The sequence below is a fragment of the Hyperolius riggenbachi genome, chromosome 2, assembly GCF_040937935.1.
Source record: "Hyperolius riggenbachi isolate aHypRig1 chromosome 2, aHypRig1.pri, whole genome shotgun sequence".
Taxonomy (NCBI): Eukaryota; Metazoa; Chordata; class Amphibia; order Anura; family Hyperoliidae; genus Hyperolius; species Hyperolius riggenbachi.
This window is the reverse complement of record NC_090647.1, coordinates 546,788,449-546,890,601: the sequence shown is the minus strand read 5'-3', so window position 1 is coordinate 546,890,601 and position 102,153 is coordinate 546,788,449. Positions and strand designations below refer to the sequence as shown.

The 102,153-nt window shown below is 46.5% G+C and overlaps 1 protein-coding gene and 2 non-coding genes across 4 annotated transcripts; 2 read left to right on the top strand and 1 right to left on the bottom strand.

Moving 5' to 3' along the window:
- Positions 1–6,550: 6,550 nt before the first annotated feature.
- TRNAP-AGG (transfer RNA proline (anticodon AGG)) lies at positions 6,551–6,622 on the bottom strand. Its single transcript has one exon. It is a non-coding gene; the product is annotated as a tRNA-Pro (tRNA).
- A 335-nt stretch (positions 6,623–6,957) lies between these two features.
- Positions 6,958–79,580, top strand: MPZL1 (myelin protein zero like 1). 2 transcript variants are annotated; one of them, XM_068270810.1, is made up of 5 exons: positions 6,958–7,110; positions 38,002–38,382; positions 41,340–41,475; positions 61,776–61,881; positions 79,110–79,580. In XM_068270810.1, the coding sequence occupies exons 1-5, from the start codon at positions 6,963–6,965 to the stop codon at positions 79,209–79,211; spliced, it is 873 nt and encodes a 290-aa protein (XP_068126911.1). In that variant the 5' UTR covers positions 6,958–6,962; the 3' UTR covers positions 79,212–79,580. The 2 variants fall into 2 exon arrangements, with proteins under 2 accessions (XP_068126911.1, XP_068126910.1); XM_068270809.1 differs by lacking the exon at positions 6,958–7,110 and adding an exon at positions 10,354–10,531.
- Positions 53,525–53,662, top strand: LOC137555022 (U4 spliceosomal RNA). The gene has a single exon (XR_011027730.1). It is a non-coding gene; the product is annotated as a U4 spliceosomal RNA (small nuclear RNA).
- Positions 79,581–102,153: the final 22,573 nt, after the last annotated feature.

The window sequence follows — 102,153 nt, the reverse complement described above, 5'->3', positions numbered from 1 at the left end:
AAACGCACTGTGGGCAAACATTTCACCAGGCAAGAAACGCACTGCGGGCAAACATTTCACCAGGCAAGAAACGCACTGCGGGCAAACATTTCACCAGGCAAGAAACGCACTGCGGGCAAACATTTCCCCAGACAAGAAACGCACTGCGGGCAAACATTTCACCAGGCAAGAAACGCAATGCGGGCAAACATTTCACCTGGAAAATAAAGCATTTACTCACCTGGCAGAAGTCTCCTCTGGCGCGCTGCTCCCGGGACCACCTTCCTCCTGCATATCTCCCGCGCTGACAGGACTACGGCAAGATGGCGCCCGAAGCCCTGTACTGAAGACACAAATAGTCGCCAGTACAGGGCTCCGGCAGCCATCTTGCCGTAGCCCTGCTCGCCTGCCGGTGTCGGAGCAGACACCGGAAGAGGAGGCTGGAGCGGGGCTGCGGGCAATGAACTGGCACGGCGTCTATAGACGCCGCTGCCAGTTCATGCGGAGAGAGTGGCCAGAGTCCCGAGGCCGGGACGTCCCGCTGCTGAAAGCGGGACGTTTCCCGGGACCTCATGCTGCCTGGGACAGCGGACCCCGAATCCGGGACGCATCCCGGGCAATCCGGGACGTCTGGTCACTCTAGTCTGATTACGCTGCCTGTGGATTTGTGCTGCCCCGCATGCGCAGTAGGAAACTGTGCGGCCACATTTCTATAGAATGATGCTGCTGGAGATAAAATACGAAATATCTCCGCTCCCACACCTCTTACACTCCCCAAATTTTTAGGGTAGGGAGGGGACCCCCCGAACGACCTCTATGCCAAATTGCAGCCCCCGAGACCCGCTGGTTCCCGAAATAGGTTTCTGTAATCTATCTCCTGAACCAGCGGGGCTCGTGGGCTGCAATTTGGCATAGAGGTCGTTCGGGGGGTCCCCTCCCTACCCTGAAAATTTGGGGAGTGTAAGAGGTGTGGGAGCGGAGATATTTCGTATCTTATCTCCAGCAGCTTCATTAACTTCACACTGATAATGCGTGCTACTCAGTGTGGAAGGGTGCTTCCGGGCAGCACAATCAGACATTACACCGGGATGGAGCCGGAACAGAGCGGTGCAGAGCGGAAAAGATGCCCGGGAGCCAGCATCAGGTAATTAATAGGGGGGGGGGGGGGGGGGGGGGGGGGCGGGACAGGCGGCAGGAGCAGGTCAGCAGGTGGTGAATCGGTTTCAGGCTGAGATCGATTCACAATCTGTTTGCAGTAAAGGCAGCCATACGATCCCTCTCTGATCAGATTCGATCAGATAGGGATCTGTCAGCTGGTCGATCTAATGGCACATCGACCAGTGTATGGCCACCTTAATATCGGACCTCAGCAGTGGAACACAGAGATATGCCTGTGTTCCTGCCGCTGCTGCTGCCACCTATTTAATGCTGGAGTGGGTGCGCTGAAGGGAGAGCCCGAGGTGAGGGGCCAATGCTCTCCCCTCATGCTGTGACCCCTCCTGCCCCCAAAACGGCCCTGAGCGGGGCCCGGGGGGTTATCCAAATTTTCGCAGGGGGCCCAGCGATTTCTAGTTACGCCCCTGAACCTTGTAGGGCATTTTTGGCAGTGTTTTGGGATCGCCAACAATTGTCCGCGATTCCCAAAAAACCTTTGCCAATGAAAGTGAATGGGGAGGAACCCATTAGTGTGATTGTGATTAGGGGAAATCCCAATTTAGGGGGAAGCTAATAAACTTATCTGTCTGTTTTTGGGATGTGGAAAGAAACCAGAGTGTCCGGAGGAAACCCACACAGACACAGGGAGAACACACAAACTCCGTGCAGATGTTGCCCTGGCTAGGATTCAAACCCGGGACCCAGGGCTGCAAGACAGCCAGAGCGCTAACCACTATGCCACCTTGCCTGTCCAAGCAGTGTAGGTCTAAATTTATTAGCTTCTGCTTTAAAGAAAACTTCCGTCTGCAGTACTTACCTTGGGAGGGGGAAGCCTCTGGACCCTAATGAGACTTTCCTCATCCTCCTAAGCCTCAGCGATCCGGTGCTGGTAGCCCCCGAACAGAATCTCACATCCTGCGCAGTAGAGCGGACCACCAGAGCCCATCGGAAAGCTGCTGCTGCGCCTGCGCAGATGGTAAACACTGCAGCCACCACTGCGCAGGTGCAAGCTTATTGGTGGATTTTTTTTGGGGGGGGGAGGGGGGCTGCCAGCACTGGATCCAGGAGGGTGAAGAGGATGGTGGAAGCCTCATTAGAATCCAGAGACTTCTCCCTCCCAAGGTAAGTACCCCAGGTGGCTGTTTTTTTTTCTTACAGATTCCCTTTAAAGTGAACCTTAAGTCTATTAAAAAAAAAAATGAGATTTACTCACCTGGGGCTTCACTCAGCTGGGAACATGAAGAATCACTCGCGTTCCCATGCCTGTCGGCCGGTGACGGCCAAACCGGAAGTGTTCGCCGGCGTGTCCTGGAGCATCGGAGCGGGGCTGCGAGGGCACTGATCAGCTGCAGGGGGCTGAGGGAAGCCCCAGGTGAGTAAATATCATTTTTTTTAATAGACTTAAGGAGCACTTTAAGATGGAAAAATAACATTTAAAAATGTATTGTAATTCTTAAATTGAAAATTGTATTGTGTGTAGCCATCTTAAAGAGAACGCGAGACAAATCTTGGGTTCAGAGTTACTCAGCTAAACAGAGGGAAGGCTCAGCAGGGCCGGTTCTAGACTGTTTGCTGCCTGAGGCAAACTTATGAGGATGCGCACCCCACGATTTGGAATGATCGCACAGCACCTTTGACAATTTATTCTGCTTCATTTAATGTTCTCACATGACATGATGCAGCTCAACACAATAGCACACTGGCTGGCTGTGAGTCTGTGACAAACAAACTGCTCAGCCACTTCATTCCTCCTCAGTCAGGACAGTGGTGCCACCTCCTCCCTTCTGCTGTGCAAGTCAAATGAAACACTGCTGCTCTCCTGCCTCCCCCCTCCTCACTCACTGTCAGACTCCTCACACAGCACAACAAGCTGCTTTTCCCCAATGCTGCTCTCCTGCCTCCCCCCCTCACTCACTGTCAGACTCCTCACACAGCATAACAAGCTGCTTTTCCCCAATGATGTTCTCCTGCCTCCTCCCTCCTCACTCACTGTCAGACTCCCCACACAGCACAACAAGCTGCTTTTCCCCAATGCTGACCTCTTCACCTCGCTCTCCTCTCGCTTCTCCTCCTACTCTAACTGCATGCTGTTAGTGTAAACACAAAGTACAAACATGCTGCCCCTGTAATATCTGCCACCTGATGCAAATGTTTCACCTTGCTTCATGCGAGAACTGGCCCTGAGCCTCAGGATTCTATGGAGGCTCCCCACTCTGTTGTCTGCTCTTCCACTTCCAAGCACGGACCTCCTCCACATCTGGGCTACGGTCCCCTTCTGTGACAAGTGCATGCACATGTAGCATGAAGCCGCTCATGCACAAGTGGCTCCAGCTTACTACGTATACGCAGCTACTGCACAGCTGCCACAAGAGGAGCGTGGCCCTGATAAGATTGGTGACTATCCGTTGTGGGGAGGCGCTCAGCAAGGAGGGACCACAGAGGGAAGTCTCAATAGGATCTTGAAGCTTCTCTCTCTTTTGCAGTATCTCTTTTCGTACCCGGGACACCGATGGATCTGTAACAAAAAAAAACCTGCCCGAGGGGTACTTACCTCGGAAGCCTCTGGATCCTAATCAGGCTTCCCCCGTCCTCTTAACCCTCTGGGATCCACCAATGGCAGCCCCTGAAAAATCAGCCGACTATTTACCTTATGTGCAGTAGCGGCTTTCCGATGGGCTCCAGCTGAAACAGCCGAGCCTGATCGGTTCCTCTTTAGAGCGGACCTGGTAAGGCTCAATTATTTTCGACGGAGCCCATCGGAAAGCTGCTACTGCGCAAGAGCCCGGAAGGTAAATATTTAGGGCTGGTTCACACGGGCGCTTTTTGTGGCGTTAAAACGCGGCGTTTCGGAGGCAGCGCTTTTTGGGATCTACCGCCATCCCATTCAAGTGAATGGGAGCGTTTAGGGCTGTCTTTTATGAAAGCCTGACGGTTGATCCCGGCATCACGTCTCAACATGTTGCTTTCAGAGGCGATAAATGCCGGAAAACCAGTGTAGGGACCTAAACCGCTAGCCTTGAAGGCTTCCCAAAAGCTAGCGTCTAAATCAGGGATAGGGAACCTATGGCTCGGGAGCCAGATGTGGCTCTTTTGATTGGTACATCTGGTTCACAGACAAATCAGTAGGGGTTGATTCACTAAGCTACACTGCTCAAGCAGCACAGCTTAGTGTGGCAGTGTAAGTAACATTTTCAAAGTAGGCACGCTACTGCTGTAGTATGCACTACTAACTTACTCACGCTATCCCAAAATTAACGTCCACTCCAATTGTCCCACCCTGGATCCTGTCAGGTCCATTGACTTTGTAGGATGAGATCCCCGCACTTTGATTTGCAAAATAGGCTGCCTGTCACTCGACAGGCATCCTATTGGGCCAATGTGAGGGGATCTCATCCTACAAAGTGAATCACCCCCCAAGTCAGCTAGCTAATTGCACAAGCTGTTAGTTGGTATTTCTCCTGCATGACTCTAGGGGAAATTGCTCATGTTGCTGAAACCCAAGAGAAGCTGAAGACATATCTGACACTTCCGCTGCACGGAGGATCAACTGTATATACATCACCATGGCAGCAGGGACGTGATCACTCTGCTGCGCATGCGTACTGTGCCATTTTGAAACATATTGTATGGCTCTCACAGAATTACATTTTAAAATATGGGGCGTTTATGGCTCTCTCAGCCAGACAGGTTCATGACCCCTGGACTACATGATAGCGTTTAAACGGTGGCGAACATGGATTTTGCAATTATAGCTGTGGCTTTATTAGCACCATAGTAGCAGAAAACACAACGTTTCGGCACAGCTATAATTGCAAAATCCAAATAGAGACCCAGCTATCCTTTCTTTGCACTTCAGGCGTCCGTTTGAACCAGCCCTTACATCACCGCGGCGTCCGTGTGAACCAGCCCTTACATCGCCGCTGATGGGGGGCTGCCAGCGCTGGATCCTGGAGAATGAAGAGGATATCACAGGCGTACATATGGTTGCGATGCCGGTGAGCTTGGCGCAGCGTGACCCAAATGACAGCTTTCCCTGCTGCTGCTAAAATCCCCGGAGGCGCTAAATACTATTCCCCCTCCGACTTGTAGCAACTTGGAGAGAGGTGTCATTTGGGGTCTGGCGCACTAGTAATGTGACGGCGCCCAGGCACTTAGCACCAGAATAACCTGCTTTGCGTTGTGCTCCCCCCTCGTGCTCCGGTCCCTGAGAGCATTCTGCGTCAGCACAGTAGTACTGCGCAAGCACAGAACACCCCCAGCCAAGGGAGTGAGACGGGGGACCGTGCATGCGCAATGAAGCACGACTCGGCCAGGCTTTCACGCTTAATTGCCGGGGGCCACAGAGGGACGAGAGGCCTTAAAGGATACCCGAAGTGGCATGTGACATGATGAAATAGACATGTGTATGTACAGTACCAAGCAAAAAAATAACTATGCTGTGTTCCTTTTATTCTTTCTCTGCCTGAAAGAAGTAAACATCAGGTATGTAAGTGGCTGACTCAGACAGGAAGTGACTACAGTTTTACAGTATGATCCTCACTGATAAGAAATTCCAACTATAAAACACTTTCCTAGCAGAAAATGGCTTCTCTGGGCAAGAAAAAGATAAAAAGGGGAATTTCTTATTGGTGAGGGTCACACTGTAGTCACTTCCTGTCTGAGTCAGCCACTTACATACCTGATATTTAACTCTTTCAGGCAGAGAAAGAAAAAAAGAAACAGCATAGTTATTTGTGTGCTAGGCGCTGTACATACACATCTATCTCATCATGTCGCATGCCACTTCAGGTATCCTTTAAGGAAGCCCCAAGTAAGTATGGAACCTGAGACGCTTCTCGTCTCAGGTTCCCTTTAAAGTGTACCTGAGTTGGGAGATTACCATTAAAATATACATAACTGGGGCTTCCTCCAGCCCGATTGTTCCCACGCGTCTTCTTCTCCGTCTCCCTGGCCCTGGAAAATCCTCCAGTCGGGCCAGTCAGCGCATGTGCAGTCTGGCCAGACGCACTCCTGAGCGTTCTGCGGCTGCGCAGTGCTACACATCAGGTGACATGAACGCGCCGGGATCGTTCTGGACTGGAGGACCTTCCGGGGCCGACTGCGGGCAAACGGGAGACGGAGAAGAGGACGCCTTGGAAGCAATCAGGCCGGAGGGAGCTGGAGGAAGCCCCATGTATATATATATTTTAATGGTAATCCCCATCTCAGGTTCCCTTTAAAACAATTACTACTCTTTTCATTTACTGTATTTCCTATCATGGAGTCACTTGCAGTCTCTGGCTGCCTGTATTGGAGGGAAATTCATTTGCAGTCAAGCCAGCTAGGCGACATATGAATCCCAATTCCTCAAACATCCACTATTCTCCGCAGACAAGGAATAATTCTGTGCTTGTTGTGACACACAATCTCAAAAATCGGGCTCGTCCGGGATTTGAACCCGGGACCTCTCGCACCCTAAGCGAGAATCATACCCCTAGACCAACGAGCCGCACACGCACTCAAAACTCGCACGTGATCAGTAGAACGCCGAGCGTACTAGAGTGGAACGCTCGCTGTGTCGCGAGGCGCGCTACGTTCTGAATGTATTCATTGCGCCACAGCAGCAGCCGGAGAAGACACCCTCACGCCTGTGTGCTGAGCAACCAGTCTCTGCTGAGAGCAGCTGTAATCACTGCACAGTGCACTGCACACCGAATCTGCACCGCAACTCCTCCCTCTCCTCTTACCCAATCGCAGACGGCTTTCTTCTGGAGCGATTGACGTCCCTGCCGTCCAATGGCGTGGCTGCATTTCCTTGTGACGCGCGTGGAGTGGCCCCGGCTGGGCCAATGGGGAGGCGGCTGGGGGAGAGCAGGGTATGGCTGTGGTGCTGGATGTGGAGAGGCCGTGCTGAGGTGGAGATGGCTGCGGTGCTGAGGGGCTCGGTGGCCGGGTGTGGGCGGAGGATTCTGGCGCTGGTGGCGGTGCTGTATGCGGGTGAGTGAGGGGGAGACCAGCGCTGCTGCTGCTGGGGGGAGGTGGGCGGCCGTCTGTGGAGAGAGATCCACGTCTGCTGTGTGCTGCCCCGGACCGGAGGAGCACCCAATCCACACATGCGGGGACTGAAGCCTTGTATCTCCATCAGGGGGCAATGTATGGTTATTGGGGTCATCTGTATAGAGGGGTCACTGTGTGGTCATTCAGAGGTTGCCCTGTATACAGGGGGCATTGTAGGGGCACCATAGGGCATTGTATGGTCATTAGGGAGCATTGTATGGTCATGTGGGGTATCTTGTGTAGTGGATGTAATTGTATGATTATTGTTGGCATCTTGTGTATGTGCTGTATTGTATGATCGTCAGAGGTTGTCCTGGGTACAGGTGGGCACTGTATGGCCATTGGGGGTGTCCTGGGTACAGGTGGGCACTGTATGGCCATTGGGGGTGTCCTGGGTACAGGTGGGCACTGTATGGCCATTGGGGGTGTCCTGGGTACAGGTGGGCACTGTATGGTCATCAGAGGGTTACCTGGGTACAGATGGGCACTGTATGGTCATCAGAGGGTGTCCTGGGTACAGATGGGCACTGTATGGTCATCAGAGGGTGTCCTGGGTACAGGTGGGCACTGTATGGCCATTGGGGGTGTCCTGGGTACAGCTGGGCACTGTATCGTCATCAGAGGGTTACCTGGGTACAGATGGGCACTGTATGGTCATCAGAGGGTGTCCTGTGTGGAGGAGATAATTGTATGGTCATCAGGCGGTGTCCTGTGTACAGGGGGCATTGTATGGTCATTGGGATTTACCTGTGTATAAGGGGACACTGTATGGTCATCAGGGGGTGGCCTGTGTACAGGGGGTGTCCAGTGTATAAGGAGGTTTTGTATGGTCATCAGGGGTATCCTGTGTATAAGGAGGTTTTGTATGGTCATCAGGGGTATCCTGTTTATAAGGAGGTTTTGTATGATCATCAGGGGTATCCTGTTTATTAGGGGGCATTGTATGGACATCAGGGGTATCCTGTTTATAAGGGGGCATTGTATGGTCATCAGGGGTATCCTGTTTATAAGGGGGTTCTGTATGGTCATCAGGGGGGTGTCATGTGTACAGGGGGCATTGTATGGTCATTGGGGGTGACCTGTTTATAGGGGGCACTGTATGGTTATCAGCGGTGCTCTGTGGGCGCTACTCGTCCTGTGTATGGTTAACAGGGAGTATTGTATCACCATCAGGGTGTATCCTGTTTACAGGGGACATTATGTGAAAGAAGGGGCACTATATGGTAATCAGGGGGTCTCCTGTGTATAATGGGCACTGTATGGTCGTCAGCGGTACCCTGTGGGTGCTAGTCATCCTGCGTATGGGTAACAGGGTATTGTATCACCATCATGGGGTATCTTGTGTACAGGGGGCATTATGCAAACATCAGGGGGTATCCTGTGTACAGGTAGGCATTCTATGGTCAACAAGGGGTGTCTTGCGTATGGGGGGGGGGGCATTATAGGTCATCAGGGGTATCCTGTGTACACGTGGCATTGTATGACTATCTGGGGGTAATTTGCATACAGTAGGCATTGTATAATCAGGGTGTATGGGTGGCCTTATGTGCCCATCAGGGGGTGCCATGTATACAAGTTCCCATCATATGGTCATCGTATCCCATGTATAGTGGGGTTGGGGGACTTCATATAATCTGATGTTTGTTGGAAATCTTGTACCCATGGGAGATATATTGTGGTCTGTAGCGCTGTGGGGAGATTGTATGAAGTTGGTAAAAGTTCTTGTAAGCAGTATATGTTTAATATGGTAACATTTTATAAAGAAATAATTTCACACTTTAAGGGACCCAGCCGGAGCAGTGCCAGATCTGTATTACCCATAGTTCCAGGGGTGCATTGTGACCCGTTGTACAATTTGGGACTCATGCGTGGTAACACAATCTGCTGTCTGGAAAAAATCGTTCCAGTTGGGATTGCCTGTTGCAGAGACACAGCGGATACATCTTTGCCACCTTCACCTGTCCATTTTGAATCGGCTGATCGGTCCATCATAGTGAAAAATGTCACTACAAGCAACAATAGGATTATACATTTTTTTTAAATACTGTGGCCACACACCATACAATTTTCAATTCAAGAATTACACTTAATTTTTCTGATTGGTAGCAACATTTGAATAATCTGACCAATGTGCCCCACACAATACTGTATTCTGTCCTGCGCTGCCTGGATCTTCTGCAATTGGCCCAGGAAAGTCCTCCGTTCTGTGGCTATCTTTGAGTGTGTGGCCGGACTGCACCTGCGCTGACTAGCCCCGACTGGAGAATTTTCCGGGGCCATTTGCGGAGGAGGTGGTGGGGGACGACAAGGGAGCGATAAGCCTGGAGAAAGACCCAGGTATGTATACATTTTTCCTTTTGCCCCATCTCAGGTGCACTTTAGGACCCTATGCACTGCTCGATTTCAGCCATCAATCGAATCGATACAGTCGATCAATTGGAAATCAATTCTATCAAATCAGCTGATCGATTTTGTGGCTGATTTTGATCCCTCTGACTGGATGGAAAATCTAGGGCGATCTGTTGCTGGCAGCAGATGGATGGCCCATGAGTTGCCTTGGATCTAAAGCCCAATCTACACGATACGATTCTTTATACGATTCGATTACGATTCTATTAACGATCTGATTAAATCCAACATGTCCGATCGGGATTCGATTCGATTCAATTCGATTTGCTATTGCAAAACAATGGCAAATCGAATTGAATCGAATCGAATCCCGATCGGACATGTCGGATTTAATCAGATCGTAAATAGAATCGTAATCGAATCGTATAAAGAATCGTATCGTGTAGATGGGGCTTAATGGTCCAATAATGCATTTAGATGGATTTCCAATAGATTTCATTCCAAATCTATTGTAAATCTGTTCCTAGTGTGTGGCACACATCAGATAGATTCCTGTGAGATTCTATTTGACGGGCATCTGAAAGAAATCTATTTGATGGTTGAATCTGCTGTAAATCTATAAGTGTATGGGCCCCCTTTTGGCTTTATACATAAAGGATAATAATAGTTGACGCTTTATGGGAACTCTGTGGATGTCAGATTGTACGGCGTAGTTTGAGACAGGAGGGTGTTCTGTGACCTTGTAGAAGGCATGCTGTGTATGAGGGGGTTGCTTTTGTATGTACAGGGGGCTGTCTGCCTTATCTCAGGTGGTGGTATGTGCACAGGTGGTGTTCCTGGGGCCTGCTAATGGCATTATTTGCTGATAAGAGGTGGGGGTTGTGTATTTACAGCAAGCTAGCAGTAGTTCCAGTAATTGTCAGTTATGAAGCCCTGCAGGAGTTCCAGGTGGTGTTGTGGGAGTTTAATGAATTTGTAGCTAAATACAATGGAGTCTGGAAATCATCCTCAGGTGAGCTAAATCTGATTACAACTGTCCAGTGCTTTATAGCCAAAGAATCCTTCCTGGTCAGTTACAGGATGTATACTTTTTCAACTTACGAGCTATTGGGCTCCTTCTGCACCTCCATAGCTGACTGGTCTGTTCATACAGATGATTGTTGAGCTGTGCAGTTCACCCGCTTACAACTGCGTTCGTGTTCACACCTAGAGCTTTACGAGGACCTGCCAACTTATTTTTCAACCCTTTAGCAGCCAAAGTGCTTCAGGGCAATTTATTTTATCACATTGTTTGTTACATTTCCTTGCTTCTAATTATTACTGCTGTAATGTGTATTTATAGCCATTTTTCACTAGGGAGCAGTGTGAGACAAAAACAGAGGACTTCTGTTTTCAGTTTCTATATTTACTGCTAGCAGAGAGCCGTCAAAGCATTTCAAGAGTTTACAGCACAACGAGTTCTGGCTGAGGTCAAATGCGGTGCACTTCTCTCAAACAAGATAATTATTTTCAAGCTGCAAATGTGTTAAATGCGTACATTATGGCTGTAAGTACACAGTAATCCGTCTCAGCTGCATTGATTCCGAATGGTTACATTGAATTCTGTTGAGAAGATTGGAAACCACCTATTGTTGAGTACACACCATGCGTTTTCCCGCTCGATCCGCGGGTCGATCGGGATCGATTCGATTATTTCCGACATGCTCGACTTGGGTTTCGATCGTTCCTGCCGTTGACTTTGCATACTTGACATGACACCTAATTTTCTTGGGTTCTCTGTTACTGTTAACCAGAAACGTTCATGGTCAATCGCTGAACAATATCTTGGGACAGTTCAGATGCTTTTAATTAATCAAGGCTGTGGAGTGGGTATAAAAATCAGGGCTGTGGAGTTCGGTACAATAATCTTCCGACTCCTCGGTTTATGAAACCACTGACTCAGACTCCAGGTACCCAAAATTGCTCCAACTCCCCGACTCCGGCTCCTAATACTTACCAGGGCTGTAGAGCTGGTACAAAAATCTTCGACTCCTCAGTTAATGACACCTCCCCCTCCAGGTATCCAAAATTGCTCTGACTCTTCGACTTCCTACTCCACAGCCCCAATTGCGAATAATTGTCTTTAGCAACGAAAATCGAGTGTCCATTGCAATAAAGCAGTTAGTTAAAGGGGCATTTTTTTCCAGAGTACTGACTTTTCTCCTATAATGCTATCACTTACAGTAGGCAGTAGAAATCTGACAGAAGTGACAGGCTTTGGACTAGTCCATCTCTTCATAGGGGATTCTCAGCGAGGCTTTTATTCTTTATAAAGATACTCCCTAAAAAGGATTTAAACAGTGATACTGGCCAGCTTCCCTGCTCCCTACACAGTTTTTTGGCAGTTGAACAGAGCATCTGCCATTCACCAAGTGCTTTTGAAAGTAAATACATCCCCTATAAAGAGATGGACTAGTCCAAAACCTGTCACTTATGTCAGATTTCTACTACCTACTGTAAGTGACAGCAACATAGGAGAAAAGTGTTTTATGGCTCCATTTTACTCTGGAAAAATGTACTTCTTATTTGTATATGTTTGCACATATTTTAAATTTTACAATTTTCTCGCTGTAGTGCCCCTTTAACCTTTAGCCCGTGACTAGGGATTGTCAATAAGATGCAAATAATTCTAAGTTGATGCAATTAAATGCAAATGATGTAGGCAGCTTGAAAATAAACTGGTTGAATCCTGTGAAGGTGGAATTGGGTCTGTTTTCCAGCTGCATAAATTTGCATGCAGTTTGCATAATGCTGAGCCAATTATTTGCATCACACTGACCATCCCTACTAGTGACCTTCCATCTTGTAAAGGAAGTTGTGGGCAGTGACTCACATTACCATGACCGGTTCCCTTTTTCTGTGTGTGTGCGACGCTTGAAGTCCTGGAAATGAGGGCGTCGCCCGGCTGTTTAATAATATGCTCGGTACATGAAAGGTGACTTCGCACGCGGGCAATTACTGTAACCATTACCTGTGATCGCGGACCTGAACTCAGAATGTCCTCTCTGCTCTAAAAGATACACAACAGCATAATAACCTTTAAACAAAAACATTTATTTGTTACAGCTGATACAAACCCTGCAATAAATCTGCAGTGTTTCTACTTCCTGCTTTCATGGAAGCAGACATATTGTTAACCTCCTGCGCTTTCAAATGAGCTTATCTGCCATCTCTGCCATAGGCAGTCATGTGACACAGGGGAGAGATCAAATTACAACTTGTGATTAGACACAGATGAGGGGAATAAGACAGGCTAAACTCTCTAAATCCATACAGGGTGCATTTCCATAGGTTTTCCATATGTTCAGGTCCACTTTAAGGCCTGGTTTCTATCCTGCAGCCAAGGGTGGTGTGTTGGTCAGGCTGGGAGAATCCTATTAGTCACAGATTTCCATTGATGATAGGTTGTGGCTCCGAGGATCCGCGCTGCGGAAGGTAATGGTGTGCTTTATAAATAAATTACATTAATAACAAGGATAAAAATGTCTCTGGCTCTTCACCACAATGCTAATGCACTCTGCTTGCTCTCTCCTCAATCAGCCTGCTCAGCACAGCGATACGAGTCGTTAGTGGAGTGGCTTCCCCTCATCCTGTACAGTTTCCTGCGGCTGTGGGATGCCTCGACTCTGCCAATCGTGTTTCCTCCTGAATCAGGGGAGCCCTTTGATGGACAGGATGTTTACCTCTGATAGAGCAGGGACTTGAGCCGTTGACGTTGTTCCTCCGACTGCCAGTCCACTTCCTCTGAGGAGATTTTGCATGTCTGCCTCACACTGGTTTGCTTTCCTGAGTTTTTCCTTGTTGGTGAAGGTGAATAGGGGGCCGTGCTATAGTCTTTATACTTGATGCAGCTGTTCCAGAAGAACTCCCTTTGGTAAGTCAGTCATGTGACCCAGAGACCTGTGCATGAAGGATAGAGGTGACGGCATGGGGGAGTTTCTTAATCGACACAGAGACCTTACCCGGTCTAGCCCACCTTCTCCCGCTGCTCCCTCCTGTGGGCGGGGTCAGCTCTTTGCTTGCAGGAAAAGAATGGCTGGTGTCCTCTCCCAGCTTCCCCCAACTACATTTTGTGGATGACAGTGAGATGGGGGAGAAGTTCGGACAATCCACGGACTGCTATTCACTCCAGCCAGTCAGTATCTGACATTCACACAGGAAGTCAGCATTCCAAACCTTACCTAAGGATTTAAAGGGACTGTATTAAAAAAAATATCCACTGGGGGGTATTTACCTCGGGAGGAGAAAGCCTCAGGGTCCCAATGAGGCTTTCCCCTCCACTGTAGCTGCAGGGAATCCAGCGGTGGCTCCCCTCAGGCCTCCCGCAATCCTCCCCCGACAAGCCTGGCAAGGCTTGATATATTTACCTTGCCGGGATCCAGCGCAGGCACACTAGCGGTTCTTAGTTCGGGCTAGGCGGAAATAGCTGTGTTGGATCGTATCCGCTCTAGTGCACAGGCGCAAAAGGACTCACTCCTACACAGTAGAGCGGATCGATCGGGTTCGGCCCACCTTGGCCAGCATGTCATGTGTACGTAGCTTTACAAGTGATATCTGGCTTGTAACTTGGGGGTTTCTTTGTAACTTGCTGTCAGGGCAGCTGGCTGTACAAATAATTCCTGCGGGTTCCTAAATTCCATATTCTATCCAGCCCTTCTGTTATGTTTTCCTTAGCCTCCTGCACAAAGTCTCTGGAAACCACTGTACAGGAAGCCTGTGCCATGTCCTCTGACCCTTACTGTTCCTGAACCAGCAAGTCATCAGAATCCATCACAGGCTCATCTTATCTGCCTGTGTGTGATGTCGCTGGCCATCTGCTGAATTTCCCACAGATACTGCACAGCAATGGTTCCTACTGACCTTTTCTTAAAGGGTCACTTAAAGGGGAACTGAAGTACGAGGTATACGGAGGCTGCCATATTTATTTCCTTTTAATCAATATTAGTTGCCTGTCAGCCCTGGTCTATTTCGCTGCAGTAGTATCTGAATAACACCAGAAACAAGCATGCGTTCCCGGCCACAATAGCGCCCTGTATGCTGCTATATGGTATATGATATATGCTATAGCAGCATACAGGGTGCTATTGTGGCCAGGAACGTAAAGAATCACTTGCGTTCCCAGCCTGTCGGCTCCTGTCGCCGGAAGTGGCTGCCGGCGGGGACAGGAGCATCGGAGGGAGACGACGTGGGCACCGGACAGCTGCAGGGGGCTATTGGAAGCCCCAGGTTTGGGGATGACTTAAGTGTCCCTTTAAAGGACAACTGTAACGAGAGAGATGGAGTCTGCCATATTTATTTTCTTTTAACCACTTGAGGACTGCAGTGTTAAACTCCCCTAGTGACCAGGACATGTTTTACTAAAATGGCCACTGCAGCTTTAAGGCCTAGCTGCAGGGCCGCACAACTCGGCACACAAATGATTCCCTCCCCCCTTTTCTCCCCACCAACAGAGCTCTCTGTTGGTGAGGTCTGATCGCTCCCCAGTTGTTTGTTTATTTTATTTTTTTTATAACTATTTATTGTATTTTTAAATTTTGCTTTTTTTTTTTTTTTCATTTTTTATCCCCCTCCCTCCCCCCACCAGCCAATCAGCGTGATCGGCTGTCATAGGCTTCAGCCTATGACAGCCGATCACTCCCCAGCCTATGGAGGGGACAGCCGTATCACACGGCTGTCCCCAGTACAGCTCTGCCTAAGATCGCAGCAATGTACGGGGATAACAGTCTACCATCGGCGATCATCGCTGGGAGACTGAAGGCGGAACTCCACGCGCCATAGCGCACATCTCCTGCTAGCTTCATAGAAGGCCGCCCACGCCAATCGCCATGAAGCAGTCCTGGGGCTGCCCCCGCGTTCACGCCATTCGACGTGGAACGGTCAGCAAGAAGTTAAGCAATACCAGTTGCCTGGCTGTCTTGCTGATCCTCTGCCTCTAACACTTTTAGCCATAGACCCTGAACCAGCATACAGCAGATCAGGTGGCAGAGGATCAGCAGGACTGCCAGACAACTGTTATTGCTTAACAGGAAGTAAATGTGGCAACCACCATATTCCTCTTGTTTCAAGTTCCCTTTAACCACTTAAGGACCAGGGGATATTGCAGTGATCGGTGCTGCGTGGGCTCTACAGCCCGCAGCACCGATCACGTATGTACCAGGGCGATCAGACTATTCCCCCCCCCCCCTTTTTTTTTCCCCACTAGGGGGATGTCCTGCTGGGGGGGTCTGATCGCCGCCGGCTACCTGCACTTTCCGAGGGGGGCTCTTCAAAGCCCCCCTCCGCAGCGCTTTCCGCCCTCCCCGGCTTTCCCTCCCTCTCCCTTACCCTGTGAGAGGCGCAGGACGGAGTTCCGTCCTGCGCCGGATAGGATAGGCTTCTGCCTATCAGATGCTGGCAATCCCCGGCCAATCAGAGGCCGGGGATCGCCGATCTACGTCACGGCGCTGCTGCGCAGCAGCGCCGTGTGATGTAAACAGCGGGGATTTCTTCCCCGGATGTTTACATTATGCGTGCGAGCCGCGATCGGCGGCTCGCACACTGTTCACGGAGGCAGTCTCCGTGAACTAGCATGGAAAGGCAGTTTCCATGCTATACCACTAACGACCCGCCGACGCCTATCGGCGTTAGGCGGTCGTTAAGTGGTTAAAGTGGACCTGAGCTCTTGCAATGGACAGAAGGAAAACAGAGAAATGTATCCTGTGTGTGTATTTAACCACTTCACCACTGAGGGGTTTTACCCCCTGAGCACCAGAGCAATTTTCACCTTTCAGCGCTCCTTCCATTCATTCGTCTATAACTTTATTATTACTTATCGCAATGAAATGAACTATATCTTGTTTTTTTCGCCACCAATTAGGCTTTCTTTAGGTGGGACATTATGCCAAGAATTATTTTTTTCTAAATGTGTTTTAATGGGAAAATAGGAAAAATGTGGGGAAAAAAATAATTATTTTTCAGTTTTCGGCCATTATAGTTTTTAAATAATGCATGCTACTGTAATTAAAACCCATGAAACGTATTTGCCCTTTTGTCCCGGTTATAAAACCATTTAAATTATGTCCCTATCACAATGTTTGGCGCCAATATTTTATTTGGAAATAAAGGTGCATTTTTTTCAGTTTTGCGTCCATCCCTAATTACAAGCCCATAGTTTATAAAGTAACAGTGTTATACCCTCTTGACATAAATATTTAAAAAGTTCAGTCCCTAAGGTAACTATTTATGTATTTTTTTTAATTGTAAATTTTTTAATTTTTTTTAATTACAAAAAAAAAAAAAAATGGGGAGTGTGGGAGGTAATGAGTTAATTTTATGTGTAAGTGTCATTTATTTGTATGTGAAAAATGTGTAGGGTGTAGTTTACTATTTGGCCACAAGATGGCCACAGTAACTTTTTGTTTTAATGCGACCTCCAAGCTTCCTTCCGGAAGCTTGGAGGAAGAATAAGGAGGCTGGACACGTGAGTTTTTTCTCACAATGATCACGCTGCCCATAGGAGAGCAGCTGATCATTGCGGGGCTTAGATCAACGAACGGGAATGGATTTTCCCGTTCATTGATCTCTGGGCGAGCGGGCGGCGGCGGTTTTACTAGTGGCGGGCGGCGTGTTTACGAGCGGGAGCGCGGGCAGCGTCGGGAACGCGGAAAGTACGTGTTTCTCCGTCCCTGGTTTTTAAAGGATGGAAAAAGGGGCGGAGAAATACGTACGCGCGGGGGTAAAGTGGTTAAAGAATTTAGCCCAATTCCCGCTCATCTGTGACTAATTACAACTGTAATTTGATCTCTTAGCGGTGTCGGCTGGCTGTCTTGGAAGAGCAGCTAATTTGTAAACGCAGGATATTAACCCTATGTCTGCTTGCATGAAAGCAGGTCGTAGACATAGCTGATACAAATCCTGCACTAAATTTGCAGTGTAACAAAGAAATGTTCTTCTGTAAAGGTTATTATTCTGTTGCTTTTCTCTTAGAGCAGATAGGAAGTTCTGAGTTTAGGTCTGCTTTTAACACTATGGGGGTTGGACAGGCCTGTGGTGGAGGAGCTGAAATCAGTCTGTGGTGTCTGGGCAGGCAAGTCGCAGAGGTCTCTGGGCCAGATTTATCAAGAGTGTCTGAGACAAAATATTGGTAGGTTTTTAGAAATCCATGCAGACGTGTCTCAGGCAGATTCATTAGTGCAGATTCCTTCTTAGGCCTCTTTTCCACGAACTGTTGAGCTGTGTGCTCAGCAAGCAGTTGCCAGGCAGCAGTGAGCAGTTACAAAGCAGCAGTGAGCAGTTACCAGGCAGCAGCAAGAAGTTGTGAGAGTTTGAGAGGCCTTTCACTGCCTGTAAACAGTTCGTGGAAAAGAGGCCTAAAACTGTTGTAACATAGGAGGAGCTTGGAAGATCTCTCATACAGTGCAGTGTGTGAGGGGAATTGCTGTTGCTGGGGTAACCAACACACCTGCTGTATTGATGGCAGTAGGCTCTGAAGAGGAATTCAGCAGGTGGGAGGGGCACATCACAAATCGTGTTTAGCCTGCAGTTCTACACCTGTAGAACGGCTATCAAGCACTTCTTAATCTGTGCCAGTTTAGGGATGGATTTGCACTCTTTTTAGCTGTAGTACAGCTCTAGAAATTCATGCTAACTGGCCACTATTACCTAGGATTTAAGAAGGTTCTTATCATGCAGAGCTGTTCTCACTGCTAGTTAGAATAGATTAAGAAGAAAAAACTGTCGGTAATGCGTTGATAAATCTCCCCCTCTGTCTCTTGGTCGACTGTATGGGCACCTTGATAGTACTATAAACCTTTTGCGGTATTCTTTTCTCTCTTTTTTTTTTTTTTTATCACTGCCTGTCCCTGTTGGAAATATTTTCCTTCACTTCCTGGCCCTTGGAAATTTCAGTGCATTCGTGCTTGTTTGACAGGGACAGCAACACAAATAAAATCTAGACCGTTACCAGTTCTCTCGCCAGTTCTTGCAGGAGTTCTTCTCTCCAGCGTGATCTTTCTGTGCCAGGAGTGGAGAGACTCAGCGGAATAGAATTCTCTGTGTGACATCATCACAGCCAGCGGTTTCCATGAGGTTTCGCAATACTGATAGTGTTACTTTGCACGCCTGGAATTGCAGAGCCTGCTGGAGCTGGCTGAGATCCATTACCTGACGGAAGTTACAGCTGCTTTTACACGCTGCACAGTTTTGCCGCCTTTAACTAGTTTCTGCAAAACACGGTTTAAAACGATTTTGCAGTGCAGCTGATCGGAGGGTATGGGAGTCGCACACGTGCGAATGCGCCCACTTTCTGCCACCATTGGGCAAAACATATTTAAAGAGAAACTTCAACCAAGAATTGAACTTCCTCCCAATCAGTAGCTGATGTGCCCTTTCCCACAAGAAATCTTTACTTTTTCTCAAGTAGCCCATTCTGCCTGGTGGGGCTGGTGCACACCAAGAGCGCTTCTGAGTGCTTTTAAAGAGCGCTTGGCTAATGTATTTGAATGGGATGGAGCACAATAGAGCGATATTTTTTTTTTCCCTAACGCAAACGCGGGTCCTGCAGCATTTCTGCTGATTTCTGAGGCGATTCAGCCTCAATGTTAAAGCGGACCCAAACCAAACATTTTTTTTTAATTACAAATATTTAGTTGCACCACTTTGACACATACAAAGATAAATGAACAATCCTTCAAGCCTATGAGCATTTCAGTGCATGCTTTTCACCCTTCTCTTTTCATACCTAGGGTTATACAGGTTTCAGCCATTCGCAATTCCTCCATTGCCAGACACCATCTACTCCAGCATTTTGCCGGATTCTGTCCGGGCAATTTGAAAGGAAGGGAAGGGGTTCCTCCAATAAATGTAAAATTTTATATTTGTCATGCAGCTGAAAAAAAGGCTGCTATTTATTATTATAATTTAGAAAATAGATTTTATTTCTGATATCTTGTATTTTTAATTTGGGTCCACTTTAAAGGAAACCAGAGCTGGTATAAAGGAAATGTTTTATACATACCTGGGGCTTCCTCCAACCCCATCCGCACGGATCGCTCCCTCACCACCATCCTCCGCTGCCCGCAGCTCCTATACCGGGTCCCAGTCACGGCCAGTCTGATGTAAGAAGTGCGCTGTTTGCGTATCTCTCCAGCAGCCGCTGGTGAGATGCGTAGAGGGCGCACCTCTCCTGCGTAGACTGGCTGAACTGACAGGACCCGGTATAGGAGCTGAACACAGCTGAGGACGGCGGCGTGGGAGCGATCCGTGCGGATGGAGCTGGAGGAAGCCCCAGGTATGTATAAGATGTTTCCTTTTATACCAGCTCTGGTACACTTTAAGTATAGGAAAAGTGGAAAATCGCTCTGAAAAGTGCTAGATCAGAGCAAATTCTGCAAGCGGTTTTTGTGTCAAAACCAGTACACTAGCAGCTGTACTGTAGCTTAAAAAAAAACAAACTAAAAAAAAAAACCGACACAATAACGCTCCAGAAATCGATAGGTATAGATAAAACATTGCTAGGCACATGCCTAGAATTGCCTTGAAAAAAATCACTTCAAAAAGCACTGAGCGTTCGCAATTACACTAGCGCTTTTAGGTGTGCACTGGCCCGTACACACAATGAGATTTTCTGCCAGATCGATTATTTCCAGCATGTCTGATCTGATTTCCGATCGATATTTTTTTTTTTTTTCCCCCATTTAGTTTTATGGACAATCGGTGGGAAATCAGATTGGACATGTTGGAAATAAATCTGCCAGAAAATCTTATTCCGTGTATCAAACATTAGGGAGATCTGTACGGCTGATATTGTGGTGGGAACCCCTCCCACAGTGTGATGTCATGACCATGGTCCTTACAGGTTTACTTTCTGTGAACCTCATTGCATTGTGGGAAATAGTGGCTGTTTCCAACTGCCAAGCAAGCAATATATCCCTCTGTGCATAGAACTCTCAGTAACAAACATTCCATACAGATCACCTGGCAGAACTAGAGTTGTCCCCACCTGTGATACATTTCAGAATGTAAATCAGGGAGAGGAAAGATTTTGCAATGGAGCAGACACTGACTACATAATCTGTAAATGAATATTGTAAAAAAATAAGCCATTTCATTCATTGTTGTGTTCATTACAGTTCCTCTTTAGAGGCAACCTGTAATGAGAGGGAAATGGAAGCTGCCATAGTCATTTCTATGCTGATCTCTTTGGCTGCAGTAGTGTCTGAATCGCACGCCTGAACTGAGCATTCAGCTGAAATCCAGTAGCTTGCTGTTATTATTAGTAGTAGTAGTTAAAATTTTGCCCTGAAATTTGGATCCATTACAGGGGCAGAACTACAAATCAGGCCCCCCCCCCCTTATAAACTTTTGGGCCCCCCAATGTTCTCATCCTTCCCTGGTGACCCTCATAGTCTGGGCCCCCATCTTACAAGGGTCATAAATCAAGTATGGCTATCAGGACTGTCACACCCATAACAAGTGTAGCCACAGAAACACCTGATCTGGAGTATCAGAGAAAGGGAAGGTTAGTAGTTGCCACCCACTCCCCTGGCCCCGCCCCTGCAGTTGCAGGTACTGCTCCCCCTCTAGTTATGCCCCTGATCCATTACATTCTTTTACAAGTGTGCTGCGTGACTCAGATTCCTTTTTGCCTAGCCTCTGAATGTATCAAGTGAGAGAAACGCCCCTCTAGTCCCACCTCTGAGGCAGTTCTGGTTAGTAGTTGGGCCCCTCCCACTCCCCTGCCCCACCCCTTCCTGCTGTCACAGATGCTGCTCCTTCTCTAGTTACGCCCCTGATCTATTACATTCCTTTACAAGTATACTGTGTGCCCCAGCTTCCTGCTTGCCTATCCTCTAAATGTATCAAGTGAGAGGAACGCCCCTCTAGCCCCACCTCTGAGTCAGTTATCTCCTCTGAATGTGTTTGCATAACTGTATTCTGAATATAGTTCAGTGGCAGAGGCAGAAACTAATGGAGAGCCCGGAGAGGACACTCCCCGGTAGAATTTTCACTGCAGTCATGTGACTGCAACTTTGGACTGTTGCCTAGCAACACGTCTGTACAGCATTGGGGACCCGACGCGTCACTTGCAAGTTTTTTTATCCTGGAGGGTGACGTGCATAAAGCACCTTTTTCTCATTAATAATTAATTTCCCCGAAACTACACTTACGTCAGCTTCCAGCACACCGTCTAGCTTTAAACATTTCTTGTCTTTTTTTTTTTAGTGTAAAGATTAGCTCAAAATCTGGGGACTGCACTATGAAATAACATTGTTCATTAATCTTGGTTGAGTATAGCGCCAAACTGCTTATTTCTAGAGCATACATTTCAAACTCCGGCCCACAAGCCAAATCTGGCACTCAGAGCCATTAAATTTGGCCCCTAAGTGGTTTCCCTACTTTGCATTATGTTTGGCCAACTTGAGACCACCAGAAAAGTTATACTGGGGTGAAGCCCTAGGACACCAGGAAAGTCCTATGGGGGAGTTGGGGGGGGGGGGGGGGAAGCACTAAACATTAGGAAACTGTATAGGGGAGGGTGGGGGCCATTAGACCCTGGGGAACTGTATAGAGTTGGAGGGGGACCATTAGACACCAGGGAACTTTATAATGGAGGGAGGTTGCCAGTAGACATTGAGGTTAGCTCGCGACTTGGTCCCTGTGTACAATTTCGTCCCACTTTGTATTTGAGTTTGACACCCGTGTTCTAGAGATAATAGCTTAAAGGGAAGGTTCAGGGTGGCTCTTAAAAAAATTAAAAATGCCCATCCACTTACCTGGGGCTTCCTCCAGCCGTGGACAGCCAGGACGTGCCCTCGGCGCCGCTCCGCAGGCTCCCGGTCCCCTCCGGTGGTCGACCCGACCTGGCCAGGCTGGCTGCCAGGTCGGGCTCTTCTGCGTTTCAAAATGCGCCTCACGGGGGCGCGCTGACGTCATCGGACGTCCTCCGGGCTGTACTGCGCAGGCGCAGTAGTTCTGCAGTACAGCCCGGAGGACGTCCGATGACGTCAGTGCGCCCCCCGTGAGGCGCATTTTCAAACGCAGAAGAGCCCGACCTGGCAGCCGGCCTGGCCAGGTCGGGTCGGCCACCGGAGGGGACCGGGAGCCTGCGGAGCGGCGCCGAGGGCAAGTCCTGGCTGCCCACGGCTGGAGGAAGCCCCAGGTAAGTGGATGGGCATTTTTATTTTTGGAGCCACCCTGAACCTTCCCTTTAAAGAAAACCTCTGAGTTTAAATGTATAAATAAAATCAGATACTTCGGGAGGGGGAAGCCTCTGGATGCTAATGAGGCTTCCCCCATCCTGCTGTGCCTTCTCATTCCAGCACTGGCAGCAGCAAAAAATTCAAAACAAGAACAGTAGTAGTGGCCTGCCTGCGTAGGAGCAGTAGCGGCTTTCCACTCGGGCTCCGGCGGAAATTGCAGAGTGTGATCAGGTCCGCTCTACTGAGCCAGTGGCTTGTGACTGCTCAGTAGAGCGTGCGCGATCGAGCTTGGCTGTTTCCGCCAGAGCTTGAGGGAAAGCCGCTAGTGCGCCTGCACTGGAGCACCAACTAGTGGACTTTCGGGGAGCCAGCACTGGATCCCCTCTTGTTGAGGAGGATGGGGGTAGCCTCTTTAGGATCCAGAGGCTTCACCCCCTGAGGTAAGTACCTCCTAGGTCAGCGCTGAGCAAACCGCAGGCCGGATCCTATGAAGCCAGCCCGGTCACAGGGGGCGGGATAACGCTCCTCTCCCCTCTTCCTCCTTACAAAAATATAGCGTAGTATGGACACAGAGGCGCCAAAAGGATAAAAGTATCTAAAAAGTTTAAAACATGAGGAGGCAGTGGTGGACTTACCTCCTCCAAGCAGATACAAAAATTGCCAATGTGTTTGTCAAATAGAACAAGTTTATTCACATACTCCGGGGGACATTGCAACGTGTTTCGCAGGTTTGATCCCGCTTCATCAGGCAATAACAGAGTAATAGCATATGTGGTCAGTAGAAGAGCCAGGCACCTCTGTGTTTCAAAAATATGTGCAGCACACATACAAGAGAAACAACTTGCCCTTATCGCACTCGGCAGCTCCAATCTCCATGGCAATGGCAGCGTCTGCACTGCTGTAGAGGGTGTTAAAGGGCACTAATGTAGTTTACTGCCAGCAGATCTTTTAGCGGTCACTGGTCTTGTCTGTGAATGGTGTCTCTCTGGGGCGGGGTACTCGGCTTACTTGGAAGCACAGCTGTTAGGGATTGGGAAGATGCTCAGTTTTCTGAAGGTGGCCATACACTGGTCGATTTGCCATCAGATCGACCAACAGATAGATCCCTCTCTGATCGAATCTGAACAGAGAGGGATCGTATGGCTGCCTTTACTGCAAACAGATTGTGATCGGTTTCATGCTGAAATCGATTTACAATCTGTGAAGCTGCCGCCCCCCCCCCCCCCTGCTTACATTACCTGATCCGGCCAGCGCGAGTCCCCAATCTCCTCTTCTCCATGCTTGGCTCCAGGGCTCCGGCTTCACTGAACTTCCTGTCCGGAGGAAGTTTAAACAGTAGAGGGCGCTCTACTGTTTAAACTTCCTGCCGGGACAGGAAGTTCAGTTAAGTCAGCCGGACTCGGAGCCCAGCGCGGAGAAGAGGAGAGCGGGGACTCGCGACGGCCGGATCAGTTAATGTATTGCCGCTGTATTGCGTTGGGCATTCGAACGCAGCTATCGACGCACTCCCGACCTGCCGGCGATCTAGCAAAATCTTCCGCAAGGACAGGAACACCGGGAATTGACGGGAACGATTGATTTTGGACGGAAATCGATCGTTCTGTCAGCGTTTGCGCAACGATTTCACAGCAGATTCGATCACAGTGATCGAATCTGCTGTATATCGGCGGGAAAATCGTTAGGTGTATGGGCCCCTTAATGTGCCATGTAATCTAGGCCTGAACGATTTTAGGAAAAGATTGAATTGCACGATTTCTGTCAGAAATTGAGATTTCGGTCTGATTCAAATCACGATTTCCTTCAAATCAAGCTTTAGTACTAATGACTGGCTGATTGGCTGAAGCTTGACTGACAGACCAGTGCAGAGTCTCAGAGAGCTTAAGGAAGAGCTCTAATCCTAGTGGCCCAGCTGATGAAAGTTTGGTGTAAGAACAGCTTGTGCTGCCCAGCCCCACCATTTTATTTTAATACGATGCATGTGTTTTTAATACTTTCAGGGTGATATAATTATTGCATGCACGGCCAGTGTAAGGGGGCGGGGTCGGGTTCTGTGATATTGCTGGCGGGGTCTGAGCACTATGGACTGTACTGTATGAGCGCGGAGCTATTGGTGGCAGGGCACAGAGCAGTGCAATAATACTTGTATGAAGGCGGCGGGGGCGGAGCCTTCTGTGATGTCAGCTGGGGCAGTGAACAGTGTGCGGTGGACTAGTGTGCGGGGGGGGGGGGTCCAAAGCAGCACCCAGCTTCACCAATGGTTGGGAGGATGTAGGCGGAGTGGTAGGTGGAGCTGTACTGTACAGAGCAGCTCAGCAGCCAGCGTCTCCCATTCATTGGATTTCTCTTGTATGATGGCGGAGGTGGTAGGCGGAGCCGTACGGACCAGCACAGCAGGCGACAGGAGCCGGGGAAAACTGCGGCTACTGACGATCACTAGATTGTCTTAAAGGCAGCCATACACTGGTCGATTGCCACCAGATCGACCAGCAGATAGACCCCTCTGTGATTGAATCTGATCAAAGAGGGATCTATTGGCTGCTACACTGCAAACAGATTTTGATTCGATTTCACTATGAAATCGATTCACACTCTGTGGAGCTGCCGCCGCCCCCTGCATACGTTATCTGATCCGGCCGCGAGTACCCCGGTCTCCGCTGTCTCTTCTCCGCTCTGGGCTTCAGCTTCACTTTACTTCCTGTCGGGGGAAGTTTAGACAGTAGAGGGCGCTCTACTGTTTAAACTTCCACTGACAGGAAGTATGTAAAGCCAGCCGGAACCCAGCGCGGAGAAGGGACCGCGGGGACACGCGCCGTCGGAACAAGTAATGTATTGCCGCTAGCGTTGGTCGTCGGACATTCGAACATCACTATCAACTCACTCCCAACCCGCCGGCAATCGAGCGAATATTTCCGCACGTATCGATTTCGGACGGAAATCGGTCAGCGTTTGCGCATCAATTTCACAGCAGATTCGATTACAGTGATCAAATCTGCTGTGTATTGACGGGAAATCGAGTAAGTGTATGGTCACCTTAACAGGAACTGCAGTCTCGATTTAAAACCACCAAACCGTTCAGCCCTTATGTAATCTGTTATCTACATTTATAATGGTGATACTTAGGAAGTGGATAAATGTGGCTGGTTGACTGTGGTGGAGGATACAGTGCAGCTCCTCCAGATGTTGTTGTATGCAGATGGACTGAATGCCCTGCACCAGGAAGACAACTATTCAGACTAGAGAGGAAGCGGCTGTTTCATCACAATTCTTCTTACAGCTTTGGGAATAAAGGTGCCAGTACACACACACACACACACACACACACATCGATTTTTCTTGTTTGATTTTGATTTAAAATCTTTGATTTTAGTGATTTTTCTACAGTAGAAAAAGAAAAGATCCTTCTTAGCTTTTCCCATTTTAAGTGTGGCTATTTTGAAGCCAATCCTGATGTAATTTCCTCCCTTACTCACCTCTGCCTAATCTGCCCGCCCTTCACTATAGAAAGTGCATTGTCTCAGCATGAGAAATATTGGCCAATCAGAGAGGAACAGAGGTGTGGGAGGGAAAGAGGCTTCAGCCAATCAGGCTGCATTAGTTAAGTCTGAGGGGAAGTAGAGAAGCAAAAAAGGACAACCCAGCATGCCCTGCAACTTCCTTTGTGTGTACCAAATAAGAGTCGGATAACGATCATTTATCAACAAGAAAAGTAATAGTGATTTTTAACTTTTGTATTGCCTGGTTAGCATCCTTTTTTACTTGTTTACCAGATAAAAATAATTGATTTTTGATTTTATGCCCGACATTTACGCTTTAACAGATCCAACAGTGGTTGGAAAATGTTTAATACTGCACACTGCAAATACGTTTTTTCGATTTTTCCCTGAATACATTCAACAGAAAAACAGATCAAAAAAGTTGATTAAAGATTAAGAATAGGATGTAAAAACCGATTAAAAAGCAGAATCGCATGTGCATGGAGCCTAGTAGTACCGGTAAGCAGATTTTCCCAGGCAGATCCCAGCTATTCCACTGTCTGTAGAGAGTTCTCTCCTGATGGGATGTTTACACCTTGAAAGCCTGGAAAGCATCTGTGTCCTCTGTGTTCAGAGTTGGAGGAAACTTTTGCATGGGGTTTGGCAGAGTTGCAGTGTGGCCTCCTGGCTGGGTCTTGCTGGGGCTCGCAGCAGTCACAAGGGAGGAGGGACCACATGAAAGGTGCAGCTGGACAATACCGCAGTTCACTGAATAGACTTGCTGACCTTTCCTCGGGCAGGACAGCGCTGCTGAATAGATACACGTTCTACTTTGCAGGGGAAGTTGTGGTCATGTGACCACTAGAAGACATCTGCTCCTAACTGTACAGTTGTGCAAAACTCATGTGTGTCACTGACGGTGCGTAATCAGCCCCAAGTCAGGAAACTGGAGTCAATTCTCAAGGCTGTCTGTCTGGAGGGTTGTGAAACCTGTCTGAGAGATCACTACATGCTGATGTCTGTCCTTCCTTCCCTACACACTGTCCTCTTGCAGCAGCTGGTGTATGTGAGCTGCTGTTCTTCAGGGTTCAGGTGCCAAATCTGCACCAGCCCCTAATTATCTGATGTCCGTAGCAGTGGAAGGCTCATAACCGTAACTCGCTAACTACAACCCAAGCTTTCTCCCCCCCCCCCTCCCCCCCCATCCATCTATCTATCCTTCCTGTATCCATTCTGCATTCTCTCTCTCTTAATCCTAGAAGTTCTCAAGGGTGCTGTCCACCCAATTATGTTTGCAGAATTTCCCTATGGACTTTTTCTGGGTCACTTTACACCATGCTCCTTTAAAGAGGAGCTGTTAGGTATAAGGTCTCAGAGAAAATAAACACATATATCAGTAGCTAAAGATTGGCTGTACTTACATTACATATGCATTTCACTGTCCACGTTTGGATTTCACAGAATTTGTATATAGTATATGCAGAGATAGATGCTCCTGACAGCTCATGGCAGGCTCCATGTTTTTCTGTCAAATGTGTCGTCATGTCCTGCCTGCTTCCTGATCACAGATAAGCTCCTACTTGAACAACACAGTGTGCAGTGAATATTAATGAGCCATGTGGCAAGGAACAATAGCTGACTCCTGCAGAGTACTCTGCCCCGAGATTTATCAGTGCTACACGCTGGACTGATTACAAGCTTCTGTAACGTCTCATTAGCAGCCGAGGGGAGGGCCCCAGAATGCTTTGCAGTTTAGTATGCGGCTTGCGTCCTTATGGCTCTGTAACAGACTTGCTGATAAGCACACATCAAAGGTAACTGAGATTTTTATCTTCACTAATGGCTTTTGGGCTTCCTTCTAAACTGTTTAACACAGGAGAATAGAGGTTTAAATTAGCTTCTGCAGCCTGACAGTTACTCTTTAAGAGAATCAGTCAGTGTCTTGTAGGGTAATGATCCGCACGTGAAGCTGCAATCCTCAAGCTTGTATAAATACTGCTCACACTTTCCATACACACATACATATAAACATCTCCCGAGTTTATCTGACACAGACATGCACATAATAAATGACATGCTATGGAGCTGGCATTTACCATGAACTGTACTAGTGGAACGCTAGTAAATCTTTACAGCAAAACGTTTTGTATATGCCAGTATTACCGTTAGTGTCCTGTATATAATGAGTTTCAAACCCTCCATTTGCATTTAAGTGTAACTGTCGGGCATAAAATAAAAAATCAATTCTTTATTTTTATCTGGTAAACCAGTAATAAGGATGCTAACCAGGCAATACAAACGTTACAATCACTATTACTTTTCTTGTTGATAAATGATCATTCCCTAGTTTACCTGATTCTTATTTGGTACACACAAAGGAAGTTGCAGGGCATGCTGGGTTGTCCTTTTTTGCTTCTTTACTTCCTCTCAGGAGGAAAAGAGGCTTCAGCCAATCAGGCTGTATTAGTTAAGTCTGTTTTTTCCTCCCACACCTATGTTTGTCTCTGATTGGCCAATATTTCTCATGCTGAGACAGTACACTTTCTATAGCGAAGGGTGGGAAAATCAGGCAGAGGGGAGTAAGGGAGGAAATTACATCAGAATTGGCTTCAAAATAGCCACAGTTAAAATGGGAAATGCTAAGGATTGTTTTTTTTTTTTTTTTACTGTAGAAAAATCACTAAAATCAAAACGTGGACAGTGCAATACATGTGTTATGTAAGTAGAGCAGGTATTTATCTACTTATGTGTTGTTTTTTTCTGAGATAGTATGGCTGACTGTTCCTCTTTAAAGTACAACTGCATTGACAGAAACATTGACCAATACAATTCAACAGCTGCTGCCTTTCATTAGTCAAAACAAGACAAATAACACTTAAAGAGAACCAGAGACGAAGCACCCCCATGTATTTTACCATATATACCAATGTGAACATGACAGTAAACACCTACCCTGCTCTCTGTTTCATTCTTCACTGCTCAGCCTGCTTGTTTTCAGTCCTGATAAAATCCCGACTGAGCATTCAGTCTGGCTTTGCTCAGGAATCATTATAGCTGAGCCTGTCTTCTCTGATGTCTTTTCAAGCCCAAGCCTGCCCCCTTGTTCCTCTGCTATAATTATTCCCTGCAAAGCCAGACTGAATGCTCAGTCGGGGATTTTATCAGGGCTGCTAACAAGCAGGCTGAGCAGTGAAGGATGAAACAGAAAGCAGGGTAGGTGTTTTCTCTAATGTTCCCACTGACCTATATGGTAAAATACATGAGGGTGCTTCATCTCTGGTTCCCTTTAAGCTGAATACTCTTTTCTCACGACCCAGGAACATGGATCTCAGTGACGTCCCACGACGACGAGCGCACCCCTCTCCTTCTTCTTGGCGGTGGGTATACGCGATGGGAGTGAACGACAGTTCAAGCGATCGCGGTACTTTTGTGCGGGAGTCATCGGGGATCTTAAAGATATTGCTGTGCATCGCTAAGCCTCGTTCGCATAATTGTGCTTGCTCCTGCACCCATATTGCGATATTGCACAAACAATCACTTGATGCTTCAAAAATTGCCGGAAAAATCGCATAGGGGGGTATGGCCCTTTATATCATGCTTTTCTACTAGCGGACTCAAAGCGTTTGAGCTACAGCCACTTGAGCGCACAAAGTAGGCAGTAGCAGTGTTAGAGAGTCTTGCCCAATGACTTCTTGCTAAGTGGGAGCTGGCTTACTGAACAGGAAGAGCCGAGATTCGAACCCAAGTAGAGCCCTGAAAGGATACCCGAGGTGAGATGTGACATGATGATAGACATGGGTATGTACAGCGCCTAGCACACAAATGACTATGCTGTGTTCCTTTTCTTCTTTCTCTGCCTGAAACAGTTAAATATCAGGTATGTAAGTGGCTGACTCAGTCCTGACTCAGACAGGAAGTGACCATAGTGTGACCCTCCCTGATAAGAAATTCCAACTATAAAACTTTCTTAGCAGAAAATGGCTTCTGAGAGAAGGAAAGAGATAAAAAGGGTCAATAGTTCATAGATTTTAAGCTCTGGCATACTTCAATGAGCAAAAACAATAAAGTTAAAACTTAAAAAGTAGATGTAAACATAAAATAAAACTGGCATATCTTAAGTCATTTTAGAAGGAAGATGGATACAATCGTTTATTTCAGTAGTTTATTTTCGCCTTGTGTCCTTTAACCATTAAACTATTCAGCCACCAATTTGGAAGCCTGGTGCATTTGTATAAAATTATCAGCGACCCAGAAGTATTCTAATTGACCCTTGTCAAAAAACCTTCCTCGTGTGTGTGTGTGTGTGTGTGTCCAGCTAGAGAAGCTCCCAGAATCGCCTCTCTAGCTACGCCTGAGATGTCACGTAAAAGTGTTTACGTCATTTCCTATGTGAAAAGTAGTGATGTCATTGGGATGCAGATGAGTCCCTAGCAAAGAGTTGCTTTTACCTTGCCTCAGCCACTTGGCCACGTGTGACTGAACCCAGCAGTTCTCAAGATTTGGTGGGCAGGTGATTTTTAAGCGGAGGGCATCAGTGCAGAGTAGGAGAAGATGAAAACTTGAGCAGTGTCTCCCTGTGCGGTGCTATACGGAGTGCTCACTGCAGAGCTTTATCATGAGCTTATGAGAGGCGAACATATGTTTGTTCTTGTTTGCATATGTATGTACCGCATATCCTCGCATATAAGCTGATCCGTGTATAAGCCAAAGTACCCACCTTTCCCTCAGAATACAGGAAATAGTGATTGACTTGTGTATAAGCCCCATCCACAATAGGCAGAGGTGCCCCCAGTACACCTCAGCCTCCATCCACATAGCCAGATGTGTCCCAAGGATGATACAGCTGTGTCTCAAGGCCCCACTAGATGGCGTCATAGATATGAGACACAGCGATGGCCACACAAGAAGAATCCCAGAGCATTGCACAGACAATGGTTGCTTGCTTGCTCTGCTCCACAAGCCAGGGGACACAGGTAGTCCTGAGCAGCACACTGCACACCATGTTGCAGGGGATGGGGGGGCACAGACACAACAGGGAGCCAGTAACAAAGCCTGCTCCACCATCTGTTCTGCTCCACTGACTCGCATGTAAGCTGAGGTGGTAACTTTTCAGCACTTTTTTTTTTTTTTGTGTTGAAAAATTAGGCTTATACAGTATGTATAGCACTATTAGGTGATTACCCCGATGAAGCCCCTGCCAGGGGTGAAACATGTAGAGAATGCTTCAAGTGTTTGTTTTGATTTAGTAAAAGTCATCCATTGACCCTGTAGGGATGGTGGTTATGGTCTGTCGCTACCTTGGACAGAACTGATGGCCATCACTTACACACAGGGACGTCCTGGACTTCTTTTGATTTGTCGGCAATTCATATAGCCCTCCACCACCACTCGTTCACAAGTTTGTAATGCATATTTTTTAAACTTTGTTTTAAAAATTATTTGTGCTTATTGGCTTTCCACAGAACCAGCATACACTTAGTTTGGAAAGCTGAGTACAAGCTGTTGCCACTATTTTGGGTAAACAAACATTTGGGCTGAATTCATTTTGGCACCTGGGCACTATTCAAAGTGGATCCGACAAATTATTACTCGTTGCATAATTGTGTTCCTTTCATATAGTTTATAGCAGGGGTCCCCAACCTTTTCCGGCCCGGGGACCACTTACTGACCAAATTTTTCTCCGAGGCCCGGGGGGGGGGGGGGGGTCGCGGCACGGGTAATTGCGCGCGCGACCTAGTGGACAGTGTCGTGCGCAGCAGGTTACGGGGGGGAGGGGCTGGGGTGCGGCAGCATAGCTAGCATAGTTGCCTCAGTATAGGGAGTTTAGTTGCCCCAGTATGGCTAGTATAGTTACCCCAGTGTAGCTAGTATAGTGCCCCAGTATAGCTAGTATTGTGACCAGTATAGCTAGTATAGTCCCAGTATGGGTCGGTACTGCCCCAGGATGGCTAGTATAGTGCCCAGCTATGGCTAGTATAGTGCCCAGCTATGGCTAGTATAGTGCCCAGCTATAGCTAGTATAGTGCCCAGCTATAGCTAGTATAGTGCCCAGCTATGGCTAGTATAGTGCCCCAGCATGGCTAGTATAGTGCCCCAGCATGGCTAGTATAGTGCCCCAGCATGGCTAGTATAGTGGCCCAGCATGGCTAGTATAGTGGCCCAGCTATGGCTAGTATAGTGCCCAGCATGGCTAGTATAGTGCCCAGCTATGGCTAGTATAGTGCCCAGCTATGGCTAGTATAGTGCCCAGCTATGGCTAGTATAGTGCCCAGCTATGGCTAGTATAGTGCCCAGCTATGGCTAGTATAGTGCCCAGCTATGGCTAGTATAGTGCCCAGCTATGGCTAGTATAGTGCCCAGCTATGGCTAGTATAGTGCCCAGCTATAGCTAGTATAGTGCCCAGCTATAGCTAGTATAGTGCCCAGCATGGCTAGTATAGTGCCCAGCATGGCTAGTATAGTGCCCAGCATGGCTAGTATAGTGCCCAGCATGGCTAGTATAGTGCCCAGCATGGCTAGTATAGTGCCCAGCTATAGCTAGTATAGTGCCCAGCTATAGCTAGTATAGTGCCCAGCTATGGCTAGTATAGTGCCCAGCTATGGCTAGTATAGTGCCCAGCTATGGCTAGTATAGTGCCCAGCTATGGCTAGTATAGTGCCCAGCTATGGCTAGTATAGTGCCCAGCTATGGCTAGTATAGTGCCCAGCATGGCTAGTATAGTGCCCAGCTATAGCTAGTATAGTGCCCAGCTATAGCTAGTATAGTGCCCAGCATGGCTAGTATAGTGCCCAGCTATGGCTAATATAGTGCCCAGCTATGGCTAGTATAGTGCCCAACTATGGCTAGTATAGTGCCCAGCATGGCTAGTATAGTGCCCAGCTATAGCTAGTATAGTGCCCAGCTATGGCTAGTATAGTGCCCAGCATGGCTAATATAGTGCCCAGCTATGGCTAGTATAGTGCCCAACTATGGCTAGTATAGTGCCCAGCATGGCTAGTATAGTGCCCAGCTATAGCTAGTATAGTGCCCAGCTATAGCTAGTATAGTGCCCAGCTATAACTAGTATAGTGCCCAGCACAGCATGGCTAGTATAGTGCCCAGCACAGCATGGCTAGTATAGTGCCCAGCTATGGCTAGTATAGTGCTAGTGCCCAGCATGGCTAGTATAGTGCCCAGCATGGCTAGTATAGTGCCCAGCTATAGCTAGTATAGTGCCCAGCATGGCTAGTATAGTGCCCAGCATGGCTAGTATAGTGCCCAGCTATAGCTAGTATAGTGCCCAGCTATAGCTAGTATAGTGCCCAGCATGGCTAGTATAGTGCCCCAACATGGCTAGTATAGTGCCCAGTATCTGTAGGTGATGCCGACGCTTCTGTTACCTTATGTGCGGGCGGCCGCTTCCGGATTCCCCCATGCGCCGCTCTCCTTCATGCATGATGAAGTACTATCTCCTCCTATAACAGCAGCGCGTCTTGCGTCTGCTGTAAGGAGCGAAGGAGGCGGGGCAGCGGCTTCCTGTAGCGGCGATATGCATCGCCGCTACCATGGGAACCGCTGCCCCGCCTCCTTCCCTCACAGCAGACGCAAGACGCGCTGCTGTTATAGGAGGAGATAGTACTGAATGAATGAATGAGAGCGGCGCCTGGGGGAATCCGGAAGCGGCCGCCCGCTCATAAAGTAACAGAAGCGGCGGCCGCGGGTGGGAGGGACAAGATGACAGACCCGCTGCGGCCCAGCTGGAAACTGCCAACGGACCGGTAGTGGGCCGCGGCCCGGTGGTTGGGGACCCCTGGTTTATAGGGTATTCCTCAAGCCAAATAGTTATTTTTTTGTTTTTATACTCTTAATTGCCTATAAACTAAACAAGCCTTGCCCACAGCTTCCCCGGAGCCTTGGCACTCTGAGTATGTAGCAAGGGCTTATGGGAGCTCAGTCTGGGCAGGAGGAGGTGTTACTAGCCAGAGATTTCAGAGGAGGAGAGGGGAATGAAGTTTTCACAGGCTGAGGGCTGGAGATGCAGAGCAGCTTGCCTGTGTGTAATCATTACAAACATAACATGGCTGCCCTCATTGTATCACAGGAATAAAATAATCATATACTGTTGAAGCGGTTTGCAGCTAGATTTGCTGTGTAAATGATCTATACTTTAGATAAGATATATACACAAGTTACTTATTATAGTTAGTTTTTCATCTCAGATCCGCTTTAACTTTTTGCAGAGGAGCCAGTGTGCTCATTACTTTGGAAACGCCAGTAACCTGGTAACTGACATGATCATTACCCTCTGGTTTACAATGATGTGTTGTACTTAGCCACAGTCCTCTTGCGCTTTCCATATCTTGTATAGGTGTGGTTTGACCTGACCTCAGCATGTTTTACTATCGATTTTGTTATTTATTATTATTACGCATTTACAAGGCACTGGCAGAGTCAGTGACGTTACAATCTCTTAAGCTACATGCATAACAGATTGCATGTAGCTTAAAACTAGTTTGAAACAAATGAACGACTGATGCAAGCATTTAAAGGATAACTGACCTGAGAGGGATATGGTGGCTGCCATATTTATTTCCTTTTAACCTGCCTGGCGTTCTATTAAGATCGCCAGGCAGGCTGCGGGAGGGTTTTTTTTTTAATAAAAAAAAACTATTTCATGCAGCCAACTGAAAGTTGGCTGCATGAAAGCCCACTAGAGGGCGCTCCGGAGGCGTTCTTCCGATCACCTCCGGCGCCCAGAATAAACAAGGAAGGCCGCAATGAGCAGCCTTCCTTGTTTTGCTTACATCGTCGCCATAGCGACGAGCGGAGTGACGTCAGCCGACGTCCTGACGTCAGCCGCCTCCGATCCAGCCCTTAGCGCTGGCCGGAACTTTTTGTTCCGGCTACGCTGGGCTCAGGCGGCTGGGAGGACCCTCTTTCGCCGCTGCTCGCGGCGGATCGCTGCAGAGCGGCGGCAATCAGGCAGCACACGCGGCTGGCAAAGTGCCGGCTGCGTGTGCTGCTTTTTATTTGAGCCAAATCGGCCCAGTAGGGCCTGAGCGGCAGGCTCCGGCGGTACTGGACGAGCTAAGCTCGTCCAGACCGCCCAGCAGGTTAAACAATGCACAATCCTGTTGATCCTCTGCCTGTGATTCTTATAGCCATAGACCCTGAACAAGCATGCAGCAGATCAGATGTCTGACTTAAAGGACAACTGAATCAAGAGGTATGTGGAGGCTGCCATATTTACAGTATTTCCTTTTAAGCAATACTAGTTTACTGGCAGTCATGCCTAATCCTTTTAACCATAGATCCTAAACAAGCATGCAGCAGATCAGGTGTTTCTGACATTCTGTTCAGATCTGACATGATTAGCTGCATGCTTTGTTTTATTCAGACAGTACTGCAGTTCAAACATCATAGATCACCAGGGTTGCTAGGCAACTGGTATTGTTTAAAAGGAAATACATATGGCAGCTTTCCAATTCTTCTGCCTTCAGTTGTCCTTTAAGTTTTGACTGGATTTGCTGCACACTTGTCTCAGGTGTGTGATTATGACATTACTGTAGCCAGAAGGATCAGCGGTCGGTACTGCCAGGCAACTGGTATTGTTTAAATTGAAAGAAATATGGAAACCTCCATATCTATTTCGCCTCGGATTTTTTATTCCTGGTACAAACCATGTAATTTCCCATCAGATCGATGGGCTGAATCGATCATTTCCAACAGGTCCGATATGATTTCAGTTTGTTTTTTAACCGATTTTGTACAGAAGTGAAGGGGAAAAAACTATCGAAAATCAGATCAAACCTGTCAATTTATCGATTTGACCTCGTTCGATATCGGACCAGTCCCAATCAGTAGCCGATACCCCCTTTCCCACGAAAAATATTTACCTTTTTTTTTTTTTTTTTTTTTAATGGATCATTGGGGCTCTGTTTGGCTGATATTGTGGTGAAACCCCTCCCACAGTGTGATGTCATGAACACGGTCTTGACAGTTTACTGTCTGTGAACTTTGTTGAATTGTGGGTAATAACGGCTTTTTCCAACTGTCAAGCAGTATCTTCCTCCGTGCATAGAACGCTCAGTAACAAATATGCCGTACAGATCACCTGGCAGAACTGAAGAATGTCACCATCTGTGATAAATGTCAGAATCTAAATCAGGGAGAGGAAAGATTTTACAATGGGAAAACACTGACTAAATATCTATAAATGAATATTGTAAAAAAAAAAATAAGCAATTCAATTCATTGTGTTATCTTCCCTGCAGATGCTCTTTAAGGTGCGTACACACCGGACCCTCCCGCTGGGTGGGCGTTCCAGCGACAGTAGTGCGTGTGTACAGTCTGTCAGGCAGACTGATCAGGCTTTTTCTGAAAGATCCGCTCAGCGTGCGTACACACGTGCTACTGTCGGCTGAAAGTTTGCCCAGCGGGAGGGTCCGGCGGACCCGTCGTGGCCGGCGGTAGTGTGTGTGTGTGTGTGTGTGTGTGTGTGTGTGTGTGTGTGTGTGTGTGTGTGTGTGTGTGTACGCACCTTCAGCCTCTACAACTACTGCTTCCTTCTGACCAGGTGATTCATTTTGCCATTATGTTCTGATCAGGAAGTGCAGAGTCACATTTTCCCTTTGTCATGCTTACTGAAACTCTCTCCCAAGTCACCAGGAAAGACATAAGAGTGACAGACTGCTCTAAATCAGCTGATAGTGACTTTACAATGAATAAGCTGTCTGAAGGGAGATGGGAGGAATGACAGAGTTATGTGGCAATAATTATAAGCTTTGCACCTCGGATAGTATTGCTTTACGCATGGCCAGATTGCAACCCGTTACAGCCTGTTATTACTAGACATTGTTTTCGCTCTGTCCTACCACATTCTTTCTCTGACCTCTTATTGAAGTAGTCAGAGGAGCACACACACCTCCGTTAGCACCCTCCTGTAAACTGTTATCTCTGCTCCTCATCACCTGAGACTGACAAGCCCCCAGTGTCTGTTTTCATATAATTTCGTTGGTGGGTGGAGCTTTGTTATGCACCAATCAGGAAATAGTCATTTTTATAAAGGTGGAGAGGAGTAGAATGAATGACTGAGAGACAGGAAATTCAGAGCGCATGCAAATATTTATGCTAATTAAATTCTACCGCTGCGTTATTTGGTTAGTTTTCAAGCTATGGAAATAAGTATAAACATTTTTCATCAAATCGATATCCTTTTGTATGTCTTCAAATGCACATATGGCCTGCGTTGCGCATGAACTTGGAGCCGCTCGTGCATGCCTTTTTCCTCCATGCACCAGCCGCTCTGTGCTGTCGTGCGGGTCACACCCCCGGCTGCTCAATGCAGGTTCACAGTATACGGACGGGGGTGCTACCGGGAAGTAGAAGAGTTTGTTTTGTGTGTTCCGCAATGAACAGAAACGTCTGGTCTCCTAAAGTGCTTTGAGGCAGAAGGCTGCATCAACAGCCTAGGCTAAATATCACTTGAGAATTAATGTAAAATTGGGTATTTTGAAAAATGTATTACATCCTTTTTATATGTTGTTGCAGTGCCGCTTATGCCTATTGACAGTTTTATACAATCTAACATTGTAGTAAAAGAGTACATTTTGTACAGGAGGAGAAGATTGTGGTTTTTTTTTTTTTTTTTACATTTATTTCTGATCCGGGAGTCAAACTCATCACCTCATGCTTCACAGGCAGAGGCAGTATCTCTGGACCCACTTAATTGTCTAGGATCAGTGTTTTATATGAGATGTTTGTAAGTAGGGGAGTATCTGTATTTAACGCAGTCTTGTCTCTCTTTGGACAGTGCACGGCTCCTTTGCTTTAGAGGTCTACGCCCCGGAAGAGATCACCGTAGAGAACGGCACCCAGGCTCTGCTCCCTTGTACCTTTAAGTCCTCGCAAGTGACCAGGAAGGAGACCTCCGTAATATGGCGGTATATAGAGGATGGAGGCTCTTCCAAGGGATCCACGGCTGTCTTAATGTTTGCCGGAGGGATACCGTACCCGGGGGAGGGTCGCTTCAAAGAACGTGTCACCTGGGCCGGGGACCTCAACAAGAAGGACGTCTCCATCAAGATAGACAAAATTAACTTCAAAGATAACGGCACCTACACGTGTGACGTCTTAAACCCGCCTGACGTCAATGACTCCCCCAAGGAGATAAAGCTTCGGGTGGTGGAGAAAGGTGAGTGGCACTTTCCAGCTTTGTTACCTATAGAAAGGACCAGCATGTGTTGAAGCAAACTTGTGAATCGAAGCTGTCAATCACCGCCACGTGGGCCGGAGCAGACTGCGCAGGCAGTGGGCCCGATCCACCCCTCAGCGCTGCTATAGCGTGCATAAATGGCTTAAAGAGAACCCGAAGTGGATCTTTGGGGGGGGGCAGATTGGACACAGAGGCATGTTGTCTGCCTCATAACATGTCTCTGTGTCCCACCACCACCGCTCTCTGAACCCACCGCCGTGCGATAGCCCCCTGGGTTTAGTGACAAAATTTTTTACGCTAACGCGGAGGTAAACTCAGGGGAGAGGAATTCCCTGTTTAAAACGCCCACCAGGGGCGATCCTACAGAGTTTCCTGTCCTGCCATTGGTCCGCTCCCCCCCCCCCCCCCCCCTGCACGGTCTCTCCATGTGCATCGTGTACTATAGGTCACGCAAGTGAAAGTGGGCAATTGTGGCGGCGGAGAGTGGCAGTTTTTGCGGCTACCTGGTCCGCTCAGCCCTGCAGCTCAGGTAGCCTACTTTTTTTTTTTTTCCTTCATTTTTTGAGCCCACCCCTCGTGCTCTTTTTAACATTGATAAGCCAATATTTTTGTCTGTGGAAGACTTTTCAGGTGGGACAGGCGAAACAAAAAGTGGGTCCCTTTTTTTTTTTTTATATCTAGTATGCCCTATTCGTAGATATTGAAACACATACTCGGGAAGGTTCCTGTTTCTCTCACGGTTTGATTTTTCCAGCGCAGCATCCCCCATTCAAATTCCGGCGGCTCCGTACTACACAAGTGCAGTACAGAGTTGCGCATCTTCGGGAGAACTCTGGCTCCCAAAGACTGCCTCCCACAGTGGCAGAGGGAGCAGTCTCCAACCCATCGGTTGGAGGGGGAGCCAGCAGTGGAATGCGGGGACTGTAGGATTAACAGGAATGTTCTATAGGTCCCAGAGCCTTCCCTCTCCTTTGGGGAGTATCTGTTTTTTTTTATTTATTTTTTTATATTTTTTTTTTTAATTACACTTACACTTTTTAAAGCATATCTAAGGTAACGTGACACTATGACATAAACTTCATGCAAATGAACTATTTTCCAACTCAGTCTGGCGTTGCGACGTCTCGGCATGCCTGTGCAGAAGCGTATTTTTACAATACGCTTCCGTGCACTTCTGCATACCTGAGGCAGGAAGTGACCGCAAGCCCATGTCACTTCCTGCTTGGTCGAATGCCAGGCGGAATACCGTGCACTAACGCAGGAGCTCAGTCTGGGCAGGAGGAGGGGGAGGTATTACTAGCCAGAGATTGCAGAGGCGGAGGGGAGAAGGAGGTGGGATTAGTTTTTTTTTTGCTCAAGATGCAGATAAGCCTGCCTCTGTGTAATGTTTACAAACATGGCTACTGTCGTATCACAAGACGAAATAATCATGTTGTATTAAAGCTGTTTGCAGCTAGATTTGCTGTGTAAACTATTTAAAAACTTTAGATAAGATATATAGACAAGTTACTTGTTATAGTTAGTTTTCGGATCCGCTTTAAGCTGTATTTATACTTATTTGGGGCTTCCTCCAGCCCCAGGAAGTGCGTGGGAGTCCCTGGCCATCCTTTCAATTAATATCTGGTCTCCTTTAGGCTGGTTACACACTAGAAACCAGCGTGAGCATTGCGGCGAGTCGCGTCCAACGCACCACTACAATACAGGCCCTCAGGGCACACCCTGCTATTAGGTGGTGTATCCTGTGTGGCCACCGCCCAAGTAGGAAGTGATGCGTTCTTGCCATCACTTCCTGCTTTGGGTATGCGGAGGTGTATTGTTTAAATACACTTCCGCGCATGTGACCCCCAACATCACGTCAGAAATGTTTTAACAATCCACGCGTCGCCATAAACTAACGTGACTTCCGGGCTGATGTAGATCGCCACAACTCGATGCGGAAGCCGCGCAGTAATGTAGTTCTTGACCTGCCGGGGATTTGGCAAAAAATCACTTCTGTCGCGTTGCGCCGTAATGTCAGAGTATGAAAGTCTCCATAGACTTCCATTGCACGGCGGTGGAGTGTGGTAAAAATATTGCACTGCCTGTGTGAAAGGACCCTCAAACTAATGCAATTTCACACAATTGAAAACCTTGTGCATGTTGCATATTTCATGCGTTTCCTGCTGCCCCAAAAAATCGCAGCGCAGTTGCTGAAAAATCACGGCGCAAAATTGCAATTGTATTCTGTTCGCGTTTTGCAGTGTAAAAAGAGCCCTCAAGTTATACCTTTAATGATCTATGCTCATTGTATGCTCTCCTCTTAAGCATGATTGTCTGCACACTTTTACTTTGTCTTTTGTAAAGTTCTGTTTGTCAGCTATAATTCCCGCTTCCTGCCTGTAGACGTTCTGCCAACCTACAAACAGGAAATAGAAACGTCTGAGGAATGGGACCTCGCAGAGACAAAGTAAAGGTGTATATACGTAGTTATTATTCACAGGACGACACACACATTCCTTTTATTTATACAACACAACCACTGTTCAGAACCAGCGTTAAAGTGAAATTCTATATTTGTTGTGAAATGAATGATCCTTTTTCAATCCAGGTTTATTTCTTGTTAGGATTAATGGATACATTTTTTTTTCAAACTGCTAACCCAGTTGTATGATTTGGAATGCTCAGCTGCTTCTTACTGATTGGAACAGACTGTTTCAAAGCTGGGAGGCTCAGAGCAACTGGCAGTGAAAACGTGCAGGTGTGGAGAAAAAGCAACATTTGCTCCTGCTTTGTGCAGATAGTTATTCTTGCAACCAGGGGTAAGCACCTGGGCTCTCTTTACTAGAAACTGCCGTAATACAAACTTCAGATTCCAGGACAGAAAAGTAATGCAACTTTGATTTAGTCAGTTTAGGAGATTGATTGTCTTTTATATTTTCCTTTCCCCCTATGTGCAGGAAATCTCCCCGTATCTAACGTTCCCTTCCTGGTCGGCATTATCTGCGCAGCTATTGGTGGACTTTTACTCATCGCCATCATTGTGTTTGCCGTCGTCGTCACCAGGAAGAAGAAGTCTCGTAAGGATTATGCTGGGTAAGAGGAGAGTTTGTAATTCCGTAGGAGGAGCCTGCGGGGGGTTTGCAGTGTACTGTGTGTATGAGCCTTTTACTTCTATTAGGGTGATGCCTTGCTGCATGAAACAAGGAGGCTCCGGTCCTTCTACAGGCCCAGCTATGTTCAGGCCTTTCTAATAGCATGACCTGTCACATCATCACAGCCTTACCTGCCAGGGATTGGATGTAGATTGGACATGCTGGAAAATATTGATTGAAATACTGGCTATCGTTTTCCGTGTGTGTGTCCTTTCCATTTATTCCATAAATGTGTACACTTGCTTTCGCCAATATCTGATTGCCAATCTGATCCCCTGTTCAATAAGGATCTGCAGTAAATAACGCTGTACCAGGATTATGGATGGTCAGTCTGCTTCCCTAGTAAAATGATTCAAATGAATTGGTTCAAAGATACGGATCTTTTCAATGATCCGATTCAAATCATCAGAATCCTTGAAAAGATCCGGACTTCCCATCACTATCCTGGAGCGGCTGTTCTATCCGTATAGATAGAAGGAAAACAGCTCACCAAGAGCCGCATAACGCGGGTCAATCCGATGTCCAACTTCAACACCACCATGCGTTACGTTAGGGGCACGTTATGCGATCTTAACGTCCCCTAAAACGCAACGGCTTGGTGTGAAAGAGGCCTTAAAGCTACTGAGACTGTGGTTATCAACCCATAATATTCAAATTGGACACAAAATACACTTATCCAACAAACTACTGGATAAACAAGCAGACATACTCCGTCACGTATTAAATAGTTACTTACTGACAATACAGTTACCGTATGTCATTGAACAGACTCTAATAAGTAATATACAGTGGAGGAAATAATTATTTGACCCCTCACTGATTTTGTAAGTTTGTCCAATGACAAAGAAATGAAAAGTCTCAGAACAGTATCATTTCAATGGTAGGTTTATTTTAACAGTGGCAGATAGCACATCAAAAGGAAAATCGAAAAAATAACCTTAAATAAAAGATAGCAACTGATTTGCATTTCATTGAGTGAAATAAGTTTTTGAACCCCTACCAACCATTAAGAGTTCTGGCTCCCACAGAGTGGTTAGACACTTCTACTCAATTAGTCACCCTCATTAAGGACACCTGTCTTAACTAGTCACCTGTATAAAAGACACCTGTCCACAGAATCAATCAATCAAGCAGACTCCAAACTCTCCAACATGGGAAAGACCAAAGAGCTGTCCAAGGATGTCAGAGACAAAATTGTAGACCTGCACAAGGCTGGAATGGGCTACAAAACCATTAGCAAGAAGCTGGGAGAGAAGGTGACAACTGTTGGTGCGATTGTTCGAAAATGGAAGGAGCACAAAATGACCATCAATCGACCTCGCTCTGGGGCTCCACGCAAGATCTCACCTTGTGGGGTGTCAATGGTTCTGAGAAAGGTGAAAAAGCATCCTAGAACTACACGGGAGGAGTTAGTGAATGACCTCAAATTAGCAGGGACCACACTCACCAAGAAAACCATTGGAAACACATTACACCGCAATGGATTAAAATCCTGCAGGGCTCACAAGGTCCCCCTGCTCAAGAAGGCACATGTGCAGGCCCGTCTGAAGTTTGCCAATGAACACCTGAATGATTCTGTGAGTGACTGGGAGAAGGTGCTGTGGTCTGATGAGACCAAAATAGAGCTCTTTGGCATTAACTCAACTCGCTGTGTTTGGAGGAAGAAAAATGCTGCCTATGACCCCCAAAACACCGTCCCCACCGTCAAGCATGGGGGTGGAAACATTTTGCTTTGGGGGTGTTTTTCTGCTAATGGCACAGGACAACTTAATCGCATTAACGGGAAAATGGACGGAGCCATGTATCGTGAAATCCTGAACGACAACCTCCTTCCCTCTGCCAGGAGACTGAAAATGGGTCGTGGTTGGGTGTTCCAGCACGACAATGACCCAAAACATACAGCAAAGGCAACAAAGGAGTGGCTCAAGAAGAAGCACATTAAGGTCATGGAGTGGCCTAGTCAGTCTCCGGACCTTAATCCAATAGAAAACCTATGGAGGGAGCTCAAGCTCAGAGTTGCGCAGAGACAGCCTCGAAACCTTAGGGATTTAGAGATGATCTGCAAAGAGGAGTGGACCAACATTCCTCCTAAAATGTGTGCAAACTTGGTCATCAATTACAAGAAACGTTTGACCTCTGTGCTTGCAAACAAGGGTTTTTCCACTAAGTATTAAGTCTTTTATTGTTAGAGGGTTCAAAAACTTATTTCACTCAATGAAATGCAAATCAGTTGCTATCTTTTATTTTAGGTTATTTTTTCCATTTTCCTTTTGATGTGCTATCTGCCACTGTTAAAATAAACCTACCATTGAAATGATACTGTTCTGAGACTTTTCATTTCTTTGTCATTGGACAAACTTACAAAATCAGTGAGGGGTCAAATAATTATTTCCTCCACTGTATAGCCACGTAGAATGACAAGCCAACCAACAGTATAATATAGAGTAAATGGCTCACTACCCCGGGGTCCAGAGGATGGTAATGGGTTGCTGCAATGTAGCCCGATGCCCACCATGCCTCACACGTATCGCAGATTTATCCTGCTTTGTCGGAGGTTTACTGGTGTGTCTCGTTCTCCCTCTCCATTCATAGTCCCTGGTCCTGTAAAGTTCTCTAGGGAAGCTTCCTGGTTTTTCTATTCAACTGGAGGATTCTGTTGAATATGAAGAGGGACCGGGAAGCCCAAAGTCAACGAGCAGCACCAGGACACTAAGTAAGAGGTAATCTCGCCCACCATAGGCTGCCATTAATTTTTATTGTCCCTGGGTCAGAGGTACTTGAAGCATATTCTGGACCCAGGAAAGGGTTGTTTTTTTTTTATACGTCCTCTAATCCGGCACAAAGTGTGCAAGACGTAGGGAAACATTTGTGCCTGGAGGGAGGATCTGACCTTAGCGTCACACAAAGCTTGGCATTCATGTTTATGGGGTCAACAAGGGGTCAGAATTATCCCTGCAGAACATACAATAGCTGTCGTTGTTTACAGGGGAAAATTGTTGTTTAAATTATGCAGAATTAGAATGACACCCATGTTTGCAGCGGTTGTCCCTGTGTGGGCCGGGAGACCCTCTGACCGGGGAAGATATAGGATACTGACAGCATTATTACACCGCCTCTGCTGCGGCAGCCTATAGGAATGCAAGTTACTCATAATGAGGCTTGCAATGTATTCTCCAGAGATCTTCAGAGTACATCCTAATCCTAAGTGAGTCAGAAAACCTGCACTCAAGTTTTAACGTGAACCCGAGTAAAAGGGATATGGAGGCTGCCATATTAATTTCTTTTTAAAGCGGATCCGAGATGAAAAACTAACTATAACAAGTAACTTGTCTATATATCTTATCTAAAGTTTAGATAGTTTACACAGCAAATCTAGCTACAAACAGCTTCAATAGTTTGATTATTTATGCCTGTGATACAATGAGGGCAGCCATGTTCTGTTTGTCACATTGTCACAGGCTGAGGGCTGGAGATGCTATCAGCTTGCCTGTGTGTAAATTCAGTCCCCTCTCCTCCTCCCCTCTGCCTCTGAAATCAATGGCTAGTAACCTCCTCCGCCTCCTGGCCAGACTGAGCTCCCATAAGCCCTTGCTACAGTGCCAAGGCACAAAAGGAGCTGTGGGCGAGGCTCGTTTAGTTTATAGGGAATTAGAGCATTAAAACAAAACAAAAGAATTTGGCTTGAGGAATGCCCTATAAAGTACAGTATATGAAAGGAACACAATTATGCAATGAGTAAAAGTTTATCTCAGATCCACTTGAAGCAATACTAGTTGCCTGGCTGTCCTGTTGATAATCAGCAGATCAGGTTTTTCTGACATTGTCAGAACTGACAGAATTAGCTGCATGCTTGTTTCTGGTGTTATTCAGACACTACTGCAGCCAAATAGACCAGAAGGGCTGCCAGGCAACTGGTATTGATTTAAAAGGAAATAATTATGGCAGCCTCCATATCACTTTAACCTCATGTTCACTTTAAAATAATCTGAAGGAGAGTTCTAAGAGATAGATCTGCACCAACAGAAACACAGTATACAAAAGGCCTTCTTAAAGGGATCCTGTGCTTGGAAATAGGGAGGCTGCCATAGTTATTTCTTTTTAAGCACTACCATTTGCCTGGCACGCTTTGGCTGCAGTAGTGTCTAAAACAAGCATGCAGCTAATCTTGTCAGATTTGTGTCAGAAACACCTGATAAGCATGCATGTTCAGGGTCTATGGCTACAAGTATTAGAGGCAGAGGATCAGCAGGACTACCAGGCAATCTGCATTGTTTAAAAGGAAATAAATATGGCAGCCTCCATATCCCTCTCACTTGTAGGTTCCCTTTTAATTAGCATGAGAGATGGGCTCCAAAAAGAAACACTTGCCAAGTTGATCTTTTATGAAGTAACACAATTAATTTACACATCATATAATAAAACACTGAGGGCTCATTTCCACCATAGCGAATTCGCATGCGTTGTCCGCATGCGGATTCACACAGCCAATACAAGTGGATGGGCCTGTTTCCACTTGTACGTTGTGCGGAGCGTTTTCGTGTGCGGGGAAAATCAGAATTCGCTCCCCGCACACCGCTAAGCGAATCGCATTCAATGTATCTAATAGGGAAATCGCATGCGATTTTGGCATGCGTTTTCCCCCGCGATTTCGCATGCGATTTCACATAGGAGGTAATGTTAATTTACACAGGCAGTGACTTGGTTAAAATCGCCCACCTACTACCCTATGCGAAATTGCGGGAAAAAAACGCATGCAAAATCGCACCCGCATGCGATTTCGTCTGCGGTGATTTCCCGGCGATTCCGCACCGCACAAGTGGAAATGCAGCCTCAAAGAAAATCAATAAAGAACCACCTGTCTGCATAATTTATAGTCTCAGTTGCAATAATTCATATATCTCCTAAAACGTCTCGAAGTAATTTGAGTTTGTTTATTAATTGTTTCAGCCAGTTTATGGGATATATGAATTATTGCAATTGATATATAAATTATGCAGACAGGTTATTCTTTGAGTCTCTTTTTAGTGTTTTTATCATTTTGTGTTGTAAATTAATTGCGTTACTTAATAAAAGATTGTTCAGCTTCAGAAGTGTAGCTGCCTGATTGGCCGGTCTCTTTTTGGAACCCCTTTTCTTAGGGTGCCCATATATTACTCAATAATGTGGGCCAATTGACCTTCCAGTTCCTTCTACCCTCCAATTCAGGTCGAGAGGATTGATCGTGTCATCCCTGCTCTGACTCACACTCCCTGCAGGGCGGCAGTATGTATGTAGTGTGCTGTGTAGTGCCTGCCCTGCCTCACACTCCCTGCAGGGCAGCAGTATGTATGAAGTGTGCCGTGTAGTGCCTGCCCTGTCTCACACTCCATGCAGGGCGGCAGTATGTGTGAAGTGTGCAGTGTAGTGCCTGCTCTGCCTCACACACCCTGCAGGGCGGCAGTATGTATGTAGTGTGCAGTGTAGTGCCTGCTCTGCCTCACACTCCCTGCAGGGCGGCAGTATGTATGTAGTGTGCAGTGTAGTGCCTGCTCTGCCTCACACTCCCTGCAGGGCGGCAGTATGTATGAAGTGTGCCGTGTAGTGCCTGCCCTGCCTCACACTCCCTGCAGGGCGGCAGTATGTATGTAGTGTGCAGTGTAGTGCCTGCTCTGCCTCACACCCCCTGCAGGGCAGCAGTATGTATGAAGTGTGCAGTGTAGTGCCTGCTCTGCCTCACACTCCCTGCATGTCGGCAGTATGTATGTAGTGTGCAGTGTAGTGCCTGCCCTGCCTTGCACGCCCTGCAGGGCAGCAGTATGTATGAAGGGTGCCGTGTAGTGCTTGCTCTGCCTCACACTCCCTGCATGTCGGCAGTATGTATGTAGTGTGCAGTGTAGTGCCTGCCCTGCCTCACACTCCCTGCAGGGCAGCAGTATGTATGAAGTGTGCCGTGTAGTGCCTGCCCTGTCTCACACTCCATGCAGGGCGGCAGTATGTGTGAAGTGTGCCGTGTAGTGCCTGCTCTGCCTCACACTCCCTGCAGGGCGGCAGTATGTATGTAGTGTGCCGTGTAGTGCCTGCTCTGCCTCACACTCCCTGCAGGGCGGCAGTATGTATGTAGTGTGCTGTGTAGTGCCTGCTCTGCCTCACACTCCCTGCAGGGCGGCAGTATGTATGAAGTGTGCAGTGTAGTGCCTGCTCTGCCTCACACACCCTGCAGGGCGGCAGTATGCATGAAGTATGCCATATAGTGCCTGCTCTGCCTCACACTCCCTGCAGGGCGGCAGTATGCATGAAGTGTGCAGTGTAGTGCCTGCTCTGCCTCACACACCCTGCAGGGCGGCAGTATGTATGTAGTGTGCAGTGTAGTGCCTGCTCTGCCTCACACTCCCTGCAGGGCGGCAGTATGTATGTAGTGTGCAGTGTAGTGCCTGCTCTGCCTCACACTCCCTGCAGGGCGGCAGTATGTATGAAGTGTGCCGTGTAGTGCCTGCCCTGCCTCACACTCCCTGCAGGGCGGCAGTATGTATGTAGTGTGCAGTGTAGTGCCTGCTCTGCCTCACACCCCCTGCAGGGCAGCAGTATGTATGAAGTGTGCAGTGTAGTGCCTGCTCTGCCTCACACTCCCTGCATGTCGGCAGTATGTATGTAGTGTGCAGTGTAGTGCCTGCCCTGCCTTGCACTCCCTGCAGGGCAGCAGTATGTATGAAGGGTGCCGTGTAGTGCTTGCTCTGCCTCACACTCCCTGCATGTCGGCAGTATGTATGTAGTGTGCAGTGTAGTGCCTGCCCTGCCTCGCACTCCCTGCAGGGCGGCAGTATGTATGTAGTGTGCCGTGTAGTGCCTGCTCTGCCTCACACTTCCTGCAGGGCGGTAGTATGTATGTAGTGTGCTGTGTAGTGCCTGCTCTGCCTCACACCCCCTGCAGGGCGGCAGTATGTATGAAGTGTGCCGTGTAGTGCCTGCTCTGCCTCACACCCCCTGCAGGGCGGCAGTATGTATGTAGTGTGCCGTGTAGTGCCTGCCCTGCCTCACACCCCCTGCAGGGCGGCAGTATATATAAAGTGTGCTGTGTAGTGCCTGCTCTGCCTCACACTCCCTGCAGGGTGGCAGTATTTATGAAGTGTACCGTGTAGTGCTTGCCCTGCCTCACACTCCCTGCAGGGCGGCAGTATGCATGAAGTATGCCATATAGTGTGTGCTTTGTAGTGCCTGCCCTGCCTCACACTCCCTGTGGGGCAACAGTATGTATGTAGTATGCAGTGTAGTGCCTGCTCTGCCTCACACTCCCTGCAGGGCGGCAGTATGTATGAAGTGTGCTGTGTAGTGCCTACCCTGCCTCACACTCCCTGCAGGGCGGCAGTATGTATGTAGTGTGCTGTGTAGTGCCTGCTCTGCCTCACACTCCCTGCATGTCGGCAGTATGTATGTAGTGTGCAGTGTAGTGCCTGCTCTGCCTCACACTCCCTGCAGGGCGGCAGTATATATGAAGTGTGCTGTGTAGTGCCTGCTCTGCCTCACACTCCCTGCGGGGCAACAGTATGTATGTAGTATGCAGTGTAGTGCCTGCTCTGCCTCACACCCCCTGCATGTCGGCAGTATGTATGTAGTGTGCTGTGTAGTGCCTACCCTGCCTCACACTCCCTGCAGGGCGGCAGTATATATGAAGTGTGCTGTGTAGTGCCTGCTCTGCCTCACACTCCCTGTGGGGCAACAGTATGTATGTAGTGTGGCGTATCACCTGCATTGTATTCATTGTGTATTTTTGATGATTTCTAGCCTGAGGAACCCCTGGTAGGACTTGAGGTCAGGGGACGGTAATGACGGTTGCTCCAGGTGTCTGATCAGTAGTGCCGTGCGGATCAGGGCGTGTTGTGAGTTGTTTGCATGCTGTTTTCTGCAGTTTGGAATTACGCCTGCTTTGGTTTGTGTGGTTTTTGTGTGATTTCCTCCTCCCCACCCCATCATGTGTGCAGAGAAAAGCAGAAGTTCTCCAGAACAAGGCCGTGGCCTCGTTTGATGGGACAGCTGTGACTTTTCTCTATCGATGATCTGCATGAATGCTCCTAACCGTAACATGTGGGACTTTGGCTGCACGGTGGCTTCCTTAAAGGGGAACTCCGTGAGGTGTCATCTGACACTGAATTAGGAGTAACATTTCCTTAGAAGCCAGCAGCTGCAGAAGTTCATAACTCTGTAGCTAGATGGCCGACTTGGCTATTTAAATATTGGTAAACAGATAATTTGCATGCATGGTGTAAAGTCCAGCTGTACACACTCACATTTCCTGCTGTGCTGTGTGTGGTCTGGTATTAGTCATGGAGAGAAGACATGGCAACAAAAGTTGTTTAGGTGATGCCTTTAATGACTAACTGTACACGATTTATCCGCATGCTTTCGAAACTTTAGGTTTCATGTAACATGGTGTCAGATTGCTGTATACCCCAGAAAATCCTATATAGGCTTGAGTATGCGACACTACTTTGTATGGTTCTGAACCAGCTCTGAAACATGTCTCAAACATAGAAACTTAAAGAGGAACTGAAGAGAGCTATATGGAGGCTGTCATGTTTATTTCCTTTTAATCAATACCAGTTGCCTGGCAGCCCTGCTGGTCTGTTTCTCTGCAGTAGTATCTGAATAACACCAGAAACAAGCATGCAGCTAGTCTTGTCAGATCTGACTTTAAAGTCCGAAACACCTGATCTGCTGCATGCTTCTTCAGGGGCTATGGCTAAGAATCAGCAGGGCTGCCAGGCAACTGGTATTGCTTAAAAGGAAATAAACATGGCAGCCTCCATATACTTCTCTCTTCAGTTCCCCTTTAAAGGGAACCTTAAAGCGGACCCAAACCAAACATTATTTTTTTAATAAAAATATTTAGTTGCACCACTCTGACACATACAAAGATAAATAAACACTCCTTCAAACCTATGAGCATTTCAGTGCATGCTTTTCACCCTTCTCTTTTCATAGCTAGGGTTATACTGGGGGTAGCCATTAGCAATTCCTCCATTGCCGGACACCAACTACTCCACCAGTTTGCCGGAAAAATCCCGACAATATGAAAGGAAGGGGAGGGGTTCCTCCAATAAATGTAAAATATTTTATATTTGTCATCATGCAGCTGAAAAAAGGCTGCCATTTATAATTATAATTTGGAAAATAGATTTTATTTCTGAAATCTTGTATTTTTAATTTGGGTCCACTTTAACTGAGAGGGATATGGATGTTTCCATTTAAAAAATATCAGTTGCCTGGTAGTCCTGCTGATCTCTTTGGCTGCAGTAGTGGCTGAATCACACACCTGAAACAAGCATGCAGCTAATCCAGTCTGACTTCAGTCAGAGCACCTGATCTGCATGCTTGTTCAGGGGCTGTGGCTAGAAGTATTAGATTCACATGATCAGCAGGACTGCCAGGCAACTGGTATTATTTTAAAAGGAAAAATCCACATCCTTCTCAGTTTAGGTTCACTTTAAAGTGTACCCATGCAGAAGCCTGGGCACAAAATCAGATACCTTAAGAGGGAATCCTCAGGATCCTTGTGGGGCTTCCTTCGCTACTCCGTTGTCCCCCGTTGGGGCCACGCAGCTCCTTTTCCTCCAGCGTTGCCGCGCAACAGCCGACCAAGACCACCCATGCATGCACAGTAAGCCGGAGCCGCAAGGTTCGTGATACTGCTCATGGGGGCTTGTGCAGCTACTGCGCAGCCCTGATAGAGTAAGAGGAGCTGCGTGGTCCCAATATGGAGGGGAACCATGCTCAGAAACGGGGGGGGGGGGGGGGGGGGCTTCTGACCACCGATGGAAGCCTCAATAGGGTCCTGAGGCTTTCCTCTCTCCAGGGTATCTGATTTTGGACCCAAGCTTTCGACTTGTGTTCAATTTAAAGTTTTGAAAACTTGCAGATAAATCTTGTACAGTTAGTCATTAAAGGTGTCACCTAAACAACTTTTGTTGTTGCCTACCGATGCTGCCCACAGGGATCTGGACTAAATCCCTCATGCGCCAGTTCGGGGCCCTATGATGTTCAGATGCAGCAAAATAGAAGAAGCGGAGGGATTGACACTAGACAGCTGAGGGGACAAGATGTGTGGCTGTGCATCTGGATATTGAGACTATTGATATTCCACCAGAATGAGACCAGAGAGATCTGGGCATTAGACCACTTACAAAAAAAAGTCACCTCTTTATTGCACCTTGAGCAGGACCAAGAAGACATTACAGGGCATATGGCCTGACAGCGGTTTTGCGTGCTGTACCCGCTTCGTCAGAGGACTCTGACAAAGCCGGTATATCATGCGAAACAGCTGTCAGGCCGTATGCACTTTGTCTTATCTGTCCTTTTGATGAAAGGTGATTTTGGCAAACCATAGTGGTCTGGTGCCCGAATCAAGTCTCATTTTGGTGGTATACAGATAAGGGAGGTGTAAAGTGGACTGAGGCGAGGTGATCAAGCAGTTTAGATCTCTCCCTGAAGCATACAGTGTGGTCAGGGGCTGCTGTATGCACGCAAGTTGTAGGAGATTAGGTGGAGGGAGGAGGCCAAAACAACTTCCCCATTCCTGGAGATGAGCATTGATGGAACTTTATCCGGAATTCCACTTTAACAGATGTGCCATTAGATCGACCAGCTGACAGATCCCTATCTGATCGAATCTGATCAGATAGGGATCGTATGGCTGCCTTTACTGCAAACAGATTGTGAATCGATTTCAGCCTGAAACCGATCACAATCTGTTCAGCTGCTCCTGCCGCCTGCCCCCCCCCCCCCCCCCCGTATACATTACCTGATGCTGGCTCCCTGGCATCTTCTCCGCAATAAGTAATAAAAAAAACTATACTGGGGAAAAGGCAGCTGTTTTCCTTCTTTACTGTAAATAAGCTGCTAAATATAGAAGGAACAGCTTAGCTGATAATGAGTGCTATTACATAAACAGGTTAAAGTCCAGCTCTCCCTGACACTTGTCACAGCTATCAGCTGCTCAGGGCTGGACCAGCTAAGGCAGAACTCCAGCAAGTCTTAAAGCACACAAGTGGGAGAGGCATGGAGGCTGCCATATTATTTCCTTTTAAACAATACCAGTTGCCTGGCAGTCTGGTTGGCTATTTGGCTGTATAAGGGCTGGTTCACACAGGCGTCTGCCCCGCGTTTACCACCGGGGTTCGGGACTTGGCGTTAAACGCTCCCATTCAAGTGAACGGGAGCATTTGTACCGGCCGTTTACGCGAACGCTGTTCAGATCCCGATTTTTCCCTGGCGTTCGAGGCAACCCTGGACGCTACATGTAGCGTACTGGGGCGGTTAACTATTGTACCCCTGTGGGGATGAAACCGCAGGCCGCAACAAAAGCGACGCCACTGAAAGCCAGGCAGATGCCTGTGTGAACCAGCTCTTAGTGTAGTAGTGTGTAATCCAGTCAGATTATGTCTATGCACTATTATGCAAGCAGGCTACTTGCATTACAGCTTCAAGGACAGTACTGTTATCTTTAAAAGACAACTGTAACAAGAGGGATATAGAGGCTGCCATTTTTATTTCCTTTGGAACAATACCAGTTGCCTGGCTGTTCTGCTGATCATCTGCCTCTAATACTTTTAGCCACAGACCCTGAACAAGCATGCAGCAGATCAGGTACTTCTGACGTTGTCAGATCTGACGAGATGCTGCGTGCTTGTTTTTGGTGTGATTCAGACACTACTGCAGCCATATAGATCAGCAGGGCTGCCAGGCAACTGGTATTGTTTAAAAGGAAATCAATATGGCAGCCTCCATACACGTCTCACTTCAGTTGTCCTTTAAAGTCAAAAAGAATGCCTGAGGGCAGCCTGAGTACTTTGTTGTTACCTCAGAGGGGAGTGTAAAAAAGTTTTTGAAAGTCTGTTTAAACTCGCTTCATGATATACAGTGTTTTTCAATGGCAGCAGTGCGTTTTCAGCAATATTTTAAAGCCTATTAAAAGCAAAGGAAAAACAGTATTGAAATATTAATTAAAATAACTGATAAATGGCTTTGCGCAGTGGCTGTATCGTAGCCAATGAGGTTTATCCGAGGCGCGATTATTGCTAAATGAAAAGCATAACTGATGAATGTTCTGCTTCGGGTAAAAAAGTTTTAAGCCTGATAAACACTTCCAATTTTGATTGGCCAATTTCACCACTTCCATGTAGTAAGCCCCATCTACACCATACAATTTTTTTGTTCGATTCATTGATTCTATTCAATCTGACATGTCCGATATTCGATTCACTTTGCCATTGTTTTACAATGGCAAATTGAATCGAACCTCGATCGGACATCTCTGATTGAATCGAATCAGAAAAAAAAATTGTATGGTGTAGATGGGGCTGTATGAGGGCCAGGAGATTTTGCATACTGAGAATAGGTTGTTTAGGTAAACCCTCACTACATGGAGGTGGTGAAATTAGCTAGTTATTGGCCAATCCAAATTGGCTGTGCGTAGGTACCCTTCGTTTTTCTCACCTCCTTGTCCCATGCTGAGAAAGTTCAGGCAGGCCTGTCTTGTGAATGTGGTGATTGGTATTTATTTGCCTTTGAAATCCAGTTTTCATTTCACATGTGGCTTGCAGTTTGTATATTTATAGCACTGTCATGCTTCTGCTGTGTGATTTATAGTTGGGTTTATGTGTGTACTTTAATTTCATCCTTAAATCCTCTGCCATTTATCGTTCTCTCCCAGGGAATGTGGCAACGGAAGTTGCAAAGGCCTAAACTATATACGGAATGACACATAGCATGATTAGATAAATAATGGTTCATTACTACTCTGTATGGGAGCTCAATAAACATAATGGCAGATGCCAGTGAGGTGATTTAATCTTCCTGTGTAGTTTTCAGTCTTTAAATGCCCTGCCCACTACTGTATTTTGTTTAATTTTTAATGAATTGTTTCCTATAAACACAGCTGCTTTGTTTGCTTATTTGGTACATGTAAGTCAGGACACAGGAGAGGGCATGGCCAAGCTTTCTTCTGGGAGGGGGAGGGGTGATTAAGCTACCACCCCTTCTATTCAGGACACATGAGAGGGCATGGCCTGGTCTTCTGGGGGGAGGAGTGATTGAGCTACCACCCTTTCCATTCAGGACACAGGAGAGGGCATGGCCTGGTCTTCTGGGAGGGAAGGTGCGACTGAGCTATTCATCCCTTCCATTCAGGAGGCAAGATGGGGGCATGGCCAAGCTGTCTTATGGACAGAAAGGCTTGACCGAGCTACCACCCCTTTCATTCAGGAGGCAAGACCTCCATGACCTTCCCTTGAAATATGTTAACTTTAAAGTAAACGCTTCTGGTTTGATACTTACCCAAGCAGAGGGCAGGCTTTGGATACCATAGTGCCTTCCCGGTCCTCTGTGCAACCGGTCATTCCTGCACCTTCCCCTGGTGTATCTAAAGGATCCGCTCGGTTGAATAGCTGTTTGTAAGTATGCGGCTAATCTTCAGAACTACTCCTGTCCCCAAATAGCTCCAAGGACCAACCCATTTGAACTGCACATACGCGAGTCTAGACTGATGTGCTCATCCTCTGAACTACTTAAGGACAGAAGTAGTTCCTGAAGATCATTTGAGTACTTATGAAGAGCGCTTCAGACAAATGGCTGCACCCGGGGACAGCCCTGTAATGGCGAGCCAGCCAGTGCAATAGGAAGGTTCTATGGTATCCAGACCCTTCCCTCTACTTGGGTAGGTATCAAACCTGAAGTGAGTTTCCTCAATTCATGTTTGCTTTAAACACAAACTTTGAAGCACAGCCGTATCTTTTAGTGCTTAAAGGAATACCATCGATGTATGCATTTATTTTTAAATGCTGTATGTTGTAGCACACATTAGGGCAAGTACTAGGAGCAATTTTATTCCTCACACAGCTGTTCCTCTCAGCTGTAAAATCCTCTGTCAGTTTTGGGTCAGTGTTGGATACAAAATGTATCTAATACTGAGCTCCCAGAGGGCTAGACCATGTCTCTGCACAGGGGAGTTGCTATCAACTCCTCAGTTTATAGTTTAATTATCACCTTGCTGAAAGAATCTTATTGATATGGTGGTAAGGGGTTAAAGATTCTAGCAATGTGTGTTTATTATCTTTGCTTCTCTTGACTGATACTAATAATGCTAATTGTAAACAGTGATCTGCCCCTCTCAGCAGCTTGTAAAGTGGATGCAGCCTGGAGTGTATCACCTCAAGCAGACAGCCAGGCAAGCAGTCTGAGTGTAAACACAATAGGTAGTTATATTCCAGCAATATTCCAGCTCATTTAGTTACCTGTTACCACCTCAGATCAGCCTAGTTCTCCTCATGTCTGCTGCATGCTGTGAGGGACACAGTGAAATATATTTGTGAGCTGTGTGACAGACTAACCAAGCAGCTCAGGGTGACCCAAACTACTATGAGCTGTGTGAGAAATGAATTTTTAAGCAGGGATAGCGAGGGAGAGACCTGGGTGAATAAATAAAGTACCCCTAGCACTAGTGGTAATGTGTACACTAATATAGAGTATTAAAAAAAAAAGTCGTTTCAATCGATAGTACTCCTTTAATACTAAAAAATGTGGGAGGCGTCCTAAGATACTTAGAAAATAAGAGTAATTTAGTCTTAACTCCTTCAAGGAACAAACTGTATTGGGTAGATATATTGTTTGTTTATTGATGCACATAAGACAACGCATATTACTGGTACTGGTCCGCTTCCGCAGATCAATATAAAGTGCATAAGTTGCAGTTGTCACAAGTGTGGTGTAATTGCCTTCTTAAAACAGAAGGAAATTTGCAATAATTCAGTTATAAATGAACATTTGTGGTTACCCACAATGCACACCTACTAAATATGCAAATTATCCCTTTTTGCCCTTGTTAAGCCAAGCAAGCATCCAGATCCGCTGGTTTATAGCAAGCCTATAGCTTTAAGTTTTACACAGCCATATCAAACCCACATGTAGACAGCCTGTTTTGGACTTTTGGTCCTCATCAGTACATGGCAGGGATTGATAAGGCTGTATGAGATAGGGCTTGGACCAGTACAACAGAGTAACCAAGCAGCTCAGGGTGACCCAAACTACTAAGAATGTATAGGGGGATAAAAGGAACCAAAAAGCCCTCCTACTAAAAAAGCAAAGCTTGGTGTAATTGCCTTCTTAAAACAGAAGGAAATTTGCAATGATTCAGTTATAAATGAACATTTGTGGTTACCCACAATGCACACCTACCTTTTATCTCACAAGTGTGGGCGCCTCTTTTAGCATTTTATGTTAAGTATAAAGTGAGTATGTATGACAATGCTGAACACACTCGGGTTTCGGAGGTGATATCGAACCTCCCAGCGTACACCCAGCACTGAAGTAGGAAGGACTTTCTCTTGAGGCCGTGACATGAACTAATCATCTCTCTCTCATCTAACTTGCATGGCTGCCGTGTCTGTGGGCCTTCTTGATCTTTTTACAAGTCATGTACAAAGTTTGAGGTAATGCATCTAATCCTGGTGAGATATGCATGGGGTGCCTGATCTCTCTCCTCTTCTCGGTGTGGACATAATCCCAGTCTCTCGCTCTACCTTGCAGAAACCTCTCATGATCTAGACAACGGAATAAGCCTCTCTCTCTCTGGTCTTTGTGGGGCTCCTGGTTTTCGCATGGTAACTTTGGGCCTGTTCTTTTTTCCCCCTCCATCCTGTGTGCTGTTTCTCAAATTGGGCTGCCTTTCTGTTGGGTCACATTAACCTCTTGTGTGCTGTTCCTTTCCTGCTGCTTCTGGCTTCCTTTGGGTACAGCGTCTGCTTTAAGTGTAAAATGCAAGGAAGGACACATTATGTAAGTGGGTTCGACATCCCCACATCATCAAGGCAATTTACATGGAGTTACTGATTTTACTGCTGAAACTGGATATGACTCTGCATCACCTTTTTATTGTTTACAGGCAGCAGGCTGCATAGATGCCCTCTTACTGCAAACCAACTATTTCTTGTGCTTCTGCACTGCTCAACTCTCTGCTGGCTAAATATTCCAGCTCCACCTTCACAAGACTTTCTATCTACTACGGACCTCAGGGCAGACAGTGGCTGGAGAGACGTGGAGTTGGAGTGTTTAGCAGGAGGAGGGTGGAGCAGGGCAGCAGTAGCAGAGCAGGAAGTGGCTGTGAAGACATATGTTGTTGGAGCTGCGGATGGGGGTTTAGCAGGAGCAGAGCAAGAAGTGTCTGGAAGGACATATGAAGGTGGAGTTGTAGTGTTTATTAGTAGCTGAGTAGAGCAGGGAAGCAGTAGCAGAGCAGGAAGCGGCTTAGAAAACATAGGTGGGTGGAGGTGGGGGTCGTTAAAGGGGAACTTCAGCCTAAACATACTGTCATTAAGTTACATTAGTTATGTTAATTAGAATAGATGGGTAATATAATTTTTTACCCACCCTGTTTTAAAAGAACAGGCAAATGTTTGTGATTCATGGGGGCTGCCATCTTTGTCATGGGGGCAGCCATCTTTTTGGTTGAAAGGAGGTGACAAGGAGCAGGAGACACAGTTCCAACTGTCCTGTGTCCTGATAACCTCTCCCAGCTGCACACGCTAGGCTTCAAATGTAAGATTCAAAATGTAAAAAAAAAAAAAAATTGCACCAAAACAGCAGAATGAGAGCAACAACATCAGAAATCCCATCATGCTTTGCACAGCATCAGTGGAAAAAAGCCCAGGCAGTTTTCTTCTGTGCAGCTAAAAATGAGGGTTGGATAAGAGAAACAAAGTTCTGATGCTATGAAACTGTTAAAGAAACACCAGGCCTTTTCAGTGCTGCTGAGTAGATTTTTAGTCCGGAGGTTCACTTTAAGCAGAACAGATTAGAGCTGGGAAATGACAGCAGAGCAGGAAGTAACTGGGGGAGATATGAGGGTGGAGAGAAGCAGAGTTCAGGAGAGAAGCAGAAGGAGAGCAGTACATGGCTGGAGAGACATTTGAAGGTGGAGCAGAGTTTGGCTTGGAAGCAGCAGGGGACACATATGAAGGTAGACCAGGAAGCAGCGAGAAAGCAGGAAATGGCGAGAAAGCAGGAAATAGCTGGGGAGACATTTTAAGGTGGAGCAGAGTTTAGCAGGGCAGCAGCAGGAAGTGGCTGAGGAGTCATGAAGATGGAGCAGAGTTGAGCAGGGCAACAGCAGGAAGTGGCTGAGGAGTCATGAAGATGGAGCAGAGTTTAGCAGGGCAGCAGCAGGAAGTGGCTGAGGAGTCCTGAAGATGGAGCAGAGTTTAGCAGGGCAGCAGCAGGAACTGGCTGAGGAGTCATTAAGATGGAGCAGAGTTAAGCAGGGCAGCAGCAGGAAGTGGCCGAGGAGTCATGAAGATGGAGCAGAGTTTAGCAGGGCAGCAGCAGGAAGTGGCTGAGGAGTCATGAAGATGGAGCAGAGTTTAGCAGGGCAGCATGGTGCTAGGGAGTAATGTAGATGAAGCAGAGTTTAGCAGGGCAGCAGCAGGAAGTGGCCGAGGAGTCATGAAGATGGAGCAGAGTTTAGCAGGGCAGCAGCAGGAAGTGGCCGAGGAGTCATGAAGATGGAGCAGAGTTTAGCAGGGCAGCAGCAGGAAGTGGCCGAGGAGTCATGAAGATGGAGCAGAGTTTAGCAGGGCAGCAGCCGCATGAGTCTAGGGAGTCATGTAGATGAAGCAGAGTTAAGCAGGGCAGCAGCAGGAAGTGGCTGAGGAGTCATGAAGATGGAGAAGAGTTTAGCAGGGCAGCAGCAGGAAGTGGCTGAGGAGTCATGTAGATGAAGCAGAGTTAAACAGGGCAGCAGCAGCAGGATCAGAGCAGGAAATGGTTGGTATACAGAAATGAGGCTTCTCTCCAGTTTGCATAGAAGGTGGTGCAGTTTTCTCCCCCGGTAATGAAGTAAAATCAATAATCAAATCAAAATCTTTTATTGCTGCATTTACACGTTTATATATGTGTTTATAAAGCTGAGATGAGCACTGCAGGAAGCTGAATTTCTAGGCTTGGCGTTTGAAACAAAAAAGTATTGGCAGAAGCCCAAAGAATGACTTCCTGATACACATCTGTGGTCTCTTCTGATCATCACATGAAAAAGAGTCACTGCACATGCCTCTATATTTAAAGGGAAAGAATAACCACACTCTGGTTAATTGAATAACCACACTCTGGTTAACGTTATATTCATTTCAATATATGGTCAGAATTGAACTTTTAAGTGTCACTGAAGTAAGTCTGAGCAATATAAACTGAGCACACGATGAGAGTACACAGAGGCCAACTCCACTGAAAACTGCATTTTGCTCCCGATCTACACCCTGGTTGATCAGAACTGATGCTGGGGAGTGTGAGGAGGAAATCCACCAGAGTCAGATGGAAGTTCCACCCATTTGACCTTTTCCAGCCTGCCTACCGGTTGAACAGACACCAAAACATTGTGTAATAAATCACCTTTAGATCCGGCACCAGCAACTCATCAGAGCTGCAACTCACAGCGACAGCATACAGGAGATAGAGCGGAGACAGCCTTCTTTACCTTTCAAAGGGGTTTATTAAAGAGAACCCGAGGTGTGTTTAATGAATGTTATCTGCATACAGAGGCTGGATCTGCCTATACAGCCCAGCCTCTGTTGCTATCCCAAACCCCACTAAGGTCCCCCTGCACTCTGCAATCCCTCATAAATCACAGCCGTGCTGTGAGGCTGTGTTTACATCTGTAGTGTCAGTCTCAGCTGCTCCCCCGCCTCCCGCATAGCTCCGGTCCCTGCCCCTGTCCCTTCCCTCCAATCAGCAGATAGGGAAGGGATGCAGGCGGGGTCTGGAGGTCTGCAGGAGGCGGAGAGAGCAGCAGACTGACACTATAGAGATAAATACAGCCAGCTCTGACAAGCTGTTTGTCAGCAGCATGGCTGTGATTTATGAGGGATTGCAGAGTGCAGGGGGACCTTAGGGGGGTTTGGGATAGCAACAGAGGCTGGGCTGTATAGGCAGATCCAGCCTCTGTATGCAGATAATATTCTTCAAACCCACCTCGGGTTCTCTTTAAGCATCTTGTGTTACAGTTTGATTTCTTCAAAGTATAAATAGTCTTTCCTATGTCCCTTAAAGGGCAGGTCTGCACCCCAAGCCTTTTTGACTAACTCAGTCCAAATAACTGAGGCCTACTTAAATTATAACACATTGTGCGTTTTTTTTTCCCCTGTAGGACTTAAAGCGCCAGAACTGCAGCCACTAGGGTATGCTCACTAAACAATAGCAGTGTGAGGAAGTCTTGCCCTAGGTCTCCTTACTGTATAAATGCTGGATTACTGAGCAGGAAGAGCCGAGATGTGAACCCTGGTCTCATGTCAGAGGCAGAGTCCTTAACCATTACACTGTACGGCCATAAAGCACTAGGTCATCCTCCCAGTTTTCTCATTGTTTTTACTTGTAAAGTTTTCAAATGCGATTCATCTGTTCAAGATAAATTCCCATTTTCTAAAGTCTGCCATATGATTCTGTGCAGGTATTATGGAGCTGAAGAGAAAGGAAGTTGCTTCCCCAGCACAGAGCCATCACCTGACCCCGCCCACCTCCTCTTGTTTTTTCTTTAGTAGCACAGTAAGGGAGTGGGTGGGGCCAGCTATGTGTTCACAGGAAATGACTGGCTTTTCCCAGCTCCCTTCTGACTGCATTGTGAGTAATTGGACAGGGGGAGGAGTTTTTGTTCAGACTTGCTGTTTTCTCTGGCAAGCATTGCATTTACAATACAAAATGTAGGCCTGCAGTTTTCTCTCTGCTTAACCTCTGATTATGAGCTCTTATTCTACAATCAGATCATATTGCTCAGGGATACAGTAAGGTCACTTTTAAGTGGATGAGGGAGGAAAGGTAGGGGGTGAAAGGCCATTAAGATTTGGCATGCTAGTAAGAGTTACACACACACACGCTCGCTCTTTGGCCCATGTTCTGATCCGCAGTGTTGCATAACGCTAGAGCTGCGTCCTAATCCTGGTCTTACAGTGCTTTATTCCATGTTATGTTCACCTTCCCCATAAACTTCATTATGTGACTTGTGTGCCATTATTTGTTCCTCATTATTTCATCATTTGTTATTTTTGTTTTTTGTTCCCTCCTCCCTTGTTTTTCCTTTTTTCTCACCATCTCCTCCTCCCTATTTACCCCGGTCTCCACCCCTTCCTCTTCCGCTCCGCCATCTTTTTGTTGTCTGGTCCTGTTTGTGCCCATCCTCCGGTCTTCCTTCCTTCCCATCCCTGCCTGTCTTTGCTTCCTGCTGGGGGGGTGCAGCTGCAGCACCACCGAAAGCTTGATGTCACCCATTAAGCAGCCGCCACGCAAGTCGCCCTCTGACACGGAGGCCCTGGTTACCAATGCGCCCACTGGAACCATGCAGGTAAAGTGCTTGTAATGAGACTGCAATGTGTAGAGCGATAAGAGCTGGGATTATGTCTTCTGCCTGTCCGCCATATTTGATAGAGCTGGGAATTTGAGGGGCCAACTCTACCCAAAACTTGGATTTCAGTTAGACGTGGATACTGCTGGGTTTAATCGCTCACTTATGTCCTTGAGACTCTCGACTGGCCAAATTTCACTGCGATTTACCCCATTGTGCACCATTGTGTTGATAACTTGACCAACGGGGTTCCTCTCACTACTGAAATCCTCAAGAGATTAAAAAAGAGCTCCTAATTTAGAGGAACTTCAGCCTAAACAAACATACTGTCATTAAGTTACATTAGTTATGTTAATTAAAATAGATAGGTAATATAATCTCTTACCCACCCTGTTTTTTAAAAGAACAGGCAAATGTTTGATTTCATGATGGCAGCCATCTTTTTGGTTGAAAGGAGGTGACAGAGAGCATGATACACAGTTCCAACTGTCCTGTGTGCTGATTCCCCCCCCCCCCCCCCAGCTTCTAGGCAATGTGATTAACAACATAGGAAATCCCATCATGCTCTGCAAAGCATCAGGGAAAAAAAGTCCAGGCCTTTTTCTTTGATGGGCGGAGCTTAGCTAAAAATACAGCTAAAAATGATGATTTGGTAAGAAAAACAAAGTTCTGATGCTGTGAAACTGTTAAAGAAATACCAAGCCTTTTCAGTTCTGCTGAGTAGATTTTTATTCTGGAGGTTCACTTTAAAGTGAATCCGAGATAAACTTTTACTCATTGCATAATTGTGTTCTTTTCATATAGTTTATAGGGCATTCCTCAAGCCAAATATTTTGTTTTTTAAAATACTCTAATTTCCTATAAACTAAACAAGCCTCGTTCACAGCTTCTCCAGAGTACCTTGGCACTCTAAGCCTTAGTAGCAAGGGCTTATGGGAGCTCAGTCTGGGCAGGAGGTGGAGGAGGTATTACTAGTCAGATATTTCAGAGGCAGCGGGGAGGAAGGAGGAGAGGAGTTTTCACAGGCTGAGGGGTGGAGATACAGAGCAGCTTGCCTGTGAATAATGATCACAAGCAGAACATGACTGCTGTCATTGTGTCACAGGAATAAAAAATCATATACTGTTGAAGCTGTTTGCAGTTAGAAGATATATAGACAAGTTACTTGCTTTAGTTAGTTTTTCATCTCGGATCCGCTTTAAAGGACCACTGTCACGAAAAAAATTAATATTTAAAAAAAAAACATACAGTACATATAAAATGTACATTTCTCCCAGAGTTGAATGCACTATAAATTAATTTTTTTACGTTGCTGTCACTTACAGTATGTAGTCAAAAGTTGACAGATCTAACATATTTTGGACTAGTCCATCTCCTCATGGGGGATTCTCAGCATTTACCTTTTTACTTTACAAAACCACCCCCATGCAAAGGATCTATACAAAGATGCCAGGCAAACTCCCTACTAGTTTGCACACTGTTTTGGCAGTTGGACTGAGCAACTGCCGTTCAGTAAGCGCTTTTGTAAATTAATACAGGAAAATCCCCTGTAAGGAGATGGACTAGTCCAAAACCTGTTGGTTCTGTCAGATTTTCACTAGCTATTGTAACAGTGGCAACAAAGGCAAATCAATCATTTTACGGTGCTTTTTACTCTGGCAGATAGGTACAGTTTATATGTTATACATTTTCGTGTTGGTTGTCCTTTATATCCCAACTTCTACAAGAATGAAACCTCTTTCCTTGAAGTTCTTGATGATCCTATAAATTGTTGATTTAGGTGCAATCTTAGTAGCCACAATATCCTTGCCTGTGAAGCCATTTTTATGCAATGCAATGATGGCTGCATGCGTTTCTTTGCTGGTCACCATGGTTAACAATGGAAGATCAATGATTTCAAGCATCACCCTCCTTTTAACATGTCAAGTCTGCCATTCTAACCCAATCAGCCTGACATAATGATCTCCAGCCTTGTGCTCGTCAACATTCTCACCTGAGTTAACAAGACGATTACTGAAATGATCTCAGCAGGTCCTTTAATGACAGCAATGAAATGCAGTGGAAAGTTTTTTTTTTTTGAGGGGGGGGGGGGATCAGTTAATTTTCATGGAAGAGAAGGACTTCGCAATTCATCTGAACACTCTTCATAACATTCTGAAGTATATGCAAATTGCTATTATAAAAACGTAAGCACCAACTTTTCTAATCTCTAATTTTTTTGACAGTCTCAAAACTTTTGGCCTGGACTGTAGTAGAATTCTTTTTCCATAGTTGGTATATAGTTACATAGTTATTTTGGTTGAAAAAAGACATACGTCCATCGAGTTCAACCAGTACAAAGTACAACTCCAGCCTGCTCCCTCACATATCCCTGTTGATCCAGAGGAAGGAGAAAAAAACCCTACAAGGCATGGTCCAATTAGCCCCTAAAGGGAAAAATTCCTTCCTGACTTCAGATGGCAATCAGATAAAATCCCTGGATCAACATCATTAGGCATAACCTAGTAATTGTAGCCATGGATGTCTTTCAACGCAAGGAAAGCATCTAAGCCCCCTTTAAATGCAGGTATAGAGTTTGCCATAACGACTTCCTGTGGCAATGCATTCCACATCTTAATCACTTACTGTAAAGAACCCTTTCCTAAATAAATGGCTAAAACGTTTTTCCTCCATGCGCAGATCATGTCCTTTGAGAAGGCCTAGGGACAAAAAGCTCATCCGCCAAGCTATTATATTGCCCTCTGATGTATTTATACATGTTAATTAGATCCCCTCTAAGGCGTCTTTTCTCTAGACTAAATAAACCCAGTTTATCTAACCTTTCTTGGTAAGCGAGACCTTCCATCCCACGTATCAATTTTGTTGCTCGTCTCTGCACCTGCTCTAAAACTGCAATATCTTTTTTGTAATGTGGTGCCCAGAACTGAATTCCATATTCCAGATGTGGCCTTACTAGAGAGTTAAACAGGGGCAATATTATGCTAGCATCTCGAGTTTTTATTTCCCTTTTAATGCATCCCAAAATTTTGTTCGCTTTAGCTGCAGCGGCTTGGCATTGAGTACGATTATTTAACTTGTTGTCGATGAGTACTCCTAAGTCCTTCTCCAAGTTTGATGTCCCCAACTGTATCCCATTTATTTTGTATGGTGCTAGACCATTGGTACGACCAAAATGCATGACTTTACATTTGTCAACATTGAACTTCATCTGCCATGTATGTGCCCATATAGCCATCCTATCCAGATCCTGTTGCAATATGACACTATCTTCCTGAGAGTTGATGATTCTGCACAATTTTGTATCATCTGCAAAAATAGCAACATTGCTCACTACTGCATCTACTAGGTCAGCGGTTTTCAACCGCTGTGCCGCGGCACACTAGTGTGCCGCGGCATGTTGCCCGGTGTGCCGTACAGGTCTGGCCTCTCGCCAGACCTGTACCTACTTTAGGGCGCAGGAGGGGGGAAGCAGCGCTAGAAGGAGGGGCAGTGGAGGCAGCGGTGGGGAGGGGGGAAATATCCCCCCCTCCCTCACCTGGGACCCCTCCTTCTGCCTCTCTCCCCCTCCATTTAGCGATGGCAAGTGCGGCTCGGCGGCGGGGAGGGATGCGGAGAATTACTCACCACTTCCGCGTTCCAAGCGCCGGCAGCGTCATGTCGTCAGATCTCCGCCTTCAATGCCGCCCACTGTGCTTCCTGATTAGCGGAAGCACAGTGGGCGGCATTGAAGGCGGAGATCTGTGACGACATGACGCTGCCGGCTCTTGGAACGTGGCGTGGTGAGTAATTCTGCGCATGTCTCTCTCCTCGCCGCCGAGACTGCCCTTGCCACTGCTAAATGGAGGGGGAGAGAGGCAGAAGGAGGGGTCCCAGGTGAGGGAGTGGGGGAATATTTCCCCCCTCCCCACCGCTGCCTCCACTGCCCCTCCTTCTAGCGCTGCTTCCCCCCTCCTGGGCATCTATACTGGGGGGAACTGTACTAGCTATACTGGGGGCAACTAAACTAGCTATACTGGGGCAACTATACTAGCTATACTGGGCACTATACTGGGGCACTACCTACCTATACTGGGTACTACCTACCTATAGTGGGCACTATGCTAGCTATCTGGGCACTATGCTAGCTATCTGGGCACTATACTAGCTATCTGGGCACTATACTAGCTATCTGGGCACTATACTGGCTATACTGGGCACTATACTAGCTATACTGGGGCACCATACTAGCTATACTGGGCACTATACTGGGGCACTACCTACCTAAACTGGGTACTACCTACCTATACTGGGCACTATGCTAGCTATCTGGGCACTATACTAGCTATCTGGGCACTATACTAGCTATCTGGGCACTATACTAGCTATACTGGGCACTATACTGGCTATACTGGGCACTATACTAGCTATACTGGGGCACCATACTAGCTATACTGGGCACTACTGGGGCACTACCTACCTATACTGGGTACTACCTACCTATACTGGGCACTATACTAGCTATACTGGGCACTATACTAGCTATACTGGGCACTATGCTAGCTATCTGGGCACTATACTAGCTATCTGGGCACTATACTAGCTATACGGGCACTATACTGGCTATACTGGGCACTATACTGGCTATACTGGGCACTACCTACCCATACTGAGCACTATACAGGGGCACTACCTATCCATACTGGGACTATACTAGCTATACTGGGGCACTATACTGGGGTAACTATACTAACCGTACTGGGGCAACTAAACTCACTATACTGGGGCAACTATGCTAGCTATGCAGCCGCACCCCATCCCCCCCCCCCCCCCATAGCCTGCTGCGCACGGCACTGTCCACTAGGTCGCGCAAACACCCGCGCGCGCCGCCCCTCCCCCCGCCGTTCCCCGGAGAAAAATATGGTCAGAAAGTGTTTCCCGGGCCGGAAAAGGTTGGGAACCACTGTACTAGGTCATTAATAAATAAATTGAAGAGCACTGGACCCAGTACAGACCCCTGTGGGACCCCACTGCTAACAGTCTTCCATTTTGAGTACGATCCATTGACCACAACTCTTTGTTTTCTGTCCATTAGCCAGTTCCCTATCCATGCACACAGACTCTTCCCCAGTCCTTGCATCCTCAACTTTTGCACCAGACTTCTGTGGGGAACAGTGTCGAAGGCCTTTGCAAAGTCCAAGTATATCACATCTACAGCATTCCCAATATCCATATTAGCATTCACTACCTCATAAAAGCTGAGCATGTTAGTCAAACAGGACCTGTCTTTAGTAAACCCATGTTGATGCTGAGAAATAAGATTATTTTCTACTATGAAGTCATGTATAGTATCTCTTAGTAACCCCTCAAATAGTTTGCATACAACTGATGTTAAGCTTACAGGTCTATAATTTCCTGGATCTGATTTTTTGCCCTTCTTAACCTCCTGAGCGGTATGGACGAGCTCAGCTCGTCCATCACTGCCGGAGGCTGCCGCTCAGGCCCTGCTGGGCCGATTTTCTTCAAATAAAGTGCAGCACACGCAGCCGGCACTTTGCCAGCCGCGTGTGCTGCCTGATCGCCGCCGCTCTGCGGCGATCCGCCGCGAGCAGCGGCGAAAGAGGGTCCCCCCAGCCGCCTGAGCCCAGCGTAGCCGGAACAAAAAGTTCCGGCCAGCGCTAAGGGCTGGATCGGAGGCGGCTGACGTCAGGACGTCGGCTGACGTCCATGACGTCACTCCGCTCGTCGCTATGGCGACGATCTAAGCAAAACAAGGAAGGCCGCTCATTGCGGCCTTCCTTGTTCTGGGCGCCGGAGGCGATCGGAAGATCGCCTCCGGAGCGCCCTCTAGTGGGCTTTCATGCAGCCAACTTTCAGTTGGCTGCATGAAATAGTTTTTTTTTTATTAAAAAAAAACCCTCCCGCAGCCTCCCTGGCGATCTCAATAGAACGCCGGGGAGGTTAAATAATAGGAAAACGTGGGCTGTACGCCAATCCACTGGGACTCTGCCAGTTGCAAGAGAGTCACAAAAGATAAGATAAAGGGGTTGAGCTATAACTGAGCTTAATTCCCTTAGGACCCGAGGATGCATGCCATCCGGGCCAGGTGCCTTATCTATTTTTAATTTATTTAGTCTTGCCTTCACTTCTTCCTGCGTTAAGTATTTAATATTACAGTTAGAAGATTGAGACTCTTCTGCCTCTGCAATTTGCAACAGTGCTGTTTCCTTTGTGAAGACAGAAGCAAAGAAAGCATTTAATAACTCTGCTTTACCTTGGTCATCCACCATTGGGCGTTCTTCTACACATATAGAAAAATCGGTGACCCAATCTCCGTTTTTGCATTATTTTTTTTCTGTGCTATCTGCTGTGCTTATGCATATGATGCACGTTTGTGCCTCTCTTCTACTGTACTGCAAAATAGAAAATCTCAAAAGAAAGCAAAGCGACAGAAAAAACATTTTTTGCAGGGACAGGTGTGTGTCCTGCCTTAAGGCTACTTACACGCCAAGACGTTGCGTTTTAGGGGACGTTATGGTCGCATAACGTGCCCCTAACGCAACACATGGTGGTGTTGAAGTTGGACGTCAGATTGAGCTGCGTTATGCAGCTCTCAAAGCAGCCGCTCCAGGATAGTGATGGGAAGTCCGGATCTTTTTAAGGATTCGGATCATTTGAATCGGATCATTGAAAAGATCCTGATCTTTGAACAGAATCATATGAATCATTTTACTAGGGAAGCAGACTGGGTGAAATGACTAGCAGGACAGGACTTCCCCTGCACTGTGCATTCTGTATGTTCCTGTTTCTTCCAGACAGACATCCACTGTGAACCGAATCTTTCATTGTGATGATTCGACTCATAAAAAAGATCCGGATCAAATGAACGATTCATTCATGATCCGGACAACACTACAGTCCCACCAGGAGTCTCTGCAGTGCAGTGAATATTAATTAGCTATGTGGCTGGCCGTGGAGGAGGAGGGGAGACCTCCTCCTCCAACATTACTGAGCATGTGCAAACAGTCTAACGTGGCTTAGACCAGTATAACGTACAGCATGCAGCACTTTGTTTTTAACGTGCTGCGTTACTATGTAACGCAACGTGTTACTGTGAACAGCAACATTGATTTTACAGTGCTGTGAGTTAGGCTGCTGTAACGTGGGACTTTAACGTCCCACTGTGAAACCAGCCTAAAGGTAACCTGAAGTAAGAGACATATGGAGGCTGACATATTTATTTCCTTTTAAACAATGCACATTGCCTGGCTGTCCTGCTGATCCTCTGCCTCTAATACTTTTAGCCATAGACCCTGAACAAGCAGATCAGGTGCTTCTGACTGAAGTCTGACTAGATTTGCGCATGATCAGCAGGACTGCCAGGCAACTGATATTGTTTAAAAGGAAAGAAGTATGGCAGCCACCATATACCTCTCATTTCAGGTTCATTTTAAAGTATCACAGAGGTTTCCTGTCCTGAACTCAGGACAGGAAATGAATAAAATTCTCCCAAGAAGGCAACACAACAGCAGTAAAAGCATAACGTAGGATTTAATCAGCATTGAGAATTAAAAGACAATCCAGTAGTTTGGTTTGAAATCCTCAGATTTGGGTGGAGTTGGTTCTTGAGCTGCGGTTCTAGAGCCAGCCGGTTCTATCTAGAAGCCAGCAGGTTCTGCATTTGGAGCTGAAGGATACATGCTACTAATGAGAACCGGTTGGTTGGCGCTTAGCAGTTATTTTTGCTGCCTGGCTCCTGGGATTGCTCTGGCTGTGTTGGTAACATAAACTGGTGTCCTCATTCTAAAGCTAAGCTGTTCCCTTCTTGTCCTGCGCTTTGTGTAGCATAGATAAGAATAGCTATTGTGCTTTCCAGCCGCACCCTGTATTGCTGGAGTACCTCTCCTTCTGCACACTAATCGTTTGTTTTTGCATTGGTCCTGGAGGTACTGCCACACTAGGTCGATGCACAAAGTAGACGGAGGAAACTCTTTCCATCTCTCTTTTTTAAAAATCCATTGATATGACTCTTTCCTGATATTAGGGTCTAAAATCAGTACAATTTTTATATTCGCTTTTAGACCCTAAGGCTGCTTTCACAGTGGGACGTTACAGGCGCACGTTAGAGCAGCCTGTAACGCAGCCCACCGCACAGTAATGAAAAATCAATGGGCTGTTCACAGAGTGCCCACGTTGCGTTACATTGTAACGCTGCACGTCAAGTGAAAGTACTGCATGCTGTACGCAATATGCGGCTAAGCCGTGTTAGACTGTTTGCACATGCTCAGTAATGTTGGAGGAGGAGGTCTCCCCTCCTCCTCCGCGGCCAGCCACATGGCTAATTAATATTCACTGCACTGTGTGACGTGCAGTGTTTACTTCCTGGAGCGGCCGCTCTGTGCAGCAATTGGCTGGCGGGACCACGTGATGCGGATCACGTGGTCTCTGCATCGCATAGCACAAAAAAAAGCGCACCAAGAGCTGCATAACGCAGCTCTAGGTAGGGTCCTGCTCCAACACCACCAGGCGTTGCGTTAGGGGCACGTTATGTGACCTATAACTTCCCCTAAAACGCAACGTCCTGGTGGGAAAGAGGCCTAAAAGCAAGAAAAAAAAATCCTACCCCCAGAGAGACTGCAGCAGCTCCTGCACTTGCCTGCCTGGGATCCAGCATTGCAGTTCTCCCTTCATCCTCCAGGTGGCGCTGTAACCCTATAGTGAGTTCACCGGCTGTTGTACCAGTGAATACCATCCTCTGGTATGTTTTAAAGGATAACTGAAGTGAGCGGTATATGGAGGCTGCCATATTTTTCTTCCTTAGAGGCAGATGATCAGCAGGATAGCCAGGCAACTGGTATTGTTTAACTACTTCAAGTCCGCCCCACGCCAATGGGCGTGGCCGAGGCGGCAGCCCCAGGACCACCTAACGCCAACTGGCGTCAAGTCCTGGGGCTGCAGTTTGCAGGAGATGCACGCAGGCTGCGTGCGCATCTCCTGCTTGGGGGGGCGGAGCTCTGCTCCGCCTTCAGTCTGAGTACAGCGCTGCGGTCAGCAGCAGCGCTGTACTGGGGACAGCCATGTGACACAGCTGTCCCCCTGTCACACGAGAGAGCGATTGGCTCTCATAGGCTGAAGCCTATGACAGCCATTCGCGTCATTGGCTCGCTGGGGGGAGAGAGGGAGCTGGGGGAGTATAAATAAACAAATAGGACCTTTTATTAAAATATAAACATAAATATTTATATAAAAAAAAACACAGATGGGGCAATCAGACCCCACCAACAGAGAGCTCTGTTGGTGGGGAGAAAGGGGGGGGGGCTTTGGGGAGGAGGGAATCACTTGTGTGCTGAGTTGTACGGGCCTGCAGCTATTTAGTTAAAATTGCCCTGGTCCTTAGGGGGGTTTACCACTGCAGTCCTCAAGTGGTTAAAAGGAAATAAATATGGCAGCCTCCATATACCTCTTGTTACAGTTGTTCTTTCACCACTTGCCGACCGCGCACTCATAACGCGCGTCGGCAAAGTGGCAGCAGCAGGACCAGCGACGCAGTATTGCGTCGCCGGCTGCAGGCTAATTAATCAGGAAGCAGCCGCTCGCGCGAGCGGCTGCTTCCTGTCCATTCACGGCGGGGGGCTCCGTGAATAGCCTGCGGGCCGCCGATTGCGGCTCGCAGGCTAAATGTAAACACAAGCGGAAATAATCCGCTTTGTTTACATTGTAAGGCGCTGCTGCGCAGATCGGCGATCCCCGGCCAATCAGCGGCCGGGGTTCTCCGCCATGTGACATGGGACAGCCTGTCACTGGCTGCACAGGACGGATAGCGTCCTGTGCAGCCCCGATCACCGGAGGGGTAGCAGGTAGGAGAGGGAGGGGGGAATTTCGCCGCGGAGGGGGGCTTTGAGGTGCCCCCCGCAACACCCACAGCAGGCAGAAGCGATCAGACCCCCCCAGCACATCATCCCCCTAGGGGGGAAAAAAGGGGGGCGATCTGATCGCTCTGCATGAAACCTGATCTGTGCTGGGGGCTGTAGAGCCCACCCAGCACAGATCTGAAAATACAGCGCTGGTCCTTAAGGGGGGGTAAAGGCTGGGTCATCAAGTGGTTAAGACTTGCTTGCCAGAAAAAAAACTTGTGCGATAATGAATTGTATGTGTACTATGGATAATAAATAGAATATTAGTAGCAAAGAAATTATTTAGTTATATAGGTTTTTTTTCTTTTTGTAAAGAACATGGCATCATTCTGTCACATTTTCTGTTTCAAAACCACACTGTGGGTTTGATTCACTAAGCTGTGCTGCTACAGCAGTGCAGCTTAATGGCAGCAGGGAGTGTTGTAATTCCCTGCGCACGCTTTGCAGCCATAGAGTAAGCAGTGAAATTAGGCTGGGCTCAGATAGTTTAAAAGAGCGATTTGTTACACTTAACGAGCGCTCTACTGAAATCGCCCGGAGCCCGGAATGTCCTGTAGCTTCAAAGTATGACATTCCTGCACTTTGAATGGCCCTGCAGGCTGCCTGTCACTTGACAGTCAGGCTGTTGGGGCCTAGCAAAGTGAAGGAATATCGTACTTTGAAACTACTGGACCCGCCAGGCTCCGGGCTGGTTCAGTGGAGCGGTCGTTAAAGTGAACCTCCGGACTAAAAATCTACTCAGCAGAACTGAACAGGCTTGGTGTTTCTTTAACAGTTTCACAGCATCAGAACTTTGTTTTTCTTACCAAAGCATCATTTTTATCTGCATTTTTATCTAAGCTCCACCCAACAAAGAGAAAAAGCCCGGGCTTTTTTTCCCTGATGCTGTGCAGAGCATGATGGGATTTCCTATGTTGTTGTTCACGTTGCCTGGCAACTGGTAGGGGTGATCAGCACACAGGACAGTTGGAACTGTGTCTCATGCTCCCTGTCACCTCCTTTCAACCAAAAAGATGACTGCCCTCATGAAATCAAACATTTGCCTGTTCTTTTAAAACAGGGTGGGTAAGAGATTATATTACCTATCTATTTTCATTAACATAGCTAATGTAACTTAATGACAGTATGTTGGTGTAGGCTGGAGTTCCTCTTTAAGTGTAACAAATCGCTCTTTTAAACTATCTGAGCCCAACCTAATTTCACTGCGTACGTTAGAACACTGTAGCAGCGCAGCTTAGTGACTCAAGCCCTCTAAGCTATAAAGCAAAGCAGAAATAATGACCCTTTGACCTTTCCTGCAGTAAAACCTTATCTCAAGCTGTCTCTCGCTGTTTCTTGGCAGTTCAAGTGCTTCAGAAAACAGGACTGTATTCCACCCAGTGGGTCAAAGAGTTCAGAGTATCTCTTTTGCATAGATAACACCCGAAGTGTTTTAACTCTTCTTGAAATGGAAAATTATAGTAGACTTTTCTTTGCTACTAATGTTCTATAATTCTAATGTTCTATTTCTTAGCTGTGCTACATGTAAAATTCAATATCTCATACGTTTTTCACTTCAGGTTTGCTTTAAGAGCAGCAGAGTTCCCCTTTAATGTGTAAACTGCAGTCTCCGCACCCACAGGGCTGTCTTCCTCCCGGTGATGGAGAGAGGCTACGGGAGACTCCAGCACTGATATTGGCTCTCACAGCTATAAACCATGGCCTGCTGGGGCTGCGGGGGAGGACTGATATCACCCTGCAGGAATCTGTCTGTGCGTCACGCCTCCATCCCTGCTGCTGCTGCTGCTGCAATCCTGGTGCAGCTTCATCTGGTTCTCTGCGCTCACAGATCCCGTGTCTCAGGCGCAGTCTCCTGGGTAATAAGCCGAGGCAGGCGGCTGTCAGGATAAAGGTGGTCAAGCTGCGTGGGGTTAATGTGTGGACTTAGAGGGCACAAATCCAAGAACCAGCTCATAGCTGCTTATGGTATGAGTGTTAAGGGAGGCTTCCGCAGCTACTAAAAGTCCCGTCTCTAAAGGCAGACATGACCTGGGGCAACTGATCCATGTGACATGGCCAAATTAAGGAGATTCTGCACACAAGAGGCCACGTTTCTGCCAGGACCAGGAGAGCATCTGTTCCTGAGGCTTAAAGGACAACTGTAGTGAGAAGTACTGTATATAGAGGTGGCCATATTTATTTCCTTTTAAACGATACCAGTTGCCTGGCAGCCCTGCTGGTCTATTTGGCTGCACTAATGTCTGAATCACACCAGAGACGAGCATGCAGTGAATCTTATCAGATTTGACAATAATGTCAGAAACACATCTGATGCATGCTTGTTCAGGGGCTATGGCTTAAAGTATTAGAGGCATAGGAGCGGCAGGGCTGCCAGGCAACTGGTATTGTTTAAAAGGAAATAAATATAGCAGCCTCCATATACCTCTTACTACAGTTGTCCTTTAAAGGGACACTTAAGTCAAACAAAAAAAATGAGTTTTACTCACCTAGGGCTTCCAATAGCCCCTGCAGCTCTCCGGTGCCCTCGCCGTATCCCTCCGATCCTCCTGGCCCCGCCGGCAGCCACTTCCTGTTACGGTGACAGGAGCTGACAGGCTGGGGACGCGAGTGATTCTTCGCGTTCCCAGACACATTAGCACCCTCTATGCTGCTATATGGTATATGATATATGCTATAGCAGCATAGATGGCGCTATTGTGGCCAGGAACGCGAAGAATCACTCACGTCCCCAGCCTGTCAGCTCCTGTCACCGTAACAGGAAGTGGCTGCCGGCGGGGCCAGGAGGATCGGAGGGAGACGGCGAGGGCACCGGACAGCTGCAGGGGGCTATTGGAAGCCCAGGTGAGTAAAACTCATTTTTTTTTTTGTTTGACTTAAGTGTCCCTTTAAGCTTTGAGTGTGGACAGAAACAGACCCTGATTTTCCAATTCCAAAAAATACATTTTAACTAATCTCATCTGCCCAACCAACTAATCTAACTGTATAGGTCACCATACAGCCAGCGATGATGGGCAGATTCGACCAAGAGACAAATCTCTCTCTAATCAAATCTGATCAGAGAGAGCTCTTTTGGCCGCCCATACACAGCAGGCTGATTCCCGATCATTTTCATGCTGAAATCAATCCGGAATCGGCCTCGACGCCCCATCCAGTGCCTGGCCGCTGCCCCCCAGTGTATAAATGTACCCCCCATGTATGCATTTATATATTACCTGTCCTGTGTCGCCCACCACGCGCTTCCCATCCGTATTCGGAATCCCGCTCCTCTAGTAGCGCTATATATGCCGCCATCGTGTGTGACGTCACAGCATCGGGTTTTGTCGTCCTGATATCACTCCCGGTTACCGCCGTGCACCCGATCGACTACACAAGCCTGATATCTTGCAGCATGTCTGATCAATACTTGCAATCAATTTCGGTTGGAAACCGGTCACATCATCAATCTGGCTTGATCTTGGCGGCCCCAATTTTCTGCCGATTCGATAATATTTTTCATACTTTTCCGTTAGCCGGGCGCATCCACTAGGTGGCAATAAAACTCCACCAGAATGACATCTTTCCCTACTATCCATGGCGGCCTGGAGGGAGAATAGTAATTAACGCCACCTAGTGAATGCGCCCGGCTAACGGACAAGTACCATATTTATTGAATCGGATGGTCGATTGGACCCCAAGTCGAAAGATGTCCGGCCACATTAAATGCTTTAGCACCTCCACAGTTCCCAGGAGGACCGCTTGACTCCACCCATCCGAGCTGATGGCCACACTCCTCTGAGCCACCTTAGCTCTGATAGGGCTGGGTTTTTCTTTGGAGTTCTAGTGAGGATTGGGCCATCTCTACACATATAGAGATGATTAGAAATAATCCATTCGGCCTTGAAAGATCTAAATTGTGTACAAACTCACTAGTCAACCGAAATAATCACTAATTTAGTTGACAGCATGCGGTGGGCACAGATGTTCCCCGTAATCAGTAGCAGATTGCGCCTCATCCTTCTCCTTCTCTTTCCATAGGCCTGAGCAAGCTGCTTCCCTTCCCTTTCCATAGGACAGAACAGACCTCCCCTTTCCTTGCCATAGGCCTGAGCAAGCTGCTCCTCCTTCCCTCTCCATAGGCCTGAGCAAGCCACTCCCCCTTCCCTCTCCAAAGGACAGCAGGCCGCTCCCCCTTTCCTTGCCACAGGACAGGGCAAGCTGCTCCCCCTTCCCTCTCCAAAGGACAGCAGGCCGCTCCCCCTTTCCTTGCCACAGGACAGGGCAAGCTGCTCCCCCTTCCCTCTCCATAGGACAGGCTAGTGACCTGTCTGTACAGCACTCTGCTCTGAACTGTCACCCAAGGGATGGAGTCTTGCTCCCTGCCAGGTGACAGTCCCCATAATATGAGGGTACAAGGCTTCAGATCTAATCCATGGAGGTGGGGGGGGGGGGGAGGGGGCACCTTACAGGACATAACGGACCTGCTGTTACTGTACTGCAGGGCATTGTGGTGTCTAGGCCTGGAGGGGTCACAGCTGTTCTGGTGACACAAGGGGGACCGACATGATTTCAGACAGGCGCTTGTAAAGTTTTGGGTGATCAGGAAATTATGCCATAACTTAGGCGAGGGCTTCAACCTTTTCCACTTAATAGCAGACACATTTTAAAGGACACCTGAAGTGAGAGGGATATGGTGGCTGCCATATTTATTTCCTTTTAAACAATACCAGTTGCCTGGCAGCCCTGCTGATTTATTTGGCTGTAGTAGTGTCTGAATCACACCAGAAACAAGCATGCAGCTAATCCAGTCAGATTTCAGTCAGAGCACCTGATCTCCTGCATGCTTGTTCAGGGTCTATGGCTAAAATTACTACAGGCAGAGGATCAGCAGGGCAGCCAGGCAACCTGCATTGTTTAACCTATTCAGGACTGCGCGTATTAAAACATACGCAACACTTGTGGCTGCCGCCCGCCGTTTTCGCTCCCGCCGTGATTGTGCGCACCTGAGAGGGGAGATTAAGTTGTCATATGACAGCTGACATCTCCCCTCAGTGATCGGAAGCCATCACATACGGCTTCTGATCACTAAAATCGCCGGCGGATCGTAGTGATCACTGTTATGTTAGTGATGCGGCTATAGGGGGGAAAGAAGAGGATCCACTCACCTTCCTGCCCTTCCCCCGGTGATCCCCTCCGCTCTGGCCGGCATCACCGCTTGCTCTGATGCAAGTGTCCGGTCCCGGGTTGATGACTTCATCAAGCTGCGACCCGGGAACTTAACGTCAGTGCGCCACAGCGGCTCATTGCTGGAGCCTGGGAGGTGAGTAAAGGCTGCCGGCTACAGGGGGAACACACAGCCCAGCAAGCCACACTCTGGATCCGGCTGCCTGACACCCCCCACCCCCCCCCCCCCCATGCAAATTTGCCTGGTCCTTAAGGGGGGTTAGGCCGCCGGTCCTGAAAGGGTTAAATTGAATTAAATAGATCAACCTCCATATCCTTCTCAGTTCAGGTATGGTTAAAGTTATTCCAGTCCAGGATTGCTGAATCACTTCAATCCAGCCCTAGTAAACCCTCGCCGTACCCCAGGCACGAGCTGCTCCATACATCTCGCTGCTATTCACTTAATCTGGCATGCTGCCCTCCAGCCGCAGCCCCCCTGCACCATCCTCCCCTCCGGGGACAGCATTCAGGGCTGCACGTGTCGGACATCGCTACCCCTGCCTCCCCCGGCCTGCACACGGCGACCCTCACACCCTCCGCATGTCACTGTAGCAGCTGCCGGTCACATTGAAATTCCAGTCACCGTGGTTACCAGTAAACCATCCAAGACTAATAACAATGCATCGGTCCCAAGTGAGGCTGGCGTGACCCCTCTCCTCCAATCAGGCGATAACAAGCCTGCCGTGGCCGGTTTGAAACCCGCGCAAAGATTTTTTTTTTCTCATCTTAATCAGATTTTTTTTTTTCTCTCCAAAGTTTATAAAAGAACTTTGAAGTCCTAGACGATCAGAAACTTGGTATTGAGGCTTTCGGGTTCTCTTCACAAGATCCTAGCTATTCTGTATCACCCCAGACTTCTGAGGTCCTTCAGACAAAGCCCTATCTGTCCATGCCTTGCACTGATGAAGACCAACTTAGCCTGAAGCAGCCGCCTGCAAATGTGGTTATGTGGTTGTGTGAAGTTAGTTAACATGAAGTGACCTAAAAAAACACCTATGGTAGAGGGAAGGCTCTGAAACCTATCGTGCCTTCCTGATCTTCTCTCTGTGTCCTCATTCCGCCGCTGTTGAAGATGTAGTCAGACATCAGATTGGAGAGGGTTAAAGCAAAGCTAAACTTAGAAATTCCACTCTGCTCTAAAAGATGAGCAACAGCATAATAACCTTTTAAAGAAAAACATTTGTGTTACAACTGATACAAATCCTGCAATAAATCTGCAGGGTCTACTTCCTGCTTTCATGGAATCAGACCTAGGGTTAACCTCTTGACGACCAGCTAACGCCGATTGGCGTAAACTGGTCGTCTGCGGGTTACCATGGAGCGGCCTTTCCATGTCAGTTCACGGAGGGTGTCTCAGTGAACAGCCGGAGAGCCGCCGATCGCGGCTCGCCAGCAAAATGTAAACATTTGGCCGGGGATCGCCGGCATATGATAGGCTGAAGCCTATCCTTCAATGCGCAGGACGGAAATCCGTCCTGCGCAGCTCACAGGGGAAGGGAGAGGGAGGGAGCGGGCGAGAGGGCGGAAAGCGATGCGGAGGGGGGCTTTGAAGAGCCCCCCCCGCTAAGCAACTGCAGCCAGCGGCGATCAGACCCCCCCCCAGCAGGACATCCCCCTAGTGGGGAAAAAAGGGGGGTAGTCTGATCGCCCTGCTGCACTCCTGATCGGTGCTGCGGGCTGTAGAGCCCACGCAGCACCGATCAGTGAAAAATCCCCTGGTCGGCAAGTGGTTAACATGTTGTGTTTACAAATTAGCAGCTCTGCCGAGGCAGCCAGCAGACACAGGTGAGAGATCAAATTACACTTGTGATTAAACACAGAGGAGGGGGAATTAGACAGGCTGAACTCTCTAAATACATACAGGGTGCAGTTTTCTGTTTTCCTTCTGTCCTGTGCAAGAGTTCAGGTCCACTAGAAGGGCTAAAATCAAAAAGATAGATCCGCGATGTTGGTTTTTAGTCGGTCATAAAATAATTGATCGTAAATTTACATTGTAGTATCGATAGTAAACACAAAAACAAGTGATAATTGACTGGTGGATGGCCGGCTAGACTGTTGCCGTTACGCAGGTATAAATGCCTTTTGAAGTATTCGCTGGAAGTATCTAACTTGTTTCCCCTCCCCCTTCTCTGCCCGCAGGGACCAGTAATCTACGCTCAGCTGGACCATTCGGCGACAGCCGGCAATCAGATCAACCAGTCGGAACGGGTGGTCTACGCCGACATCCGGAAGGTCTGCTGAGATCCCCAACTGGAGAAAAGAAAAAATTCCATAAATGACTTTAATACGGACCCAAAAGTGGCCCCCGAGCCATTGTGGCCCCCGTAGCCACGCGTGACCAATGTATGTGACTCTAGTGCCGTGTGTTTGTTTTATGACGGAAGCCGCGCACCATCGCCCAATACTCGTCACGGAGTGCTTGTCCCGTTTACGCATGTGCAGCGACGCCGGAGGTTTCACCTGTACAACTCCTCCCGACCTTCAGAACTGTCTTCAGTGCCGGCTTCCTGTACATATCAGAATGCAACCACATACAGGTGCTCCAAATAGACTTACTGAATGAGGACCAAAACTCGGCCAAGTGCTTCATATAAAGGGAATGTATCGTGATATTGTCTGTTCTTTTCATCTGTTATGTTCAGCATTGGGGGGGGGGGGGGGGGGGGATGGAAGTGCTTGGGATGAAGAATTTTTTTTTATCAGGAAAATAGTACGTAACCAGAATTGAAAAATCAGTATTTGCTTAGAGTCCCTTTTGTTTGCAGGTACAAGAAGTTCCTTGTTTTGCTGCAGTGCAGTAAAGGTGGCCATACACTTAAAGACACCAGATTCGACCATCAGTTTGATCCCTGTCAGATCAAATCTCATCTGAAGGTTCCCAATAACGGTACAATTTTTCCTTCAGATTCAATCCTTCGATGCACCTTTTTTTTTTATCAAATTGTATAGAAAGCTGCCCTGTTTGTGGTGCAAACGATAAGATTCTTTGGTGTATCAGAAAAGTAAAAAATATCGATCTGAAAGTTGGATTTCATGATAGAATCGGAATGTAAAACCTCTTTAAATTGTTCGGTTAATGGGAATAATCGATAATTGCCTCCCTATTAGTTATGATCTTTTAAATCGCGTCAAATTGCATCTGATGAAAAAATTGTACCGTTAATGGGCAACTTTTATTCGAGTGATCTCAAACTGCTACACACAAGGCAAACATTTTTAATAGGTTTCAGCATGAAACTTAGTTATAGATCTTTCTAACCGCAGCGTTGACTGTTCGATGCAGTGCAGCGCTATGGACCGTTGATCCACCACCAATCGATCAATATCTTCCAACTGGAGCAATCCATTTTGGATGATCAAATGATCTGGATAGCCTTGGCATTCATTTCCGGCGGATTTGATCAAAAGTGATTGAATTGGCCGAATATTGATGGGAAAAATCGATAAGTGTAGGGTCACCTTAAAGAGAAGAACTCCATCTAGTACAATAAAACCTAGTTATCAATGGTGATTGGCAAGTTATCAGACCAGCATACAAAGGATCTGCAACCTGGAACAGGTTCAGACTCCTAAGTATGATCCTCTTTCTGCAAAGTTCTGGATAACCAGATTTCTGGTCCAGTCACAACAGACTTTGCTGATTGGTAAAGTCGCAAGACTGACTTCCTACCAATCTGAGGCTTATTGACTGCAGCGGTAAAACCAGACACTTCTGTGCTCTTCACCGGACAATCTAGGGGGCGCTAGCAAACTAAATGTAAACAAAAGCCGTTTAATTTGTAATATTCCTATTTGGTAAGCGATTAGAAAATATATATTTTTCAGGAAAGTATTACAAAGGGCTGAACACAAAAAAATGACACCGGCTGCTCAAAACCTCTACACATTCCTTTTAAGGAGGAGTCTGTCATTAACACAGCCAGTGTAAATGATGGTGGAGGAGGACTAAATAGATGATGGGGAGGGGAATAAATGATGGTAGTACAGATCCATATACCATTGCCTTCTGAAAAGTCCTTGTAATTAATTACTGATTTTGCCCCGACCACATTCCGCAATGTAACGCTGATGCCTCCAACATCATCAGGGGCATTGGGAAGCAGGGAGTGCCTTGTGGGGTCCAGAATTTCAAGAAGTGCCAATACTGGTTTTTGGGCGTCCACGAAGGAATGTTGATATGGCAGCGATGAATGCAAACATCATGTTGTGTCTTGCCACTTCTCCTGTGCCACTGTCGCTGGTTGGCCAAATGACAGGTTCCCTTTACAAACGGATGGCCAAATTATTTTAGCATTCAGGAGCCTGTCGGTCCAGTGTAGGCGTTTTCAGGGCTTCAGTGAACTTGCGTTTCCCCAAATCTAGCTCTGGAAGTTTGTGTTTGGGCCCTGGCTCCTTGGATTTGCCCCGCCTTAACACCTTCCTCTTCTAGCAGATGCTGGGGGTTGGATCCTCCACCATTTCTTAACTGTTATAAGGAAGACCTGAGCTACTTCAACCATAGTCCCTGCAGGCATATATCCTAGAGGACGGTTGGTGATTACTCGTAGAATTGCCGGGGAGGGATATGGCTAGCGGACCATGACTTTTTTCTGTGATTGAATGGGCTCGGTGGCCAGGACGTTGCAATCTGAGAAGTTAATCCTATTGACCATGCACAGATGCATAATCTGGTTGTTTTTCACAGTTTTTTCCATGCTTGAGCTGTCTCTAAAAACAAGTGCAAATCCACTCTTGTACATCAGAAGTGGCAAGTCCCAAACGTGTCTAAAGGTTGCTACACACATACGATAGAAAGATTTGTTTTTCCATAAATACATTTAGTTGTACAGAGTAATTGGGTTTTGTATTAATTTTTTCGAGCGAGAAATGGGATTGAATTTTTGTTTCTCTCCCTGTGACTGTGCAAATACCCCGGGTCATTGAGTTTTCCCGACAGGCTGCATGTAGCATCCAGTTTCGGCTGTGTTTGTTGTTCCGTGTCCCCCTAGGGGCTCAAAACGAGAACCGATGTCAAATGCTTTTTTGCACGGTAGCAGAAAAGTGTGTAGCATCGGCTGAACAAGCCACTGCCAGCAGTCCATCCGAACTGGTACTTGTGTTGTAGGAGAAGAGCTGTTTAAAACGAATTCCCTTATATTCTGTGTGAACTGACCCTAAGAATCCCTAATTTTGAGGTGGAGGGGAACCAAAAGACCTTGTATGACGCTTTGTGACTATGATTACCCCGGTGGATCCTCTGCAAAAGATATTGACAGCCTATTTTTGCGGGAAGTTAAGGTAATCACAGAGCCCTGATTGCAATTAAATCAGGAAGGGGGGAGCGGGGGCTCGTCTTGACTTCTCTTCCTGGGAGCAATCATCACTAGAGACGATTGCTGGTCTCTAGTCACTTTCCTGACTTACTCCCTGGAGGCAGTCAGGTGTTCTTCAGCACTGAGGCGGGGCTTAACTGTGCCACTCCTTGCTGGATTCTTAGAAGGAAAGTCTTCCAGGCAGACCCTGCCCCTTATGTTGTCTATGGAGCTCCCAGCCCATCAAGAACTTGCCTGTTCCACTGTGTCTTGGGCTGCCAGTCAAGCATTTGACCTGATTGTCTTCTACAGGGCAGTTGACTAGAGACCATTTCAAAAGTATCAAACGAGTATGTTTGAGGACTTTAAATAAAGTTACACATTTCAGATCCTTGCTCGAAGTTCAATCCAATGAATCTTCATAAAAGTAATCTTCAACGACCTGCAATAACTTGTACGATGTATCTGGTGCTTGGTGATCTTCTGGCTAAAAGCAAGACTCTTCGGTCAATAAGTGCTTCAAGTCATCCGAATGTGTCCCCTTTGATGAGTCTGCTTGATGACAACCTGTTGGGTAAAACGTCGGCCGTGCCTTCCATCCACTCCCTGATTGTACGGTTAATTGACTTTACTGCGAATGGGAAAACCGCTTTAATGGCAAAGATGTTGTGAAACCCCCCGAAACGCGTTAACTCTGAGGACAGAGACCTGACCTGGGAACATGATGGCTTCTTGGTTGCTGTATGTCCTCCCCAAACGGTGGACTGAACCGATCTGAAACACTAGAGAATGTTGTATATAGGCTATTTAATCGTAACGCAGATGATGATGCTGCATGCCTGAGTGTGCTTTTGCCATATTTTTTTAATATATTTAAGAGAAAAAAAAAGTTAAACTGGACCAGTTCTAAACGTGTTTTGTTTTTTTGTTTTTTTCAAATGGAGGGATGGAAAAGGGCCTTAAAGAATAACTGTACTTGCGCGAATAACTAGTTATCTTTTCATACCTTCAAGTGCATCAGAAATCTGAATGGCGCATATGCTGAGGATGTCCGGATACAGCGATCTGGCTGATGTGGCCTAGCGCCCCTCCAATCCACCCTGTAAACTAAAGCGATGCGTCTGTTGTTTATCCACTCCAGAAGGTAGACAGGAACTGGCCTTTACAGTGTACCTGAACTCAGAACTTCCTCTCTGCTCTAAAAGATAATCAACAGCAGAATAACTTTTACAGAAAAAGCATTTCCTTGTTAGAGCTTATAGAGCCCCTTCAGAGATGCTGCAGTGTAGTTACTTCCTGGTTTGCTGGGAGCATACAAAGGGTTAACCTCCTGTGTTTATATATATATATATATATTAGCTCTCAACTCAGCAGACACTGCAGACAGCTGGGAGCTTGAATTACACTGGCTTATTACTTGCTGAAAAGGTAAAATTATGCCTGGTACACACCATGCAATTTCTCGCCAGATAGATGGTCCAATAGGTAATTTCAGACAGGTCCGATCTCATGTCTGAACGTTTTTCTGATCGATTTTCAGATCACCTCTATACAAAATCGATCAGAAAACTGATCGGAAATCGGATCGGACCTGTCTGAAATTATCTATTGGACCATCTCTCTGGCAAGATATTGCATGGTGTATACCATGCATTAGACAGGCTGTTCTCTATAAACACACACAAGGTGGATCTCTCTGGTTTTCTTCTCTCCAAGAGTTCAGGTCCGCTTTAACTGGCGGGGGAGGCTCCCGCTGTGACTTCAGAAGCTTCTTGTCTAACTTCTAGAGACTTTGGATTGATTTACGGTTCGAGCCTTTGACCATGGTTGGAATCCTGGATCAATTCAGTATGTAACTTAGAGGAACTTCAGCCTAAACAAACATACTGTCATTAAGTTACATCAGTTATGTTAATTAAAATAGATAGGTAATATAATCTCTTACCCACCCTGTTTTAAAAGAACAGGCAAAGGTTTGTGATTTCATGATTGCAGCCATCTTTTTGGTTGAAAGGAGGTGACGGAGCACGAGACACAGTTCCAACTGTCCTGTGTGCTGATCACCCCTCCCAGTTGCTAGGCAATGTGGAAATCCCATCATGCTTTGCACAGCATCAGGGAAAAAAAGCCTGGGCAGTTTTCTTTGATGGGTGGAGCTTAGCTAAAAATGCAGCTAAAAAAAAAGCACGATATCAATGTTATGGCTTCTCTATAACCTGGCGTGGATTGGAGAGGCACTGGGACACAGAGGCAGATCCCTGTATCCGGACGTCCTAGGTGGTTCAACTTAGTTTTTTTATGCCTTTTGAGGGAAACCAATGGCTGTGTTTATGTGCATAAGTACAGATATCCTTTAAGGGTTCTCTAAATGGTTGTGGACTGAGCTACCAATCTCGCTTACCGCCACCGATCTCTGTTGGATTGTAAACTTGCATTAACAGGCTGGATTGTGCGTCAGCTTGCTGTACATTATGATAATCATGCTGACGTTGGAAGCGGCCATATTGGAGATCAGTACCTTAAACGGAGGACGCATGCTGTATATGTGGGGCCAAGCTGATTGGCTGGCTCCTGCCACACTCCGCAGCTGTGTCTTTTGTATTCTTTTTCCAGCTTCCAAAATGGCTGCTTCCTGCGTTCTGCCGCTAGTACTATACACACCCCTCGCTGAGGCGCCCTAAAGCAACATGTATCTGTGTATGTAGTGTAAAATTGTACAATTTTATTTTTTATTTCACTTGTATCTCTTTACTTTCCATGTTGTGTTTTTGGATGTTTTTTTAGATGGTGTTTATTTGCCTTTAAATGGCTCATATGTTCTTTGTTCTCCTGATATACTGGAGTCACAGTGCAAAAAAAAAAATATCGTGCTTATCATGACACCGCTGTGCAATTGTTTGCGTTCATTACACTAATGAGGGTTAGACTGGACACCATGGCTGTTTTTGAATTTTGCAAAGTTTCTTCCTGCTATCTGTGCGTTTTGTACCTTTTTTTTTTTTGTTGTTTTTATATTTCATTTACATTTGTTGGACCACTCATGGTTGTTGGACCATTCTACATTTGTGGGATTAAAGCAGAAAGCAAGAAGTTGGCTACCGGGTTTGAATATTGATAATCTTGGCTTGTTAAAGGCTAACTTACAAAGCATCAACTTGCCCCGATTTCCCTCCCCCCCCCCTTCCCCTCCCCCCCCCCCTTCCCCTCCACCCTCCCCTTCCCCTCCACCCTCCCCTTCCCCTCCACCCTCCCCTTCCCCTCCACCCTCCCCTTCCCTCCCCCCTACCCCTCCCCCTTCCCTCCCCCTACCCCTCCCCTCTTCCCCCCCTACCCCTCCCCTCTTCCCCCCCTACCCCTCCCCTCTTCCCTCCCTCCTCCCCCCAACACTCCTCAAAAGCTAAATGGTAAGACGTGCTTCCAGCTTATTTACAAGAAGTTCAGATTTGGGGGGCAGTGCCCCCTACTGGACAGACAAGTATTAATGGGAATTGGGTTATGGTGAGGTTTGATGGAATCCTGTAAAGCACAGGTGTCACATTTCAGGCCCGATTTAGGCCCCAAAACTCCCACCCCTTCCGTCACTGGTAAAATATCACACCTACACCCTGCTCCAGTGCTGTGTTGTCTCTTCCGTTCTTCCAAGCAACTGCACGCTCTATACTTCCACACCTCCAGCTCCTGATCGCATGACATGCACTCAAAGCCAAAGGTATGCAGCATAGAGCGTGTGGCTGTCAGAAAGATTAGCGGCGTCTCGAAGCAGCACTGGAGCAGGTACATCTTAAACTACTCCACTGCATTACTCTGTAGAAGGGGTTGCAGCTGGCCCCCCAAAATCACTATTGTAGTTTCACCACTTAGCATTTAGACTGTTCAATATAAGTGAAATCTTAATAAAGAGTATGTGATTGAGCTTGACACCCCTGCTGTAAAGCATCACTATAGTGATGTCAGAAACACCGCCCCCATTACGTGAGCTGTTAGTTTATGAAAGGTAAAGACTTCTAGGGATACTTGTAAGGACTGATTCACACTACAAGGGCTTATGAGTGCTTTTCAAATTGTCTGTGATTTGAAAATTAATTGGGGGGGGAGGGGGGGGGGGGGGAATTAGTAATATAAACATTTTGGCAAGCTCAATTATTAAGCCTTGTTGCAACTGAAGTTGTGTGCTAAGTGCCTAAAACCACCATATAGACCTGTAAGCTGAAAACCGATACAGATCCCGATTACCTAGTACAGACAATGCAATTTTCCGTCAGATTGACAGTCAAATTAATTTTTTCCAAGAGGTCTAATATGATTTCCAATAGAATTTCCTATCAAGTCTATACAAAAATGATCAGAAATCCGATCTGACCTTTCGGGAATAATCAATTTGATGGAAAATTGCATAGCGTGTACCAGTCATAATAACCAATTGGCGTTAAAATAATAAATGACCAGCCGAATCATCTATGTGGTGTCGAGGAGCTTATATCTGACAAAAAATTTTTTTGAATTCAGTTGAGATTTGAGGCCTAAATATGATAATATACAATAATAAAAAAATATATTGAGGGTATTAAAAAAAAAATGGTCTTCAGTTATTATATTTCAGTGGATCATGTGCCAAATTACTGACTGAAACTTGATATAATTAAAAAGCCACTGTCCTTTCATGATTAATATCAAAGTAAAAACAATGGGACAAGTTGATGACTTTTTGGACTTTGAAAATATACTATTTTTACAATTTTTCTTTTTCTTAAATTGGATAGTTGATTGGCTGGGGAGACGCAAAGAGGTAACCGGAACGTTAGTCTAGGACATACGGTGGAACAGAATAATAACTGTATCGAGGCTGTAGAACCCGCTTCAGTATTCACACAATGTAAACATATTGCATCCGTTTTATGACCTGTCTTGTTTCCTGTACATTTTTTTTTCTTTTTACATATCTGCTGTTTTTTTTATATTTTATTTTCTGGCTTCCAATTCACATGTAAACTGGAAATTTTATTTTTATTGATTGCAGATTGTGTTTATATGTTGCCCTCTGCAAGCCTGTGGCCCCCGGCGGATCTGCTGTCCATCGTCCTGAGGATCGCTGGACTGGCCTGCTTAGAGGATGATATTTAAACACGATTCAAAATGTTATATTTTCTGTATTTTTATGGTTTAATCATACTGGAATAAACTATAATGTTCAAAAACAGTAAACCAATCGCTGTTGGAGTGTTTGTAGCCGTTATTCCCGTAAAAGTAACACAAATTGCACCACCTTTCCCGCCAGTTATCTGTACTTTATTCAAGACTGACCATCCCAGATATTTTCCTTCTTTTGCATGAGTAATTAATAAAGATTATCGAGAAGATGTTAATAATTCCCGTTTACATGCAACTTGTACAGGTTAAACGTGAAAAATTAGACTATCGTCCATTTATTTTAGTAAATCAACTAGGCTGCTTTCACAGTGGGACGTTACAGGCGCACGTTAGAGCAGCCTGTAACGCAGCTCAACTCACAGCAATGAAAAATCAATGTGCTGTTCACAGTGCCCACGTTACAGTGTAACGCTACACGTTCTGGGAAAGTGCAGCATGCTGTGCCTTATACTGGGCTTTAGCTGTCTTAGACTGCTTGCACATGCTCAGTGACTAGCCACATGGCTAATTAATATTCACTGCACTGTGGTGACTAACCTGGACTCAGTGTTGTCCAGATCATGAATGAATCGTTCATTTGATCCGGATCTTTTTTGTGAGTCAAATCACCTGGATTATCACAATGAACGATTCAGTTCACAGTGGATGTCTGTCTGGAAAAAACAGGAACATACAGAATGTACAGTGCAGGGAAAGTCCTGTCCTGCTAGTCATTTCACCCTCAGTCTGCTTCCCTAGTAAAATGATTCGGTTCAAAGATCCGGATCTTTTCAATGATCCAATTCGAATCATCCGAATCCTTGAAAAGATCCGGACTTCCCATCACTATCCTGGAGCAGCTGTTCTATCAGTATAGCTAGAACAAAAACAGCACACCAAGAGCTGCATAACGCGGCTCAATCTGACGTCCAACTTCAACACCCACCATGCACTGCGTTAGGGGCACGTTATGCGACCATAACGTCCCCTAAAACGCAATGTCTTGGTGTGTAAGAGGCAATAAAGTGACACTATTATATGAAGTAGGAACCCTTTGCAGGTGTTTTGGATGAATTGGCTGATTAGAGTCGGACACTTTGAGTCTAGAATATCGAACATTTTCATAATAATCTGAGATTTTGGGGTTTTCATAAGATGGAAGCCATCATCATCATTATAACAAATAAAGGCTTGAAATATCTCACTTTGCATGTAATAAGTCTATTAGTTTTACTTTTTGTGCTGAATTACGGAAATTAATGGACTTTTGCACAATATTCTAATTTTTCAAGTCTCGCCTGTATTTGGCTTTGAATTGGGTGAGATAAAATCAGCAGAAAGTGCATTTGATTGGCTCACTGTTGAGCTGCATATCATTTGCCATAATTGTTCATGCAAGTCATATATTAAGTAAGTAGCTGCACAGAGCAGCTAATATTGATTTTTTTTGTTTGTTTTTTTACACCCGCACTAACCGAGGCAGCAGGAACACTCCCAGCCTGGCAGTCCTTATGATGAGGATCACCATGGAATGGCTGTGGCAAGGAAACTGAAAATGTACTTGCCACTAATCCTGACAATGTGTAGATCTGGACTGCAAAGATTAATTCTTGCTCGACAAACACAGAGCTTCACTTTTAAAGGAACACTAAAGTGAGAGGGATATTGGAGGCTGCCATGTTTATCTCCATTGAAAACATACCAGTTGCCTGTCAGCCCTACTGATCTATTTGGCTGCAGTAGTGTCTGAATCACACCAGAAACAAGCATGCAGCTAATCTTGTCAGATCTGACAATGTCAGAAACTCCTGATCTGCTGCATGCTTGTTCAGGGCCTACGGCTAAAAGTATTAGAGGCAGAGGATCAGCAGGACAGCCCGGCAACTGGTATTGCTTTAATGGAAATTTAATATGGCAGCCTCCATATCCCACTTGCATCAGTTGTCCTTTACATTTTTCAATGTTTTTTTTCTTCCCTCCCCAGCTGCAAAGGGAAAATAGAGTACAATTTTCATTAAAAAAAAAAAGTTTATGCATGATTCCAGCAGAACTTTGGCCATCTCAGCCTCTGTTGATGTGTAATATGTAAACAGATGTCATGTGATGCAGAGAAACAGGTGATATAGACTGACCTATGAGAAGCCAGCAAGGTATGGTTATTGGGTGCAGCTCCGCCCCCTGGGGATGCCGGTCTTTTCCTGAGTGTTTTGTGGCCTCCCATATAAAGAAATGGAAATGAGTGCTTTTAACGTCTTCTAAGAACTCTGCTTTATATTGTGAAGACACCCATCCTCCAAACAACCGCTAAAGCCAGCCTTTCATTTCCCAGCTAGTAATAAAACACTACAGTGTGTAGATGAAAGCTGCAGAGGCCGCAGTGCTGGGCGGGGCCGCGCTTGTCTTGTGTGACGGAGAATTACAGGAGACTCTCTGAGAAGGCATCATTGGGATCACTACAAAATAAAACTTGCCAATACCTTGAAGCAAACCTGAACTGACAATTAAGTCATAATAAACATACACAAGTCCTACTTACCACCCTTGTAGAATACTCCTCAATCTTTCTCCTCTCCCGCGTTTTGTTTGCCCACTGTGATCAATGGAATTCTATGTCCTCCATTTTGAAAATGGTCATTACCCCATAGCAGCTTCCGGGTCAGCACACTGTTAAACTGTAATATCGCTGAGCCACAGGGAAACATGGACATTGCCTTGCTCTTCGCACAATACGGGTGTCCGACTGCAATTTAATGCAGGCAGTTTTTTTTTCAGTAGCCAGTGATTGATTTCAATGAGTAATGTCATGCTTTGTGCAGACACTATACAGCAGAGTTCCCCGACCCTGTCCCCAAGGCCCACCAACAGTACAGGCCCATTCACACCTGAGCGGGAATCGCGCGATTACCGCTCAAAGCAAACCCCGCTAGCCATTGTAGCAAATGGCAGTGTTCTCACTGCCACATTTGCAGTTAGCGTTAACCGCAAACGCTTTGCATGCAGCGGTTTGCCGGCAATTAGCGTTTTGCGTTTAGCAATTGTGATTAGCATGCAAAGCACGCTAATCACGATTGCTCCAGAACCGCCGCAGTGTCCAGTGATTTTTACCACGTTAATCGCGGGAAAATCACTCTCGCAAAACGCCAGCGGTAATCGCTGGCGTTTTATGTTTATAAGTGTGAACATGTTACATGTTTTGCAAGAAACCACACACAATCACAAGTGGGGTAATTAGTGTCTCAGCAGAGCTGATTAAAGGGGCACTATGGCGAAACATTTTAAAATTTAAAATATCTGCAAACATACAAATACAAATTTTTTTCCAGAGCAAAATGAGCCATAAATGACTTTTCTCCTATGTTGCTGTCTCTTACAGTAGGTAGTAATTTATGGCTCATTTTACTCTGGAAAAAAGTACTTATTTGTTTAAGTTTGCATATATATTAAATTTTCCAATTTTTCGCCATTGAGCCCCTTTAACCACCTCTGTGGATTTCCACAAAACCTGCACTGTTGGTGGTCATGAGGACAGGGTTGGGGAACACTGCGTATACAGAATTGCAGCTGGCTCCTGAAAATGCAACAGCTCCATAGGGAAGCACTATTTGCGATTTCACATTGTGGCAAAATGTCAGATTTCAGCAAGTGTGAACCTTGCCTAAAGCCCGGTACACACATGCAATTGTAACTGGCCAATTTTACTGCTTCCGTGTAGTACGAGCGCTTACCTACACAATATCTTCACAGTACTCAAAATCTGTTGTCCGTCATAGTACATGGGGGTGGTAAAATTGGCCAATCTAACTTGGATGTGTGCACCCTAAAGCTGTGCACACACTTGAAAGATTAATGAAAGATATCAGACCAATTTTACCCCCTTCCATGTAGTATGAGAGCCACACCTACACAGTCTATTCTATGGAGCTGATCTCCCCATCAGACAGAAATCTTACTCCCTTCCATGTAGTATGAGAGCCATACCTACACAGTCTATTCTATGGAGCTGAACTCCCCATCAGATAAAATCTTTGCAAGATGCTGCACACAAAGATGCTGTACACACGCAACAGATCAGTATCTGCAAAAGATCCGTCCCTGTAAAATGCATTGATAGTCTATATCTGCAGATCCTAATACACACCTTGTTTAACAGATCTTCAGATCTGCAGATGATTGTCTGGTAAACAAGGTGTGTATGATGCAGATATCATAGACTATAAATGCATTTTACAGGAACGGATCTTTTGCAGATACTGATCTGTTGCATGTGTACAGCATCTGTGTGTGCAGCATCTTGCAAAGATTTCTGTCTGATGGGGAGTTCAGCTCCATAGAATAGACTGTGTAGGTATGGCTCTCATACTACATGGAAGGGGGTAACATTGGTCTGTTAACTTTCATTTATCTTTCAAGTGTGTACACAGCATAAAGCCTGGTACATGCCTTCAATTTTGATTGGGCAATCTCTGACCAATTTTACTACCTTCATGTAGTATGAGGGTAAACTGAGTTTGCATATTATGAGCAGACTGAATAGGTAAACCCTCAAATTACATGGAGGTGCATGTCAGGCGATCGGCCTTGTACATGTGTATGAGACTTTAGAATAGTGACTAATAGCCAGTGATAATAGTTTGTGCAGGATGATGCAAATTTACACAGCTTGAATATTTAGCAATCTGATCCCACCAAGGTGGTTTTCAATTGGTCCATTTTCAAGCTGCATGACTGCACGATCCGGCATCAGCTTGGGATGTTTAGCAGTAATTAGGCCGCAGTTAGGTCCCTTTTCCAAGAGCAGTTGATAGGCAGTGAAAGCTTCTCACAGCTGCTTGCTGCTGCCTAGCAACTGTTTTCTGAAGACTGGTAACTGCTTGCTGAGCATGTAGTTCAACTGCTCGTGGAAAAGGGACCTAAGGGTCCTTTTCCACTTGCAGTTGATAAGTGGTGAAAAGCTTCTCAAGCTCTCACAACTGCTTGCTGCTGCCTGGTAACTGCTTGCTGAGCACACAGTTCAACAGTGGAACTGGGCCCACAGTTAGGCCTCTTTTCCACGAACTGTGGATAGGCAGTGAATTGCCTCTCAAACTCTCATAACTGCTCACTGCTGCCTGGTAGCTGCTGGCCGAACACACAGCTCAACAGTTTGTGGAAAAGAGGCCTAAGTTGGCCATGATGAGTGGATGCAGAGCTCTGTCCCGCCTGTGCAGGTGTCCAGTGTCAGCAGAGGAAGGAATTCCAGTAATTCCAGGGATTTGCCCTCTTATCTCTCATCCAGAGTGACTCCTTCACACTGTGCAGGTCTGGAAGGGCTCACAGGCCTCTTATCAGACAGCGATCAGGAGGGGTGCCCCTATCTCTCACTTAAAGTACAACTCCGCTCTGCTTAAAACTGAAGACCATTTCTGGGTACAGATCTAAAAATATCATCCAACAACTCAGTAAGGTCTCTTTTCCACGGACTGTTCAGCTGTGGGAGCTAGTCTAGTTTAGGGAACCCACCGCAAACAAATTTAGAGTGTAAACTGCAACAAGTTTACGCCTTCATGCCGCCACAACCCCCACATGTGATAGATCATTAGAAAGCTCAGAATCTCCTAATGAAATAGTGTAAACTGCAACGAATATCTGGCGCCTGACTGCTCAACTCTGTGCAACGCGAGCGCGGCATTTCGGGGCCATTTATTCCGTGAGTATGAATTGCAGCCTGAAAAGGTTAAGATATTTCGTTAGAGGAGATTCTGAGCTTTCTAATGATATCACATGTGGGGATTGAGGTGGCGGGAAGGCGGAAATTTATTGCGGTTTACACGTAGGTCAATTTGTCTATGTGGATTTGCGGTGGGTCCCCTAAAGTAGATTAGCTCCCAGCTGTGCGCTCAGAATTTCACTGCCTATCAACTGTCCGTAGAAAAGAGGCCTAATCGCAGAGCTCGATATGGACAAGCTTCAGTTCAAACTTTCCACCGAACAGAGGCTGAGCCAATCAATCCTGGCAGCCGTTGGTTAATTAATTGGTTGCTTGCCAATTAATCACTAGCTGCACGCCTTGACTGGCTTAGTTGCAGATTGGCAGCAATTTGCATACAAAGTTGAAATTCCAGCTCCTCTCTCTGTGAACAAGGGTTTTTGCAGATAAAGACATAAGTCTTGAAATGTTGGTTGCATGACCAAAGGCAGAGACATTGGGCTCTATTCATAAAAAAATTGTTGCGAAAATACTCGTGGAGGGAAAATACCGCATCGGTATTTTAGACTTCTGGGTGGGCATTCATAAAAATGTTGGCAGCTGCGATGTAAGAGCGGAGATCTCCCGCTGAAGGCTGGTGGTAAGCTGTCGGAAGGCATGCGGAAACACTTAAGCCGGCAGAGTCCCTCCGTGCACTGCTCTCTCTGGGAGGTCTGTCCCATTCACTTGTATGTAATCCGCAGGCTTCTCGCTAAATCAGAGGAAGCGGTATTTCCCGTCCGCATACCGCTTCCTCTAATCTTTATGAATGGCCATTTTGTTACTTTTTTCTAGATAAATATAGAAAAATACTGCAGAAGGCGGAAATTTCTCGCTCTGCTGGGGGATTGTAGATTTTCTTGCGGCAACAGCTTTTATGAATGCCCACTTTGCTAAATGGACGGGAAAATCCGCTGTTTTGAGCGGAAAACTTGCGGAAAAGTTTTATGAATAGAGCCCATGGAAGGGCTTTTTTTTCCCCTCAGTCAGGCTCTGTGGGTGTGGCTACTGGTGCTCTTATTGCATCATCAGCACTAGTCCGAGGTAAGGCAGAGACTGAAGACTGAAGCCTATAGCACAGCTAATCAGGTACAGGAAGTGAGCAGTGCCATAGTATTTTATTTGTACGTGTAATCTATCTGGACATATCTAGTATGATCACATCCAGTATGAGCCGTGGTGAATGAATCTATACATGTATACATGCCCAGTGTTGGTTGTTCACGCAGGGACTTAATCATCGGTAACTGGAGAAGGGGAATGTGTGTTCCTCAGGCCAATTAAAGTGCCTGGGAATAAACGAACATGACTCTAATCAAGAGCCATGTTAATTCATAAATGTGATCATTTTTACACTTTTTTTTTTCTTTCAAACATTTCCTGTTAACCCAGTGTTCCGGTTTGTGGTGCCATCTTGTGGCTGAAGAGTAAATTACAAGTAAAAAAAAATAATACTTGATAAACCCTTATTAAGCCCATCCCCTCCCCCATAGTTACCAAACAGTAAGGGCTGTAACCCACAGGAGCGCTTTTGGCAGCGTTGCGATACGCTAGCACTTTGCCAAAACGCTGGGCCAATGTTAATGGATGGGGCAACTTCCACAGGAGCGTTTGCGTTTCCCAGAAACGCAAACGCAGGACGTGCAGCATTTTGGGAGCGTTAGCACTTCAATGTAAAGTATTGAAACGCTAGCAGAAACGCTCAGCAAAACCTAAACTGAGCGGTTTTGCGGTTCAGCACACTGTAACAAAATGAAAAATAATTCACAGGACCAATCAGGATAAAAACGCAAACCGCTACGCAACCGCTGAGCAAAAAAATACAATGTTGCAAAACGCGACCGCAAACGGGCATGAATCCGCTTGCAAACCGCTCAGACAAAACTCTAGCGGTAGCGTTTCGCGTTTGCTGTTTTCAGTGGGTTCCAGGCCTTAGACTTGGAAAAAAAAATTGACAGTTTAAAAAAAAAAAAAAAAAATTCAGTTACATTAGGGACTCAGCTTTTTTTTGCTTTTTTTTTTTTTTTTTTTTTTTACTATATATGTCATGAGGGTATTTCACTATTTTTGCAAATAAAGACTTGTAATTGATAGGGTACAAAATACACCTTCATATCAAATTAATATACTTGTTGCCACACATCATAATAGTGACAATTTAAGCGTAACTTCTTTACACTACATCCAAGGTCCCTGAAAAAAAAAATTCCACTTACCTGGGGCTTCCTCCAGCCCCTGGCAGCCGTCCTGTGCCCTCGCCGCAGCTCCGGTGGTTCCCGGCGCGCAGGAGCAGTACAGTCTGGATGTCGCCAGCTCGACCACGTGAGCCGCACGCTGGAGCGCAGAAGAAGCCGTCCCGGAAGCCGACCTGGCGAGGTCTGCATCTGCACTGGAAAAGACCAGGAGCTGCAGCGAGGGTACAGGATGGCTGCCAGCGGCTGGAGGAAGCCACAGGTAAGTGGATTGTTTTCCAGGGACCTTGGATGTATCCTTTAAAGGGAACGTAAATTGAGAAGGATATGGATTTTTCCTTTCAAAAATAATACCAGTTGCCAGACTCTCCTGCTGATCCTGTGTCTCTAATACTTTTAGCCACACCCCCTGAACAAGCATGCAGATCAGGTGCTCTGACTGAAGTCAGACTGGATTGGCTGCATGCTTGTTTCAGGTGTGTGATTCAGTCACTACTGCAGCCAAAGAGATCAGCAGAACTGTCGGGCAACTGGTATTGTTAAAAAAAAAAAGGATACATCCATATCCCTCTCAGTTTAAGTTCCCTTTAGGACTTTTTCAAGGTGAGCAAACCTCCTCCTCTCTAATTAGAGCAAGACCACCGATATCCAGCACAGGCGGGGGGATTGCCCAATGCTGGATATGTGTTTGCCAGTTGCTGGAGCAACGTCGAACCTGCAAAAAATAGCACAAACCTCCCACATGCAGGTCAGAAACTACTTACCAATCCTCTGGGAGCCATCTTGTACACTTCAGCCTTGTTCACATTGCGTTCCGTTTGCGTGGCCGTTAGCGTTGGGCGGTTTTTAACGCATATTTTTTTTTTTATTCCTGGTGCTTGGGTGAACGGTTTTCCCGAGCATTTTTTTCGTAATTTACTCTCAGACTGAAAAGAATACATACAATGTATTTATTCTTAATAATGCGAACGCAATCGCTGCACAAAGAGATTTTGTGAGCGTTTAGCGCTCTTCCTATAGCTTTGATTGAGGCGGAATCGCTCCTGAAAATGGTACACGCACTGCTTTACTAGCCGCACAGTGCACGACCCGCGCTGACATGAACCTTCTCATAGACACTCATTGTCCACAGTCGGGGGCATTTTTAAAAACTGCACACGGGAAAATAAAAAAAAAATCCGAACATGCCTGCAGTATGAACACGCCCTTCCTGTAGCTCTCAGCGGCTTTTTCTGGGTTAAAGGAGGTGGAATGCAACACGTTATTATGACTGACATTTCCAAAGGGATTTTCTCTGGAGCAGGTGTATCAAATTTCACTACTGCACAGTCCTTTACCAACAATAAAAAAGTGGGATGTAAGGGTAAAACATCTGGAGGTTATTGGTGCCTTGGCCTGAGTGTGAAACATTGACACTGATGTGAACCAAACGGTCATGCAGAGCATCTCTGCATACTGCAAGTATCGAGAGCTTTATTCCGACATTTCCTCTCAAGGAATCCCCCAAAGGCCACTACTCTCCCCTCTCCGAGTCCTTCAGGTGAGCGTGCCAATGTCAGTTCAATGAGAGGCACACAATTCTGATCTAATGCAAAAGTAAGCTTGTTTTTCATGCAGTTTTTTTTTTTTTTCAATTTGGTAAATTTTCAAGTTGCATAGAAAATTTGCATAATTCTGCATCAACTCAAAATAATTTACATCTCATTGGCCTTCTATAATCAGGCACACTCAGCCCGTGGCAGGCTTCTCCAGCCCTTAGCCTTTGTTGTGAACAGGTCTATGTAAATACACACAGTATATGAAATCATTATACACGGTACCTGGAAAACTACAGTGGCCAAAAAATTAAAAGTAAATCGGCCCAAAAGTGGCGTAACAATGCAGAGCTGCAACGCTCAGCTTGAGACGAGGTAGTTATCAAGAAAGTTGTCAAAATGGGTAAGAGGAAAGATTTAAGTGACTTTGAACGAGGGATGATGATCAGTGGAAAAAAAAAACTGCTGCTAGCATCTCTGAAACAATGACTCTTTTAGTATTTTCTCGCTCAACAGTATCTTGGGTGTGAGTGGCAGTTGAGAAAAAAAGAAACTTTTTTAAGCAAACAGGTCGAAAAAGGCTGGTGAACGAGAAAGTTGAGTAGCACGCATAGTCCACAGCAACAGAAGGGCAACAACACAACAAATTACAGCTGAATTCAATGTAGATGCATCACAAAAACATATTCTACTGACTTTGCAAAGGATGGGCTTTAGCAGCAGAAAACCATCTTTGGCCTAGTGCACACCGAGCGGTTTTAGCAGCGATCCGCCAACTGCATCCGCCTGTGAAAACGCTTAGCTAATATATTTCAATGGGATGGTGCACACCAGCGGTTTGAAGTTTTTAGCAAACTGCAAACGTGCCTCCTGCTGCAGAAGCGGTTTGCAGAAGCGTTTCTGACTCAATGTAAAGTATAGGAAAAGGCCAAACCACTCTGGAAAACGCTAGATCAGAGCGGTTTTCCAGGCGTTTTTGTTACAGAAGCTGTTCAGTAACAATATTATTAATCTGCTACACAAAAACGCTAGGCATGTTTAGAAAACGTCTCTAAACATGCCTAGAATCGCTCTGAAATCTGCTCCATAAACCGCTAGTGTTTTGACGATCTGCTAGCGGTTTTGGTGTGGTGCACTGGGCCTTTGGTATCACATAAAAATAGACAGCTGTTGTGGGTCCTTGCCACTCTGCTCGATCGGTCTCAAATTGGTTTGAGGACAGGGCCGGCACTACCATAGAGGGAAAGGGGGCAATTGCCCCAGAGCCTGTAGGGGCCCCCAAGGTGTCTCCTCCCATCTGAATTGTTGCTCCCCGGGGCCTCTGCAGAGTCTTTGGCAGAGTAGCATCTCATCTGTGCTGATGGGCAGGTGAGACACTACACTGCCAAAGACTCTGCAGGGGCCCCGGGGAGCACAGTTAGGTTGGGAGGTGATTGGGAGGGAAGGTCCACAGCCAGCTCAGGGGCCCAGGAGGGAAAGTTGGCTGCAACAAAGGGCCTATAATGCCGATTTTTGGTCGAAGGGTGTCTGTTGGGGGGCCCCTGGGCTAATTTTGCCCTGGGGCCCCATTGTTTCTAGAACCGGTCCTGTTTGAGGAACATCAGAGTTTAACCTGCTTCCATGGCCAGCGCAGTCCCCTGACCTTAATCCTATTGAGCCTTTGTGAAATCAAGTCAAAAGATCTCTACAAAGCTTGGAAACGCCCCCATCCAATCTGACCCAACTTAGAGCTGCCATTATGGCAGCATGGGCCAACATTCCTCAGCAACGTATCAGGAACTTGAGTCCATGCCAAGAAGAATAATTGGCTAAGAATAATCGGCTGTGATCAGAGCTAAGGTGGATTAACTCGTTATTAGTGGGTGTCTTATTTTTGGTCACTCAGTGTAGGTTGTGTAGACCTCTCAAAAATCAGAAAAGTAAATACAGTAGAATTTTGTTACAGTAAACTCTGATATACAGTAGAGTCCCAGTCATCTGAAACTCAACTAACCAGCAGTGGTGAAGGCCAACTTCTTAGGCTGTCTGTAGGCACTGCTGTGCTTGTAGACTGGGTTCCACGGCTCCTCCATAATTTCGATTACTGTATTTTAACATTTAACCCCCCTGCAGTTTCAAAAAAATCAGCAGGGGGCGGCGCAGCAATTTTTTTTTTAAATCATGTAGCTAGCCTAGGGCTAGCTACATGATAGCCGCTGTGCAGCGGCATCCCCCATCCCTCCGGCGATCAGAGCAAACAGGAAATCCCGTTTAGAACGGTATTTCCTGTTTGGCTTCCCCCGTCGCCATGGCGACGATGGGGATGACGTCATCGACGTCATGGCGTCGGAGGGAGTCCCGATCGGCCAGGCTGCGCAAGGGGTTAGGGGCGGCGGATCGGCAGCAATCGGATGTTACACGCAGCTAGCAAAGTGTTAGCTGTTTGTAACAAAAAAAAAATGCAAATCGGCCCACCAGGGCCTGAGAAATCCTCCTTGGCGGCTTACCCCGAACTCTGTTCGGGATAACCGGCAAGGAGGTTAAAGAGAGTCTGAAGCAGTTTTAAAAATCAGTTTTTAGCTCTTATTTAGTTTAAGGATCATTGGCAGATCTAAAAATGCTGCATTCCCGCGGCCGTACGAAGGTTTTATCACCCTCAAATCCCTGGGGCAAAAAAGGGGGAGCATTTCCTGGTAGAGGCAGAGCTTTCTGCAGTAGCTCTGCCTCTCCTCGCATTAATCCCCGCTGATCTCCACCTCTTCCCGGCCCTCTCAGTCTTCTTTCACTGAGAGGGGCGGGGGAGAGGCGGAAATCCGCGGTGGATTTACGCGAATGGAGGCAGAACTGCAGCGCTAAGCTCTGCCTCGCTGGGAAGCAAAATCCACGACTTTGAAAGTCGTAGATTTTTGCCCTGGGGATTTGCGGGTGATAAAACCCTTGTTCGGCGGCGGGAATGCAGCGTTTTAGGTCTGGCAATGATCTTTAAACTAAATAAAAGGTAAAAACTGATTCTTAAAAGAGGCTTCAGTCTCTTTAAATACAGTGTTCATGGTATGTATACAGAGTGGGTTATAGTACTGTATTAGCTAGGCTTTTTTTTTTTTTTAATAAAAGAAAACACTTATCTGGCATCAGCTTGTCATCGTGGGATAACCAAGATACTACTGTAGTAAACTTAGGACTATAGAAAACTCCGTCCCCAGGCTCCGGCCATGCGCCTGTATGGGTATAAAATGTATGACCAATTCTGATAGAGTAAACTACTTGGCCAGGTCCCCTGAAGTTTGCTGTAAAGAGATTCTACTGTATAGTACGCACATCTACTTCTGTAGTAACATTTAAACTCCATTACAACTCTCTGCGCCTTGTTGGCAGGTCAGTCAGAGGTGATCATGTGACACCCAGAGTAGGAAAATGCCAGACTACATTTTATATTACAGTGCAAAGCATACATTAGATCAGGGTGCAGACTTGCAGTTGACAGGAAGTAGGTAAGGAGTTGGTGTAAGACCGCAAACTGCTCACAGGAAGCCACTCCACAGCACTAGCGCTCCTAAAGCCACACACTGTCACTGACAGTGGGCCTATCACGGCTGACTTTTTTTTTTTTTACACAATGCATATTGCCTGGCTGTCCTCTGCTGCTAATACTTTTTTTAGCCTAAGCCCTGAACAAGCATGCAGCAGATCAGATGTTTATGACAGAAGTCTGACTAGATTAGCTGCATGCTTATTTCAGGTGAGTGATTCAGACACTACTGCAGCCAAAGACATCAGCAGGGCTGCCAGGCAACTGGTATTGTTTAAAAGGAAATAAATATGGCAGCCTCCATATCACTCTCACCTTGGGTCCCATTCAATGCTGGGAATACACGGATCGATTCTGAGCCATATAGATGGCTCGATCATTTCCGACATGTCCGATCTCCCGCCCGATCGTTTTTGCGCTCGATTCTGCATGGAGGACAATGGGAAAAGAGAAGAAAAATGAGCAGAAGATAATGCCCAGCATTACGAATCAAACCAATCAAATACTGGTAGTTGCTGAAGATTTTGATTGGGCCAATTCCAAGCGGAATAAAATGTAAAAAGGTGAAGAAAAAATGATTAACCATCTCTTGTATCATCAATCCAGACTACCAGTGGGAAGGTTTAACAGAAACCAAGGATTTTACATCCACATATCTAGAAATACAGAAAATGATCCTGCAGCTCAACACCCCCATCTAGTGTACAACTATAGAAGGTGCAACGCTCAAACTGATCACCCAACTAAATGCAAACAAAACAAGGCAAATTCAGAAAGCAATCACATTGATAAATAACTTTTAAGCTTTGTACACAAGCTAGAGAGTTTTGTCATTTGTGGCCCTCCTAGCCAAGAATCTAGTGTGCATATACACACTAATGTGGTTTAAGAGAATCTGTACTGTAAAATTCTTACAATAAAAAGCATACCATTCTATTCATTATGTTATCTTTGGGCCCCTCTGTGCTGTTTCTGCCACTCCCTGCTGCAATCCTGGCTTATAATTGCCAGTTTTAGGCAGTTTTTACAAACAAAAAACATGGCTGCTAACCAGCATGTGATAAGCTGAGAGGAGCTCAGTCTGTGACTCATACAGAGCCTGGAGAGGGCGTGGAGAGGGCATGTATAACTTCTACCTATCCCAGCAGAGCAGCACATTCCTGCCTCAGCGGACAAAGGAAAGAAGATTAGATTCTATAACAGAGATAATACAGCAACTGGGCAACTAGGAAAGGCTGCAGTTAAGGGGCCCACACACTCAGACGATTGTCGGCTGATCGATCGCAAATCGATTGACCAATCGATCGATTTGCGGCCAATTTTTATCGATTTCAATCGATCTGACATGTCGGAAAATTTTGGCTTCTCTCTTGAGATGGCTTATCATTTTGCATTGGACCTAATGGAAATCTGATGGCAAAAAATGCCATCAGATCGATTTTCAATAGATTTCATACTGAAATCTATTGGAAATCTGTTCCTAGTAAAAAAATGTTCCTAAACATCAGATAGATCAGAAAATCTATCGGATGATCTATCTGCTGCTAATCTAACGAGTATATGGCCACCTTTAGACAGACCACATTAGAACAGGTATAGGAACTTATAGGATAGAAGAAATAAGGCTGAACATTTTGTTACAGAGTCTCTAAAGGATACATGAGGCAGGCAAAATAAATTACTGCAGATTACCTGGGGCTTCCTCCAGGCCCTAGAAGTCTCTGAGTCCCTCACCACAGCTCTGCTGTCAGCCACTCTTCTGAGGTCACCTCTGAAGCGGCTTCATGCATGCGGTCCAGTGTCCA

Coding starts and splice junctions, on each gene's coding strand:
- MPZL1 (XM_068270809.1), top strand. CDS start 10,369: ATGGCATTATTTGCTGATAAGAGGTGGGGGTTGTGTATTTACAGCAAG. Junction 10,532..38,001: donor AGTCTGGAAATCATCCTCAG/GTGAGCTAAATC, acceptor CTCTTTGGACAG/TGCACGGCTCCTTTGCTTTA. Junction 41,476..61,775: donor TCTCGTAAGGATTATGCTGG/GTAAGAGGAGAG, acceptor GGGGGGGTGCAG/CTGCAGCACCACCGAAAGCT.